The 104,678-nt window shown below is 36.6% G+C and overlaps 2 protein-coding genes and 1 pseudogene across 8 annotated transcripts; 1 reads left to right on the forward strand and 2 right to left on the reverse strand.

The window, feature by feature from the left end:
* Positions 1 to 2,960: 2,960 nt before the first annotated feature.
* On the reverse strand, positions 2,961 to 54,796 carry LOC149086561 (uncharacterized). 6 transcript variants are annotated; one of them, XM_089256036.1, is made up of 4 exons: positions 54,691 to 54,796; positions 32,822 to 33,872; positions 16,377 to 16,610; positions 2,961 to 3,217 (listed from the first exon to the last, which is right to left on the reverse strand). In XM_089256036.1, exons 2-4 carry the CDS (start codon positions 33,791 to 33,793, stop codon positions 3,173 to 3,175), a joined length of 1,251 nt encoding a protein of 416 aa, XP_089112162.1. In that variant the 5' UTR covers positions 33,794 to 33,872; positions 54,691 to 54,796; the 3' UTR covers positions 2,961 to 3,172. The 6 variants fall into 6 exon arrangements, with proteins under 6 accessions (XP_089112162.1, XP_089112165.1, XP_089112161.1 ...); XM_089256039.1 differs by having other exon boundaries at positions 54,627 to 54,728; XM_089256035.1 differs by lacking the exon at positions 54,691 to 54,796 and adding an exon at positions 54,636 to 54,652.
* Positions 54,797 to 54,876: 80 nt separating this feature from the next.
* On the forward strand, positions 54,877 to 89,975 carry LOC149086562 (uncharacterized). 2 transcript variants are annotated; one of them, XM_089256029.1, is made up of 4 exons: positions 54,877 to 55,094; positions 70,649 to 72,954; positions 74,833 to 75,048; positions 89,519 to 89,975. In XM_089256029.1, exons 2-4 carry the CDS (start codon positions 70,786 to 70,788, stop codon positions 89,555 to 89,557), a joined length of 2,424 nt encoding a protein of 807 aa, XP_089112155.1. In that variant the 5' UTR covers positions 54,877 to 55,094; positions 70,649 to 70,785; the 3' UTR covers positions 89,558 to 89,975. The 2 variants fall into 2 exon arrangements, with proteins under 2 accessions (XP_089112155.1, XP_089112156.1); XM_089256030.1 differs by lacking the exon at positions 89,519 to 89,975 and adding an exon at positions 80,330 to 84,419.
* A 5,740-nt stretch (positions 89,976 to 95,715) lies between these two features.
* On the reverse strand, positions 95,716 to 97,258 carry LOC149086563 (zinc finger MYM-type protein 1-like; annotated as a pseudogene).
* Positions 97,259 to 104,678: the final 7,420 nt, after the last annotated feature.

A 104,678-nucleotide genomic window follows, 5' to 3' on the forward strand; every position in this document is an offset into this window, starting at 1 on the left:
AAGTGTTTGATTTGGTACTGGTCTATTTCATCATCATTAATCCATATTTCGGATAATATCAATATATCAATTTTGTCAAACATATCGTATAAATCTAAACTAAGTTCATCAAAATTTGATCTTAATGCTTTGTATATTTAAATGTAACACGTTAAACACAATTGAACTTTTTGTAGGGCACAAAAATGAGTTTAAATCTTCCAGGCTGTTCAGAGTTACATAATTTGCGATACATTCAAGGTCGGACGAATCATCAATTCCCAAATTAAACAACTGAGACATTATCTAAGTTCGATTCTTGCCTTATTCTTAACACTCTGGATTTTTCAGTCTGTCGTACAAAAATTTTGTCACGCAACAAAATTTGAAATTATCATTTTTGAATGACTTACATTGGTAGAGCAGTTTTTTTAATCTGGGAGCTAGGTGTTCGTTCAGGTATACCAGCGTTTCCTTAAAGCGAGAATTCAAGTGTGATGCTAATAGGTGTTTCTGCTTTGCTACTACGATGATCCGATCACACTCTATTTTTGATGAGAACTGAACTATTATGGATTTGTGGTGATCCTTTTTGTTTGTAGGTACCCGGTGCACAACAAGAATGTTATCCAGTTGTGGCACCTCCAGATTAATAAGCACAGATTTCACCACATCCATCACAGTCTCGTTTTCCACTTCTGGCATACTGCTTATTTCCAGGTTCGTACGTCAGGAGTATTGTTGTATTTTGGTCATTTCAACTTTTAGCTCAGCAATCTCGGTCTTCAGTCGTTCGTTTTCAGATTGTATAATCGAGTGATCTTGCTTCATAGTACTTATCTCACTTTTTGGTAGGGCAATCAATGCTATCAGATTGCTGACCACTTCGTTATATTATTCCAGGTTTTTTGAGTATTCCGTAAGCTGACTGGTAATAAACGATTTGAGTTCAGTTTTTTGCTTGTAGCTTCTGGAGAAGGTCACTAATACTTTCAGCCTGATTTGTTTTATCCAAATTTTGAGAGGTAGATTCTGTGGCACTCTTCGTAGTTGTCTCAGTGTTTATCTCCTTGGTATTACTCTCGGGTTGTACTCACTGTTGAAGCTTCTTGATGTATACCCGGAGTATTCTGAGGCTGGGAAATACATTGAGTCTGTCTCCACCTGAATTACTTCCTTGCATGCGTTGCAGATCCCCATTCTAGACTGAATAATCCTTTAATTCTGACACTGAATTTTATTTAAAGCATTATACACAGATCTATCTGTATATTTTGTTTATTTTTATTTTCACTTTTTTTTTTTAGTGATTTAATAAATTAGATCAGAGAGATCACTTATGCACAACTTTCGCCTCCGTTGCCACAGTACATTTTAAAACAAAAAACCGGTTAAACCAAAAAAAGCCCATTTTTTTTACCAACCCTGCTGGCCCTGTATAAAATCCCTTGAAACATGAATGATGTATCTGAAATTTCTGACACAGCACATTCACATTCCGCAAGAATGACTAATATGTGTCACCGTTTTCTTGCTATTCCCATTTTGAAAACATTCAGGTGATTGTGCGGGATACTCTACATATTCAATTAATGCAAGAATTTAAATCACACGAGTGCGCAAACCACTGGCGGGCCCCGACTAGAATTTTAATTGGTCCAGAAAATTTTTTTTAAAAAAGTATTTCATTATTTCAAAATACACTTTAGGATGTGCGGTTAAAGATAATATGTATAGATATTATGTAATGCATTATTGATTGTTTTGCTAGACTATAACCAAGTATGCACAAAGTAACTATGAGCCATTGATTGGTACCGAGATACTTTCATATGCGAATGTATGCACCATACACTGGAATTAAATTTATCAGTGTTTTTCATCGATGTGTAGATGCCTACGGCAGGAGGTTGAGCAGTCCCCCCCTTATATGGCAATCATTACGGATCATAATAGGATACGAATAGAGGACAGAAAAGTAAAATTTAGACTAAACTATATACCATACTATTTTTTTTGTCTTGTTTGTGTATGATTTATTAGCAATGGCATGGGGGGGTGGGGTTAAAAGTTAGACTGAAATGGGAGGGGGCAACAAAAACAAATATGGCCCTGAGTACGTACGTATTGCGCAGCAATTGCAGTTTGAAAGACATTAGGCAGCCCCCAGCCCTAAATAGTGTGCGACTGATGTAATAAAATAGTAGAATCCCTTGAATGGATGTAGATTATTTTAACTTTTGGGGGATTGCTGAGAAAGAGTAGTAAGTTTGATTGTTATCTTCGTAATGGTGGACAATTGCATTGTTCCCTAAAAAGATTGGAAAGACAGTTGAAAGCTATCAGTGCCATTCACCATCATATCCATCAATCCCATCTCTAAGTCTTCTCAATCACTCTCTCATCTCTGCGTCTTTCTCACATTCTTTGTGAATTCAATACATCACATTCTTCAAACACATCATATGGCATTTATATATTATCCAAGAATAAAAATACAGTAAGTATGCTAGTACTCTGCGCGCTTCTGCTTGCCTTTTTTTTTTTCAATAGTAAAACCAACATTTAAAGTATTTTTAATTATTTTTTTGGATAATTCAAATTTTGTTACAGGCCGAGATGACTTCGGTCCAATCCACCTCAGATTATCAAGACTACTGTATGTATTTGCAACAGAGATAAAATGTAGTTTATTATTATACAATAGTAAAATTTTGAGAATTGCTTTTTGCTGCGTATTACCAATTTATAAAAGCGCTGCACTGATTTATGAGTGCTGCTATTATAACATCCCATTGAAGTATAAGTGAAACATACAATGTTTATTTATTCAGAAACTTCAGCTAGAAAATGATTTTTGTGATCTTTGTATTCAGCGATTAAAACTCTTATGAAAATTAGTCTTAACTAAATTCGTGTTTGGGGAAAAAAGTCAAAATTTGTTGAAGTGTAATTCACATTCAATTTGACAAATATTTTTTATAACTAATTTTTATTTCCATAGAAATTACACTGAAACACGACCTTTACGAATGGATATACTACAAACAAAAAAATGAAGCCAAGAAGTTTCATTATAGATATATACCAAGAGTTTTAAAAAAAGAACAGAGTAAAAAGAAAACTTCACACACATCAAATTGCACGTTTTCATTTTTTTTCCTTCCTCTAGAAAAACACAAACTGTTAATCATCAAAATGAGATTTCATAGCGACAGGAGGGACAAGTTCTGCTCAACTGAAAAAAAAAGAAGTCACAAACAACAATTAGAGTTTACAAGTCTCAATGACACACAGGGTTTATAATAAAAATATATAATTCCCAAGTTCTTTTCCCACACATAAAATCAAATGAAGATGATATGCACAAAATGAATAACAAGTTTACGAGTTTTAAAAAAAACCACGTAGGTTGATTTCTTAAATAGTAGTAACTATTTATTTCTTAGATATATATAGCATTCATACAACGTTCCAAATTTCACAGGCTTTCAATGTAACCACTAGCATATCGTGCAACGTGTTCCCAGCCTTTGGATACCATTCGCTGGGTATACTTTAAAAAAAAAAAAAAAAAAAAATCTGATTTTTTAAAATTTTAATTAACTGGCTGCTTAGTAATTAAAACAAATCTTGTTAATCATTATAAGAATGTACATTTTCATATCCCCTAACTGTTTTTCTCCTAATCGCTCAAATTTAATTAATCAAATCAATTCACTATATATAGCTAAAGGGCCATTCAGCATCAATTAAATAAAACAAATTCTAATAACAAGATTGTTTCTTATACAATTAATGGGTGTGTTTCTGACTTGCATGATGTTACTTAATCATTTTTATTCTTTTACAGATTTAGTGAGTTTTGTAAAAAAACGAGAAAACTCAACATTTTAACACAAAAAGTCGAAAGCCCGACGATATTTATGGTGATACAACATCTAGCAATTGGGACATAGAATTCTTCCCATGCCCAAAATCTAGAAATAAAGCAGCTTTTTTTTTCTTTCTGCACTGTATCTAGGGATTGAGTTCGTAAATATTTACCCCAAAAAAGATCTTCTATACTTCTTTTAATCACAAACTTTATCACATAACAGCAACATGTAGACCAAACCAGGTTAATTTTACTTTAATATAATTGAAATTATGTAAAGAAAAAGCATTTAAATTTTATGATTCAAATCAATGATTAAAAAAAAAATCAAGTGATTTAAATCAACGTACCCTGACAATTAATACTGCCTTATCTCTGGATGGTTAACAGAGAGCAATCCATTGCCAGAAAAAATTTCTTCAACTGCTCAGAAACGAACCCCACAAAGTGGTTACTTCACCTTAGGGATTCGGTCGAAATCGCAGGGACTTGAACCCACAGAGTAAAAGGAGGGAGAATTCAACTTTGTGCTCATGGGGGGGGGGGGGGAGACAAAACTATAACCATGTTCCAAATTAAAAAATATATATATATATATAGTTTGACAATATAGGTGTCAAGAGAATGCCTCTATTGCTTCCTCTGTTACCACACTGTTATTACATTTAACTTTTTTTGCAAAATAGTCAACTTTTTTTAAAACGATGGAAGAGTACTTGATTTTATTCTGGCTTGAATGGAACATGGAATGTACAAATTTCTGCTTCTGATAATCCTTCATTTCTAATTTTCAGAATTCTCTTGATTCCCAGTTTTTTGTAAATGAGAATGAGAGCAATAAATTCTGTGTCTGTGTGTGTGGGTGGGTGGGCGTAGAAGTTTTTTCTCCCATCGCTCCCAACACAGTCTAATCCATAGGATCCCATGTTATACCTGTAGCTTTTACCGCCCCCCTTGGAACATCTCATCATCCCCCCAGGGGGCATTAACGCCCACGTTGGGAATCACTGATCTCGATGCTTCACAAGATGCCTTAGGTAACTCATTAAAGTGAAAAAGTCAAACAAGCCATTGCAAGGATGGCCTATTTTGTTCCCTATTAATTTGATAACACCATTTTTATAACCAGTATTGGTAACAGTTCCTTCGCATCCGATCGCCATCAACTCTTTCGTATCAAAATCTTGCTTTAAAAAGTCTAGGATTGATGACTTTATATCCCTTGCTCTACTGCTTCTTGGAGTTGTGTGACAGAGATAGATTGACCCGGGTTCCTGCAATATAAAGTTATGTGTTCTTCAGATATGGTGTCTGAAATGTCACAGTCTTTAAAATCACATTTGCATGCTGCTATGTCGAACAATTTCCGTGCTTCGCACTGAAAAGATTTCAAGTTCAACTTGAAAGTTTGAGAATCTTTCCTTGCTTTCATATTTTTCTGAAGATTCTTGTATTTAAAAGTATTTGAAAATTTTGCATATCCATTGGTGAGAAACGGTAGGAATTGAAGTAGTTTTCCAAATATTTTCTATCTTTGGCCCCATAATTTCAAGAATGTCTGCAATAGCTGGATCTTTTCTTGGTTGTTGTGCCTTCATATTGCGTTGAGTCAGCAAATAACAAAGCTTAACATTGCCATAGGAGGGCGATACCAGAGAATACCACTCTTTAGGGGATTTCCTAAAATGTCACAACAATAAAAGCTTCTGGTCATCATTTTGACTGCTAAACACCCTCTTAGTTAAGGGGTAAGATTGCAAATGAATACTGAAAACAAATGAAAAACATCGAGATCACTGAATGAATCACGTGTTCAGCAATGAGGAACCTCAAGAAGTTTGAATTTTGGGAAAAAAAATTAGGAATGGCATTTCTTCACATAAAGGCATATTTTAAATTCTATTACAATGGCAATTTCAAAATTTTTTTTCTTCGTTGCACCCTAATGGGCAGCCTTCACAATGCTTTGCTTTTGCACACCAAAGTTAGGTGGTTGTCCCGGGGTAAAGTCCTGACAGTACTGTTTGAACTTCAGCACGAGGTAGCCTTTGTTTGAAACACTTCACGATTTCTTGTCACAAGCCAAGCTAAATTTAACAGTTGGCCACTCAGAAGGATTAAAATCCTCGTTTGAAAAATATTTTTCAGAGCAAGAAATGGGTGATTGGTGTGGACACCTAATCCTTTCAAAGAAGAGTATTTTGAACCGGCTTCATTGTTGATTCTAGAAAAGGAGAAATTGCTAGAGCTCAACATCAGACACCCCCTCTGAAGATCCCCTTCAATGGCAGAATGGTGAACCAAGTCAGTATTTGGGCTTGCCGTGGTAATGAATACGTTGAACTTTCTAGAAAAGCCATAATGTTTTTGTTGCCGTTTGTTAGTATGGGCATTTTTTTTGTATACTTACATAAAAAATAAATATAGAAGCAAATTGAATGCAGCTCCGGACTTGAGTTTGTATTTATCCTCTTTTGAGTGTAATTTTTCAAAACTTTGTAATTCAATACAGTCTCAAACATCACATTAATTTTTTTCCCAATCTTTGTGTTAATTTGTTTGCTTATTTGAAAAATAAAAAAGCAAAATAATGAAAAAATAGACAATTTAATTCAACATGTACCTTTGTTGAAGTTTTTCGAAAACTGTAATGTGTGAAACAGATTGGGGAGGGGGGGGGGAACGTCTGGAGGATTCGGGGTCGGGGGTATGTGGAAAGGAACCGAGACAGCTGGGGGTACGTGGACTGAAAAAGGTTGGGAATTGCTGGCTTAGACAAAGTAATTTTAATGCGCAGTTGGAAACCATTTTCCATTGAACACTGAATATGCTGGTGAATGGTGTAAAAGGAAATGACATATCAAGAAAACGAATAGTAGAAAACTTTGAAGCAAATCCAGAGACTGAAAATCTTATAAAGATGATGGAAAATGAAATACATAGAGCAATTACAAATCAGTTAAAAATAAAGAGTGAAAACAGATGTACTTGGATTGAATTTTTTGTGAAAATAAATCAAAGGAGTCTACTTTTGTTTTGGGAAAAAAAGCTGGAAACAGCGATTGAAAGGTTTTTGTTGTTTTGTAGATGAGCTTCAATTCGCATAATTGGACCCTATTTTATACGTTGTTGGAAACATTGGCGCCGAATCCTAGGGAGGGGGCCCTCAAGCTAATTCCATTTGTGGCCCCAAGAAATAAAATTACGGCGAGGACAAATGACATCATCAAGAAATCAGCTTCTATTGTGACATAACTTCAAAGTTTCTTAAGGGAAATTTTTGTTTTTGGCGCAGAATTGAAGAACTTCAGTGTTTTTGCAGCAAATTATAGTAAACGAGGGGGAAATTGCCAAAATTGTAGCAGACGGTGGAAATTGTAGCAGTGTGCAGCAATTGTAGCAGATTTCCCACTCCTGTGATTGCTATGCTGATGGAAGCGGCCTCGAAAAACACCTCTAACCTGCATGGTGGCAACATGTCTCCAGCAAAAGTGCTGTTTGTGAAACAAAGGCAAGTGAAGCAGCCACAGAATAATTTCAGAGATCATCACCTGCCACAAGCCAAGGTTATGTTGTCTTTTTATGTGTGTGGCACGAGTGGACACAAGTCATCAACTTGCAAGTCTGTGAAGAGTACATGCCATTCACATGCAGGAAGATGGGACAGTTAGCCAGAGTATGTCAGTCAGCCAAAAACAAACTGAGTGTCTGAGTCAAAGACCAAGGATGCTGTGCAAACAGAGTGAACCAAGTAGACCAGCTGGATGACTCGTCTCCTGTGTTCAAAGTGTTGACATTGAACCCGCCGCGATTTCCCACCACCTTGTACAGTGCAAGTTTTGATTCAAGGGTTACCTATGGTAATGCAGGTGGACACAGGATCACCATTTGCGGTGATGCCCTATTCACTGTTCAGGAAGCACCAATGTAGATTTCCATCTTTGAAAGACACTCATATCAAGCTCAGGTCTTCTACTAAGCAGTCTGAAGATGGTGGATGGATGTTTCGGTGAAGTATGAATCCAAATGCGAAATGGTTCCAATCCTTTTGGTGGATCAGTGTTCCGTGATCTTGATGGAACAAAACTGGGTCCGTGAGCTAAGGGTATCGTGCACTATTGATCCGGCTGGCTCTACAAACATGATCCAGGTTGATGTTAAATTTTCATCATGGGACTTGCAAGCTATCTTGGATGAGCATCATGAACTGTTTTCAGGAGGCCTAGGGGAAGTTGAAAATGTGAAGGTTCGTCTGAAAAGAAGAGACTGTTACACAAAAATTCTTCAAAGTTCACCCTGTGCCTTATGAGTAGAAGAAGAAATAAGACTTTTGGATTTAGGTGCTTTGGAACAAGTATGATCATCGGAATGGGCAACACCTGTAGAACCAGTCCTGGGGTTGTCTATTATGCTTACGTCGTTATACAACGAGGTCGTTAGTGATGTCACGTCCTTAATGCAAATTTCAACGATCATCTTCAAAAACTTGATTTTTCTCAGCAACCCGCTGTATGCCATTATCTATTTTACGAAAAATTCTCTTGGCTGAGAGTAGTGTTAGGTCTGAAAGGGATGGACCAATCAGATAATTTTCCCTGCTGCTGATAATCATCATCACTATCAACGAATGCTGCAGCACGTGCGTTATTATTATTGTATTTTATTTATTTTGAGCGCGTTTGTGTGTGTTGATTGTCTCTAATTTTCGTAAGCTACATTTTTTAATTCATCCCGATTCTTTTTATTTTCATCAAATATTTGAGAAAGAGGTAGGCTATGCACGCACATGAAACTGGCACGAGGAAATTTTCTAAATTATTACTATAAAAAATGATGTTCTAGTTCTATTGAAGTTCAATGATGTTATATGAATTTTCAAAACGACTAGCAAAAATATCACCATCATATATATTCCCATGTTTTTACATGGTGCACTCTACGAAGGTTGAATTGAGGAAAATTAAGGGCGGTCCTTCCCAGAAAAGGCTTGATAGATTCTTGTTTCACTATCACATACTTCCTGTACTAGGAGCTTGACCAGTTGAAGAGGAAGGTCAAGCTCCTAGTATGACGATGCACAAACGAGCCATGAGAAGCAGGTTGGACCTGCTGGAACTGGGTCAACATCTGATGACAGATCTCGGTCTAAAACCCAAGTTTGCACCTGAGGATAAGTTATGGTGCAGGAACTACACAAGTGGTCCAAAGTGGATTCCAGGGACAGTCTCCACTTCAAGGGGTAGGGTCATGTCAGAAGTGAGCACTACTTCAGGTCACGTGGTTCAGCACCGGAACCAATTGCATCAACGGCTTTCGCTGTCACTTTCTTGTCCAGCTGATCCTGAGGTAATACGAGCAGCCCAATAAACCAGAGGGGCCTGAGGAGACAGACGACAGAGCCCAGAATTAATGAACCGATGAAGACAAAAATGCTTTCTTTCTTTCAAACCGAGCACAACTCAGGTATATCACACCATCTATGGGCAATTTACTACCTAATGAGTTGTGCCGGAAGTGTAACTGTGTGTGTGTGTGTACTTAACAGTCTGAATGCGTATGTAGTGTTGCGTTTGATTTCTCAGTGCCGCCATCTATGTTTCAGAAGTAGATTTTGGATTGATGTGTTATGATTGAATTACATTTGTACTGTTTGTAGGTCTGTTGCTCTCTGTGGCGAGACTTTTTAAAGGGGAGATCGGCTCACATTCGTGCCTTAAAGTTGGGAACCACAAAAAAAACAACTTCAGCTGATCACCACTATGGCGATGGTGGGGTTCAAACCCGGGACCTCGCGATGTGAGTCCGTCACTATGACCAATCAACCACCACAGCGGCAGACAAAAATGCTGCAAGCTGTTGATTCATCACCTCCTCATCTGAGGCGATAACCTGAAAGACTGGGTGTGTAGTAGTTGGTTCAAGTGAATGTGGTCCCGAAATGTGAGAAAAAGATGGCTAAATCTATTGTTCTATCTTTTTGGGCCCCAGAACGAAATTTCTGGCTACGCCCCTGCCTGAAGAGGTGTGCCGTGCGATCGGTCAGGGAGGGGCAGGGTGCCATTATATGAACAGTATTTTTGAGGTAGAATTCAGTGGTGGCTCCTAGAATTTTTTTTAGGAAGGGGTTTGCTGAATCAAATATTCATTTTTAGGCACAGGTGGTCAATTTTCAAAAATATGATTTTTGTAATTAATTTCTTTAATAACGAACTTGTTCTAATTAATTTGTTAGATAATTTGTGATAAAAATTTATTGCGACATCACATTTATATCTACATAAAACTTGAAGCACAAAATTTAGTCTATTTTTAGTCATCTAAATGTTATGTATAGCATTTTTCATATTTTCCTGGAACACAAATTGAATGCAGGAAACAATTTTGTGTTGCGTAACAAATGAATGAATGACTATTCTCATATGCTGCAGTAAAACATTAATTTTTTTTGAGTTTTAAATTTATTTTTTCATGTTTTCAGTTTTTTTTGTCACGTTTTATGTCATCCACACTCGAATACGTTAAATTATCATTCAGACGTTTCAGGGTATTAAAATGATGACTCTAGGACAGGGGGAGATGATTCCTTCGTGCCTTTATGACGAGCTGCCCCTAATAGAAGTATATTCAACACGATAAAGGACTGTCATTATCAATTCACATATCACAGAATTTTAGGAATGTTGCTGGTGTGTATAGGGATATTTGACGTTCCTAAAATTCATGGAAAAAAGATCAAGCCAGGAAGCAATGCGTAAACAAAAGGATAAGTGATAAAATTTTGATGTGAGCGAAAATCTATGATAATGAGATGTAGCCTATGCACATCAGTTTTCTCAACAATACTGACTCCTAAGATTTTTCTTCTAAAAAATTAAAGAGGAGATATATACATTCCAATCAAGGGAAGTTTCCTGAAGGTTTTAAATGTAAACATTCCTCCTTGTTGGGGCCGAAAGGTCAGACTGAGGTCTAATTATTTTTCCCGATTTTTCATGCGATAAATATATTTGAAAGATGACCTTAAAAATTCTAGCCCACATCCTGAAGCCGGGCCCCCAGGCTGAGATTTTTGATGAGTCCAAGGGTTTTTACACGAGCAGCTCTAAAACAAATTTACAGTGTGAAAAAGACAAAAATGCATAGGAGCTCTCCCAGGGCTAGAGCCCGGTTAGCCCCATCTCCTTCCCATGCAAGGCAATGATTTTTAGATACTTACTCTAAAAGTAGCCCACATGAGCTTGTGAACATTTTTTGCAGGGGCGTAGCCAGAAATTTCGTTCGGGGGGGGGGGGGGGGAAAGAGAACCACCCGATTCGTTCTTGTCAGAAACTTTCCTGACACTGGGGAACAACAGAAACGGCAACATGAACACAAAAAACGTTTGCTACCGCAGGGAGTTTCGCACCGAGGGGCTAGCGCACCAGCCTCTCGGTGAGTATTCAAAAAAATCTGCAGTCTGGAATCGGCAATGAATTGTAGGTCCCAGGGTCTAATTATCCCTCACGTGTAGAAAATGAACGTGGTGCAACAAAAATTATCGATTATACATTTCATAGTACAAATACAATGCCACAACAGGCAAATTGCCCAACGAGGTGGCTGACTTAAGAACATCATGGATCCCCGAGCCATCTTTTGGAGGCCCTACCTACTACTGCTACACCACACATGCACCCCCCCCCCCCCCGCGGAACCCCCAACGAATCGGTACATGCGGGAATGTACGTGTAGTGAAACCTGACGTGAAGTTTTTTGTTTCTCTCTCATGCTTGTTATGTGTAGTGCTGCCATATGCCATCAGTTTTTCTAACTATGAGTGAAGTGTTATGATTGAATGATTTATCGTTGTAGGACTGTTGCTCTCTGTGGCGAGACTTTTTAACGGGGAGATCGGCTCGCATTCGCGCCTTGAAATTGGGAACCACAGAAAACCAACTTCAGCTGACCACCACTGTGGGGTTCGAACCCGGATCCTCGCATCGCGAGTCTGTCACTATAACCACTCGACCACCACAGCGGCCACACATTTTTGTGTCTAGCTGGAAACACATTTGTGAATTTTCGGACGCTGAACGAATGTTACACATAGATGAAAACTTTGTCTCTTGGCTCACCCCGCCCATAATATACAGCCGTGCATAGGCTTACACAGAATTTTCTGAGGGGGGAAGTTTTCAATATTTTTTCTTCTCGGGAGGGTTTACGTCTTTTCCTGCAAAAATGAAACTATAATATCGGCTTGGGGGTCCCCCCTTTGCGTACGCCAATGCAGCCGTGGTTCTCAACCTTTTGTCTCACAGAGCTCTTTTTAGTATATTATTTATACGGCGAGCCTTGCACACAAGCCTTCTTTTATTTATTTATTCATCAGATTCACAGATTTATTTTATTGCCCTGGAGCATCGGCGGAGCCTCTGGGAAGTGCACACGGAGCCTTAGCCCCAAGTCTCCGCGGAGCACTGGGAAAAAAATTAAAAATATACACATATTTTCAAATATGGGGGGGGGGGAACCCCCCCACTTGCGTACACCTATGTGAGCACCCACGGGTTGGAAATACTTCCAACGTTCCTGATCACAAACGTATTAAAAAACCTGTATTTTACCAAAATATGATATGAAAACAAATACACCTTCCTTTAATTTTATACACAATTATTAAATTATTAATTAGACATATATTAAAACTTTATGTAGCTTCTATAGTGTATAGTTTTAAACTCTTTAAGAATCCAAAATCTGAAAGTCAAGGTTGGTAAGGTTTTGGACAGCACTGCAAGTAAATACAGACGACGGTCGTTATAAAGAGTCTACATTATAGCAACCATTCCATTAACTAGTAGGACAAGTCCTAAAAGTTTTCACATAATGACCATCCTATGTGCAGATATACATATGCTACTGAGTAGCATGAAAGCACACTGATTTTGAGCATATGGTACCAATAAGCAAATGATTAGCATGTGTATTCGAAATAAGCGAGCTTATTCAAGAGCACGCTACTAAATCGCACGATGGTCTATTTTTCTGTGTTTGTAAGCATGTGGTTGGAGGGTAAGAAGCTGATAAATAAGCCTGAACACAAGTGAGTGGGTTCACTACATTCTTATTATTTTGTAACAATTTCTCGATGGGGCAATGAAAAATTTATTACTTTTTATAGGAACATTGAGTGCTTATGCAATAAAAATTGCTCAACAATTTTTTTAATTTTTGCAGAGGAATAACATAAGATTTCATGTTACTCAATCAATGGAGACACGTAATTTCGCACATAAAAAATTTGAATTTTGCAAGAAAAATAAAATTTAGTAATCTGAAATTTTTCACATTTATTGGCAAAAATAATTTTTGAATCAAAGCTTTTTGCAATTGTTGGCAAAAATATTTTTCCAAGCATGATGTCTCTCTGCTATCACTCTTTTAAAAGTATTTTTAAAATCAAAAGTTCTGAATTCTCATTCGCAAAACAAACTAAACAGACAAGTTTTTCTCCAAGTTTAATTATTAAAAAGCTGTACTGCATTATGGTTATATTAAAGAAAACTTGATTAGTTTTTATGCCACATTTGTGAACTGAAGGACAGTATGGTAAAACCCACCAGTTTGGAAACCTCCCTACATTGGACGGTTTTGAATGGAATCAACCATAATCATTTAACACAAAATGTCCATGATACTGTACTTCTACATCTTGGACACCTCTCTAACTTGGAGAAATTTTAATGGAACTGTAGGTTTCCAACTTAAACATGGTTCATACTGTTTGAAAGTAAAAAAGTTCAAGGACTATTCAAGCACTTTTCCAGGCAAAATTGAAAAATTCAAGGACATTCATATCATGGTTGATACAAAAACCGTGACTTAAAAAAAAATGAAATTAATTGGATTTTATTACATTTATATTCAATATTTACTCATTTTCAATTTCAAGTTTCAAATACTAATTTATTAAAAATATATAAATTTTAAAACAATTATAGTTCTCATTTCAACTTATAGAAAATACTAAGTTCTAGAGATCATGCTTTAAAAAAACCCATTTTAATTAGGTATACAAATAACATTCAAGCAGAAATCATTTGTATTTCTTTCAAACGGTATTGAAATTCGCCTTCCACGAAAAAAATCAGAAAGCAAGAAGTCATATATGTGGGGTGACCATGACCTTTATTTCCTGGGACATTCCCACATTTTCATATAATTTTGGCCATTCTGACTTTTTTGCAAAAATGCCCCGTTATTTCCTGTATTTTCAAGACAGTCAAATCACCTATGGTGATTTTCTATACCATAGAAGCTTGCTTATTTCGAATACACATGCTAATCATTTGCTTATTAGTAGGTGATGACCTATGGTCAATTGTCTTTGACAATTTTAGCAATAATTAGAGACATCGCTAACCTTTGCATCAGTTTTGGTGACAATTGGCGATTTTACTTTTTTTTATTGAGGATAGAACTTCGATTTTGACAGAACTTTTGATTTTAAAAATACTTTTAAAAGAGTGATAGCAGAGAGTGACATCATGCTTGGAAAAATATTTTTGCCAACAATTGCAAAAAGCTTTGATTCAAAAATTATTTTTGCCAATAAATGTGAAAAATTTCAGATTACTAAATTTTATTTTTCTTGCAAAATTCAAATTTTTTATGTGCGAAATTACGTGTCTCTATTGATTGAGTAACATGAAATCTTATGTTATTCCTCTGCAAAAATTAAAAAAATTGTTGAGCAATTTTTATTGCACAGTCAACACTCCAACATCATATGCAACTGACATTCATTAATTTGAGTTTAAAATATTTTGAAGCAATTTCTCAAGCGCACTGTTTTGCAACCAGATTTCATATATTTAAGCACAGAAAAATCTCGGGTATGCATGGCCAAATATTGTTTTGAGCTTTGTCTTGTAAATCATCATTGTTACTTTTCTCATTTTTGCCCCAGTGGAACATGGTTTAAAAGCGGATTTTAGGGGGACAAAAATAGATTGACGAAATTCACACAAAAATTTTTTTCAAGCACTTATTTAATTAGCACTTTAAAATGATTATTTTTTTCAAGGACTGCAATAATTCTTCAAGGACTTTTAAAGACTTGAAAATTAACTTTTTTTCAAGGATGGTATGAACCCTGTTAAACAGATTTTACTGTATTTAGACAGGTTTGGGATATTTTTTTGCAATATATATTTTTTTAATTCAGTATAAAATTTTTTGAAATGTTACTTCTATTAGGAGAAAATCTATTGGATTCCATGGGCTTTTCCATGGCTGTGGACAGTAAAATTTGTGACTTATCTGAAATCCTCGACCCTGCTCAAAGTACCAGAACATAACATAAAAGACAAGTTTCCCCCTTTAATTACACAGAGTGCAATAATACTAAAAAAAAACTATCTGAAGTCATCAATAACAGATTTTAAAACTGTCCAAAACCTCAGTGACAAAATATGAAGTGAAAATGCAGTAGTTTTTCTTTTTTTTCTGATGCTAACAATTGATAAAAACCAACTCTAAAATCTATCAGAAAATCTATAAGTATCTGGAAGAGTGATTTGGTGTTTTGTTATTTTGTCACAAGTTGCCGGTTTAAAGCTGATAAAATCTGTTTGATTACCAGTCATATGTCAGTCAACTGTTTATATTAATTGTTTACTATTAGGTTATAGATATATTATCTACTGATTTTAATTTTTATGTATGGTTTTTGAGGCGCAGATTTTGAACAGTTTTTGACACAAGGGGGTTTTTTTTCAGTACAGTAAAAACCATGGTATTTACCATACTGTCCAAAATCTTGCCAACCTTGATATATATATATATACTTGTAAAATATAAAATTTAAACAGGGTGTAGCATAAAAGCCTGAGTTTTTAGTGCACTTATAAGTTAGATGCACAAGCTGTTTTTCCCTTTGCTAAATCTTAAATTATAATTAATATTTTGTTTTAATTATTGTAATAAATTGGTGTTAAAAAATAAATTTTAAACACTGCATTATCTAAAAAAGTAAATTTCTTATCATTCATTATGTTACAAATACCTATTATATTCAAAACATCATCCAAAAGCATTCATTTTTGTTTTGACAGTTTTTGACATAAAAAACTTAACCCTGCTATGTAACTGTGAAATTTGAAGTCAATCACTCTCGAAGTGAGAAAAATATGATAGACGCTGCTTATTGGAATCAGAGATAATAAACTATATGAACCAAGCACGATCAGGATCTGTCGCACTAGCGATTTAAGCTCTGTACCTCTGAGGGCGCGGTCATGCCAAATCAGAGACACTGTTATCACTTGGGTATTGTCAGTACTTATGAAAAAATTCTAAAAATTCAGAATAAAATCTGTTAAAACTTCTGTAGAAAACCCCCATGGTGATTTTTGGTACTTATGTATCACCCATGATGTGACTAATTCACTCTGCTTCTTTTTCTAAACATTGACATTACTTGATAAAATTGTTATAAATAAATATACATACAATTTTTTATCAATGTTATACTCACTTTTAGCCATTTATCGACACAAGCCGCATGAAAATCATGGAAACACGGTAAGGTGCGAATAAGATTCCCACCTTCATAAAAAGACAAACAGATCTGACATTTTCTGGAAACACTTCGATTACCACCAACAGTCATGGATGCTTTTCTCGAAGCAGCTGAAGAATAATGCCATGTCGGGAGCCTATTTATATCTGCTTCATTAAGTCCTCCTGAACTAACTCCAAGAATTATATCCTGCGTAAAAAAAATGAAAGCGCTGAATCAATGAGTGGCTTTTAACAATATTCTTTCAACATTTCCCAAGTGTTTAATTAAAATAATTTAAACTATTCCACACATTTCAAAGACCCCAAATAACCTCAAGCCCTTGCAACTGAAATTAAATCAAGTGCACAACAGTGATTTCCACACAAGTGCTGCAGTGTATTTTCTGCACGGCCAGCGAGAAGAGGACGATCTCATATCACATAGTCAGATCTTGTCAGCAGGTCACTTGGTTATGGGGCGCGTTAGCCCGGTCGATAAGATACTCGCCTAAAGTACCGAAGGATGTTTAGAGGTGTCGCGTGTTCGATACCCGGTTCGTCCTTGTCAGAAAACTTTTCTGACACAGGGGTACATCATCAAACGGCGACTTGACCGCAGCAAAAAATTGCTACAGCAGGGAGTCTCCCATCGAGAGGTTAGTGCACCAACCCCTTGATGAGTATAGAAAATTAGCCTGCCATTCAGAATCGGCAATAAATTGTAGGTCCTGGTCTAATTAGCCCTCGTGGGCAGAAAATGATCACTTGGTCATCCCTCTGCTTATCACACTACTTTTTGAAAATCTTTATTGCCTTTTAACATTATTGAACAAGTACTACTTAACCTTGCATGCACCTTGTCCATATTCCTCTGCAGAATTTATAAGGAACCTGTACATGAAGGAATGTGTTTTGTATATGTGACCCTAACATTTTTTTTGTTGTCGAGTTATGCTTGTTGCATATTCTTGCTCATGTTGCCTGCCGTCTCCCATATTTTGAAGTGAAAATGGCAAATGCATAAATTCTCATGTTATGTACCATATTGAAGGTCTACCTGTGGAGAAACTTATTGAAATGCGAGATGACTCACATTTGAACCTTGAAGATGGACAGCAGGAAACCAACATCAGCTGACCACCACTGTGCCGCCAACAGGGTTTGAACCTGAATCCTCAGAATGAGAGTCAACATGATACCCACACGAACACAGCAGCTAAGATTATTAAACTACAGTGAAACTTTTTATATTTTGAGGAACTCTGTTTATGGGTGATTTCCTCAATATTTCACATTGCTAATGATAAATACAGCAATGAGAAATAGATATACGAGGACTCTTTTTTTTATTCCATATAAAATTTGTGCACAAGGATTTCATGCAGGAAATTACGGTAATTGTCTAGAAAATATTCCAAATAGAGGATACTCTCTCTCCAATTTACTGGTGACTCCAGCCACAAAGGTAAATCCTAGGTATTATCCGGCATGGTGCACACAGGCAATTAGTATTAAACTTTCTTATAAATCATATCTTTTCCTGAGCCATATGACGAAGTACTCTCACTTGAGTCGAATTTAATATTTTTGAGGGCTTCCTTATACGCAGGTCCTGCAGCTTACTCAAAGTAGTTAATCAGTCAACTGGCCAATTAATTTCTCAGAGTTCTACCCGCTGTGCCTCCCCCTTTTTAACCATTTTACGATCAAGGACGTAATATTGCATCCAAATGCCTTAGGAATAGTCAAACAAGCTCTCTCGGTTTTCTTTCCTCTCTTATCACTGTCAGGCTTTGTTGTAACCCTACAATCGTTTTACCTTCCTTTGATATTTCTATACAATTACTAGTAACTTTTCCCACACATATGATGTAGGCCTATCCTTCTACTATATATGTATCTACGTAAAGAACTGGTTGGGTGAGGGTGAAAAGAGAAATCTGCTTCCTATAACTATACTTTCTTATCTGCACTTATGTACTATACTGTTTTCCTTTCTTTTTTTCCCCCTTCAACTTTTTTGCCTTTCTCTAACATGTGGTTAGAATAGGACGAGGTTACTATATTTTTCACCCATTTTGTCAAATAGAGATCATCCAAATTTCTTGCCAAAACCTAGTAAGCGAAGCGGTTAAGTTGAAGATGCAAGCACTTTCCTTGGAAGTTTGAAGCTATTAATTTTTTTTAAAATTGCATTTTTTATGAAACATCAAAACTAAGTTTATCATGTTCTTTGTTGTACATTTAAAATCATTATAAAAAAATAATAAAAATAATTAGTGTTCTGAATAGATATTGAATTTTTAATTAAATGCAATGACAGTATAGGTGCTTAATGCAGCAAAATATTTCTTGGTAATTGTTGAGACATTTAATGTTTTCTTCACCACTCACCTCCTCTCTAGTTCAGTTGTGGTGGCGCTGCTGTAGCAGCGACACAAATTAGGTCACAATGTTTTCCTGCCAATATAGTGAGTTGCTTTTGAGTAACTTGTTCTTTCTGTAACGTGGTGGTCGAGTTGTGTTTTCTGTGTGATCATGTTGATCTGTTTTACATTAAATTAGTTATAATGTTATTTAATTGATGAGTAACTCATCAATTGATGAGTAAGTTCATGCTTTCAAATTATATTTCTGCTAAATCCCCAACAATTTGGTTATGGGCCCAGGCAATGTAACCTGCTGTGTGTTGTTTTGAAAGTTGACCAGTGACAGCATGTTTGCTGTTTAGTTTCCATCTTCGTATTGTCGCAAGTCGTGTACTGAGTGAGATGTCAGAGCTTACAAGCATACAAAAGTTGAGAAAAAAAAATCATGAAATGTGGAAGCTACAAATTGAAGCAGTACTCATCAAAAACTACCATTGAGACTTGGCAAATGGATAGGAAACAAAGCCTCCAAAAGGTGCAACTGAAGCTGATGCAGAGAAGCACAAGAAATGGGCCCAAGCCAGGGTTGGTAAAAAAAACAGTTTTTAAAAAAAAAAAAAAAACCAAAAAACCGGGGTTTTTGGTTTAAACCAAGTTTTTTTGTTTTAAATAGTATTAACATTCAAAACAATAAAATTTTTGAAAAATCATTTAAACTTCTAGTAATTAATTAAAAGAAAATGTTTATTAATGTAATTAACACTATTCCCATGATAATTAATCAATAAATATTTCTTACATTTAAAAAAAAAAACCAACTTTTGTAATTTAATTATTTTTTGCTTAACTCAATGGATTACTGTGTGTTTGAAAATTCTTAATGCTATTATTAACCATATAATATAAAGATTTTTTTCTCTAGTTATTTTCAGTATGCTTAATTAGGAAGCTATTTTGCAAAAACTACTATAAAAAAAGTAGGTGAATATAATATATTTAATGAAGCATAAATAATGCAGATTAATTAGCAATGATTTACTACACTGGTGTAAGAAATTAAGAGAATTTGCAGACTTGGTCGATTATCTCTAGAACTACTGTACCGATTTTAATGAAATTTGATAAGTACATACATTGATACAATACAAAACAAATAACCATTCAATAATTGTAATACACACGCATGATCGTGCGTAACACTTGTTGGAGTCGGAAGGTATGAAACAGCGGTTGCAGAATAAACAAAAAAATGGGTTAATAGGGGCTATGGTCACCTCTTACAGATATACAGTTCTCGCAGCGTGATTTCATACTTGAAATAAGGCAGTTTATCATTTCCTGTGGCAATTGGTCCCACTCGTTCAGCAACGCTGTTTTCATTCCCTGGATGGTTCCCGGAGGGGGGTTGCGAGTTGCAATTGCCCTCCCCAGAGCGTCCCAGACATGTTCTATAGGGTTAAGGTCTGGAGATCTGGATGGCCAATCGATCCGGCGAATATCCTCACTCTCTAGAAAATCGTCGAGCAGAAGAGCTCTATGTGGCCTCGCGTTATCGTCCATTAAAATGAACTCAGGGCCAACTGCACCCCTGAAAAGGCGAACATAGGGCTCCAAGACCTCATCCCTATACCTCACACCAGTCACAGTACCTTTTTCAAAGACATGGAGAGGTGTGTGGCCATCCAACATGATGCCTGCCCAGACCATTAAACCTCCTCCGCCATAATGGTCGATTTCGCGGACATTGGAGGGTAGGTAGCGGGTCCCTGGTTCTCTCCATATGAACGTACGGCGAGAATCGGTGCTTAGGCTGAACCAGGACTCATCAGTGAAGAGAACTGTCGCCCATTGATCCATACTCCAATCTCTATGCTCTCTGCACCATGATAAACGGATTCTCCTGTCCGTAGAAGTGAGCGGGATGCAAACAGCAGGTCTTCTTGCAAACAACCCTCTCTCTTGAAGTCTTTTGGAAACAGTCACCCTTGATACACGCGTTCCTGTGGCTGCATACAAGTCACGAGAGAGCCGAGAAGCTGTAGCAATCCTGTTACGCCTCGCTACAATCGACAAATGGCGATCTTCTCTGGCCGTTGTGGCTTTTGGCCGACCTTGCCCAGGCTTTCTCTCGATGGATCCAGTATCCTGGAACTGTTTCTATAAGTTACACACCACGCTGAACGTTAAATTGAACTCTTTACAAATCTGGACTTGAGATTGGCCTGCTTCTAGCCTCCCCACAATTCGTCACCTCATTCCATCATCTAAACGTTGGTGGTTACTGATTTTTACTGTTACAATTTGAAATTAACCGATTGCTGCGAAATAACACCAAGAAATTCGCCGAGGTGTGCTAACGAACGAAATGTGTCTTAACTTACGCGCGCTTATAAAGCATGTTTCTCTACTGGCTCCGCCTACACACACGTGTACGCTTACGTATTTGACATACAAGATTTGAGTTTTTGTCTAGAAGCAGTGGTTTTACATTCAGTTCTTTTCATGAAATTCGATAAAATATGCAAATTCTCTTAATTTATTTCACCAGTGTATATACAGGGTGATTATAACTAAGGTTCTGTTTTCAAAACACTGTAAAAAAGAACGATTGTCAGAATGAATTCAAAATTGACATTAATATTTTTGAAAAAATGCAATTATATTTGGTAAAGGAGAAAAAAATACTTCAAAATGTAAAATTAATGACATCATCCAAGATGTGAGAAATTTGCTTGCAGAATGGAAACGATAGCCATTCATGGAAAAATGATAACTTAATTATAGTATTGCACGATTTCATAATTCATGGAAACATCACAAAAAACAAAGTAATTTAACAAATAACTACAACTTACTTAAGAAATGTTAAATATGTTGTCCACCGTGCGCGTGTTCTGGCTATGAGGTTGAAAGCACAAAAATTCTTGTTCAACAACAGATCAGAGTATGCCATAGTCATGATGTGGATGTGCTTGCAATTCAGCTTTATTAAACCAAACGTGCCCCCACGTTAATATTCCTGAGGAACTTCTAACATATAGGGGATGTGCTGGAGATTGCAATTCACCAAAGTTTGCAATCTGACCACTGTTTACAACATTTTGAGCTACCCCCACAGCCAGAAGTTTCAAGGGTTAAGGTGTATCCTGTGAAAATGGGTCTTCAGCAGCTGCTTTGCTGGTATTGCAATGTGCATCTTGATAGAAGGTGTTCTATCCACACATTGATCCAGTGAAAGTGAAAAATTATGTGGCTGCAAAAAATAGATTATACTGCTGGCCAAGTACAGCATCATCTACTTGCACATTTTGCACTACAGTCGAATCCCGTTTTAACGAATACCGTTATAGCGTAATTCTCATTTTAACAAACACTTTTCTAATACCCCAAATTAGTTTACATACGAACAATGCTATGTAACCTGGAATTCCTTTATAACGAAATTTCGTTTTAACGAAGTGATTCCTCTGGTCTCTTGGCATTTGTTATAATGGGATTTGACGATACTTGCACTTTTTTCCCTTTTGCGAAAGAAACTTCCACTGCTTCAGGAATATACATGCAAATTTTCAAGTCATTCTGACCAGTAGTTCTTATTGAATAGTTTTGGAATCAAAACTCTAATTATAATCACCCTGTATATAGCTGATTATTTTTCATAAATCTGTTACTACTATTAGAGATGTAAAATTCTCGAGAATAATCTTTCGGAGAATATTCTTGAGAATATTTTCATTTCATTGAGGAGAATATTCTTGAGAATATTTTCATTTCATTGAGGAGAATATTCTTGAGAATATTTTCATTTCATTGAGGAGAATATTCTTGAGAATATTTTCATTGAGGAGAATATACGAGAATATTCTCTGCTCTAGGACTACTATTATAAATAACTTCACAATATTCTTATAAGTTCTTGACGAGAATATTCTACTCTTATTTATAATATAGTTACATATAATGTCCTTGAGAATATTTTCTGGAAGGACTACTTTCATAAATTACTGGGGAATATTCTTATACAAAATAATAAGAATTATTCTGAAGTTATTAATAATAGTCCTTCCAGAGAATATTCCCCTCAATGAGAATATTCTTCAGTTACGAAATCTTTCCAGAGAGTATTATCAAGAATATATGTAATAACATGTATTATAATAAATAATCTCAATAAATAACTTGAGAATAATAATAATTATTTTTGTATAATAATTATTATTTTTGTATAATAATTATTATTTTTGATAAGAATATTCTCTAGTAATTTATAATAGTAGTCGTTTATGACGGAGAATGTCCCTGTCTCTCTTCCCGTCAAGATGATGGGTATATTGAAGTTTGTAGACCACAATATTAAAGTTTGAAAGCAAGAAAATTAAACCAAACAGGGCTGAATTGCACAACTTTTAAAGAAATGTGAGTGATACAGAATTCAAGTGTATGTGCATTGGAAAAACAACAGTTCTGTATCTTCTTAGAATGAAGGTGATTGTATAATTGCTTCCTTTATCAATCAACTTTGATTTGTTGTGAACTTATTTCTGAAAATTTATCTAATTTTAAAATAATTTTTTAATGTTTTAATTTAATGGTTTCTAAAATTTTCGTAACCAAACTTTTAAAACCTCTCATCATGACCTGGAGAATATTCTCGAACTAAAAGTTGTCATTAGGGAGTGATTATACCAAAAATTGTTTTGTAAATGTTTCAGGTAATGAAAACTGATTTATATTTCACAATATAAACAAAATTAGTAAAAAAATTAAATTTAAATTATTTAAAAGAAAAATTAATATTCTCAATTATTCTCCAATTTTTACATCCAGGAGAATATTCTCACCTCACATCTCTAACTACTATACAGTAGAACCTTGATTAACTGGGCTTAATGGTGAAAGTATAAAAATAATTATATTGAATATTAAGACACTGTGATATACAGTACAAGATGTGCTACTTCTTATGGGAAAGAAAATGAAAATGTATGTGAAGTAATGTAACTACTAGTACACTAGTCTTTGTCCTTTAGGGACAGCTGGTGTCTTTATATTGGATTATAGGACCACCTGCCCCTAGCATGATGGTGTCACTACTGTTGCTGCTTCTTTGTGAAGGGAAAAAGAAACATGAGAGATAATACACCATTACATTTGGATGTGTGATGCAATCCTTATTCATGAATTTGCTGAAGATAGAGCATCAGAATGTAGCAAAAGGTTAGAAAATGTTGTAAGAATGAGAAATTTTGACTTTTGTATATAACTTTAAATGACTAAGATACTTCATATGAAAAAAATATATATTCTGGCCACTTTTATGAGACTTTTTGAAAAAAAACCACTTATAAAATCTTATGTCATTTGAAGATACCATCAGAATGTACCCCAAGGATATAAAATGTGGTAAAAATGAAACATTTTGGCTAATAATGAACCAATATGATATTTTCAAGGAAAAAAATGATATTTAGGCAACTTTTATTTGATTTTTTGAAAAATCCACGTTGGTTAAAACCAAGGTTTAAACCAAACAACCCTGGTCCAAGCTGACCAAAAAACCAGAGTGGACATAAGCCTATTTGTGAGCCTGAGTGAACTATGCCACAGCAAATGATGTCTGGAAGAAACTCAAGGATATACGAGTCCAAGGGGCAGACAAAAAAAAGCAACTTTGTTGAAACAACTGCTGTTTTGAAAGTTGGAAGACTCTGAAAGTATGTCTGATCATCTGAGTTATTTTTTCAATATTGTCAAGAAGCTCCATGAAATGGACATTCTCATAGCTGATGACCTACTGTTGATTTTGTTGGTGTATAGCAGTGATTCCCAACATGGGCATTAACGCCGCTATGGAGTGTTCTGGGGGAGGGGGGTAGAAGCTACGGGTATAGCATAGGTTCCTATGGGTTAGATTGTGTTGGGGGCGATGGGACAAAAAAGGTTGGGAAACTATGGTGTATAGTATCCCTGCAAGTTTCGAAAACCTCCAATGTGCTAGCGAGTGCTGTGACGAGCTACCTACGCCAGAAGCTTCGAAAATAAAGCTGCCAAAGAGTGGGATGCAAGAAAAGGAAATCATGTAAATTTTTCCCAGCAAGAAGGAAAACAAAGCCAAAAAGAAAGCGATGGAAGATATGGGTCAAGCCATAAAGAAAGCAACAGAAGATGGAGGTCAGGCTGCAAGAGGAATGTTCCAAAGAGCAAGCAATTCTGAAACATCACCTGTAACTTCTGCTCCAAGAAGGGTCATGAAGCTTCAGCGTGCTGGCAGAAAAAGGGCTGTAATACGAAATTTAGATGGTCGCACAGGATCCACAGATTGCTCTGAACAAGGTTTACTGAACACAATGGTGCCTGGATAATGAAGCAGCGCTGCATATATGCAACGATGAGAAACTGTTTTATGAAATGAACAAGCAATCAAACTCATTCATGGAACTGGCTGTCTGTAGATCTGCCAAAGTGACTGGAAAAGGAACCGTTCGCCCAATGGACGTGGGACCAGAACAATTTGTGTGTTCCCAATCGGAAAAGCAATCTGCTGTTAAAATCCAAAGTTACCACGAAAAACCGATCTATCATCTTCACTGAGCAAAAGGCAAGAGTCATCGAGCCAGATGGATCTATATTCCTACAAGCGCAACACCATGGAGACTTGTACCACGTGCACAACCTAGTATCGAAACTGCTGCAGGGCCGCCTTAGTAGGTGGCAGCTACTTTTGCAAGAGTACTCATTAATATTTGAATATAAAAAGGATCACAAATGGAAGTTCCTGACGTTTTGTCGAGAGAGCCCTTGAATTCCCAGGAATCCCCTGATCCTATGATCTTATTTCGAGAAAGTTGTATTCCTTAACTGCTCTGATTCTCAAAGACGTTGTGGCAAAACAAAAGAATTCTTATTCAGAAGTGTTGAATTACTCTGAGGAAAAAGAATGGAACCCCAGTGGTGAAAGGTATCATACACGTGTTTTCTGGAGGGGGAAATGTGATGATCTCCGATCCTAGATTGTACGTCTCCCGAGAAGTGACATCATCTTCCTCATGTAAACAGACATGTTTTTCGGCTACACCGCTGTATTAGTGCGGAAAGGGAAATTCTTCCTACTATGCAAATTGGCTTAGATGGCGCTTTAACTTGTATCAGAAGACGTAATAAGTTTGGTCGGCAGTCTGACTTGACAGTTTCTAAATACACAAGTGGTACAGGACTTGCTTGAAACCTATTCCGATTTGTTTTGTAATCTTTAGGGAAAAACTAATGTTATCGAACATCATATAGTGACTCGTGGATCTCCAGTGTTTAGGCCACCTTTTAAGTTGTCAAAATAAACAGGAGATTATGGAGAAAGAGGTCCAGGGGATGTTAAAAACAACATTATTGAGCTGAATCTACTGGATGGAGTCTCCCGGCTTCTTTGGTGCCTAAAAAGGGAGAGTGGAGATTCATGATAGACTATTCCCTGGTGACTAAAGTGGCAGAACCGGATCGATATCCTTTACCTCAGATCAAGGAGATAATTCAGCAAATAGGTTTGTCCCAATACGTGACTGCCTTAGATCTTTGTTCTGGGTAGTGGCAGGTCGGAGTAGCGCATGAGGACCGGGATAAAATTGATTTCGTTATGACAACCAGAATGTACAGGTTTCACATTATGCCTTTTGAACTGAATAACACACCAGCAACGTTTCAAAGAATGATGTAGAGTGTTTTGGGCCATTTTGTGGGACATTGCTGTGAGTTTTATTTAGATGAGGTTCCGCTACCTTTGAAGCTCACCTACAGAATTTAAAAGAAGTGTTTTCCAGTTTGTTAGCGGCTGGCTTAACATTGAAAGTGGCAAAGTGTACTTTGCAGAAAGAAACATTGGGTTATCTTGGGATGTGATTAACTGAGAGAGGTTGGGAAGTACGGCCTTCGAAAATACAAGCTGTGCAGGAAATGTTGTCTCCTAAGACAGTTACAGCACTACCTTAGTATGTGTGGGTGATAGTCAGTTTGTTTGCACTTTCCCAAATTACTGCCCCCATCGTACGAATTGCTTAGGAAAAACAATTGCTTGGGAGAAAAACGGGAAAAGGCTATGTTGGAACTGAAAATTTTTTTAACTCATGCTCCTGTTCTAACAACTCGTCAGGCCGAACATCCTTTGAAAGTCTATAGGGCCTACTGATGCAAATGCAGATGGGCTAGGTGCAGTTTTGCATCAGGTTGAGCCAAAAGGAAAGAAAAACCTAGTAGAACGTTGTCATCTGCTGAAAAAAAATTATGGGATTTCTGAGTTGGAAGGTTTAGCCTTAGTTTGGCCATGCCAAAAATTTATGGAATGGTTTACGAGTGAATCAGTTATGGAGGTATTCACAGATGATTCAGCTTTGGTGTGGGCCAAACATAGACACAACAGCTGAAGGGCCGTCTTAGTAGGTGGCAGCTACTTTTGCAAGAGTACTCGTTAATATTTGAATGTTACTGAATTGAATATTTGAATATAGAAAAGGATCGCAAATGGAAGTTCCTGACGTTTTGTCGAGAGAGCCCTCGAATTTCCAGGAATCCTTTGATCTTGATGAGATCATTTCAAGAAAGTTGTATTCCTTAACTGTGCTGACTCTCGAAGAAGTTGTGGCGAAACAAAAGAATTCCTATTCAGAAGTGTTGAATTAATCTGAGGAAAAAGAACGGGAGCTCACTTCACGGAAACCCAGTATTAAAAGGTATCGTACATGTGTTTTCTGGAGGGGAGAAATGTGACGATCTCCGATCCCAGATTGTATGTCTCCCGAGAAGTGACATCATCTTCCTCATGCAAACGGACGTGTTTTTCGGCTACGCCTCTGTACTAGTGCGGAGAGGGAAATTCTTTCTACTATGCAAATTGGCGCTTGGAGCGCTTTAAATTGTATAAGACAGCATAGTTCCTTCTGGCTTGGCTGCATTTATGAATTCACTGAGTGCAAGCATTGCTGGTGTGCTAGTTCTCCATCCCTAGAAGCGATCCGCCAAGCATTGTTGAGATCTGAGAAAAAGCATGGTTAGAACTTCTCTTTTTTGAGGACCACCCTCACCAGAAGTTGCCTATGCTGAGTTGTCAGATAGACTCATCATCTCGACCTACTACGTTGGATTAATCTACCGTTACTGAACACCCTTGCTTCATCATAATCAGATAGACTAACCATATCAGCCGGAGCCTACACATCTATTGCCATCGACCAGACTCTACGGCTTCGTCACTGCCGAGCGGGACCTTACAGACTCCTCATCAATTGCTCGTCATCGCTGATCGTTCATCACTGCCGACCGGACCCTACTATCTCATTGCCAGCGAGTGGACCCTATGGACTTGTCTTCGCCGAACGCTCATCACAGCCATTCAGACTTTATGATCTTGTCGTCATCGACTGGACCCTATGAACTCATCATCGTTGATCGCTCATCTCTACCAACCGGACCCTGCGGATTCGTTACTACTTAACAAGAGGACTGATTGATTGTGGACTTGCTTCAACCCCTTCTAATTCCCTGACTTATGAAAAAGGTGATAAACTTTACTGTTAAGAATTCTTTGATTGTTAGGAAACCTAATAAATTGTTTGTTCATTGTCAATGTGTCTATACCTGGTCACTTGCAGCGACGTATACAAAAACTCTTAATGCAATTAAAACGTTGGAACTCCTCAACAAAACGGTGTCACGAGTGTATTATGGCATAATTCTGGAGATGCCTATTTATCCAGCCCAAGCTTCCCTCAAGCTTCTGAGCGGAAGCTGTGAATTGTGCTGTGTACCTCCAAAATCGAGCACCTACAAGATCAATCAAAGAGAAGACGACTTCATTCGAAGCGTTTTCTGGCATCAAGCCAAGGGACTCATACTTCAAGGTATTCGGACAAAAAACGTTTGTGTTGAACAAGTGACTAAAAGGCAAATTTGAACCCAGATAGCAAGAACGTATTTTCATTGGATATGCATCTGAATTGAAAGCGCATCGGCTGTGGGACAAAAAACCAAGAAAAGTGATTGCAAGCTGTGACGAAAATTCATCGAATTTGAAAATAATCTTCCTTCCAATGGTGAAATTGAATGTGTCTTTTCAACCGAAATTCGTGAAAGGAGTTGTGATGATGGAATGGAAATCGTGTTTCCTGTATGTAACTGCGAGAGCGTGAACACTGAAAGAAACCACATTGGTATAAAGCCGTTATCAGCTGCTTTTTCTTCTAGCGAGAACCAAAAATTTTCTTCTGAGGAAAGCAAAGACAGCGACACATCTCCTGATGTCCTGCCTGTCGTTCGAGCACAAGCACCTGGTTGTCCAAGACATGTCGCAAAGGGGAAAAGAGGTACACCGTGAGAAGAGTACCAGATAAAAGCCATTCGAGGTAACGAAGCCATGCAGCTGGTTGATGACGCAGGGAATAATCCTACTGTTTCTCAAGCTTTACGTGGGCCGCATAGAGAGCAATAGAAGCAAGCCATGAGCTATGAATATGATGCCTTAACACCCAAGAGAAAGCATGGGAAATCGTCAATAGACCAAGAAACAAAAAGATGATTGGTTGCAAAAGGGTACTGAAATTGAAGTACAAACCTGACAGAAGAGTGGAAAAATACAAAGCAAGGCTCGTCACCAAAGGTTGTGTTCAAGTACCTGGAGTGGAGTTTGCAGAAATTTTTTCGCCTGTGGCAAGGCTGAGTTCAATAAGAACTATAATCACCTATGCAGTTGAAAATGGTCTTATGGGTTATCAACAAGACTTTGTGATGGCATGTTTGAATGGTGATTTAAATGACAAAATCTACATGAAAAAATTCCAAATGGATTTCAAAACGAATTCTTGAAACAATCCGGAAGACAGTAGTACAAGAAATTGATTGAAGTCTTTGAATTTCCATCATATCAATTCTGATAAGAGTGTGTATGTCAAAAAACATCTGCCACAAAACAATCATCATTGTATATGTTGATGATCTAATTGTGTTTACAAATTCTAAATAGAACTATAAAATCATTAGGGATAATCTCACAAATTCTTAATTGTTTCAAGATGAAGGATCTTGATAAACTGCATTATTTTGTCTGGCATCAAATTTGAAAAAAACAAGGACTGTATCAAAGTGTCTCAAAAGAAGCACACCAAGGATATCTTGAGGAAATTCAAGATGCGAGACGACAGGCCTGTATCTACACTGATGGAAAGCAGCATCAAGCTAACCAGAGAGATGTGTTCCGAAAATGATGTGGAAAAATCCAAAACATGAAAGGCATTCTATACCAGTCTGATTGGTTATCTGATGCATGCCCCCCCCCCCAAGGGGTGGGCTGACAAGGCTCCAGCCCTGGGGTCCGGGATGATTTTCATCTTTTTTTTGTTTTTTCACGCGATAAATTCATCATTAAGGGGCCTGTAAAAGATCCCAGCCTAGGATCTCTGCTTCAGGATGTTGGGGCCATGCTCTGATGTATCTGTCTGTGGCAACTAGACCTGACACCACGCATGCTGTGAATTTTCTCAGCCAATTCAACAACAGCCTCGAAAAATGTCATTGGGTTGCAGCAAAGAGAATTCTGAGATACCTCAATGGCACCATGGATCAAGGTTTCACATTCAAGCACTCTGGAAAGCCACTGACTACGTATGTGGATGCCGACTGGGCTTCAGACATCAATGATAAAAGGTCATACTCTGGATATGCGTTCCTACTCGCTGAAGCCATTACTTGGGAATCTAGAAAACAGTGAAGTGTTGCTTTATCATTGACTGAAGCAGAGTACATGGCATTATCCGAAGCTGCGACAGAGACAGTGTATTTGAAGAATTTAATCTGTGAATTGTCTTCAAGTTTATTGACTGCATCCATGACTGTGTTTTGTGACAATTATTAAGCAGCAGAACTTTTGCGCAATCCTGTGTTCCATGCTAGAAGCAAGCATATCAATATATATGTTACCATTATGTTCGTGAAATTATGAAAATTGCATTATCGATGCAAAATACTTATCATCTTTGGACATGCTTGCTGACATGCTCACCAAAGGACTTGGTAAGTGTAAGCATCAAAATTGTTGTAAGGTGCTGGGATTATATTTTGCATAACACATATTATTTAATTGAAAATTTTCTATTGCATTTCATGTCTATTGCATTTTATGACTATTGCACTGGAAGTAAAAAGTCGCAAACACAAGAAAAGTGCATTCTTATGTGGTAGAAAGTGTCAAATACCCCATGTGATGCATTGTTGCTGAGAGAGTCCTTTACAAAAAATATAAACATTGAGGAATGTGTTACATGATAGGACACCCCCAATTATGACTGTAGAAAGGTCCCCAGACTACTTTCACAGGGCTTCTTTATGATGAATTCATAGTGAAAAAAAAAATGAGAATCATCCTGGGCCACAAGGCTAGAGCCCCGTCAGCCCCACCCTTGTAGGGAGGGGGCATGGGGGTTAGGTTCATAATATGTTTTGTGACTGTAAGAAACATTGCTGATGGATTTATGTGGATTCATAGCAGCTTAACTTTTGTTAAAAGATCTGCCACTGTGGTGCTCAAGTGATGGACTCGCATTGTGAGGAACCAGGTTCAAACCCCACCACCACCTGGTTCCCAACTTCGAGGCACAAATGCAAGCTTCAAATGCACGCATTACCAGTTTGGAGGATAGATGCAGGGCAGCAACTGGGAGGATGGAGGGACAGGTGGGTCTAGTGGGAATTTTATACATTGATTATTAGTAAATATATAAATGTACCAAGTGGAGTTAAAAGGGTGAAAAACGCTTTGTCGATCAAAAAAAAAAAAAACATGATTAGTAGCGCCAAAAATAGATTCTGCATGGGTAGAGATTTTTTCCTCGAGCCGGCTCTGTTCGCCAAATCCGGATTTTCGCGATGTGATATTGTCACGACCGGCAACCACCAACGATAACCACATGACTGCATAGTGGCTAGACTACAAAACTGTGGATATTTTAGCTGGAGTTTTTACAGATCCCATTTTTTCCCAACGATCTCTGAAAAATTTCGGTAATTTAAACGAGTAAACCAATCCCCTTTTCAATTCTTCGCAAAGGTGCACTTGCAATCTTGAGGGAAATAAAGCGAGTTTACGCCGTAGATATGCTGTCTTTGAACGCAGGTTGGTAGCGTAGAAATTACCGTTATTTTCAGTATATAACCCGCAGGAGAAAAAACGCTTCCCGAAATCGGAAAATTCTGCATATTCATTCAGGGACTTTGATAGCCTGCGGGTTATACCATTATTGGACTACTTCAAAGTAGTACAACTACTTTCGAGGTCACGAGATAACGCGATTGTGGTAGATTTTGTGGGAACTGAAAAAAATTGAAGTTTTCCCCTCCATATCTTGTTCCACATCCCATGAACAAAATTTTCATGTTTCTTTTTCCTAAATTCCGGGTATTTGACGCACTACAGTGGATTAACGGTACCTCCGCGAACCACAAACAAGAATTGGTGCAAATGCGCAGGGATTCTGCGCCTTGGCGCACTATGTAGCAAGAGAACCGTTTCGGCGCAGTTTGGTGCAGCTCTTGCACACCTGCTATATACACACTCAGGCTGTTAGGTACACATACCCACACTTCTGTCACAACTCAATCGGTAGTAAATTGCCCATGGCAATAGATCAGAGTTGTGCGCAGTTTGAAGAAAGAAAGCTAAAAGATATACGAGTAAAATAAAACGAATGCGCAAGGGAACCAAAAATTAAAAGAAAAACAAAATGCTTTGGGATGCTCTTGCAAAGCATGATGAAGATAATAGTGATAATAATCTCAGACCTTAAAATATAATTGCTAAACTCTATCTAGTGGTGAGATAATAAAGTAGAAGGATGGCTGTGCAGGTGGCAGCAGCTGTATGAGAAATTATTCAGTCATATGCATTTGATAAAGGCAGAAAAATCTGCATGACAGCATTTGCCATTGTAAGCACCCCTATTATGTATGGCCATAATAACCAGATGACTGGCTAAGGTGTTAAAAAAAATGAACAAAACTAAAAGCATTAAAGTCTTACTGCGATCCAAGTTCCAAGTTCTTCAGACTGTCTAGCATCTCGAAGGATAGATGTTGCTAGACTCCATAGGCCTATCTCACTACTTGACCTATCAGTGTTATTTGTTGGTGAATTATTTATGTTTAGAATCATTTGATTTGTTATTTCGGTAATTCTGTCTTCCATCATTCTACGTGCGTCATGTAAAACCGCTTGAAATCCCCTCGCTGAGTCCCTGTGATCTCTTCCAGCTTCTCTTTCCACTTCAGCTATCTCTCTGATAAAATCTCTGCCCATTGCTTCCACGAGCCTCCCGATTTCTCTAATTTCCAATTCCATTTCCCTCACAAATTCTTGCTGAGCCATCCTCAGATCTATGGGCATTGTGCTTGAACTTTCTGATTGCCTATCACCTCTGTTTTCAACAACCATTGCTTCCACATCTGCAGGCCCTGCAGTTGATTGTTCTCTTCCTTCAGTCATTTCACTAGTCAATGTTTCATTTCTCCTAAAAGAATTTTGTGTTTCTCTTTGTCCAGATGTTCCTGCATCATATGGTTGCCCTATTCGACTTCTGGACGACTGTGCCATTGTTGTTTTTCTAGATTTTTTGCTGTTCACCTCGTGAGTTGTTCTAGCCGTACCTCTTACAGATCCCTCTGCATTTTTTCGGGACATTTGTCTTTGAATGAAAGAATTTCTTCTTGTTACCCTCCCTGGCATTTTAGTCTTTCTATTGCCTGATCCTTCGTTGGGGGAATGTTTCACTCTGGGACATTTGTTCTTCACGAGATTTCTGGGATGTTCAGTTTCATTGTTTCTGATCCTACTTGATGTCCTCATTCCTCTGATGCTACTTCTCAAAATTCTTTTGTTTTCAATACTTTCGGCTCTGTTTTTCCTATTCCTGTAATTACTTGTGCCACTTTTTTTATCCAAAGACTTCAGTTTCATGCAGCTTGTTCGATTTTTTTTATTCACGTTGCCACTCATACTCGTTTTTTTCCAATCTCTTTTGATGTAGTTTCTGCCACTTCTCGATTGGAACCAGCAAAATCTGTCAATGCAACACCTAAATTCAAGTAAAAAAATTGGCTTCAATATTTCATTAGACAGTGATGGTTATACTTTAATCTGTGAAGATACACACGGAATATGAGAGTAGCTACTCAACTGCCATAAGAAAACACTGTACATATAAATAAAAAACTCAACAAACACTTAAACACAGTGCATGCTGCTTAATGTGATCACATCGGATAAGGTTATCTGGTGACAATAAACAATTGATAGGTATATCTAGAAGCAAAAAGGACACTGATACATCCTGTTTAGTCGAAGAGGATGCATGGAAATGGGACAACTCATTTTTTGTCCAACATAAAAGTCTGTTTCTGTTTCGAATTTAAATTCTTTCCAAATGTTTTTTTTTTTTTTTATACTGTTAAGAAACAAGATTTTTTCCCTTTAACCCTTAGATGCACAATATTTTTTTCCTCCTAGTTTAAAAGGTATCTTCTCTGACAAAAATGACCCAGTTTGAGCACTTAAGAGTTGAGCTAAAACTTTTTTTTAAAATTTAGAAATTATGAGAAGTTAGAATGGAACCATCTAATGTGTATCACGAAAACTGGATGACTTTCGTTAATCTTTAACTGGAGCGGTGGGGATCATTTTAGCCAAATGCATTGCTTGTCTTGCCACCCCTTGAGAAAGAAATTTATCTGGTCTATCCTGTTATCAGTACCTTTCAAGCTGGTTGATCCACCTCACCATTTGCTTAAGGCTTTTTTGCGTGATGGTCAAAGCGTTCACATCGGAATGGCATCTCAGAAGAGTGTCAGTTATTTTGATGATTTCAAATTAATCTTGAAATATTAGGTATCCATGACTGAGCATGAGGATAGTGCTGCCAGTGAATCGTACATAAGATCAACATGTTGTGGTGTTGTTTGCAAGGATAGTGTTTTGACTTTAAATGAGGCTAACTTTGAGGCTTGTGAAAATATGGTAAATAATATTTCATTTTATCTATATTTTTTATGGGAATTTTTTTTTAGCCGTCTCATTAAGCATTTTGTCTGTTGTGGCCTTCGTATTTGTATTATTTGAATTAGTAAATTTCATTTCCTGAGTATATTTTAAACATTTAATTTTTTAATTATGAAAATTACATTAAAAAATTGAATATATTGTCACCTTATCAAAAATTCCCTACAGAAAGAGCCAATAAATGGATGGGATGTCCCATTGAATAATGGGGTAAATTTTAATTAGAACACAAAAATGGGGGGTAATTTTTTTTTTTATAAAATCTGTAATAGGTGAGATGGTGTTCTCTATCTAAAACCGCCAAAACGCCATTTTCAAAAAAAGAAAAAAAAACCACTAATATAAGGGTTTCATTATAAGGTGGTGATATGTAATTTAAAAATAATTTCAAAATTCATTTATCCATCCATTTCTATTAAATGTATGTCTTTGAAAGAGTAATCATTTTGAGATAATAATCAAAGAAAATTGAAAAATTATTTAGTGACTTGATTGATAGATGAATGAAGTCGTGTAAAAAACCCATTGCTTTTTCATTGAAAACTCTTTTTGTTGATTTTTTAAAAGAATAAATACTTGTTAGGGTTAAAATAGCACCACAATGGCAGTTACACACAGAATTTTCACAATGCAAGTCAAGGGTTAATGTACTACTAAACCACACCCATACACCTCATCCATATTCCTCTATGGAAACTCTAACGAATTGGTACATGCGGGAATGTGCGTGTACGAGTAGTGAAACCTGACGTGAAGTTTGTTTCTGTGTAATGCTTGTTATGTGTAGTGCTGAAAGCTGTGAAGACTGGTGGTGGAGCAAAACGACTTAGAATAGATGCCTCACCTACTGCAAAGGCAGTGACCACTGCAAAGAAGCCAAAGACGGAGTCTCGTCCTAGGACATTTGCCCAAGTGGTCCAAAGCACCAAAATGGCAGTTGTGAGAGAAGCATTTCCCTCACAAAAACTATAGAAAGAGAATGTGGATCTCATTCAGCAAGAGATCCTTGGGAAGATTGATCTGATCCCTACGAGAAGTCATCTTCCTAAGATTCAGGATCAACCTTAACTGGTGGAACACTGATGATCTACTGTGATGATGCTGAAACAGTAAAATGGGTGAAAACCACCTTCCATGCTAATAGGCAAATTTGAGTGGCGAGGCATTCAGGGTCTTGAGTGACAAGGAGTTGCCGAAGATTGTCAAGATCGCCTTCAAAACAAAGGATACATACACCACAGAGCCTGTTACCTTGCTGAGGCGGATCAACCGTTACAGCCCAGAGTTGAAATCTGAGGAGTGGGGGGCAGGGTTAGGAAAAAAAAAACCCTAAATAGCATTAACATTAAAAACAATAAAATTTCTGAAAAATCATTCAAACTTCCAATTAATTAAAATAAAATGCTTATTAATGCAATTAACACAATTCCCACATTAATTAATTTACAAATATTTCTTACATTTTAACAAAAATCCACTTTTGCAATTTAGTTATTTTTTTCTTCACTCAATGGATTACTGTGTGTTTGAAAATTCTTAATGTTATTATTAACCATATAATATAAAGATTTTTTCTCTAGTTACTTTCAGTATGTTTAATTAGGAAGCTATTTTGCAAAAACTACTATAAAAAAAGTAGGTGAATATAATATATTTAATGAAGCATAAATAATGCAGATTTATTAGCAATGATTTACGATATATGGGGTGATTGTAACTAAAGTTCTGATTTCAAAACACTTAAAAAAAGAATTATCATCAGATGGTTCTTTTACCAAAATGCTACCGGATCATCACTTGCTGACCTTTCTTCCACTTCCCGATGCAAACCCTGTTCTTCGCTTTCATTTTCGGGTCAGCGTGCCCCCCACACTCAAAGTGGACTTGCTTCATACCACCTGCTGCTGCCACCTGGAACCTGTTCCCTCCCAAACATGCAGCGTTTCCTGGACTCTATATAACCAGCTTTCTACAGTACATCGCAGGATGTGTGATTGACGTATTCCCTGTTCACATGATGTTAAAACCGCTGTTATTATTCCTACAGGTCGGTTTTATTTTTATATATGTTACACTTCAGATTTTATTTGTTTTTCCTCTTTACAAGTTTTTTGATTGTATTCTACCCACGTCGATCTCGCATTCTTTATTTGATTATCTTATGTATCATATTTTTGTTCCTCTCTTAATTCCTCTACCAATCACATGTTTTTTAATATCTTGGGCCAACTTGGCCATTTTTTGTTTAGGGTTGTTCCTCTCGATAAGCAGTTTTTTCTTCCACCTACCCACTTGTTTCTACTGCTTTAGCTCTCCGGTGATATCGAGTCTAACCCCGGTCCTAGGGTCACCCATTCTCCCCAAATTCAAACGTGGATTAACCCATGGATCAACCGCGACATTATCTATCTGAAAAAAAGAATTCAACGTGATGTCTCCAAACTGAAATTCAACGACTCTCCTACCCTCAGAACCAAAATCTGTCTCCACTCATAACCTCAAAAACCTCATTTTTCACCATAACTCCAGTTACTTGACCAAATCGTTGCCTACCTATCTTAAAACAAATCCCTCAAAATTCTGGAATTTTCTCCGTCCCCAAAACAGCCAGCACCCCCTCACTCAAAACTCCCAACTCGGACCTAACTTCTCCCCATAACATTGCCTCTGAATTTAACCGAGCCTCCTTGTCTGTTTTTTCCCTCGATGCCACTCCCCCCAATACTTCTTTTCTGATTCACTTTACAATTCTAGTCCCATCTCCTTCTCTGAAGCTGGTCTCCTGAATCTTTTAAAAAAACTAAAACCCCACTCTAGTGGCCCTTATGGGATCCCAAATAATATCCTCAAATTCTGCACAGATGAAATTAATAACTATCTCCTCATTATTTTCAAGGTCTCACTGAACACATCTAACCTTCCCTCTGACTAGAAAATTAATAAGATAACTCCCATCCATAAATCAGGTTCAATGTCTTACCCACTTAATTTTAGACCTATCGCCCTCATTTCCTCTTGCTGCAAGCTCTTTGAACACATAATTACCAAGGAAATCCATACTCACCTCGACTCGACTAACTTTTTCTATCCCAACCAACATGGCTTTATATCGTTTTATCTGTATCTACCCAGTTAACACTCTTCATACATGACTTATCAAACACCATTGACAGAAACCTCCAATCCGATATCATTTTCCTAGATTTTTCTAAAGCATTTGACAGGGTGCCCCACAATAAACTTCTCCTAAAACTCTCAAATCTCGGACTAAATGTTCAACTTCTTAAATGGGTGGAAGCCTTCCTCATTAACCGTAGCCAGTTTGTCTCATTCAAGGGCCAGAACTCCCCTTTTCTTCATATTATGTGTGGTACACCCCCAGGGCTCGGTCTTCTCGCCATTACTCTATTTCTAACTTACATAAATGACCTACCGGACTCCTTAAACTGCCGTATCAGACTCTTCGCTGACGATTGTCATCTACAAAACAGTGTCCAATCTTTCCGACCAAGAATCTTTCCAACACAACCTTAACATTATTTACGAATGGTGCTCAACCTGGAATCTGCCCCTCAACTTCTCAAAAACAGTTTTCATGAAAGTTACCTGTAAAAGAATTCCCCACGATTTCTCTTACTCGATAAACAATTCTTTGATCTCTGAGGTTTCCTATTATAAATACCTGGGCATAATCTCTTCCGATCTCCGCTGGAATCTTCACGTTGATTATACGTTTAATAAATGTCTCCAAAAACCCATTTTCCTTCGTCGTAATTTGAAAAACTCCACCCATCATGTCCGTCTCGCTACCAGACATATATTCTTTTTATTCTCTCTTATGCTTGTGAGGTCTGGGCCACACTCAAACCAACATAGACAAATTAGAATCTATCCAAAATAAGTCCACTCGCTTCATTTTTAACTCTTGGACTTCATCTGTCTTCATATCAGAACTCAAGTGCCAACTCAATATCCAACAGCCCATCTTTGCCTCTTCATATTGTCACAAATTTAATTTCTTCCCAAAAACTATTATCGACTGGAACAACTTACCATCAAATATTTTAGATTGTACTATGATTTCTGAATTTTCATGTACCATCAACTGTCATTTTCATCATACATAATTTCCGCATCCTCTTGTATAGGCCTCGGCCAAGCAATAATGAATGAATAAATAAATAAATGAAATTTACATGAATATTCCTGAAGCAATGGAATTTTAAATGGTAAAGGAAAAAAAATATTTAAAAATGTAAAATTAACGACACTGTAATCATCCAACACATGGGAATTTTGCTCACAGAATGAAAATGATAGCCAGTCAGGGCAAAATGATAACTTAATTAGCATTGTGCGAAAAATTACAAAAATGAAGTAATTGAAGAAATAAAACTACAACTTACTTAAGAAATGTTAAATATGTTGTTCATTGTGTTCTGGTTATGAGGTGAAAGCACAAAAACTCTTGTTCAACAACAGATCAGAATATGCCATGGTCATGACGTGGATGCGCTTGCAATCCACCTTCATTAAACCAAACGTGCCCCCATGTTAATATTTCTGAGGAACTTCTGACATATAGGGGATGTACTGGAGATTGCAATTCACCAAAGTTGGCAATCCGACCACTGTTCATAACATTTTGAGGTACCCCCACAGCCAGAAGTCGCAAGGGTTAAGTTGCATCCAGTTATTGTCAAAATGGGTCTTCAGCAGCTGCTTTACTGGTATTGCGATGTACATCTTGATAGAAATTGTTCTATCCACACACCGAAAGCACAAAAATGCTTGTCCAATAACAGATCAGAGTATGCCATTGTCATGATATGGATGTGCTTGCAATTCACCAGAGTTTGCAATTCGACCACTGTTCATAACATTTTGAGGTCCCCCCCCCCCCCCCCCACAGCTAGAAGTTGCAAGGGTTAAGGTCAGGTGAACTGATGGCTAAGCGTCATGTCATCCTGTTATTGTCAAAATGTTTCTTCAGCAGCTGCTTTGCCGGTATTGCAATGTGCATCTTGATAAAAGTTGTACTATCCGCACACTGATGTGTTTGAAGTGCCGAAATGATGTGGTTACACAAAATGGTATTATCCTGTTGGCCAAGTACAGTTAGATGATCCTGTACTTGGCCATTTTGCACTTTTTTATCTTTTCCTTTGCCAAAGAAATTTCCATTGCTTCAGGAGTATCCATGCAAATTTTCAAGTCATTGTGACCAGTAGTTCTTATTGTATAGTTTTGGAATCAAAACTACTTATAATCACCCTGCTGGGTTGGTAAAAAAACCGGGGTTTATTGGTTTAAACCAGGTTTTTTTGGTTTAAACCGGTTTTTTGTTTTAAGTAGTATTAACATTAAAAACAATAAAATTTCTGAAAAATCATTCAAACTTCTAATAATTAATTAAAATAAAATATTTATTAATGTAATTAACACTATTCCCATATTAATTAATCAATAAATATTTATTACATTTTAACAAAAACCAACTTTTGCAATTTAATTATTTTTTGCAACTCAATCGATCACTGTTTGAAAATTCTTTTAATGTTATTATTAATCATATAATATATAAAGGTTTTTTTCTCCAGTTACTTTCAGTAATACTTAATTAGGAAGCTATTTTGCAAAAACTAATAAAAATTAGGTGAATATAATGTATTTAATGAAGCATAAATAATGCAGATTAATTAGCAATGATTTACGATATACAGGGTGATTATAACTAAGGTTCTAATTTCAAAACACTGTAAAAAAAGAATGATTGTCAGAATGACTTGAAAATTGACATGAATATTCCTGAAAAAATGGAGTTTTATTTGGGGTAAAGGAAAAAAAACAACTTAAAAATATAAAATTAATGACATCCAACACGTGGGAAATTTGCTTTCAGAACGGAAACGATAGCCTGTCATGGCAAAATGATAATTATAGCATTTCACGATTTCGTAATTAATGGAAACATCACAAAAAAACGAAGTAATCAAACAACTACAACTTACTCAAGAAATGTTAAATATGTTGTCCACAGTGTTTATGAGGTGAAAGCACAAAACTTCTTGTTCAACAACAGAGTATGCCATGGTCGTGATGTGGATGAGCTTGCAATTCACCTTTATTGAACCAACCTCTCCCACCCCCCCCCCCATTAATATTCCCGAGGAACTTCTAACATATAGGGGATATGCAATCTGACCACTGCTCATAACATTTTGTGGCACCCCCCACGCCAGAAGTTGCAAGGGTTAAGTTGCATTCTGTTATTGTCAAAATGGGTCTTCAGCAGCTGCTTTGCTGGTATTGCAATGTGCAAGAAGTTGTTCTATCCACACACTGATGCTGTGGAAGTGCCGAAATGTGTTTGCACAAAATCGATTATACTGCTGGCCAAGTGTACAGCATCATCTACTTGCACATATTGCACTTTTTTCCTTTTGCGAAAGAAACTTCCATTGCTCCAGGAGTATCCATACAAATTTTCAAGTCATTCTGACCAGTACTTATTGTATAGTTTTGGAATCAAAACTTAAATTATAATCACCCTGTATATAGCTGATTATTTTTCATAAATCTGTTACTACTATACAGTAGAACCTTTGATTAACTGGGCTTAACCATGAAATTATAAAAAAAAAACTATTGAATGTTAAGACTGGAAGATATACAGTAGGAGATGTGCTATTTCTTATGAGAAAGAAAATGTATGTGAGGTAATGTAACTACTAGTACACTAGTCTTTGTCCTTTAAGGACAGCTGGTGTCTTTATTGGAATACAAGACCACCTGTGTGTGTGTGTGCCCCTGGCATGATGGTGTCACTACTGTTGCTGCTTCTTTGTGAAGAGAAAAAGAAACCTGTGAGAGAAATACACCACTACATTTAGATGTGTAATGCAATCCTTATTCATGAATTTGCTGAAGATAGAGCATCAGAATGTAGCCAAAGGTTAGAAAATGTGGCAAGAATGAGAAATTTTGGCTTCTGTATATAGCTTTAAATAACTAAGATATTTCATATGAAAAAAAAATATATATTCTGGCCAATTTTATGGGACTTTTTGAAAAAAACCACTTATAAAATCTTATGTCATTTAAAGATATACCATCAGAATGTACTCCAAGGATATAAAATAAGGTAAAAATGATACATTTTGGCTAATAATGAACCAATATGATATTTTTCAAGGAAAAAAATGATATTTAGGCCACTTTTATTTGATTTTTTGAAAAAAACCAAACTGGTTTTTTTAAAAAAACCACTTGGTTAAAACCAAGGTTTAAACCAAACAACCCTGTCACCCTGCATATAGCTGATTCTTTTTCATAAACCTGTTACTACTATACAGTAGAACCTTGATTAACTGGGCTTAATGGTGAAAGTATAAAAATAATTATATTGAATATTAAGACACTGTGATATACAGTACAAGATGTGCTACTTCTTATGGGAAAGAAAATGAAAATGTATGTGAAGTAATGTAACTACTAGTACACTAGTCTTTGTCCTTTAGGGACAGCTGGTGTCTTTATTGGATTATAGGACCACCTGCCCCTAGCATGATGGTGTCACTACTGTTGCTGCTTCTTTGTGAAGGGAAAAAGAAACATGAGAGATAATACACCATTACATTTGGATGTGTAACGCAATCCTTATTCATGAATTTGCTAAAGATAGAGCATCAGAATTTAGCCTAAGGTTTGAAAATGTGGTAAGAATGAGAAATTTTGACTTCTGTATTATATTACTTTAAATAACTAAGATACTTTATATGAAAAAAACATTCAGGTCACTTTTATCAGACTTTTTGGAAAAAAACCACTTATACCATTCAAAGATATACCATCAGAATGTCTCCAAGAGTATAAAATGTGGTAAGAATGGAAAATTTTGGTCAACAAAGAACCAATATATTTTTTAAGGAAAAAAAAAATTATATTTAGGCCACTTTGATTTGTTTTTTTTAAAAAACCACTTGGTTAAATATTTTATTACTATCATCTAATTTTTTATGGATTGTAAAATCAAAGCTGTTCAAGTAAATCTTGATCATAGTCGCTCTGCTTCTGCCATACTAGGTAAAAAAAATGCTGCTAATGAACTTTTCCAGTATTGCAGCGTGGGTAAAAAGAAACTCATCCTTGGTTGTGATGTTAATGCTCACCATGTTCTTTGGGGGAGCAGTGATTGCAATAAACGAGGTGAGGATCTTTTAGAACAGTAGTTCTCAACCTTTTTTGTCCATGGCCCTCTTCCAACCATTTCTCATTCCCCTTGTGAACATGACTATTTTTCTACAACCCCCCCCCCTTTTCCCATTAGACGATAGTTATTCAAAAATTGTCTGGTATAAATATGTTTGAATTTAATTTGATTAATTTTTAATTTATGAAAGTAACGAAAAAGCAAAATAAACAGAATACAGTAAAAAAAATAGAATATATTATTTTCAATCAATGTAAACTTGGTGCTTAGTCATCAAGTTACTGTACTGGATGAAATTTGTATTTCCAAACTAGTTTTTTTGTGTGTAAATAATTATGGTTTCATTGAGAAATGTCAGTTGTAGCTTCCAAAATATGCATTCTTATAATGATAAAAATTGCAAACAGTGGTAGCAAGCAGTTTTATTAAGTTTATTCTCTTCATGTGGATAAAAGTAGAGAAGGAGTAGCCATACAAATGAGTCCCAGTTGAAAAGTTGAACCTTTCACATCATTTTTAACAATAATACATGTATCAAGGATATAGGTTCATGTTGTAGCCCTACTCTGAATTCAAAAAATTAACAAAATATGTGTGAAAATTTTTTAAATATTTGTTTGAACCATTCATTCCAGAAAAATGATGCAGTGACAAAAGTGTTCACATGAGCTAAGATTAGTGTTATTTTTCAGGAAAAAACATAAACCCTGCCCCACCCCCTCCCGAGAAAATTCTGCATACGCCTATGCATGTGATCATAATGGTTCATTATCAGGATTTCAAGCACATCGGAAAATATAGTCAGATTTCCAAATAAGAAAATTATCAATTTGTTGACTTCAATTTCGATACGGTGAAAATCTGATATTTTGTTGGATGACAAGCTACCTTTACAAGCTTACCTACTATGCGAGTTGGCACAAAACACAATATTTGTTGTTTAAACATAGCACAATATTTTACATAACAGTCCGCACTATATTTAATATACAAGGCACATAGGTAACGGGGCATATGACATTTTACTGACGAACCATTGGTCCTAGAGGCATACTTCCAGCTGGAAAAAGTACCAGAATAATATGTAGTACCTCAGATATCTGATTCATGTTGCCAGGGGTTGCATAATTATCAAAATAAAAACGTTAACTTTTTATACGGACACCCTGTGCCCCAAAACCCAATTGAAAAGTTGTTTCCCTGTCTCCAACAAAAAAAATTCAACGTTTCTAAGTGCAATACTCACTACGATATTCGAAGAAAGTTGAAAAAAAAACAGCATTAAATGCGGGGAAACTATTTTACCCGCATTTAACACTGCTTTTTCCCAAATTTCCTCAATTTCTCGAATTTGCATATATCAGTGAATATTGCACTTAGAAACGTGAAATTATTTTAGTTGGCATTGGGAAACACAGAGCAACAACTTTTGTAAAATATGTAACTTTTACATGTAAAATATTGTTTTAACGAAAACTTTTCTGATTCCCCGGATAAGTTCATATAGGAACAATACAAAAAATCTGGAATTCCTTTGTAACAAAATTTCGTTATTACGAAGTGATTTCTCGTGTCTCTGGGAATTCATTATAATGGGGGTTGACTGTATTCCCCCACCCCCAAAAAAAGTTGACATTTTTGCACTAACGTAATTAAACTTCTGCAATTTAATCTGAAAACAGTTTTTTTCACTTTTATAAATTTAGGAAGGAAACAAAAGGAAGAAAGAGTGAGAAGAAAAAAAAAGAAAATGGCCAAGAGGGGCTCAGTTGTGCGTAAATGGCTTGAAATTCCACTTGTCAGCAAGGGAATTCACGCTTCACTCCCAGTTTTATGACAAAATTTGACAGTTTTTGCAGATTGTGAAAACACGTCGCTGAATTGGTTTTGCATGCACATTATCAACACTAAAAACTATAAATTTTAGGCTAACAGATACAAAGAGACGCATTGCTGGTTATGGACATTTTAAAGTGAAGACTTTCGTGAGAATTTATTGCACTTTTCTGAGAAATCAGCAGATGCAGTGAGTCTCAAATAAACAGATTTAAATGTGGTCATACGCCCTTTTAGAATTTTTTTCTAATGTCCACAACATTGTTCTTGCAGGATAGGAAAATTGCATTGAAATTATTTAGTATGTTGCAAGCCAGTAGGCCAGCAGCAGGCTTGAGTAGTAGGGCAGTTAATAGGAAGCATTACAGTATCAATTAAAAAAACTTTAAAGGTGTGGTGTCAATCTTAGAGGAAGTCCCAATAGATTATCTGCTTGGATTGCTTATAGAAACTAATCAGAAACCAAATGACGTTACGACCATCTTAAATATGTTTAAAATTACATTTTTCCTGTTAAATTGGAAGGAATGGCACACGAACACTTACGATTGAAACAACAGTAATTTTATGCACTTACAGTTTCTTATACAGCAATGTAGTTTAAAAAAATTAAATTTCGCAAATATTTTTCCTCATGTGTCTCTTGGAGTTCGTTAGAACTGAATTCGACTTTATTTCTATTCAGCAGAGGCAATGTATTGGCACCCCCCCCCCCCTCAAAATTCATAAAAAAAATACCCCAGAGCAATCATTCTTTATTCGATTTTTATAAATATATTCCCCATCAGACCACTCAGTGCCGGCTGAAGATAGCTTTGTGCTGAACTAGATGGCTTTTCACCTGTAATTGCATGAAAAAACCATGGCGTTTTTTTTTACAAGCTTTAATTTTTCACTCATCTACTTCTTGGATTACATTTACTACCAGCACTCAAAAGAGTGTCAATGAATGTCTTTCTTTATGGCAGCCCTCTTTGAATGAAAAGTCTTCGAACACACACAATTTTCTGTCTTTACAGTTACTCCATTTTGCTTAACCCTCTTCTATAGTTTGTGTCAAGGCCTACTGTCACCCCCCAAGTCGTAAAACCACAGAGATTACATGAACCACTTTTTTTATTTCATGTTAATGTTACTTGAATAAGGGAAAAATTTCAAAAAATATATGCTATGCATTTTGTTTGAAATTAAATTGTTTTAGTCAGAGTGACTAAAAAAAATTTAATTTCACAAACTTCTTCGTGGCCCCCGTATCTGCAGCCGTGGCTCCCCTTTAGCGAGATTTTCATCCGTGGCCCCCCCTGGAATATCCTAGGGACCCCGGTTGAGAACCACTGTTTTAGAATATATATTACACTACAATCTGTACATTCTTAATAAAGGTAATGAACCTATTTTTGTTACTGTTAACAGAAGTGAGGTTATTGGCATTACATTATGTAATAGCTCATGCTATGATCACATTGAAGACTAAAAGGTCTCGCATGAAATCATGCAGTCAGACCACCATCTGATCATGTTTACTGTTGAAGGACCAATTAGAACAGTAACAGTAAGTAGAAATCCAAGGTTAACTAATTGGGTTGCTTACAAAGAGGATCTTCAGGCCTTGACATCTGGTCAATTTGGAAAGTTTTCCTGTGTACTCGATTTGGAGCTGTCTGTTGACCAGCTGCAACATATTCTCCAATATTTTCACCAAAATTGTAAGACTACCAATGCTGAATCACGGAAATTAGTGCCTTGGTGGTTAAAAAAGCTGAGTAAAATGAGAAAAAGCTGTAGAAGGCTTTTAACAGAGCTAAAAAAAAGTGGTAAGTGGCAGGAATATAAAAAACTGTATTCATTGTTTATAACAAAGCCATCAGAGATTCCAAGAGAGCCTCTGGGAGAAAATATTGTGATGATATTAATGATATCCCTGCTATGGCAAGGTTGGTCAAAATGATGTCCAAAGAAAGAAACTGCAGTTTGAATACCATCAAGCTACCTAATGGTAAATTTACAGAATCTGGGAAAAAAACTCTAGCTGAAATGCTTAGAGTACATTTTCCAAGACCTATTCCGACTGATAACAGTGCTAGTTATCACGCTCTTTCTACAACTACTTGTAGTAAGAGTAAATAGGATCTAGTCAAGAAAGTGGTCACGTATGACAAAATTATTTTTGTGGGCTATAAACTCCTTCAAACCATATAAAACTCCTGGTAAGGATGGAATGGTTCCAGCTCTCCTTAAGGAAGGTAAACAAATTCTTACTCCAATTCTCTGCAGAATCTACAGAGCATATATTGCTTTTGGGCATGTACCAACTGCCTGAAGACACACTAAGGTAATTTTTATACCAAAAATTGGTAAAGATAATTACTACGAGGCTAAATCTTTTAGACCAATCAGTCTCAAGTCTTTCTTACTGAAGACGATGGAGAAACTCATCAATAGATATATTAGAGGATGTTTTAATGACAGTACCGCTGTCTACTTTTCAATATGCCTATCAACCAGGCAACCACTGATACTGCTTTATATAATTTGTCTCGCATATCAGAGAGAAACATGAATGTTAAAGAAATAGCATTGGCTGTATTTCTTGATATTGAGGAAGCCTTTGATAAGGTTCCTATTGACACTATTCTTCAAGCTCTTGAGAGAAGAAGTGTTAATAAGACAATTATTAATTGGATCAATAATTTGTTATCCTTCAAGTGCATAAATGCATCTCTATGTGGAGATAACATGATGATTCATGTACAAGCTGGATGCTCGCAGGGAGGTGTACTCTCTCCTATCTTGTGGTGTCTAGTTGTGGACTCACTTCTGGAAAAAATGGCTAGATCTGAAATGGCTTGCATTGGTTATGTTGATGATGTTGTAATTGTCGCTAGGGGCAAGTACATTAATACTTTATCTAGCATTATGTCTGATGCCCTTAGGAAGGTTGAAAAATGGTGTGACAGTGAAGGACTTTCTGTTAACCCACAAAAGACAACCATGGTTGCTTTTACCAGAAAAAAGGACCTTTCTTTGAAAACCATCCAAGTTCTTTGGTCAAACTCTTTAATATGCCAATGAGGTTAAATTTCTAAATGTGTATCTAGATTAGAAACTGACCTGGAAGAAGCACCCTGAGTTTTGTCTGAACAAAGCTAAGAGAGTTTTTGGGCCTGCAGAAATGCTATTGGAAGGACATGGGGATTAAATCCTAGAGCCACCCACTGGATCTACTCAATGACCATATCTATCCTATTATTACTTATGATTCTGTTGTCTGGTGGTCCAGAACAAGGTACAATACGGTTAAGTCGGATTTGGCTAAACTACAAAGAATGGTTTGCATGGCCATCTCTGGCTGTATGAAAACCACTCCTACTGAAGCACTCAAACCTTTACTCGGGATGCTTATAGAGACAAGCAATCATCTGTATGAAAAGATTCAAGAATTTGGATCATTGGAAAGAGTACTCACAATACTTATCATGGGATAGTCTTGATGTAAATAATACACAGCATCCATATTTGAACATGCCAAGTGATGGCATGCTTTCAAAATTTGCATTTAATAAACCTTATATGGTTCAATTCCCTTCTAGGGTAGACTGGGGCATTGCTCCTACTCACAGTGATAGAAATCTTATTTGGTATACTGATGGCTCTAAGCTTGGAAACAGTACTGGAGCTGGAGTATGCTGTCTAGGAGATGGAACAGTTATCATATCCTTTAGGTGGCTACACCACTGCTTCTCAAGCTGAAATCTTTGCAATTCTCTTGTGTTGCAAAATTTGCATAGATAGAGGGTTTAGTAGAAGATGCATTTTTATATGTTCTGACAGTCAGGCTGAGCAGATGGCTCTTCAGAAGTCTGAAATCACTTTTCATGTGGTCTGAGAGTGTTACACTGGACTCTGTAATTTATACAACAACAACATAGTCAAGCTTCGCTGGGTACCGGGTCATTCAGGTATCTCAGATAATGAATTGGCTGACAAGCTGGCTAGAAGGGGTTCTGGGACTCTGTTCAATGGTCCTGAGCCAGCTTTGGGCATTTCACAGGAATTCATCAGAAATACTGTTTTCCACTCATTCAGGAGAAAACAATACCAAGATTGGCTGAACACTGATGGTCAGCGACAAGCAAAAGAGATAAATTGTGACTGCCCTAGTTTTAGGCAGGAGCTGATGAAGATCAGCAAAAATGGTATTCGTAGAGCTGTTGGTATACTTACTGGCCACTGTATCATTATATCAAGGCATCTTTATGTCAAAGGAGTTAGTAGTGACTCAACCTGTAGAGGTTGTTTATATAAGGAAGAAACAGCTACTCACTTTCTTTGGGAATGTGAAATGCACTCTGCACACAGGTTTGAGCACTTGGGCTGTCATTTGATTGAACCATGGGAGCTTCTAGACATTCCTATTAGATCTTTGCTGAACTTTGCTTCAGCTACAGGTCTCTATTAAAGACTTCTTTTTTTCTTTTGGGGCTAGTACAATAGACCTCTGGTCGCAATGCTAGGTTCCACTCACCCATAAGTCTAAGTCCAAAGATCAAGCTGCTGGTCACAAATCATCTACTGCCAAAAAAATGAGAGTCCAAGATAGAAAATTTTCCCAAGTCAAGAAGATTTTGTTGAAATTTTTTACCCAATGTTGTACGGCAAAGGTAATGTCCCACACACTAAATTTTATTTCTTTAAGTGATTTGAAATGTGCGATTTAATTATTTTTCCCGAAAGTGTTATTGAAATAATATTTTTTTCATCATCACACATATTTTGAATAAACAGTTCTATTTTGCTTAGTAAATTGAACACAGTTAATCAGTAGTTTAGATAAAGTGGACCATAAAATTAAATATTATCTGCTCTAGACTCAGATGAAAAATTCAAAATTGCAAACTATAATATTTTGCTTTAATTATTATAATAAATTAGTATTTGAAAATAAAACAATATACAAAAAAAGTAAGTTACTCATCATGTTATCATGTGTTCAAAATATCATCCAAAAGCATTTGTTTAGATTTTTGATCGTTTAAACCAGTTTTTGATGCAAAGTACGAAAGCCTGGATAACCAAGCAGAGATCAAGATGTAGTTCGGAAAGAAAATTCACATTCCCTGTGGGGAATTGAACCACCAATCTCTCACTGTCTGGGTGAGTGTTCTAACCATTGAACTACAGACAGACAGACATGACCTCCCAGAGAGAGACCATCTTGGGATGGTATGCGCTCTTTCCGAAAGGGATCGACGGTTTCGGAGAGCCCATTGAACTACAGAGGACAGACATTTTCATTCCTTAGAGCATATGTACGAATATTGAACGGGACTGCGCATGGACAGCCTCCTAGCTCAGCTAATAGCTTTTACGACGTTAGCCCCCAGATGACCAATAGCCCCAATCGATTGGTAGCGAAGAACTGGTTCTGGGGGTTGAACTTGAGGGGAAGCGGATTTACTATTTAAAATTTAGTAAAGGCGTGTTTTCATTTATGATGGAAGTGGTGACTTATGTTACAAAACACTGTGTCTTGGAAAAAGTTTGATAATTTCGGGAAAGTAATAAGCAAGGAAGACTGAATCAAAGACTGTCCCTGACTGTTCAAAATTTAGCGATCTGTGTTTTGGCTAGTGCAAAGATTTTCCATTGAGTGTAGACATGGCCACCAGCAACAAGAAGCGTGTATTGGATATGAACAAAAAAATGGAGTTTGTAGAGGCGTGAAAAAAACAAAATTTAAGTCTTATAGACAGCATTAGAATTGAAAAATAAAAGTCCCCACAGACCAGTGAATACGAGAACCTACTGGTTTGCAGGCATCATGACTGGTCCACTAAACAAAGTCTATTCTAAATAATAATTAATTTTCCCAAATATATTACATTTAGAAGAGTGGTATACCACCAAAGGGGTGCAAAAAGCCATAAAAAATCCACTGCAAATCTGTGATTCCCTCATAGGAAGATTCTTCCGTGATCAATTTATCATCGTGGGAAGGGGCTCGCTACTGTTGTGGGCCACCATAATGTTTTTCTAGGTGGTCCTGTTGTTTAATAAGTGGTCTCAGACCATCAATGATTTTGAATGCTAGTTACAGGTATGTAAAATCTTTGTTTCACAAATGTTATTGGTGGTTGTTCTCATTGCTCCTTTTTCTAAAAGGCATGCAATTTCTTCATTTTTATTTTAAATACAGTGAAACCTCACTAAAACAATATTTGATATAACGGTATCCTTTAATACAATAAATCCCTCTTGGAAGCCCTAAGAAGCCTCTTGGCCGACCAAGAGGCTTTAAACATTCATTCTTCACATGCACACCCCTCCCCCCCACCCATAGCGCAAAAAAGGGACACATAATATAGAACAAAGAAACACAAGATTATCAAAGTACCCACGGACAATGCCAAAAAATTCTTAGAATGGTAAAACACGGGCAATTGTAAAAACCAGTCATAGTAAAGGGACAAAAGTCAACTTAAGCGGAATTAAGCCAAATATGTGTCGCGTTAGAGAGTTTCAACTTCATTGAAATTAGTATTGGGCCAACCAAGGGGAATAATAGATGTCGAGTTATCCACGTGTCAAGTTACAGAGAGTCTACTGTATATATAAGTAAGACCAAAGCTGCTGAGAGACATCAGATATAATAGCCAATTGAAATGCTAAGAAAGATTTTTAATCGTAATGTTTTTTCATCATTGTGAGTGACTATCTCCATGAGGTGGAAAGAAGCATACTTGACATAATTCGAAATTTTAAATTGCATAAATTGCACTCAATACATCAGCTACAGAGAGATTGTGCAAATAGTGCTGATTATTATCACGAATGAATGGGTTTTTTTACAAAATGCTGACTCGATGCCTCATTTGTAAATCATAAAATTAAGATATGAAGAGACTATTCTTCCCTATTATTTGTTCTCATGTTTTATCAGTACTGAATATTAGGATGAAAGATTGAAGTCTGAACAGAAACTGTGGTATAACTTGTGATTTTTTCAAGTGCAAAACTTCAGTCATACCATTCAAATTTTAATATAGTATTATGGTAATAAAGTAGTAATAAGTTAAAATCTGAAATTTTTAAAAAGCTGTGATTGTGTTGAAATGCTTCTATGTTCTGCAAATTCAGCAGGTTTAAAAATAATTTTATATATGTTTCTGGATTCACCCACTCAACTTTGGAACAACCTAATGGTTGTCATAACAAAAGAAAAGTGAACAATCAACTTTAAAATGTGTATTTCTTGTTAATAAAAGTAATTTGAAGTTCATAAATAAATCAAGGACTTTTTATTCAAATATACAACTAATAAAACCTTTTAAAATTCATACTATATTAACATTACTGTTGATAAAATCCTCCTGTAACAGCAATAAATTAAGCTTATGATTGCATGATTATGAAAGGAAGTAATTTTTAGAAATCAGTTTCTTCCATTTCTTCCTGCTGTTTTTTTCCAGCTCGGGAAGACCCTCCTTATCTTGGCAGTGACATACCTGATGAACTTTGTAGATATGTTGCAGCGGCCCACTGATTAATGATTAAAGACGTGCCGGGTGCAAAAAACATGTGGCCGTGTAGGATGAGAAAAAGTGCAGAGGAGAGACAAAAGAAGAAAACTGTTATACGAGTAGTCTACACTGGTATTGGAATGGGGTTGGTTATATCTGAACGAACTCCATCTAAAATTTGTTAAGTGTTCATGTTTAATTTTGACAATAATCTATATTAGGGTAATAGTAGTATTATAATTGTGTTAATTTAATTGTCAATAAACAGAAGATTAGGATTATCTTCGACTTACGTACTCTTTAATGTCAAAATGCTTTTAAGCACCCTTTCAAGTTCTGCAGAACTTAAAAGAGTTTCCTCGTCTTTTGCATTCATTCATTCTTAAGCTGAGAAATTGATTACAGCATACAAACTGCTAAAAACTCTTTTGTTTTTCAATGTTGCACTGCAGTGAGGAAAATAAGGATTATTACAATATTTTCTGATATTTTGTAACTATTATTTGTAATAATAATCTGTTTTCTAATGATCTTTAAAATAAGATAAAAAATTTTCATTTTCCAATAGTACGGAAGAGATCAGTGTCATTTAATAAATGAATAATGCTTAATTGTTTTGTTACTTAAAAAAAGGTTAAAAATAATTTTGTCAATTAGATTGAAATTAGATGAATGGACTTTAAACTTTCAGTGAAATTTCTCTAGGTCTGATGAAAAGCTTCAGCTAGATATGTAGTCTTGGTCAAAGGACTGATAGAATTTTGATAATTCATTTTACATATCATAGTTAAATTGTCATAGGCCTAATTCAAATTTATTCAAGGTGTTAAAATGCATTAGCCATATCTAACATTGTAGTGCAAATCATGAATATGGAAGGAAGACTGACTTCTGCTTGGAAGAAACAGTATCTGCAGTTTTTTCCAAGCGGAAGAAACTGTCCAACTCATCAAAAGACTGATGCAGTTAGTAATTTTCATACATAATTAAATTAGTGAAATTAAATTTGGCTCTGGGTTGCCATATTTTTTAACATCTTTCCAGTTTTTGCTGGGTGATACCAGGTGGTGCTGGCTTCGCCAAACAGGATTTTTCTTTTGTTCACCGCGTTTTTTCAAAAACTCAAAACAGCCGTTGTTCCATTTCCAGCGCATCTCTTGGATTATTATTCCTCCCTTCTGTAGCTCATGTCATTTGGATTATTATCTACTGCTCAGGTTGTATCATACCTTTTTATTATTTCGTTGCATTTATTACTTATTCATCCATTGTCATGCCTTCTGTCTAATATCGGTTTATTATTTAAAATGAACCTACAAAATTTTTCCATGCCCGGATCAGTTTATTAAAAAAAGGGTCCGGGTTTTAGTTTTAATGCATAGAATATTCATTTACTCAACATGCTCGGAATTATTATTAAAAAAATGGTCCAGGTGTAATTTTTTGTAACTGATATTTTTTTTCTATTTTTATGCTTGGTGGTTTCTATTATGTTTTGCACGCTGATTGTTTTTTCGGCGTTCGTAGTGTCTGACGGCCTTGGTGACTCTTCGTCAGACCATCAGACATGTTTGGCGCCAAAAATCGCCAAGTGGCGGACCATATGACAGCTGTTCCGAGTTTGCAAGCATGCAAGGGACCAAAAGAGTGACCTAGAAACAGAGGCATATTTACAGGGTCAGAAAAATACATAGAGCGAGGTGGTTCCCCCAAAATTGCTAGAAAATGAGCGATTTTCATGGAGAAACATGGTTCAGCAAATTTGAGGAATGAGCAATCAAGAAAATTAGAATGAGAAAAGGGTGGCAAAGCCATATATCTGTCTCTGTAAATGACAACTGTTGCCGAGAATCGCATTGCTCAGGTAGCATATCGCACTACCTCCCAGATGAGGGATAGCGCCGCTATTCTGCGAGTATTTCTTTCACGGAGAAAAGATTTTTTGAAAAGTTGCAACTCTTTTCAAATGCACACGTGCATTTTTTTTTTTTATCGTATGGTGCCGACAAGGCTGCAACTGTCAGTCGGAGTAAGCAAGCATTTTGGCGCCCCGTGTAATATAGAAGTTGTTAAAGGGTGAACTCTGTGCCCCCTCTGGTTCAGCGCCCGGAGCATCGGACTAGCTTGCTCCCTTCCCCCACAGTTATGAGTGCAGAGGTATGATCGACTATGCATCATAAACTAAAAGAAAGTTACTAAAGCGTACACATATTACATCAGTCCTATCCGTAAAAAAACCAGCAACAAAACCTAATTTGAAAACGCATCACCTGTGAAACCACAGAAAACGAATCGCAACTACAGGAAGCGAGACGACCAAAGCTGTATTTTGGAGACGACCGTGATCAAAGCTGTGACCGTGACTAAGATCGATTCCTTCATTTTATAGAGTGCGTTTGACTATACGGTTTTTCCGGCATTCCCTTTTTGGGTATGCTGCATTTTCGTAATCGATTCTGAAATTCGATTGGTGAAACTGGTTCTTACTGGTTTGGTCAATAACCAATAAGCTTTATTGTTTTTTTTTGAGTAAATAAAGCGTGATTTGTCAGAGTAGATAAAACCGCGGGAAACCATCTCGGCGATCCTTTGTTTTAATTGTGACATTCATTGTTGTTTTTCAATCACATGTTCGTGCAGAAGCAACTCCGCATTTGGTGATATCGCTCTTCCGGTAATTTGTTAATTTTAATTTCAGTGTTGATTGATGTCTTTGGTCATTACCACGAAATGTATTGCGGTTGAAGTTTAAAAAAAAACAATGTAAATGTTTACATCTCTGCGAAAACTGTGTCTTTTCAGTAAATTCTCTGTCAGTAGGGCCAAGATTGAAAACTTCTCAACAATATCTTTTCCGATGTACCTTAAATTCTGCAAAATTTTTTGATGAGGTAGTTTTCTCAAGGAGATCGTTTTTCCCTCAACAAATTAATTAGGCATGGTACGTGTCTATCTAAAATCCCTGGCGGGGAACCAGTATAGAATTCTTGCTTGGAGAGGGATTCCTGGTGATGCTCCCTACAGCAGGGTCACTAGGCTGGGATCTTCGGCAGGCTAGTGAATTGACAATGTGAAAGAAATCGCAGAATTACAATCATCATCTTGGGGGTCCTTGTGGGGCCATGCCCCTGGTTTTGTATGTGCATGTTTGTTGATAAAAGCCAGGGCCAGATTTACCATTAAGCAAAATAAGCACGTGCGTAGGGCATCACGAAAAGTTACCAAAATATTTCATTTTTATTTTTTTAAGTACAATTTTTTTCCAGCATCTCGCAGAAAATTAGAATTGTTGATTGATTGTATAGTTCAAGACCTTCATCTAAAGCATAGTCTCCCAAACTTTTTGTTCCATCGCCCCCTTCATCAGAAATTTTTTCCTCATCGCCCCCCAACTCAAGTAAACCCATAGGATCCAAAGTTAAATTAGTAGGTTCTGTCGCCCCCTTGGACCATTCCATCGCCCACCAGGGGGCGATATTGCCCACTTTGGGAAACACTGATCTAAAGGATGCACAAATGTAGGAAAACTAATTACAAACTATAAATCATGTTGGGCACCCCCCCCCCCTACCAGCTAAAAATGCCTGCCTACCAATTTGCATACCAACTATAGCAAATTCTAAACAGATCTAATTGGCATGAGAGTTGTGTCTGGATGAGACCTTCACATTAAGAGTAAGCTAAGTTCTATAGAAAAAAAGAACCACGCGACTTTAAAAATGTGCAAATTTTCATGAGTCATTAGTGAATCAATTGTATAGTTGCAGGGGTGTTGTCTTATTTTTAATTATTATTACCTGTGCAAAACATTTCAGCACACCTCTGGCATATAAGCTGCTTCAGTAAAATAACCCTGAAAACTCGCAGATGAAATGCCAAAAATTATGGTTTTCTCTGTGAATCATTGTCCAGTACGCTTAATCATTGTCCAGTTTGAAATTTTGCATAAAAACATTTTGTTTTTTTGCATCCGCACACATAGGCTACACAGCCTAGAGCCATTCATTTGCAGTGGATCTATAACATTTAGAATATACGTATAAAGCAGGGTTTAAGCTAGATAAAAAATTCCTTTCGCAAAAAAGTAAAAATGGGGAGGAAAAGCTTTAGTAAAATGCTACAATGCTAATGATTGATGGTTGGATGTCTACTCGTTCCGTACATCCTGTACGCATTTTCGCGAAAGTGACTACCACTTCTTTCGCATTCTAAGATTTTATTTTGCATTTTGCGAAAAATATGACCATAACTTGAACCCTGGTATAAAGAAGCTTCAGTTCGATCCACTGTAGAAATAAAAGAAATGTTAACAGAACACAACTCGAAAATGTATCAGAAAAAACAAGTACCCAATGACTGTGGCTCACCAAAAAAAATAAGGTACCTGTGAGTAATATCAGCCATGCTGAGATTCAGTGGTATATTCAGTGCTTTTAAAGCCGTTTTGTGAGATCCTAACAAGCAGTCAATGGGAGGAAATTACATATTTTTTAAATGCTTTTGAAAAAAAAAATTTTAAATTTAAGATCAGTCTTTTTGGGAAGTATTAAAGAAAAATTCCAAAAACTTCTAAAGATGTTCCAAAAAAAAAATAATTCAAGAAATATTATCAAAGACTGCAAATAAACAAAAAGGGAAAGGAAATACTTTCAATATCCGTGGTTGAAAATATTCAAATCATATTTCTGCCTTAGATTAGTTACTTCTGAAATACAGGGTGATTCAGAAATGATGGGAAAAACTCTTTAAGAGGTGATAATACACAACAATGCAAACAGTTATCATCGAAGAATGCATGGTCTAACATGAAACGCAAATTCGCTGGCACTTTTCGAAAAGACCGCTCCACAAACATTAAAACAACATTCCTGTTGAAATTTATCGGGAGAAAAAGAACACGTATGCAAATGTAACCAGGGGAAGAAGAAGAAACCGTATGCAAATCTGCATCACAGTGAATAAAAGGCGCGGATGCCAGCCCTGTGAAGTTATTCCAGCGTGCGCAACTATTCTAACAGTTGTAAAGTACGGGGTAGTGGCGCACTTTAGTAATACTGAAAAAGCAGACGTGCATTTCATTTATGAGAGAACCACAGAGGCGGCACTGATGTACAGTGAGTGTTTTCCCCACGGACGGTTGACCAATCCGAAAAGATTTGCGCCTTTGTATCTGCAGCTGTGCTGAACAGGGTCCTTTCTTGCTTCCTGGTCTGATGCAGGTTGTACCAGGTGTGGAAGACGAGATTTTCCCAGGTTACATTTACACGCATGGTGTTCTTTTCTTCCAGATAAATTTCAACAGGAATGCCGTTTTAACGTTTGCGGAGCACCCGTTTCATACATTCTTTGATGACAATTGTTTGTATTGGTGTGCCCTATCACATCTTAAAGTTTTTCCCATCTTTTCTGAATCTCCCTGTATAAAAATCCATTTAATTTTTTCTTCATTCATAGATTCTATATATATCAAGTTAAATATACTGTTAGGGACTGGGGGCACCAAAACCATTCTAGTGCTTAGGGCCTTCAAATGTCTTAATCTGACCCTGATGAAGCGTCACGTTTTTCATGTGCTGTATCTCATTAACCGAAATGGCGACCTGGTCCATATTCCAAGGTATATGATGTATCTAGTATTATTATCATCGGGTAGGCACGATATCAATAAAATTACAAAACCATTTACCAAGGGCTTTATTTAGTCTAATTTAATGAATTCTTCATTGACAGATGGCAACACAAAATACACACATAACTCTGACATTATTAATACATTGGCTGTATATATAACACTGGTGTACGTCTTGCACAAACAAAACCTACTGAAATCTCAGCCGGAAGGGGGGGGGTGCTATGTGAGAGGTAGTCCTCCTATATGGGTTATTCCCAAAAAAAGTGTACAAACTGTTCCCGAGACGTCACAATTTTTTTTACAAAATTTCAGAGCACTCTGGTGGTAATTTTAATTTTTTTCTAGTTCTTCATTTAAATCTCTGCCATGTAGTGTTTCTTAATTTGTTTCAGATGGTATCTAATTTTTTCAAAAAATCATTGTTTGTAGCAAAATGTCAAAATATGGCTGTCCCAGCTTAAAAAGATGTTAAACAAAGAGATTTGGTGCAAACCTGGAATTTTTTTTCAGAAAACTTGGAATCACATTTTATATATGTGCCATAGATGAATAAAACTGAGAAAATTTTTTTTTTCTTATGAAAAATTATTTTTTTGTTTGTGTCCCGAAATTTTTCCCATTATAAAATGTCCACTCTGTTATGGTCATTTGGGAAATATATTTTTATACCAGAGTAAATCTGATAACTTTTGAACTCATTGAAAGGTTTATTTTAATTCTTGATCAACAATTTTGGGTTTGACTTTTGCAAAATGACTTAATATTCATTGCATGTCTTTAGTACCAGATTTTTTTTCTGTCAGATGTCCACTTTGTTACGTCATTATCATAAATAATTAAGATTTTTTCATCTATATCAGCATCTAGTGATAGCACATGAAGATATGCTTCAAAATATAATAAAACTTTTCACAAATCATTTAAATTTATAATGAAGAAAAAATTTAGGCTAATTTTTCCGCTGTTACATCTTCCAAAAACCCAACCAACGCAACAGAATAGAAACTATGATTTAAAGTTAATTTTTCTTAGTTAAGAGGTTTTGAAGTTTTCAGTTAAATTTAATAAAATTATCTATTCAATTTAAACCCTCTACCACATTCTCCCCATCATGTTATTTTTTCAGTTAAATATGAAAGTTAAATAGTACAGATTGTCAAAATCACTGTCAGGCACAGATCCAGGGAGATGTGGCGCAAGGGGCATTTTAATATGAATAAAGGTTATATGACAATACATTCTGTATCTTATGGGGACAGAAAAATTATTTCCCTATAATTATTTTTGTTTCCTGGCTCTATCTCCCCCCGCCCCTGAAGTCTCATTGAATTTGTCATTTTTGAATGACATATTTGAATTGTCATTACAAGATGGTATCTATGAATGAAATTTCTAAATCGCTGGATGAGAATAGCACTGTACAGTGTGAAGAATGGCTGGAAACAAGAAAAAGTGGAAAAGAATGGAAAAATGATAGAGTTACAAAAATAACAAAAGAGCAGAGATTGTGGAACCTAACAGACTTGATCAATGTTTTTAAAAATAAAATGAAATTGTTCAAGAAACACATTTTTAACATCGAACACCAATATCGAGCTAACCAAATGTGCATTAGAAACATACAAAAACATGCCATTCTTCATGTGTATTTTAGTAAATTATAATTGCAAATTATCTGAAGAAGTGCAAAGTCATCATTTCGGTGGGTCAAGAAATCGAGTATGTCTTCGTACCTGTGTGCTGTATGTTGCGGAATGTGAGAAGCCAATTTCATTCTGCTCAGTGCTACGAATTTGGAGCATGGACCTTTATCTATTTGGGCTCATCTGGAACCAATTTTGAAAGTGACGAAAGAAGAATGTGAAATAAATGTGGTTCATTTTTTTTTTCTGACGGACCTTGTACTCAGTACAAACAAAAGAAAAATTTTGACTTATTGGACAAATATGTCGCAAAATATTTCAAGTGGTGTACTTGGAATTTTTTTGAAGCAAACCATGGCAAAGGAGCAGTTGATGGTGTTAGTGCTTTATTGAAAAGGACAGCTGATAGACTGGTTGCATGTGGAATGGCATATCAGATGCTACTCAGTTTTTCACAATTCTCGAAGATGCCACCAATGTAAAATTGTATGAAATCAAAAATGAAGAAATAAAAGGTATAAGAAAAATTATCCTGAATGATATACCCGTGCTGAAAGGCATTATGGCAGTTCACCAAATAGTAGCAACTGGCAATGGATTTCTGCAATACAAAGATGTCTCTTGATTTTGTGAAAGAAATGCTAATCTTAGTGAAATGCTACGAAAAGAAAACTTACTCTTACCATAGAAGTATAAAACTGGAAGTTCCACAACCGATTTCAGAGTTTGAATCTCTGGAAAATGACATTCAAGAAAATAGTGAAAACTATGCTATAGACTCAAAAGGAAACAGCAATGAAGAAATTTCAACTAGTCTAATTAAAGCAGGTGTTCATATGCTCATGAAATTTGAATCTGGTGGTGTATATAAATCTACACACGATACGTGTTGTAGCCCAAAATGACACTGAAGATGATGGTAAGGTTGAAGTTATGTTCCTGAAAACTATGAATGATGCTAGGAAGCTGTTCAGAGCTGATGACAAAGATATCTCTTACATCCACTTTGACCAGATTTTAAAAATTTCACCAGAGCCAAAATTCAAACCGGGGGGGGGGGGGGGGGCATGTGTTTTTTGAATTTCCTCATAGCATGGATGTTGTTCAGATGTCATAGAGGAATCTCTGGGATACCTTTCATATTGTCTATATAATTGTTGAAAAAATAAAAGTGTATTTAGAATAATTGTGATTGTGCGTGCTTACTCTAAGTTAAACATTTCTGTCCACTCTGTTACGGGAAGCATTTTTGCAGTTCACAGGCAAAAAAATTAAAAAGCACTTCAAACTTAAAGTTATAAGTTATTGACCCATTGTCTGCCAGAAATAAAATTTAATTTTAAGTAGTTTAAAAAAACAAAATTTTCTATGTGCTATTTTGAAAAAATCATTAAAAACGATCAAAAGGAAAAACGACAAAAAAGCCAATTTTTTTTCAACTACCTTTTTTTCAGTCTATGTGTAAGAAATAAACTGATTTCATTATTTTAAGTGGTAAAAACAGCAGAAATAATATTTATTTTTTATAGCGATATTTGTATTCTTAAGTGTGGATAAAATTCACCATTTTCAGTCATAAAACCCAAAAAATAAAATATTATTACAAAATAAAAGTGAAAAATATTAATGAAATATTAAACTTCAAGTTATTAGCTATAATTTGGCTATTTTTGCTACAATTTTATTTAAAAAATTCGACTTTACATTCCACATTTTTGGGATGAAGAATTCACACTTTTTTTTGGGAATAACCCATATAAGGGGCCACAACTAGGGGTGAAGCAAATGAGTCTGGTGCTCCAGGGCGTAAATTTCACCTTTTTAATTTCTCAACACTGCAAGGGGGAGAGGTGTCACAATGCACGCTTGCCCTGGCTTACCAAGCATCCAGTTGTGGCTCTGCCTTTATATCAAAACAGTAAAAACAATATTTCCTGTTAATAACAGCTATAGTATAATCCTTTTTTTATGTTGATGTGTTGCTGATTTTTTCCTTTGGTGAAATCTAGTCAAAAAGTTGCCAAGAGTGGAACAAAGTTGTACTTCTGGCTTTTCTTCCTAAAAAAAATTGCCAAGGACGGAAACAACAAAACAGCCTTCTTAGACTAAATAAGAGATTAAGATTAAAAATATGAAGCATTCTAGACCAGATACACGATTGAAAATAATAAAAACCAGCAATATGGCATACAACAGGGGGAAACTCTGGACCCGGCACCTATTTTGTTCACAGGTGATTTCCACCCACTTTTCCGCTCGAAGGTTTTGCTTTTTTCCCATTCTTTGAAAACTGTCCCCTTTTGGTGCCCACAATCATGCTGCTTCCAAAGTCACTCAAATCTCTTGTTTTCTCCATGAACAGGCAAATCACACTTTAACTAGTGCTTCTGACCAGGGGACAGCTTTTTATAAGCAAATCTGGTTTATTACGTGAGCGCACATGTTGCACAGATGAGTCGAAGTTTGAGCGAGTGGTGTTTCTAATTTTTTGACCACTGAGTATATATTCCCCAGACCAATTATTATATATCTTACACTATTTAAAGATATACTGTGAGAATGTATGCCAAGAATAGAAAATGTGATAAGCATGAAAACTTTTGGCTAATAATGAACCAATATATGGTATTTTTCAAAAGAAAAAAAAATTAGACTACTTTTATGTGATTTTTTGAAGGAAACAGAAACTACTTGGTTAAAAACAAAGTTTAAACCATTTTTAAAACCAACACAGTTTAAACCAAACAATCCTGGTCCCATCTGTAATTTTCTTCACTGTCTGAAGTTGTTACCAAGGTCGCTGGAAATGCATGGGTTTCACTTTCATCATCTTCAAGACCAGAAAAAAGTACTGTTGATCTTCATGCTATCTCCTTTCTATTGAAACATTTTTGTGTTTTTGAATCTTGATTGCTTCTCTAAAAATGTGTGTAAAATATCTTATGTTGCTGGATAATTGGGTGTTTGTGAAGAGAATATTGTGATCATTTCAGTTTGTGACAAGCGTCAAAAACAGGTTTAAACTGTCGAAAACCGTCAAGAACCTAAATGAATGCTTTTTGATAATGTTTTGAACACAATAGGAATATAACATGATGAAAAACTTACTTTTTGTATATTACAATGTTTTATTTTTACATAAACATTAATTTATTACAATAATTAAAACAAAATATTAATTATAATTTGCAATTGAATTTTTCAAAAAAAGGTCTAGAAAATATAAAATATAGTTTTGTGGTTCATTTTATCTAAACTACTGATTACCTGTGTTCAATTTGCTAAGTGGAATAGAGCTGCTTATTCAAAATATGTATGATAGGGGCATCACTTTTAGACTTCAGAACATAGGCGGAGATAGACTTGAAAGTCTGGGGGGGGGGGCATGATGATGATGTCAATTCTTATGTACATTAGAACAGTCGACTCCACCTTTGACGCTGGGGGGCCAATGCCCCCTAACGCCCCCCCCCCCCGTATCTCCGCCCATGCTTCAGAAACCAGTGTTAAAAAAGTAAAAACTTATTGTCAATGTTGTCAAATAGTTTTTTAACCTGATAGATATGCTAAATAAAAAACACTTACTTTTATGTAGGTTAAAGGGTTTTAGGGTTTTATATTCGGAATTATAATTACTGAGAATCTATTTTGATACTTCAAATTTTCTGATCTGCCCAAAATTTTATTCCATGTAAAAATTCTCTCACAGAATCTGTTAATACACTAATTAAACACATTTATTTTCAAATACTAAAAATTTCTTAGAGCTCAGTGTATATTAGTTCAGAGTTTTGAAGAGTATTTTCAACCAAAGAAGAGCTGATAGGACTTGATACCCAAAACATTTTTTTTTTGAATATTTAAAATTAAATACAGCTTCAACTGGAACACCATTGCATTATAAATGCTATTAAATATACCATATCATAGTGCAGAAGTAAGAATAACTAGGTTTGACTAAGGATAAGTTACAGGAGTTTCTTAAGCTTCGTGTACAAGCTAGCATTGCCAAATTAAATGACATTTTAGTTGTACAATTTAGTATTTTGATTGCTAGATATATTTCAATGTTATGCACAATAAAAGTATCTTTGTGATTATCTAGATAATTTATTAATAACAGAAATCATCATTACATATACACTGGTGAAATAAATTAAGAGAATTTGCATATTTTATAGAATTTCATGAAAAGAACTGAACTGAATGTAAAACCACTGCTTCTAGACAAAAATGTGAATCTTGTACGTCAAATATGCAAGTGTACACGTGTGTGTAGGCGGAGCCAGTAGAGAAACAGGCTTTATAAGCGCGCGTAAGTTAAGACGCATTTCGTTCGCTAGCACACCTCGGCGAATTTCTTGGTGTTATTTTGCAGCAATCGGTTAATTTCAAATTGTAACAGTTAAAATGAGTAACCACCAACGTTTAGATGATGGAATGAGGGGGCGAATTGTGGGGAGGCTAGAAGCAGGCCAATCTCAAGTCCAGATTTGTAGAGAGTTCAATTTAGTACCCAGCGTCGTGTGTAACTTATGGAAAAAGTTCCAGGATACCGGATCCATCGAGAGAAAGCCTGGGCAAGAGCCACGACGACAAGAGAAGATCTCCATTTGTTGATTATACTTGCAGGAGTGCTACAGCTTCTCAGCTCTCTCGTGACTTGTATGCAGCCATTGAAACCCGTGTATCAAGGGTGACTGTTTCCAAAAGACTTCATGAGAGAGGGTTGTTTGCAAGAAGACCTGCTGTTTGCATCCCGCTCACTTCTACAGACAGGAGAATCCGTTTATCATGGTGCAGAGAGCATAGAGATTGGTGTATGGATCAGTGGGAGACCGTTCTCTTCACTGATGAGTCCCGGTTCAGCTAAGCACCGATTCTCGCCGTATGTTCATATGGAGAGAACCAGGAACCCGCTACCTACCATCCAATGTCCGCGAAATCGACCATTATGGCGGAGGAGGTTTAATGGTCTGGGCAGGCATCATGTTGGATGGCTGCACACTGGTGTGAGGTATAGGGATGAGGTCTTGGAACCCTATGTTCGCCTTTTCAGGGGTGCAGTTGGTCCTGAGTTCATTTTAATGGACGATAACGCGAGGCCACATAGAGCTCTTCTGCTCGACGATTTTCTAGAGAGTGAGGATATTTGCCGGGTGGATTGGTCAGCCAGATCTCCAGACCTTAACCCTATAGAGCATGTCTGGGACGCTCTGGGGAGGGCAATTGCAGCTCACAACCCTCCTCCGGGAACTATCCAGGGAATAAAAACAGCGTTGCTGAACGAGTGGGACCAATTGCCACAGGAAATGATAAACTGCCTTATTTCAAGTATGAAATCACACTGCGAGACCTGTATATCTGTAAGAGGGGACCATACCCCCTATTAACCCATTTTTTTTAAATTCTGCAACCGCTGTTTCATACCTTCTGACTCCAACGAGTGTTACGCATGATCATGCGTGTGTATTACAATTAAATACAAATACAAATACAACGCCACAACAGGCAAAATGCCCAACGAGGTGGCTGATAAAAAGATGCCCATAAAAATATGGATGTCATATGTTTCAAAAATACAGCAACCCCATTAAAAATGCAATTAACACAAATTATGAACAATATATACACATGATAAAATATTATACAATGCCTATAAAAAATACTTATGGTTGTCTTATTCTAAGAATGGATAGCTTCTCGATTTACCCCAACATGTTTATCGTATTTTTTTTAAAACGTGTCAATTGTGTTACAATTTACTACCTCCGGGGCCAAGCTATTCCATTTATTAACAACCCTATTAGAGAAAAATTCCCTGCGACACCATAACCTTGCATTGTCCCTCACCAATCGATACTGGTGTCCCCTTGTAAAAGCAGTTGATTGGCGGTGTACTAAAAGTTCATGGTTCATCCTATCCATCCCATTGAAAATTTTGAACACTTCGATCATATCTCCTCGACACCTGCGTTCATCCAATGTAAACATATTCAAAAAAATGAAGTCTCTCTTCATAACTCAAGCCCTGTGTGCCAATAAGGACACGCGTAGCTCTTCTCTGCACCCCTTCAATCAAGTCTATGTCCCTCTGTAGGTATGGTCTCCAAAACCTTACAGCATACTCCAGTCCAGGACGAACTAAGCCTCGAAAAAGCGGAAGAATGACTTTAGGAGAACGCGAAGAGACCTTTTTGAAAATGAGACCAAGCATTCTGTTCGCTTTTTTGACAACCGCTGAACAATGTTCAGAAAACCTAAGTCGCTCGTCAATGAGAATTCCCAAATCCGTGACCCTAGTTGAATCCGGGATAGTGACACCATTCAACTCGTAAGAGAACCGTGGGTTGTTCAAACCAAAATGAGCGACCATGCACTTATCTATGCTAAACGTCATGTTCCATTCATTTGCCCATGCTGCAATCTTGTTTAAGTTGGTCTGGAGCAACTCCCTATCGCTTTCATTCCCGATTACCCCCATTAGCTTCACATCATCTGCGAATTTGCTAGTAATTCCATCGATACCCTGATCGAGTTTGTCGATAAAAAGTGAAAAAAGTATGGGGCCAAGGACACTTTCCTGAGGAACTCCACTTGTGACGTCTGTCCAACCAGAGAATTCCCCGTTCACCATAACTCGTTGCGACCTATCTTTTAACCACGATTCTATCCAATTCAGCAAGTTGCCCCCTATTCCAATCTCGTGTAAACACTTCAAGAGTTTGCCATGTTGGACCCGATCGAATGCCTTCTGGAAATCAAGGTAAACAACATCGACATTTTTGCTCTTACCCAAAGCCTTAGTCACGTAATCATAGAAGCAAAGGAGGTTAGTTACACATGACTTCCCCTTCCTGAACCCATGCTGATTATCCGACAATACATTATTCTCGTCTATCCACTTCACAAACTGCCTTTTGATGATAATTTCCAAAATTTTCGAGAGGGAGCTCGTCAAACTCACTGGACGATAATTAGACACCACTTCTCTACTACCCTTCTTAAAAATAACGGAACAACGTTAGCCAGTTTCCAATCTCTCGGGACGATACACTCAGCAACACTACTCCTGAATATCTGTGCGACTGGCCCCAACAATTCATTAGCACCTTCCCTGAGAACCCTGGGATAGATATCATCTGGTCCTGGTGCTTTGCTTGCACATACATTTCTTAGAAGATTTAGGACCTCCACGTCTGCTACTTGAATATCGTTGAGGGTTTTATTACCCCATGCAACACACGTATATCAAATATCATTATCTCCATTAAAAACCGACGCGAAAAAGTCATTGAAAGCACTACACATGCCTACATTGCTCTCTACCTTAGAGCCTCCTATCGAGAGGGGGCCAACTGTCCCCTTACATCCATTATTGACGTATCGAAAAAATGATTTTGGGTCAGAGCCAATGTTATCTGCCAACCTAGATTCAACTTCCTTTTTACTATCCCTTATCGCTTTCTTCAACAGTCTTCTTTTATCAGTAAACAATGATAGGTCACCACGTCCACTTTTATACTCTCTGAATGCTCTTTTCTTTTCAAGATAAAGGTTCCGCATGCTATCCGTGAACCATAGAGGGTGCGATGTACAAACACGCTTTTTTCGAACAAAGTGTATGACGTCGTGCAAAACAGAGGACAGCTTCATACTAAATTCTTCCCATTGACTTACCACCCCTACTGATTCCAACCGGTCTTTGAAAACTTCCGCTAACCTTCTTCTCAAAACATCAAAGTTAGTTCTCCGAAAACAAGGAACCAGTCTTTTGTTATCAACCTTACCCGAGGAAAATTTACAGTGAAATCTGATTATACGATGATCACTGGAAGAAAACTCTTCCCCCACCGAAACATGTTCAACTAGATCCTCAGAACTAGTAAGAACTAAATCCAAAATAGCAGTACCCCTAGTGGCTTCTGATACATGCTGATACAAAAAATTTTCGAGCACCAACTTAAGAAAGTCTCTTTCATACTGATTTCCAGATGAAAGGTTCTCCCAATCAATACCCGGGTAATTGAAATCCCCTAGTATGAGAACCCTCTTTCGCTTACACATGTAGGAAATTTCATCATGCATTTTGGCAATGTAGTTTTGATCCCTATTCGGTGGATTGTAACAAACCCCAACAATAAGCTTATGACGTCTTTTGCTCTCAAGTTCAACCCATATGGTTTCAATATCACTTCTCTGCACGTTACTCTCTAGCCTTCAAACAGGATTTCACGTATATCAACACTCCACCCCCTTTCCTATCAGATCTATTTCTCAAAAAAGTATCGTATCCGGAGATGTGTAAGAAAGATTCATCCCCATCCTTTGCCCAAGATTCTGTAATGGCTATAAGATCCAAGCCCTCCACAACTATCATAGTTTCTAAAAAATCTTTCTTATTACCCAAGCTCCTGGCATTTATTAACACACATTTTAATTTGCCCGGTGGTTTGTTGTCAATCGAGAAGCCATCCAAGTCAGAGGTGGGTAATTTCAAGTCAGTACTGTTGTGATTATCATTAACTAACCCGCATTCCCGACTACGTGGTCTGGGAGTAAAAAACCTGACCTAAGACTATCGTAAACCTCCCAGACCCCTCTCTTATTTAGATGGATCCCATCCGAACGAAGCCACCTATCGGTAAATGCGGGAGGCTCCAAGAACGTGACCCCAAGTGAGGAGCAAATGTCCTTCAGGCCTATATTGAATTGGTGGATCCTACTCCTATATCCCCTACTACCCCTTGGCAGCACTGGAATCACTGCCACATCTGAACCCCCCTCCCTAGCGGATAATAGTAAATCCCGGTATTCTGACAGAGACTCACTAATATTCGCTCCTACCTGATTTGTTCCCACCCACAGAATCACCCGCAAGGGCAACTTTCGGCGATGAAAAACGTCTCGAACGTTGCCAATCTTCCCCCCAGGAAGATTTATTTTCATTAATGAGAAACCCTACAATTTTATTTTCATTAATGAGAATTCCTTACAAAATTAAAAATCCCTATAATTTTGCTTTCATCAATGAAAAATCCTTATTATTTTACTTTTATTTATGAAAAATCCCTATATTGTTTTTAAAAAATCCTTTTTATATTTAATTTTGAACAGACTGTATCCAGGTGAAAACCTCCATGATTCTCATGCTCCAAAGTTGGCAGCTACGATATGGTCTTAATGAGGGTTGGCAGGTTTTTGACACATGGCAATTTTAGATGGTTTAAACCGCGGTTTAAACAGTCATGTCAAAAACCTTCCATCAAAAACCTTTGTCAAAACTGTCAAAAACCTCAAATATTGCTTTTCGATATAAAAATTCCCATTGGAAATGCGCAATTAATTGCATGTGATGTTTAAAGTGACTATGTTATACAAAGAATAAATATTAAAAAAATGTGATTCTAAAATAATTTTCTACTCTCGACAGAACTATTTTGGACAATATATATGTTTTTTTCTTATAAAATTTGAATAAATCATAACATGAACAATGAAGGGGAAACTATGGAAAGATTTGACATTCTTTGATTCAAGATGATTCTTGACCTTCCAAAATTTCTTCAATTGCTTATATATGTTTACATTGATATAAACCGTCTGCTGTACTCTTTTTACAACAGATTAATGTTTTGTTATTTAACATATCTATCAAGTTAACAAAAACTATTTGACATCATTGACAGTAAGATTTTGATAGTTTTATTACCGAGTTAGTTTCTGGGGTCAAAAACCTAACTCTGATGCCTTATCATACATATTTTGAATAAGCAGCTCTATTCCACTTGAAAAGTCCACAAGCAAATTGAACACAGGTAATGAGTAGCTTAGATAAATAAACCATAAAACTGTTTTATATGTTCTTGACTCTTATGTTGAAAAATTCGAAATTGCAAATTATAATTAATATTTTGTTTTAATTAGTGTAATAAATTAATGTTTAAAAATAAAACACCGTATTATGCCAAAAAGTAAGTTTTTCATCATGTTGTACACCCATTGTGTTCAAAACATTATCAAAAGGCATTCATTTAGGTTTTTGATGTTTTAAACCAGTTTTTGACATTTTAAACCAGTTTTTGACAGTTTAAACTAGTTTTAGACGCTTGTCATGTCAAATACTCAGTTTTTGACATCAAAAACCCAACCCTGGGGATGCTCGGCTCCCTCCTCATCATTTCTTTTCCCATGATACATTATAACTTATGAAATTACACACAAAATTGTAATTTTATGCACAAAATAAAATACACATCACAGCTCAAGCACTCACCCCAGCCTTGTTCATCAGGTTATTTACCTGTTTATCAGGCTAGTACAAGTGTTTGCAGATTAATTTATTTATCCATAGCATTGCTTCAAAGTCAAACTTAAATTTTTGGTGCCACATTCCAGTTGACTCATAACAATGAAGTTTCCAAGCTGTGGTATGCATACCCTTTAGTGCGTGATGAGCAAAAAGTTTGAACCTTTTGTTGTAAAATTGTTATGCAATTGATGTTAGATATAAAGACCCCCCCCCCCACATTGAAAATGGATGTTATATTGGGAGGGCCGTTATATCAAAAGTAAAATATATATGATAGTTGTTCCATATGAAAACATTTGGGACTTATCGTACCGGTCCTTGTAAAGGAATGGTCGCTATTATGTGGGGTCATTATAACGAGTTCCGACCGTATAAAGAATTAAATATATCATTATATCTATCAAAGGCCTACACAAGGTCACAACTAGGGTAGGGCGGGACAGAATAGTGCCCCAGGTGCTGGAATATGAAGGTCCCAATACTCTCCTCTTTCAAAACCATGAGTAGGGGGGCTCTAAAATTTATACTTGCCCTGGGCCACAAAAAGTCAATCTTTATCTCTACTTGCGTTCCTGACCCTACATATACTGTTTGTGTAGTTTTTGTCTGTTATAACTCAATTGCTTCTTTTTACTTTGCAGGTCACATACTCCTTGCTAGACCTGAAAATAAGTCTGACGTGTGTAAATTTCCGCATTAAAAAAAACTCAGATATTTGAAAATTAAGAACTAAAACCTTAAACAGTTGCAAAGACATATACAATCAAATATAGCAAATATGGATGCAGCTGGACCATCAAAGGAGGCTTATGTTTCTGTAAGATTAAGTGGGGCCGAGTCATTAGTCAGAGAGGTCATAACAAGAGTTGATGAGTTTAAAAAAAATGCTGAGAAGGTGGATGATGCAATTAAATATTTGAAACAAAAAGTTATTGCAACAAAAACATGTAAACAAGGGTTTGTAACAAAAAATGATGTCATCAAATCCTCTAGAGAACTGGTATATGTGGGGGAAAAAATGCAAGATCTTACTTCAAAAAGCATTGCCAAACTTCAAGATCATGCAGACAGAATGATTAAGATTCTAAGCTTTTTAAATAAAATAGACGATTCAGGTAGAAAAATAATGGAAATCGAAAGAGAAGAAACTGAAAATAGATGGATGAAGAAAAGAACCAACAGTAGGAGTGTTGGTGAATTTGAATCAAAGGAAAAATTAGCAACAGCCAGAGTAAATGCAAAAACAGATGCAATTTATATGGACTCTAGTGAAGATGAAGTTTCAACAAGGAAAACACTTTACAACCATATTGCTGGAACCCAAGTTTCACATTTGATGAGAAAACATACAAACAAACAAGCAGAGGTATTGGAAAATATGTTTATAAACAAAGACAATGTGCATAAACAGACAAGAAAGTTTAAGAAACATACATCATTGACAAACATTGGCAGTAAAAGGGAATCTGTTACTTTTGATAGAATCCCTAGACAAAATAAATTGTGTGAAAATGGTGATAGTGAATTAACAGTGGGAAAAAAGGGATCCATCAATGCTGTAGTGGCATCAGAAACTCAACATTCAGAGGAGACAACATCCATGAACAGAATAGAAGAATTTCCATTTGACAAGTGGGATGTAAAGTCCACGCGAAAAAAGGCATCTGTAAATAAAAGCAATCATTTTCCAGGTGAAGCTTGCAATTTTGTTAGAGAAATTGGAGTAACGAAGAATGTGTGTGGTAATATGGGAAACGTTTTTGATGAAAGCATGAAAAAAACATCAAGGAAAAGGATATCAACTAAAGAAAATGATGTAGGATCGCACAAGAGTAAAATTTTAGTGCTTGATAAAAACTTTAGAATTCCACAACGAAACGAAGTCTCTCAAAGAGATAATGAGAAAACATTTTCAATTCTAGAACATGCTGAGCTCTCTTTTCCAAGTCAAGTGTCAAGTAGCCAAAGTGATTCATTGAAACGAAAACAAAAATTAGTGAAAGACAAATATTCTGATACTGCAGCTCAAAAGTGGTACAGCATAGCGAATTCTCAGAATTCTTCAAAAGAACATTTTGTTACAGAAAGTAAATCAAGAAGGCAAGCAGTTGAAATGGGAAAGAATAGAAAGCCAACGATGGAAATTAAATTGACAGAGGTGGGTGAACTGTCAGAGGTCTGCAGATCAGGGTCTGACAAGATGATAGCTGGTGAATCAAATAATATACAACAAAATAAAGCAGCAAGGATGGTGCTTAAAGGAAGAAAGGTCAGGGAAATAATAGAGTGTGAAGAGGAAGAGCCTAATGTAACAGATAGCTCAAGTGATGAGATTTACTTGTATAGTAGTAAAGGAACTTATGTGAATGCTAGGAAGGCATCCGTATCAAAAGAAAGATACAAAAAGTCAAAGAATTTTGGCAACAAGTACTACAGCAAAAGTGAATCGGGCAGTGTCATAAATGAAAATCAAGGATTGATTAGAAGTGCGGAAGAATTAGATCTAGCCGAACAAAATATTTTTGGAATGTGTTCAGATGAGTTAATGAGGGAGGAAAACATTTTGTCTTCAGGACAGGCATTGCATAACAGAAAAACGAGACAATACGAACGCACTAGCACTAAAGCTGATGAACCGATGCTGGTTGGTGAAAAGAATACATCTCTTACTAACTATGTGAGCAACATGAGGGCAACAACTTTGCAAAATGAAGAGGTTAGAGAATCTATAAGGCATAACCGTAGCTCAAAAATTACGGAAAAGACAAGCTCAGAAGAGAGTAGAGATTCCCCGATTGTTGAGCCGGTTGACTTCCCAGACATATACACATCATGGCATAGAATACTTGAACAATTCATTGAAATACAATCTCACAACAGCACATATCTGGAACACCTAGAGGCTGTGTTTGAACATGTTTCAGACATTTATGGCATTTTAGATATGGTATGATTTACTATGTTTATATTTCAATGTATATGCTATGTATTTTGCCAGGCTTGCCAACCTGGCGAAACTTAAACTTATTCAGACCTCGCAGTGCTCCTATTTTTCCTAATTTTTAGAAATGTCCTCTTATTTTCCCACTTTCACCACAATCATCCTTTTTTACCCCAATTCCCTCCTACTATTCCTATTTTGTCCCTTCCTTCTTTTGTTTGCAGCCAACATCTCACTACAAAAATTCAGAGAAACCACAAAATGTTACTACTTTCTCCTTCCCTCCCTGTTTAATGTGTTTTATTCACATCACAACTCGCTACTGAAAAAGAAGAGAAAAAAACCGACAAGTGTATCTTTTTGCCGCCATGCTTCGTCAAAGTGCTAAAAATAAGCCTGAAGTCCAGTGGGGAAAGTGAATCTGTTTTGCAGATCATTTGCAAAGGAAGGCAAATAAAAGAAAGGGGAAGGGACAGGCTCTGTCCACACACAAGAGAGATTCCATGAGAGAATAGGGTTTCTCTTCAGGCATCCCATAACGAGTGTTCATCCCTAACAGGACAGAGGCCTGGGCCAAGTCTGGTTTTATGGGGGAGGGAGACAAATCGATTGGTCACAAGCTGAACCCCGTTTTTTTTAACCTTCAGAAAACAACTTTCGGGTGTTCTTATGTTATTTTAAAGTACATGTGCTCAACCCATGGCTCAAATGTGGCCTGCCCCAGGTGGCTCCTGTACACTTACAGATAAATTGACGGGCTTGCAGCACACAGTCTTACGTTATTTAAATGACCTGTGGCATATTTTCAGATCACTCAAGTGACTCGTTGCACATTCTTACTTCAATCGAGTGACCTGAGGCAAATATCCAGATCACTTAAAACGGGTGCGGCACATTTTCAGATTACTTGAGTGCCCGCTGTCCATTTACAGATCACACAAATAACGTGTGGCGCTGTTCTAGATCACTTAATTAAGTGGCCCCACACTCTTCAAAAGGTTGAGTTAAGTTGAAATGTGCTGCGAGTCTTTCAGGTGGTCTGAAAGTGTGCTGCAATCCATTTGAGTCATCTGGAAATGTGCTGTAGGCTGCTTGAGTAACTGGAAATGTATGCAAGCCACTTGAGTCATCTGGAAATGTGCCACAAGTCACTTGGATGATCTGAACATGCTCAGTGGGCTCAAGGTTTAAGCTGGATAAAAAATTCCTTTCGCAAAAAAGTGAAAATGGGGGGGGGGGAAGCTTTAGCAAAATGATACAATGCTAATGTAATGATTGATGGTTGGATGTCCACTCATTTTGTACCTCCTGTATGCTTTCTTGCAAAAGTGGCTACTACTTCTTTCCCATTCTATGATTTTTTTATGCATTTTGCGAAAAAAAAACCCTGAGCGGGCGACTTAAGTGGTCTGGAAATGTATCAAGAGTGCCACTAAAATGATCTATAAAGAATACATCAGGCCACTTAGAGGGTTAATGTATCGCAGACCATTTTTTTAGGTCATCTGTGTGCTGCGAGTCACTCAAGTGATCTGTAAATATGCCTCCAGCCACTTAAATTTTAATTGAGTTTCATCACTTGGGTGCCATTATAACTTTTCATCATTGAGGGAGTTAGTAAATTATCTTATGTTAATTGACTTGAGGGGATCACAGAGAATCTCTTCAACAGAAATCTTGCAATGATTTCGTAAAAGTATGTTAAAACAGCATATAAAGGTTTTTTTTTTTGTATACCAATGTTCTTACAAAAACATTTTGTTTTTTTATCTTGAGGGGGAGGCACACTTCCTTTATCACCCTCCCCCATGTACACCTGTGAATATATTTGTCGTTGAAAGTGAAATTGGACACTATAAACTCTGACGTTAATATTTTTACCAGGATAGCTCAGATGATCAACCTCATGGATTATCTGAAGCGGAAATCAACAACCTTCCTGTTTCTCAATATTCAAAGCAGTACAGTAAGAATACAGAGAGATGGAGCAAAGATACAAAGTGTTCAATTTGTCTGTCGCAGTATGTGTATGGTGAACTTCTTCGAAATTTACCATGCTTACACGACTTCCATGCAGATTGTGTAGACAAATGGCTTGAGGTGAGCCTCATTAATTATTTTTCCAAATAAAAAATTGTGGGAGGGATATTTTATTCATTTGATGAATTAAATAATTAATTTTACTTAATCATTATAGACAGGTAAAATTAGAGAGCGAGCAGCAGCATGGCCACCAATCATGCCACAACACCACATTAATGTTGCCAGATTCTAAAAAATATAAAAAATAAATACAGTTGAGTTCCGATTTAACAAATTGTAAGAAACTGACCATTTTATTTGTTAAATTACGGAAATCATTATATTGGGGTAAAATTGATCAGGAGCATTAACACACTCGAAGGGGCTAATTTTAACACTAGAACCGCGGAGTGGGTCAATTTGACCCAAATCAAACTTTGTTTTCATTTATCTCAAAAACTTACTGACAGATGTTAAACTAATTTCGTGACTTTTCATGATATTATATGAATATTAATTCACGAAAATTTCATTATATTCCCATTTCGTGTTCTAGAGCTATAAGCACTTATACCTAGAACCGCGGTTTGGGTCATTTTGACCCAACGTACTATTCTATAGGGAAAAAGGGGTGTATAATTTTCTTGGAAGTGGTTACCCTTTCTAAAAAGTATTTGTAAATGAAGATAGTGAAGAATATAGGTCTTTCAAGGTCAAGGCCAATTCATTGTCAGAGCAGATTATCTTTTTTCAATGGAGGAATGGCAAGTAGAGCTGAAATTTTTTTTTTTCTTTTGTGAACTTGAATACCTGGAATTCTGACGAGACTCAAAAAAGATTTTGGGGGAGTAAAAGTTTAACTCTAGAAAAAACGTGTAGTTGAAATTTCTGTAGGCAAAAGATGTCGCAGAAAAAATAAAATTCTGGCCTGCATCAATTACGTTTTGAATGGATTTCCAAATCTTGGGAAGTATCAGCGTCCAACGAATCTCTCTCTGTCAGAGCACATAGTGATGCACCTGATCAAGTCATTTGAGAACAAGGGCAGAAATGCCTCAACCAACATTTTTTTTTTCACTACACTGAAGCTGGCTCAAATACTAAAAGCCAAAAAATACGAGCTTAGTAGAGACAGTGAGACGAAATCGAAGAGCAATATTATCTGATGCAATAAAGATAGTGAAACTACAGTTGTATAGAACAATGATGCCACAATTACAATTTATCAAGGGAAGAAAAATAAGTTTTTCATTACTCAGCACGCTTCATCTGGCAGTCGATATTGGCAGTAGTAGCTCCAAAAAGCTTCCACACACACAGAAACTATTTCACACTACAATTCAGCAAAGTGTAACGATCGTAGTTGTAGCGATCAAATGCCCAGAAAATATTCGGTGAAGGTGGCATCACAGACGTTTTCTACAACATTCTGGACCTCACTATAAGCATATTCCTGTATTTTGTATAGAGCAGTACAGAAGGCCAGAATTAGTTTTTGGAAAGCAGTTCCTCTAAAATTTTATTGAAGAATTGCGTTCATCATACGTGTTGCCCTTGTGCAAAAGTATAAATAAATAAATAAATTATTAATAGTAATAAATAAAAATAAACAATCTGATGGGTCAGGTAACATAAAAGTGTGGAAACAAAACTGTTAATTTTTGCATGGGATGTGCAACTTCAACATGCAATGAATGTGCAAGAATAATATAAAAAAAATTTGCTCAACTGCTCATCATAAATTCCACTTATCAGTAAGAAATCAATACTTATTTGACAGAGTCATATTATAGACTTTCTCATATTCAATTTTGACACACTTATTTTACATCTTTGTCCTATTATAAGATTACTGAAAAATGTTTTTGGACTGAATATCGGAAATAATGTATACTAAGTCTTATTTTTACTGAATTACATCATTTTTCAGCTAATTTTGAAGCCCATTATATATTCATAAAAAAATATAAATTTCCATTATGAATACACAGTTAAACAACATTGAATAAGAGTAAGGAAAAACCCAGGAACCAAAAATAAATTCCTGTTTTTTCGCTATGAAATACCGTTTTTTGACAGTTTGGGTCAATTTTACCCAGTCCGTGGTTCTAGGTATACCGAAAGTGCCGCAGTTCTAGTGTTAAAAGCTACTTGGTTTAGGGGTTGCTGTTATAACTTTTTTCTAACAAAAATTGGAAAAAAAACACCAAATAATAAAGTTTGGATGCATAGAAAAATTTGCCTTATAAAAGTTTTTTGGATGTGAACGTTTTTATCAAATTCTATCGAAATTGTCATTTTTTAGCTAACCGAAATAATGCTTTCTCTTCAGATCTGTGATTCTTTGCTTGTCAACAGCAAAGAGCACAAACTTGAAAAGTAATTACTTTACTATAAGTAATTCTTTAAAAACCTTGATATCTAAACATGGGAACAGCAAAATGTTTTATGGTATTGGTGTACACCAATGGGCTACAAACAGTCTTAATGGCTTTATTGCCTCCTTCACTTCTCTGACCTCACTAACAATGTGAGGTTATGGTGGCATTTTAGTTTTTAAATTTCTCCAATTTTTTCCCAATGAAGACATCAAATTTCAAAATTTACCTGGTACTTTGAGATTTTTTCGCCCCTCCACTGGGCCCTTCAGTTGCCATTGAAAGAGTCTTGCTTCATGCTCAGCGATAAAATTTCTTCATTCAGATTCTGAAGGAAACAAATTTCTGCTCTTTTTTGTGTCTCTGCTCTCTAGAGAAGAGCTAATGATCAATTCCTAGGAAGTCCAAACCACAATTTTTGTAATTACATTTTTAATTGGGTTGCTGTATTTTTGAAATATATGACATTCATATTTGTTATGGGCATCTTTTTCCCTGGCACCTTGTTGGGTATTTTGCCTGTTGTGGCGTTGTATTTGTAATAAGAAAAAAAGTTGGGATAGTTCAAAAATTCCTTATGTTGCTGGTTTTTATTCGTTAAAAGGGTTTTGAGCTTCATTTCCATCAGAATTTCAGAAAAAATTTGTTAAATCTGAGAATTTGTTATATCGGGGTCTGACTGTATAAAAGGTGTTTTATATATTTTGGTGGCTTCATGCACCATCTATTAGGATAATTTAAAACTACTTATGTAATAGTTATTAGTTAATAGTTTCTATAAAACTATAAAAAGTGGAAATTATTGTGGGGGCTGATGTTCTTCCATGAATTACGACCTCATCGCCGAAGCACAGAAGAATGACCTTGAACTGAAGCAGTTGCTTGACAGAAATATACCATCTTCACTCGTTCCTCAACAGCTCTCTTCCCCATCTGGAAAAACACAACTTTTTTTCGATACCTCGACGTCTAAACCACAGCCATATATCCCTAAACAATATCGTTTGGAAGTGTTCAAAATTATTCATCAACCTGCGCATCCGGGTGTTAAATCCACTGTTAAAATGGTCATAGACAGATATGTGTGGCCGAACATGAAAAAAGACATCCGACAATGGGCTCAAGCGTGCATCGCCTGTCAGAGGTCTAAAATTCATCATCATATCAGCCCTCATATTGGACAGTTTGTATCTCCATCCTGATGATTTAGTCACGTGCACATCAACATAGTGGGCCCACTTCCCTTATCAGAAGGTTCGATACTGCCTCACTTGCATAGATCGCTTTTCAAGATAGCCCGAAGCCATTCCTATAGCAGATATTAGTGCTGAGACTGTTGCTAAGGCTTTCATACATATCTGGGTTGCACGGTTGGAGTACCAGAAGTAATCGTTACCGATCAAGGGCCAACAATTTCAGAGTGATCTATTCCGATCTCTCGGCAAACTACTGGGAATCAAACAAAATCGTACCACTCCATACCATCCGGAAGCGAATAGTGTTGTTGAAAGGTGGCATCATCCTTAAAGCAGCGATGAAATGCCATTCCTCAACAGATTGGATGGCAGTATTGCCAATCGTTCTTCTAGAACTAAGAGCGGCATACAAGCCAGAACTGGAATGCTCCACATCTGAACTGGTATATGGTGTACCTATCAAACTTCCTGGTGAGTTCTTCTCAGCTTCCAACACAGATGTCAATGAGAAACAGTTGCTCACTGAGTTATGACAACACTTTTCGAAAATTCAACCTGTCCCAGCGCCTCGCCATAATAAATCCAAAACATTCATCCATAAAGAACTTGATCATTCCACTCATGCTTTCCTTCGCAATGACGCTGTCAAGAAGCCATTGCAGTGCCCATATGATGGCCCCTATCAAGCGATCGCAAGGCGCAATAACACTATCACCATCAGATGCAAAGGAAGAAACATGTGTGTGAACATTGCACGAGTGAAACCAGTGCACATTGCCACTAACAGTAACAGTACAAACAGTGAACCCATTGTGACTCATTACGGCAGAGCAAGTTGCCCCCTGAATCGCCTCATTTTATAAGTGCATGTAATAATTCCATCCTATGTTATATATTTTTTTTTCCTTTTGTTGTCAATAATTAGTTTGTGCGATCCGCACTGGAAGGGGGGGGGGGTAGTGTGGTGTAACATGACGTCCTCCGGGTCATGTTTTTCCTTAACTATAATATCAAGAGAGTGCTTACCTTTAGACCCCAGGGACCGCTTAGCCACCGGAAACCACCGAAGGTCTCGCTAGCATACCGGTGTGGGCTAGTTCGTCCGCTTAGTCTTTCGGCTGGAGGGTGGGGTCTTCCAGTCGCTTGACGAGGATGAGACTGCAGGTCGGGCAGCTAATGTCCCACCTAAATTAATCTCTCAGCGATATTATCTTCTTTAGTTCTTAATCTGTTGGTACCTCCCGGGAGAGATGTCACCTAGTCTCATTGGAGGTTGTGTCCCTTTGTATGTTTTAAGTTTTATGTTAATTTGAGTATTTCGTTTGCCGGCAGATGGCCGCGGACCTCTGTTGGTAAACTTTCCCGATTGTCGTTGGTCGTGTTGGGTGAACCTTGCCAGTTCACCTGACACGTTGCCAAACGATAATTTAATGTTACACTAGTATTCTGAAACTATATGTAAAGTATGTCGAAGTTTTCTTGTTGTGACGTAATAGTCCTATTGTTGTGACGTAATAGTCTTATTGTTGTGACAGAGTATTTCCGCGGTCCAAGTGGATCAAGAATATTTGTTTCCTGATTAGTATATATACAGATTGTGGTTATCGAATGTTCGCATTGCATTCCTTTTCACCTCACTCGCTTAACGAGTTTGGTGCTCCGATGTTGTAGCACAGTGGTGCTAGTTTTTCACTAGTCAGATTTAATTTAACGTAACTTCATCTAGCCTTAGGCTTGGAAACGTATCCTGTGATGTTTTTCTAATTTGCATTTGTGTCTCGGCAGGTCCGAACTTCCTTTTAATAGTAGCTTTACATATGAGCGATGACTTGGCTCTTCTAACGTTAGCTAGGTGACGTTGGAAAGGTCCCTACACCTAGAGCTCCTGGTCTAGTTGATATCACCAACTATGTGAAATAGATGGGTTGACTACGGCTGTTCTCAACGTCTGCCTCATCGCGGCCTGATTCCCGATCTCCTGCAGTTCAAGCCCTTTGGCACCCACTGGACTGACGTCCGATGATCGTCTCCCGTACAGATTTGTGTCACTTGCTTGGCCAGACTCCTCTTGGTTTCGATGTTGTGCTAATTATAGACAGTACATCTTGAAATGGGAAACACGGTTCCCAGCTGGCTTCATCCATCTCGGGGCCAGTGAGAATCAGCCTCTGTCAGGTCTACGTCACAGCGGACGTCCACTTCAAAACCGGACTTAGTGCCTCACCTCTAGTTGCATGCTGAAGTTCCGGACCACCTTCAGATAAGTGCAATACGTGAAAAAAGTCTCTGTGATATATTTAAATGTTCTTTATTTAACGTTAAACTAAATTTTTTAATTCCACTTCACTACGTGGAACGATGTGCTGCCTTCTCTATTCCGAGAAGGAATTACTTTGGTGACACTAAGTGAAGTAGTAAATGCAGCCAGCATTTAGAACTTGATACATTTTTTAAATTATACTGAACCCCTGAACTCATGGGGAGTATCAATTCTTTGCTCTAACTTGAACTCTTATGTTATTTTTGAATAACTTCATGTTGAGTTCTTGGCCATATCCCTAGGAGATATCCTCTGCTCATTTTCTTAAAAAGGGTATCGCAGACAGGAGCAGCCTCCTCATTTATTTAGATATGGCCTTTGTATCGGTTGCAGTTATACTATAATATCCCACGTTCAGGGGTTCAGTAAAATGGTAACAGTTACCATACCTTCCATTCCCAACGTTGTTGCAAAACATCTGGAAAATCCCCACAGTATGCTGCTACTTCACATCTACATGGTCCACAATTCATGTTATACTACGTGGTGTCAGAGCAATGTACAAAATTGCCTACACTCTTCCCGCTTGGAACACCACACAAATGATGATGATGAAATGAAGGGTTCCCCTGATTAAAAAAAACAGAGGAATAATTTTTTGTATTAAGCCTTGAATTCTATGGTATAATTGCTGATACAAAATAACAATATATAAATATTATTTGGCTTTCGACTTTAATATATTTGGATAACCTGTTTAGAATAGTTGAGATATATTTCTCTCGGTTAAACATTTCTGTGCACTGTTACAATGATGTCCACCCTGTTACAGGAATCATTTTTGCATTTCACAAGCAAAAAAATTTAATAACACCTCAAACTAAAATGTTAAATTATGAATCCAATGTCTGTCAGAAATAAAAAGCTTTGATTTTGAGTAGCTAAAATATGTATAAAAAATAAACTTTTCTCTGCGTGTTATTTCGAAAAAAATCATGAAAATCCAGCATAATGATAGAAAAAAAATTACAATTTTTTTAAAATGACTTTTTTTTAGCATATGTGTAAGAAATAAGCTGATTTCATTGTTTTTAGAGGTAAAACTACCAGAAATAATAATAATTTTTTTTTACCTCTATATTTGTTTTCATAACAGAGTGGACAAAATCCATGTCTTTAAGTCTTAAAAACCAAAAAATGAAACATTGTTATAAAATAAAAGTAAAAAGTATTTATGAAATACTTCTCAATACCATGATGTTATTGAAATTTCAAGTCATTGGTTATAATTTGAGAGCAGTTTTGTTTTGAAAATTCAACTTTGAATTTTCCATTTCAAAAATGTGGAATGTACATTTTTTTTGGGAATGACCCATATATGTTAAATGGATCGTGGGGAAAATGAAACTATAATTTTAAAGAAATTAATAGTTAAGATTTCAGTTATCAGATGAAAAAGTGGCACATGAAGAATAGGAAATGTAAAGTGAAAAACATAACTTCATTTAATCACAGCATTTGTTCAATGTGCATTCAGTTCATGAAGTATACAGTAGGGTGGGTCAAAAAAATAAAATTCACATTTTTTAAGGGGCACAGCGATAAAAGATGCTAAATGGTCTCAAAGTAACACATGATTTTTTTTACATTCTGATTAGTGTAACTGCCCCCGGATTGATCTTGATTTTTTTTGATATTTTTGAATTTTTTTTCAAGGTAGGTTTCAGTTAGGGTTTCGACCAATTACGTTACTTTCTACAAACATAGACAGTGCCGTTTAAGGCATGGACCCACCCGGGCACGGCCCGGGGGCCTCACAAAATTTAGATCTGGTTGAAACTTTCGAGAATTCGTTTGGTAGGGCCTCTGAAAAATCAATTGGCCCGGGGGCCCATGATACTCTTAAGACGGCCTTGAACATAGACAATTCGTCATGTTGTGGTTGTGAGGGGTGGGGGAGAGTTTAGGAAGACCCTACGCTTGCTCATGCGATGCCCACGTTTCCCAGTATAACTCCTGAAATAAGGCGAGGTTGTGTTGCGCTCGCTTGTGCCATTTTCATCATGGATCATACTCGTTCAAAGTGGAAATGCTATTATTTCGTGATTCAAGTGACATTAAATTGTAATATATTACCAACCTACGAAGATGTTATGAAGTTCTGTGAGTGAAACAGTCATAAGATAAAACGTGATAATGAAACTAATAAAGAGCCCACGTATAAAGAACTAGAGGACATTGTCGTGGCAAAAATTGAAGAAATATGGTCAAAAGCTTCCATTTCTTCTGTCCAACACAAACAAGTGAAAGTCGTATCATGTATGAAATACAAAAATCTTTTGAAATCACACCCTAAAATACTGAAGAAGCAATTAGAAGAGTTTCGCTGTAAATTATTGTTTGACATTTATTTCATCCTGCAAGTGTAAAAACATTGAAGAGTGCATTTGCCCCAAATACAAAAAAATACCTGTTAGAGAGAAAAGCTTTTCCCTTACGAATTACCCTTCCGACACTTGTTTCTACATATTGACGGCAGCACATCGGGACCCAAAACATTTTCAGGGAGAATCGGCAAAGATACAGAAATATGTGAAAAAAAATTGTGCTTTGTAACACAAGCACACTCTGTTGAAATAACTTGAAACAAATTGTTTCAAGTTATTTCAACAGAGTTATCGAAGTTTTCTATTCAAGGTATTAGCACAGACCAAACATATTTGTACAGAATAGTCTCAGCAGTTTCAAAAGGCCTAAGAATTTAGCAAACAAATCACCAAGTGGCGCGGTAGCTCAGGTCGATAAGATACTCGCCTAAAAACCAAAAAGTGTTTAGGGGTGTCGCGAGTTCAACACTCGGTTCATTCTTGCCAGAGAACTTTCCTCACACAGGGGTACAACAAAAACAGCGACATGACGGCAGAAAAAGATTGCTACTGCAGGGAGTCCCCATCAAGAGGTTAGCGCACCAACCTCTCGATGAGTATAAAAAACAAACCTGCAATGAATTGTAGGTCCCTGTCTAATTAGCCCTTGTATGCAGAAAAATAACCATGGTGCAACCAAAATGATCAACAAATCGCCAGGCAAAATGTCTCATGCCTGATGGCTAGCTCGTCCTAATTAAATTCTACGTTTGTACGTTTTGATGGAATCTCCTGAAAATGTGTAATATTTCTAGCAACGTATGTCGTCAAGTTTTATGCTCCAACTTGGTTTGCTATGAAACCTCGCCCTTCCTGTAAAGATGGAACATGGCACCTGTTCAAGCTCATCCCTGCAACTAGGTATTTACCCGCAGAACTGAAAGGCAAAATATATCCCGTAATTCTCAAAGAAACACGTACTTCGCACACCCTGAAAATTCATTGATCGCAATGCTGACCGACTCTGAATTGCACATCCGTGAACCAGCAGCTCGCCACATTCAGAAAAATATACTCTGACTGTTGCAACTTCCTATTGTAAAATTTGATGTATCATCTTACATCGATCTCATTGACTGTCAGAAGTGGAATATATCTGATCCACTGTCATACTCTCTTTTACTGCGGGGATGACCTATCGGTTAGAAATTCTTTGGAATATGGATCGGGTCGCCGTTTCGGTTAGTAAGTAAGTTTCGAAACACTTTGCGAAATTCAGTAGTAAGAAGGATTTTTACTCTATTTGAAATATGATGATGATAATATAAATGCCACTTTTTAAACTTTTTCCTTGTAATTAAGTAAATGTTACTAATTCGATTTGTATTTGTTCTATAGACACATATTAAAAATTTATTTTAAAACCTTACATTGAAAAATCATCAAAAAAAGTTGGTTTTTTTTTCAAAATATGTATTCTTTAAAGTCAAGGAGGCAGAAGATAACCCATTCTTAAAAAAATTTATATGTGAGCTAAAGACATCATTTGGCACCCTTTTTGTGCTGTACGTGATAGAAATTAAAAAAAAATTTTTGACATAAAACCGTGACCCACCCTAGTATACAGGGTGATTCAAAACTCAATGTACAAACTTTTACAGGAGGTAGAAAACAGAATCACATAGGAATGTATGCCCGGAAACCCCAACCTGATCAGCTGGAGATGTAGAAATGACAAGCCAGTAATGGGTAGAAAAACTTTATTTGGCAATACTCAAGGACAGTACATGTGCATGCTAAGTTTCACAAGTGCTCAAAGTTCTTAACATCCACAGTTATGCACACAATTTTATTTTGTGATACATTTCTGTGATTCTGTTTAGTTTTTGTGTTTTCTACCTCTCCTAAAAGTTTATAGGTTGAGTCTTGAATCACTCTGTGTAAGTATATATGTGGGGAAGTATTAAAAAACTTCGAGTTCATACACTCCTTGAAAAAAAAAAGTTAATTTTCAAGTCTTAAAAGTCATTAAAAAAAATTATGATCATTTTCAAGTGCTTGAAATTTTTTTTGTGAATTTCCTTGATCAATTTTTGTCGCCTTTCTCCCCCCCAAACTATGTTCTGCTGAGATGAAAACGAGCAGAACAACAATGATGAGTTACAGGACGTTCAAAACAGGACACGTGGTCACGCATACCTGAGGTATTTCTGTGCTTAGAAAGGTGTTGCCTAAAAATCTGGCAGCAAAACAATGCACTTCAGTTATTGCTTCAAAATATTTTAAACCATTAAATTAATGAATGTAAGTTGAATGTATGACTATATAGAGTTTAAATTCCAATACTGTTTCAAACATTTAGGGATTTATACAAATACAACGCCACAACAGGCAAAATACCCAACGAGGTGGCTAAGAGAAAGATGACCATATTTCTGCTTAGATGTTATTTATATTGCTTGATATTGTGTACAAGTTCAAATAAAAACTATAACTCTTTTAAAAATCGTATATCTTTAATAAATTAGCATTTAAAAATCGAAATTGATGATGTGTAATTATGTCATAAATAAATACATTTAATTAATTAGAAAAAAATTAAAAATGATAAAATGTTGAATACAACACGCATAATGAAAAAAATTGAATTTTTTTGAAAAAATCATAAACGTGATATATCCTTGAGTTTTAAAATTTTTGCGTGGGAAAGTGCTTGAATAGCCCTTGAATTTTTTTACTTCTAAAAAGTATGAACCATGGTTAATAATTTTGTGGAATCTGTGGTCAGATGGTAAAATGTCAAGTCAGTTTTCCCAAAAAATTGAGTTTGCATTCTGGAGTTTCATTTGCCAAAATTTTGGAAGGTGACGAAATTTCGTCCATCTCTTTCAGTTTATGAGGAAACAACAAAGGAAGGTCAAAAAGCCACAGTATCACATTTTGGCATAGTATTGTTTACTGATTTGCCATCCTGAAATTTTTGAAAAAGTAACTTGTAGCATTTTGCCATCTGAGCACAGAAATGTACTTCTGTGCTCAGATGGCAAAATGTTACAAGTGTTAGAGTCCCTACCTAATATAAATTCAGATAAAATATTCTGGTTGCGTGAATTAAAAGAAAAAAGTTTATCATTATATATTCTGCCACCACATTTCATTGTCGTGATTTTTCACTGTTATACTTGCTCGACACAATTTGGATAAATAAAAAGATGCACATTGCTGCACGCACAACAGGTAAGAGTGACACTGGGAACATCAGGGGACACAGTCAGAAAATATGCATATCAGATTTTCTTCATCAGATGAAAATAGGAGTACTAGAACAGTGATTTTTGAACTTTTTTATTGGGCTGCACCTTCGATAAACTTTTATTCACATTCCCCTTGAATAGTCAATATGTTGTACCCTCAAGAGGACAGATGCCATTGACGTGTTACAGCGCATCAAATACCCGGAATTTCGGAAAAAAGGACTTATAAAAATTTTGTTCACACGCCATCGGGACGCATTCTTTCCTAGTTCTAAGAAGAAAAAAGTAGAGAGAAAAACCTCCCAACTTTTTTTCCTTCTTTTTACCATGTATCATGATCGTGCAGACTTGAAAAAGTGCCGCACAATCTTTGTACGGGCGATCTACGTTGTACACTGCACTGTATTAATATACATGCGAGTTGTTGAAGAATAAGATGAGGGATATCTAGTTGGTTTCCTGAATGAGGGGCCCGTGTAATTGTTAAATTTTGGAGTTTCTATTCCCATGTGGATTTTCTCCTTTCTGGTTACATACCACTACTACTAAACCAGACATGCACCTCGTCCATATTCCTCTGCAGAACCTCTAACGAATTGGTACATGTTGGAATGTAGGTGTAGGTATAGTGAACCTTCCGTGAAGTTTGTTTCTGTGTAATGCTTGTTATGTGCAGTGCTGCCATCTGCAATAAATTTTTTAAACAAGTTTTTTTTTTCAACTCAGAGTGTGAAGTTTAATGAATGAATCACCACTGCTGCAAGGGTTTTGAACCCGGATCCTCACGATGCAAGTCTGTCATTATGACCACACCATGCCACTCGACACCACAGTGACTCCAGTTACATACCGGAAATCACGGTACTTTTGCGACTATCTGCCGGCATTCAAAGACAGCGCGTTTATATGCATAAATTCACCTTTTTCCTACAATATTGCGAATGCGTTTTTTTTTAAAAATCATAGAGGATTGGAATGTCCGTTCAAATTGTAAAACTTTCCAGAGATCGTGGAAGAAACCGAATCTGCAAAAACTCGACGTTGAATATCCGCAGTTTTGTCATCTAGCTGCTATGTGGTAGTCACTGCACAGGTGTGTACGCAGAATCAGCTTTTGGAGGGGTACAAGGATCCAATTCTTCATAGAAGGTTTGGGTCACTAAGACTGGAAAAGAATTTTAAATTAACAGATGGTATAAAAGAAATTATTTTATTCCAATATTTTAATTCTTTTTATAGAGAATATTTAATTTTTCATCTTCAGGGTGGCGGGGAAGGGAAGAGGCCCCTTATAACCCACCCCCAAATTTTGCTTTTGGTGAAAATCTGGGTTTGGAACCCACGATTGCACAATGGTAATCGGCTAAAAATGTGATTTTTTTTTCTATTAGGTTTTTAAATTTTGTGAGTTGGTTATTCCTTTGAAAAAACTTCTGGTTGCCGCGGCGATCACACAGATCTACAACACAAATATGTATACATTAAACTTCAAATGCACACATTACCAGTTTAAGGATAGATGTAGGGCTGCAACTGGAAGTGGAGATCTAGTGCATAGTTTCCCAACCTTTTTGTCCCACTGCCCCCTTCAGAATTTTTTTTCTCCCATCCCCCCCCCCCCCATGCAATCTAATCCATAGGATCCTATGTTATACCTGTAGCTTCTACCACCCCCCTAGAATATTCGCCCCCTACTTTGGGAATCACTGGTCTAGTGTCTCGGGCTCTGGACTGGGGGGGGGGGGGGTGCACCATATTCACCCTTTATAACTGCTTCTTCTACATTACATGGGTGTGCCAAAATGTGTGCTTGTCTCGTTTGAGAAAGTATCCAGTTGCGACACTAGATAGATGGCACCACCTGCTAAACACAAAACATGCCAAATGCTGGGTGCGCACACACATAAGCACACTGTTAAGTTTCTCCAACACAAATCTGACATGGCTTCCATATTCAGGTGTTAAAATATGTGGCAGTTAAATGGCGACAGATAAGAGTGGTGTACCATCAGGGAGGGAAAATAAAATCATTTTACCAGGAAAACCAAAGTATGAATAGGGAATGAGAAGAGATAAGTGTCAGAGAGGACTGAGAATTCAATTTGCTTTAAATTTGATCAGAAGATATTGAAAGTGCCAAGATTTTTTTAACGAAATGTAAAATCAATCGGAAGGGGATTTATAGATCAATTTATTAGTAAATATATAAATGTGTGTCTCCAACTGTGAATTAAAGTGGATCCTGCTTATAACGTTTTTCAAAAAATGATCATAAAAAACATTGAAACAGGAAAACAATTACTTATTGTTAAGACCACGGTTCTAAATAGAAATGTTATAAGCGGGATCAACTGTATATTTGTTTTAGATTTGTTATATGTGCTGCATTACATATGTTAAATTCTCTTTTACATAAAAAGAATAAATAGAGTTAAATTTTCTGTGTTAATGGGCTTCTTTGCAAACTTTTCCTACTAGTAGATAATGAAGGTAAATGAACCTTTGGATAGAGAGAACATGTTTTTAGAAATGCATTACAACATGGCTCACTGCTCAGTCTGAACAAAGAAATATAAGCAGGTGATCAAAGACCTGGGGCATGCTGGAAGAAAATTCATAGACACACCAGTGAATTATGGGGAGGGGCATAATTTTTTTCAAGATAAATTTTTTTTTGAGAGGGACACATTTTCACTCAAAAAGGACCTGGATTTTTCGGCCCAGGTAAATTAGAGTATAGCAGCATCTCTGGAGCAGATGCCCTAATTGGCCTAGTAACCTTGTAGAGTCTAGTGTAAATTACTTTCAAAATTACAGTGTGCTATTCAGAAATGCTGCACATCTGGAGAAAAGGATTTTATTTAGTGAGCTTATGATTTTGATCTCGGAAACAGTATAATAGCACACATCTTTGTTTTTCCCCCTCTCAATTTTTTTCAATAACTATAATTGATATCATTAAAAAGGATCTATGACAAATTTTAGTTTCCCACAACTGTTTGTTTGGATAAGGAGGAGACCAATTAAAAAAATTTTTAATTGTTAAATTTTTTTTAAATTCATTTCATTAATTTGTTTTTCCTTTCTTTTTCAGAGAAACAACACATGTCCAACTTGTCGTAGGGTAGTATGAATGAGTTTGTGGTTCTGCATTGTCATAATGTAAAAAAAAAATATGCTTAGATTATAAATATTCAAGAAGTGTTTGAACTCAATCATGTTTTTTACTAAGACAATGCATATGTTTGCCTGCATATATATATATATTGCTTTAATGACTTATGACTAGTTTTTTACTTTAAAATTTCATTTGATGACTATATAAATGCTTGTAAAATATTGTTTCCACAGTGTTTACAATTGTACAGCCATTCATTATTCATATTATTATTAAAGAAGTACAAAGATTAAAAGTATTCCTGTTTAAAATAATATTGTGCAATATATTTTATTTCCTCTTTAGCGATCTATTTGAATGGCACAGTTTGCTGTAACCATATCAGTTTACAGACTTTATAAAAAAAATCACTGCAAAAGTTGATTTGACCTGATGATTGTAGTCTCAGTTCTTAAAATAAGAACTACTCAAACATTCCCCCAGATACTCAAAACAGAATTGGTCAAACAGTTACCTTTTAAGTAAAATTCTGTGTTCTTTTTGTGGTAGTCACATGGAATCGTCTTTTTCTTAAACTGCTCATGTAGTTAGTTTTCTTTTATCTGACAAGAGAAAAACTTTTTTGAGATTGTTTCATTTTTTAGTGTTTGTGTTTTTCTTTCCCTTACAGTACATGATATTTTTTCCCAGTTTTTACTTTTCATCTGTATGAAAAGAAAGTTTCATTCAAATTAATTGGCATCCACAACATTGCAAAAAAAACCCCCAAAAACTTTTAATCGCTTTTGTACACAAGATGTGTCTCCTTCAATATCTGAAACAGCCAGAAATTGCATGGTGCAAGATCAAGACTAAGAGGGTTGTGCCATGATTTTAATATTGCATCTATGTATATAAAATTGATTTTCTGAGTGTATGTTCTCTATACAAATCCACAATTTTAGACCGATCGCCACCAAATTTTGCATATATATCAAACAGGACCCGGATGGAACAATAGGCTCAACTCTCTGGATTTAGGTGGGAGACTCCGGATTTCTCATTCTTCCTCCGGCTGTCCGGATTTGTTAAAATTTCTCCGGATTTTGGTAGAAAATTAGATTTTATGCGAGCTTTCATGTTGTCGTGACGTCAATGACTGCCGACGTCGTTAAGGAAAACACCCATAGAAGACAGCCGTGGTCATTTCCATCAAGCAGCCATAAAAAAAAAGTCTTGATGACCGCATTTAAGCAACTGAGAAAGACGACTTTGCTTACGTAGCGTTTATCAGCAATCATTTATCAAGGGCATGACCTTGGTTGCTGAAATTCCTGTATAATCGTTATTGTATTGTTTTTTTTTGTCAGCAGCTTTGTATTTTGAAGTATTTAAATTGCTTCCTCCGATTAAATGTCTTCAGAAAGAAAATCTGAAACTTTAAGCTATATAAAGCTAAATATAAAGGTTTCAAGAGTTCATATACCCGATATTATCAATCACTGATAGTATCCACGAAAGAAAACACTTATGTTTTATGAACGGTATGTAGACGTGATTTCTCTATTCTGCATGGAAAGACTGACATGGAATTATATTCTGCTCAAGGGCAATGCAGAACCTGTGTTGAATGTTGAAGGGGGGGGGGAAGGAATGGAACTTTTTCTTAATTGATTAAAAAATTTTTTTTTGACAGACTGAGTGGCGGGGCCCTCGAGAGAATCTTTGGATTTATAGATTCCAAGAGTTGGCATGTCTGTAGGCTACTTTAAAAGTTCATCCTAGCTCGAAATGGTTAAAAAACTGTCGGCAACAATGGTTTTCAACAATTCACTTTTAAAAGTTTTACTTTGGTTACCGTGGTTCCCTAGCAATGCCTTTCAGACATATATATGCCTTTATAATGGTTTGTCACTTTTTTCAATACTCCCAATAATTGAAAAAAACTCAGCAAGTTGGGTGTTATAGCTAGTTTAATATATCATGTTTCACAGTTTTGAAAAGTTTGTGACAAGTGGAGAAAGCATTGTGAACTGATATAAATTTCAGTTGTTCAGGGTTCACTGAGGCAGCTTCCAGAAAAAAGCATTCTCAACTTGCTTTGGAAAGGTTATTGAACAATGGGACAGACCATTGCATATCATCTAGAGAAGATACTTTGAAAAAAAAATAATAATTTTTTGCTGTACATCTATATTTCTTGTTTTTTTTTATCCTTTATACAAGGAATGTGTATCTTGCATTTAGTATATTCGTTTGTCAATTCAACGATTATTATAACCATATATGGTCTGTATAGCTGTATGTTCATGATCACAGATCAGTAATTGTCTGAACTGCTTGATTGAAATGCAAATGGGAGCCAGCTTTCCCTCAAAAAAATCGCTGCAGCAAACACAAAACTCAAAAATACTTTCATTTCACATTCACTCGTTCAAAATTTTGACTTTTGTAAAGCCCATATTTTTCTGAAATTTTTGGCATGGATGGAGATAGCGAGTCACGGCTCATGGGGAAGAGGCAATTGCTTCTTCATATGACGTTATCGTACTCATTCCCCAGACCAAGGTATGAAAAAAATCATTAAAATTTTTTTTATTATTCAAATCAACTGAGTTTATTAAAACACAGGGTTCGTACGGTGCTTAAAAAGTCATTAATTTTCATTTCCTTTTTAAGGACCCTTAAAAACCTTCCAGCTGTTTCTAAAAAAAAAAAAAGTAGACTCCCACCCCACTGCTCTCGATTGTCCCCGAAAATCGGATTGTAACTGCAGCTCCTTATTCAAATTATTGGCCTTTTCATCGTGAAACCCCGATCATATCCTTGATCGAACAACTGAAGATAGTTTACTCTAGTCCAGTGTTTCTTAACAACCGGCCGCTGTTTCCGTTTTCAAAGAAAGAAAAAAAGTCGCCACTGCAAGCAGCAGAAATTACTGTGGTTGATCGTCACTGCGTCAAATCCTGATGTTTCGTGGGAAAAAAAATTCATTTCATGAATAAGAGCTAGTTCGCGGAATTATGAGTTCTAATTTGTAAATTTTGCCAAATAACGAGTGTCAAATCGCCAAACATCGTGTTGAATGTCCTGAAATTTGCTCTCATTTTACAACAATTTCTTTCTGAGTATAACTGGAAAATTGAAAACTTAATTTTAAAGAATTTGTGTATGTTTTATATATATTTGTGTTGATCTCCACTTTGAGCGAGAGATGAATAAAGAGTTGCTGCAAATATAATTTTGTTAGAAAAATCTTTGTCAGCTGTGGATTTTTATTTTGAATAATTGGGGGAGGGGGAATGAATTTTAGAATTTTTATAATTAATGTGATGCTGTTATATTTTTGACCGAAACTTGAAAGTTTTAGAATACTTTGGTGACAACAGAAAAGTTTGTATGTAGATTGATCATTTTATGAATTCTTATAATGCTGGGTAAGAAATCAAGAGTTGTAATTTCTGTACCATTTCTACGTCTATATTTTTGAGAAGAGGGAAAATTTGGCAAATAAAAAATAAATTTGCATATGTGCCCCGCCCCTTTTTTTTGCTGTAAAACTTATGAAGTTTGCCACGACTCCTTAAAAACTGCTTGAAACTTCTTAAAAGTCCTTAATTGTTATTTAGAAAATTTTTTATGAACCCTGAAACAAATCTTGTTAATCATTAAGAATTCATATTTTCATATCACCTGCTTTTTTCGTCGAATCGCTCAAATTTGATTCAGCATTAATGGACAAACTGCAAGCAAAAAATATTAACACCAAAAATCTGTGTTTATGTAACATGAAAGGTTGTTAAGCCTAAATTAACTTCATAGAATAACATTTTCCTTGTAGAAAGTGCTTTATCAGCGCCCCTCCCCATTAAAGTGAATGAGTGGTGTCAACTCAGTATCACACATATGATGCCCGTATCTCAATTCACTCATTGTACAACCAATGGACCATTCAGCATCAACTGTAGAAAACAAAATTAACTTGATTGTTTCTTGTACAATTGGTAGACGTGTTTCCGACGTGCATGTTGTTGCTTAATAGTTTACACACTTTTTATTCTTTCACAGATTTAATGAGTTTTGGTAAAAAACGAGCAAACTCAAAATTTTAATACAAAAAGTAAAGTCGGAAGCCCATCGATATATTTTTTAATGTTGGTGCAAGATCTAGCAATTATATAGAACGTAAAATTCAAGGCTTTATACAGAAAATAATCCCTCTGTTTTTAATCGGGAATCCTAGTGTTACACTGTAATGCATTGAAAATACTTTGTGCAATTTAGCCAAGTTTAGCTCCCTATATTTTTCTATTTTTTCCATTCACAAAATCCAGAAAAAATAATAAAAAAAAAAAAAGCTATCTTTCTACACTGTATCTAGGGATTAAGTTCGCAGACCTGCCAACTCTCCGGATTTAGGCGGGAGACTCCAGATTTTTAACCCTTTCTCCGGATTTTGGCAGAATATTAGATTTTCTGCGAGCTTTCATCTCGTGACGTCAATGACTACCATCATTGTTAGGGAAAACGCCCATAGAGGACAGCCGTGGTCATTTCTGTCAAGCAGCCATAAAAAAAGTATTGATCGCATCTAAGCACCGGCAAAAACGTGACTTTGTTTACTTAGCGTTTATCGGCAATCATTTATCAGGGGTATGACCATGGTTTCCGAAATTTCTGTATAACCATTGTATTCCATTAACAGCCATGCCGTAAGCCAATACCTTCTAGAGCAGAGCATAGGCGGAGATAGACTGGAAGGGCTGGGGGGCACGATGATGATGATAGTTATGCATGTATGTGAGTACGTGCAGCACACGCTTACGTGTAAGTAGGTCACGGTGAATGTGATAAACACGGTTATTATGCATAATTACCGTGTTCTTTATGACTATGAAACCATTTTGGTAAAATACTGGTATTCCGTACCATTTTGGTACGGAGAATACTGATCAGTGGTCTAATTTAAGCTATAACATGATTTCTTTCATATTCATCATACTTGCCAACTTCATCCGCAAATTATGCATAATCACCAATAAAAGAGATAAATACAGGAAAATTTATTAAGCTTACTGAGACGATTAGTGATTATGCATAATAACGGACGATTATAGGCAACCTCCGATTTATCACATTTATATATGTATTATACATACAAAATACTATGTGCAAATAGTATAACGTACATAAATACAAACATGCGGAAATGAAAAAAAGTTCAAATCTAGGAAACTGGTTACATAGATTGATATGGCAAACTGCAAGAGCCATAAACTTCCTTGGATAGAAAACGAAACGTAATTTTTAAAAACAAATTTTTTAGAATTAGAAAAAAAAAGTAATCAAAAATGTTGTTTAACCCTATCACTGTAACCTGTGGTTAGCTATATTCAGTGAACATGGTACATTTCAAAAGGGGACAGTGAAAGGTTTAATCAATTACTGAGCGCAAAAGAATACACCAATAAAAAAAGAACATCCCTGATCTGGCCTATCCGAAACCGAGGATTAGCCGGGTCAGAGAAAATCTGGCTGAACGAGAAAGATTGATACCAGTGTGACATTGTACAGTACTGAATATTTCTATTACTTCTTCATAGAAAAATATTGCATACAATAATTTAAAATTTTTTTGAAATAAATTACAATCAAAATAGATTTTATTTTATAGAGGCAATAGGGAATTACTGTATAGCTCGCTAAAGAAATCCACCTCCACAACAACTGTGTACAAGTCTGCGCAGTTTCAACGGAGTGCGATCGTTCTTTTTTCGCATTTTGAAATGTATATGCCAATCAGAACATCTAGGTCTAAATTGTTGATTTATATATATATGTCTGACTCCAAAAACAAAACCATGAGGTCCGAAAAGCGCTCTTGGTTCATCGAACACCTCAGCCAACTACTGATTCTCCTCATGGCTGAAAACGATCTCTCGCAACTAGCGCTGCTTGATGGCAATATCAGACATATTTTTAAGAGAGTCTTCACATTGGGATATATGTTTGTGTTCATAACATTTTGCTTCATTTCTTCAACAATATTGTTGAGAGGCATGTCTGGTGGGATTCGGCTGACAATTTTTAGAACTGTCATTTCTGCTTCAGCCAGTGCTCCATCAATCCCTGGTATAGCATACATGTTCATGAAAAATTTTGATTCCTTTACGTTAAGGCGAGGAAACTTCTCGCTAGATTTTGCGATTTCCAATGCTTCTCCAAAGAATCTTCTTTTCATTTCTTGCAACAAAATGTCTAAGAAAAGGGTAATAGAAATCGCGCTTATACTTTTGTTTTAACTCAGTTTCAACATTTCCTGTTCCAAAAACTTCGTTTTCTGAACTTCTCCCTTCTATCCTCGTTTTCTGTCCAACAGATGTCATCACTATGTAGCTATCTAGGCTCTTCGTTATCAACCTAGGCCGTTTAGGATTATGACACTCCCCTTTCTCCATCACTTCAACTGTAACAGGAATTGCATGAAGGTCAAAGTCTTTGTCCATTTTTTTTATTTCATACCATTTCTGATCCCATCCATTATCGTTCCTTTTTGTTTCCAACTCTTTGATCACTCCATCGGCTGCTTGGGCACATTGGGCAATGCAAGTGTCTTCTCTCTGTAACATTTTACTAAGGACATTAATGAGAGGCAGGGATTCTGTAAACACCGCCAAACAAACAACAATATCCAGTGATTTGATAGACATTAAAAGTCCTCTAGCCTCAGCAGATTTTGAGCTTCTCATGTCTGTTGCCCTGTTATTCAAGACCGTGATAATAGTTCCGTAGTTGCGCTTTACAGCAAGCACAACCATGGCTCTACAAGACCAACGAGTGTCACTGAGCTTATTGATATCAGACCCAGGTAATGTTATGTTCAGTTCTTTTTGAATATTTTGGAATTCAGCATGCATGTCAGGATATGACATAAAGTGGTACAATGATTGCATTGTGTTGAAGAAATTGCAACAAAAATCATTTTCTTTACATGCAGCTACAAGAACCAAAAATTTACCTTATGTGCCAAGCAATGTACATATACAGCAAACGGGTTGCTATCCCTTATGATCTTTTGTAAACCATTTTTTACCCCTGCCATCACACTAGCACCATCGTATGATTGCCCAATTATTAATGCATGGATACCGACTTCATCAAGAAAACCTTAAATAATCATAGCAAGGGCATCTGCATTTCGTGAAATAGAAACATCTATAATGCCAAGTATTCTTTCTTTTATATCCTTGTTCTTGAGATAGCAAATGCAAATTGACGATTGCTGCACTCTATGACATTTCGTCTCGTCGACCATCAGAGAAAAATACCCAGCTTCATTTACTATTTTTCTCAGCACTTCAATTCTCACTATTTCTAATAGTTCATTTTGTGCATGAGGGCTCGTCAAATTATGGTAATGCCCATACTTCTCTTTAAATGTTTGCTCATATTTACAAAAAAAGTTCACACAATTCTAAAAAATTACCTTTGTTATTTATCAGATTCATCGTGGCCACGAAGAGCCAAACCTTGCTTCGCGAAGTACATTAAAATGTCTAAAATCTTCCTGAAGTACGCTCTGTTTTCACTTACAAGTACTTTATGGGAATCTGATATTTTAGTTGCAACGGAATCGGTTGGTTTTCGAAAATCGAGCAACTTAGAGATTGAAAACAAGTGTACTGCACTTACCGCATGTTTATGCAATTTTTCGCTAGTTTTCTTCCAATTGTTCATGCCTCGCGTTGTAAATAAATCCTCCTTGATTCCTGAGGGAAAATTTCTACACTCGAAGCATAACACTGCGTTTTCTTTAACACTGTATTCCAACCAGTCGTATTTCCCGTAATACGAAGCTGTAAAACTTCTATTGGCACCCGAAACATTGGACAGAGGATAACTAGATAATACTGGACGACATGGACCACTGTGCAAATCACCTAGATCCAGTACATTACATTTTTTTATGTTTTCCACACTTGACGATGATGGTCCTTATATCTCACCATGAGCAACTAATAGTTTATCATTCTCACGTTTTGAACTTGGTACGAGCAGCTTACAAGTTGAGAGTGTGTCGGTGCTGTTCGAACCCGAAAAAAAAGAACGTATATCTCTTGATCTTTTATTCATGACTGTTATCCAAGAACTTAATTCGTCATTCAAAAATATATTTCACTGAAAAGGCTCAAACAAATGCAACGAAATAAATTTAGAACAGAGAAGATGGACTGAAACGAAATGAAATAAATTTATAATCGCAACTGGAAAAAAAAAAAAAACCGTTAACTGCCCTCTAACGGCTGCCTTAATAATAAAAGAGAAATGAAAAATATAGAAAGAGAGAGAGACATAAATAAATACCACTTTTGTCTGAAGAATGACTATAGTAGAGTGATAAGTTCCCTTGAAAAAAAAATAAACCACCTTCCATACAAATGGTTATTGTATACATTCACTGCAAAATTCAACTATATTCTATTTTTTTTTATAGTAACCAGAAATGTCTGTTGTCAGCTACTACGATCAAGCTGTCTAGCTGTCTCCCGGCTTACACCTGCTTATGAAACTGAAACTAAGGAGCCCAACTGGAGAGACAATCGTAAATACTCCAACGAACTTTATTATTTTCAAAACGGTTTACGGACTACCATGTATACAATCATCAATATAACTGATACCCAACATCCACTCCATCACGCTGCTCGCTGAGTAAAGAAAAAAGGGAGAGGCTCAGAAATGCTCGTCCCCATTTGAAGTAGATACTATGTATACAGTATAGTAGTAATTCTCTTTCCTTTTATGAACCACAACCATTTTTATTCTTACTTTACATATTTAAGTTGAAATGATAAATTTGTGCATTTTAAAAATAAATTATCCCCCTCAATTTTTTTTTAAATCCGGAAATCGTAAAGGTTTGTTAGAATCGTTGGAAATTGTAAAATTATTATCCTGGGGGGGCATTGCCCCCCATGCCCCCCCCCCCGAATCTCCGCCCATGGAGCAGAGGTTCTGTTCTAGGTGTTGCGTAAACACAATTAGATTTTTTCATCAGCAGCTTTGTATTTTGAGGTTTTTGTTTCCTCAGATTAAATATGTCGTCAGAAAGGAAATATACCAGTAAAACTGCTTTTAAGAGTTCGTATACACAAGATTATCAATATCACTGATAGCATCCAGAAAAAGGGAACATTTATGTACAGTATGTAGATGTGGTTTCCCTATTCTGCATGGAAAGACTGACATTAAATTATGTTCTGCTCATGGACAATGCAGAACTTGCCCGGGGAGTGGGTTGAACTTTTTCTTAAAGATGAAAAAATTTTTGATCGGGTCTATGAGCGCGGCGAAGGGGGAGGGGGGGGGGGGGGGACTCTCCCTCTTGGGAGAATCTCCGGATTTCTGGATTCCAAAAGTCAGCACGCGTCTGAGTTCGTTTATTATTTACCCCCAAAGATCTATACTTCTTTTAATCACGAACTTTACCACATGTCAGTAACATGCACCAGGTTACTTTTACTTCGATATCATTATGTAAAGAAAAAAGATTTAAATTTTGTGATCTATACAAATAAATACAAATACAACGCCACAACAGGCAAAATGCTCAACGAGGTGGCTGAGAAAAAGATGCCCATAAAAATATGAATGTCATATATTTCAAAAATACAGTAATACAATTAAAAATGCAATTAACAAAAATTGTAAACAATATATACACATGATAAAATATTATACAATGCCCATAAAGAATACCTATGGTTGTCTTATTTTAAGAATGGATAGAGCTTCTCGATTCACCCCAACATGTTTATCGTATTTTTTTTTAAACGTGTCAATTGTGTTACAATTTACTACCTCCGGGGCCAAGCTATTCCATTTATTAACAACCCTATTAGAGAAAAATTCCCTGCGACACCATAACCTTGCATTGTCCCTCACCAATCGATACTGGTGTCCCCTTGCAAAAGCAGTCGATTGGCGGTGTACTAAAAGTTCATGGTCCATCCTATCCATCCCATTGAAAAATTTGAACACTTCGATCATATCTCCTCGACACCTGCGTTCATCCAATGTAAACATATTTAAAAAATCAAGTCTCTCTTCATAACTCAAGCCCAGTGTGCCAATAAGAACACGCGTAGCTCTTCCTTAAGAATTCAGCTGTACTCAAGTACAGTTTAATAAGGGCACGAGCCCCTATGCCCTTCTCCCGCGTACGTCTCTGATTCCAGCAATATGCGTTAGGAGGTAGTGGGCAGTGCTGACGAAATTTTGCTGCCAAGGGAAGGGGAGGGGGTCAGAGTTGACTTTTGCTGACAAGCGGGGTAGGGGTCAAAAATGGTTAAAAATTTGCTGACGTAATACTTGAATGGCCCCTAACGCATATTGGTGTTATCAGAAACGTACGCAGTTGGGAGGCATAGGGGAGTCGTGCGCCTCCCACCCAGACGAAAAAAAAAGTATTTTTTTAATGCGAAAAAAAAAAATATTTTTTAAAAATTAAAATTTTGAAAGAAAATACCCTTATATGTGTGTTATTATAATCAATTTCTATTAATTTCAATGCTATTTGAAGGGCGAGAACTCAAAGTATAAATGAAATTCATTGCAACCCACCCTTTAAGCCATATATGATAACCCCTTCACCCACAGACCAAATGTGGCCCTGAAGATTATCTGATTTGGCTTGCCCCCTCAAACCTAATTTTGTGAAAATGAACTAAGCGGCACATTTACAGATCGCCTAAATGACCAGTGGCAAAATTCCAGAGCATTTAAGTGGCCCGTGACACATTTTCAGAACACTGAGTAGGCGATCACTTTCACATTCAAAGATCACTTAAGAAACCCGGACACAGTTCCAGAACACTTAAACGATTCGTGGCACATTTAGAGACATTTAGATCCCTTGAGTGACATGTGGCACAGTTTTACGGCAGTTAAGAGTCCCTCAGAGCGGTTCTACATCACTCAAGTTACCCGCGGAACCTTCCCAGATTACTTAAGTGATCCGTGGCATAATTACGGCGAGGCACAGTTCCAGAGCACTTAAGCGACCCTGACGGATTTCCAGAGCACTTGAAGGATCAGTGAAACATTTCCAGAGCACTTGAAGGATCAGTGAAACATTTAGAGATCACTAAAGTGGCTCTGTAGGAGACATCAATAGGGGAATGTTAGTTCAGGTGCCCAATAACTATTGAAAGTTTTTTCTCCGTTTTTGACGCACCGAATAAGATGCCATTAAGAATATTTCATATTTTTATAAAGGGTAGTTGATGACGTAAGCGTCATTCAAACCCCCCCCCCCCCGTTATCAAAAGTCAGCAAATCGGAAACCCCCTCCCCCACCATCGATGCTGAGGTAATGCTTGAATAATCCCTATGGATACACAGTTCCGTAATGGATGATCATGAACTGTTTCTGTAAATCAGATCGCATGATCAGGAAATTCGGCAGTGATGTTGATTCCAGAGTAATGGAGTAATGTAGCAGCTAAGATATGAATTTTATTATAATTATATATTATTAAAATTTGGGAAACCACACACACTGTTTCGTAACTGATGATGAAATTTTAATAATTGATGATCCCTTTCCAACACAATATGAATGTGGATGATTAAGTTGCGATTTGTAGTCATTTTACGAATCCAGGATAGATTAATTGTATAATTCGAACTTTTTCCTAGTGACTTTGGATTTCGAATTAACCAAGTTCGACGGTATATTAAACCCATGAATTGTATTTTTCATTTTTCCCTTATGTTTACATGAATAAAAAGAAGTTATGAAGAAGTGCTTCGGAAAAGAAATAAACTTTTCCTCATTTGAAGGAAATTTATCTTAATTTTCGTATTTACTGTTAATAATTCATATTTTAATACGCAGATGCAAATTTCACGACTTTGATAAAAAATTGATAAAATTTGATAAAATTCAATTCTCACTTGTCTGGTCTCTGGAGCATCAGAAATGCTCTTGAAATATGTAAATTTGAAATAAAATTCTTTTCACATGAGAAGTGTAAGTAACGATGGCTCATCAATAAGAGCTGTGACGTGGATTAAGTTATCTGATAATTATTAACGACGATAAAATAATTCTAACAGAGAGTTAAAACGGCCTCGGAGACTGCTTTGGCGTATGTGTACTTTTGTTTTCTCTTTATTAGCTACTAGCTATAATACCCGGCGTTGCCCGGGGTTTTCTTCAATGAAGCTTTTTGGATCACGTGCTATCTCTCTCTTTCTTTGAGGGACATGCAAACCGTGTCTAAGTTAACCAATATTGCTACTTCCTGCGCGACTCATGAAATAAACAAATCTAGATTTAAGGAAACGTAGAAATGGATATATATTTTTTTTCCTTTTTTAAGGGCGCTAGGTATTTCGATTCCCCCTCTCCCTGACCTTCAAGTTATCTATTTCTGCCTGTTTCAGCTTCCAAAAATGCTTAGTTAAAGCTGTGGAATTTTTTAAATGTACTCTACGGGCCGATAATTAATTTTAAAATATCCTAACCCACATGAATTCATGAAATTTAATATTAAAAGACAATACAGAAGCATTAATTTTCATGCTTGAGAAGACGTAAATAAAAAGTTGAAATCAATGTTATTGCCTAGATATCCAACTCGAAAGTAGATCCGGCTGATTACTTCATGTTTAATCTCTTGGGCTTCGTATATCTCTAAGCGAACTCAATATTTCAAAAATCGAGTATTTAATACAATTTTTAAAATTATTGATGTGACAGAAACCGCCCCCCCCCCACCAAATTTTCGTATTTCTACATTAAAATCGGCAATTTCAACACTGATTTCTATGAGGATCACCCTTTCCCTGACCCTCAAAGCGATGCTGATGATGATAACGACGTCATTCAAAAAACCTCATTACTGGGAGTATTGAAAATGTGGCCAACCATTATAAAGGCATAAATATTATACATGTACTGACAGCGTTGAAGAAATGACAAACCATTGTAAAGGCATATACACGTCTTAAACGCATTGCTAGGGAACCACGGTAACCAAAGTAAACGTTCGGAAAGTGATTGTTGAGGCCGAGAAACCATTGTTGCCCGACAGTTTTTTGCCAATTTGGAGCACTCACCCTGCTTTGACAAAAACTTAAAGTAGCCTATCGTTTAAGTCGGGTCCCATTTGGTATATATGCAAAATTCGGCGACGATCCATCTAAAATTGTAGATTTGTATAGAGAACATACATACACACACAGACAGACAGAAAATCAATTTTATATATATAGAAGATTGCTGAAGTTGCCTTTGAAGACTGATTCGAAGACGTTTTACGTAACTGATTGACTTTAAACGCGATGTCGCATCTTTTTTGATTGAAACAAGCAGCAGGGTGAACATATCGGCGTCGTCAGGAAATGCTGGCAGCAGTTGTTGCGTGAAGGTGCGCACATGTCTCAAACAAGCTCTGGACGCCCTAGGTCACTCAACAGAAGAGAGGATTGCTTTATTCGTATGCCAGCCCCAGCAGCGCCAACGGTTGACCATCAAATTGGAAATGCCGTATTCGTCAAGAAACCTTGTATTGCACCGGACCATTTCCAGACAGTTAGGAGATGGAGGTTTGTTCTCACGACACCCATTCAATTTGCGCCATTGACAGCCCGACACCGTTCACTTCGTTTGCAATAGTGTCGGGAGCAATGAACTTGGATATCATCTGGATTGGTGCTACAGTATATCGTCTTCAGCAATGAATTGAAATTGCGTTTGGCATTCAATGATGTTCATGTTCGATAACTGCACCCCAGTGGTCAGCAGGCGACTAGTGTTTATTCTTTGGAAAAACATATGGCCGCAACTGTAGGTCTGGGGAGCTATCGCTTATGATGGACGGTCATCGCTTGTCATAATATGGGGAACTATAAACTCTCAACGACATGCCCAGGAAATCTTGAAGTCACATGTTTTACCACTTATTATAGGGCTTCCATCAGGAATTTTTCAGCATGATAATGCTCTCCCACCTACGTGAATATTTTTGCAAATGAGTCTGAACCCTTCTTCGGAACCTCTCCCCTTCTGCTTGCAGACTTGATGTATTTTAGTATAATGTATTATAGGTAATTGGAGCCAGAAGGGACCAGCTGGGACGAAGACTTCATCAACCTGCGAGCGTGCAGGAACTTGAGACCCAGTTGCAATAAGCACGGACAAAACCTTCAAAAATATAAATGTTTGTTCCTTTCGTATTTGTGATTTTTGAGGCATGCGTTCGAAAACTACCGCCACCTGTCTTCCAAATTGGAAGTGGCAGATGCCTGTGGCTCAGAATGCCAAATTACCACAGGATGAGATTGAAATCCACGAGGAGGGAAAAACGAATGCATAAAACTATATGCTCATGAAGTGTGTATTGAGGACGGGATGAGCTATGAGAATTTTCGTAGTGTTACTCCTCAATGTAACGTTTTCATGGCAACAACGAGCTAATTAAGAATTAAGCGTGTGAAAAACACCTGTCGCGAGTGCGTGTTTACTATGTACCTTGACCGTATGCTCTAAAATTGGATCCTATTAGTTACTGCTTTGACCCTGTCTGGAGTTTGACGACCAAACTAGACTGTTTTCTCGAAAGTATTCCCCAAGTAAAAAAAAAAAAAAACAGAGGGGGGAGTGCGTGTAAGACAGTAAGTTTATTCGATCAAATTATTTTAACACGTAACACGAATTATGTTTCGTTATGGAGAAGAGAAATGTGATCAATCAATCATTTTGATTGACAGGTTCGCAACAAATCGACTGTTCCTTAATTTGCTTGACAAAATGACGAATTTTCTTTCCCTTGAAAATCAACCCATAATTTTGTCACCAACAAACTTCAATGCATATCGATGTTGTCAACTTTTGCATACTCAAAAATTATGGATTGGATCAGACAGAAACGGAGGGGAGGAGGAGGGGGGGGGGGTCACAACGCAGAGAAACTTTTGAAACTAGATCACGAGATATCGATACCCAATACCATTGATTTCCCACGTATGAAAGCGACGTACAATATCGTGATCCGGGTCACGAGTAGGCACAAAAATTTCCTCTGCCACCCAAGGGCAAACATGCAGTTTTAGTATCCTTCCTCGTAATTCTGTAATATTAACGAGTGGT

This window comes from Pholcus phalangioides, unplaced genomic scaffold (assembly GCF_987345545.1).
Source record: "Pholcus phalangioides strain wild (caught in Gottingen) unplaced genomic scaffold, Ppha-v1.0 ptg000004l_1, whole genome shotgun sequence".
In the NCBI taxonomy this organism is placed as follows: Eukaryota; Metazoa; Arthropoda; class Arachnida; order Araneae; family Pholcidae; genus Pholcus; species Pholcus phalangioides.

Excerpts from the sequence above, each read along its gene's own strand:
- LOC149086562 (XM_089256029.1), top strand. The coding sequence starts at position 70,786 with ATGGATGCAGCTGGACCATCAAAGGAGGCTTATGTTTCTGTAAGATTA. Across the intron at positions 72,955-74,832 it reads TTTATGGCATTTTAGATATG|GATAGCTCAGATGATCAACC; the intron begins GTATGATTTACT and ends TATTTTTACCAG. Across the intron at positions 75,049-89,518 it reads GTGTAGACAAATGGCTTGAG|AGAAACAACACATGTCCAAC; the intron begins GTGAGCCTCATT and ends TTTCTTTTTCAG.
- LOC149086561 (XM_089256035.1), bottom strand. Across the intron at positions 16,611-32,821 it reads AACTTGGAACTTGGATCGCA|GATATAATTCTTGGAGTTAG; the intron begins GTAAGACTTTAA and ends TTTTTTACGCAG. Across the intron at positions 3,218-16,376 it reads GTGTCGATAAATGGCTAAAA|TTGAGCAGAACTTGTCCCTC; the intron begins GTGAGTATAACA and ends TTTTTTTTTCAG.